The 134,480-nt window shown below is 49.9% G+C and overlaps 2 protein-coding genes across 5 annotated transcripts; one reads left to right on the top strand and one right to left on the bottom strand.

Moving 5' to 3' along the window:
- The first annotated feature begins 12,381 nt into the window (after window positions 1-12,381).
- LOC111154976 (lysyl oxidase like 2) lies at window positions 12,382-72,855 on the top strand. 4 transcript variants are annotated; one of them, XM_022514934.1, is made up of 13 exons: window positions 12,382-12,740; window positions 19,164-19,339; window positions 32,952-33,163; window positions 38,979-39,201; window positions 43,333-43,537; window positions 49,948-50,099; window positions 55,729-55,896; window positions 57,759-57,921; window positions 61,924-62,167; window positions 67,772-67,887; window positions 69,008-69,144; window positions 71,084-71,195; window positions 71,947-72,855. In XM_022514934.1, the coding sequence occupies exons 1-13, from the start codon at window positions 12,389-12,391 to the stop codon at window positions 72,024-72,026; spliced, it is 2,340 nt and encodes a 779-aa protein (XP_022370642.1). In that variant the 5' UTR covers window positions 12,382-12,388; the 3' UTR covers window positions 72,027-72,855. The 4 variants fall into 4 exon arrangements, with proteins under 4 accessions (XP_022370642.1, XP_022370660.1, XP_022370652.1 ...); XM_022514952.1 differs by having other exon boundaries at window positions 43,354-43,537; window positions 71,947-72,179; XM_022514944.1 differs by having other exon boundaries at window positions 43,336-43,537; window positions 71,947-72,038.
- Window positions 72,856-73,788: 933 nt separating this feature from the next.
- LOC111153248 (R3H domain and coiled-coil containing 1) lies at window positions 73,789-116,192 on the bottom strand. Its single transcript, XM_022512156.1, has 10 exons — window positions 116,111-116,192; window positions 115,729-115,784; window positions 82,386-82,574; window positions 81,863-81,990; window positions 81,352-81,489; window positions 79,895-80,492; window positions 78,477-78,649; window positions 76,716-76,786; window positions 75,239-75,334; window positions 73,789-74,110 (listed from the first exon to the last, which is right to left on the bottom strand). Exons 1-10 carry the CDS (start codon window positions 116,190-116,192, stop codon window positions 73,974-73,976), a joined length of 1,668 nt encoding a protein of 555 aa, XP_022367864.1. The 3' UTR covers window positions 73,789-73,973.
- Window positions 116,193-134,480: the final 18,288 nt, after the last annotated feature.

Raw genomic sequence — 134,480 nt, forward strand, 5'->3', positions numbered from 1 at the left:
AGATGGCCCACTCCCGAGCTAAACTGTGTGAATAATGAAGACCATCTGCTACATTAGCTTCTGGACGTCAGTCAGATGAGGTTTTAACAGAATACTCTCCAAGGTGAGCTTCCCCCTTGTGAACTTTCTTCGGCTTGCCTGGAGAGGGTTGCTGAAACCTGCTTGAGCTCGCTTTTTGGTATGCATGAGCAAGCTGCAGAAATGTTCTGCAGACCCAGCTGGCCTGGGTTCTGGGTCAGGAATGCTTCTGGAATTTCCATACTGGGTGGTGATGCGTCCTCACTGGTGTAGACCCTTATTGGGCCGCCGATGACTTGGGAAATCTTCAAAGGTGAATGCTGAAAATAGTTCTTCCTGTTGCCAAAAACTCCCCCAGCTGGGATAGCAGATACCACATTTGATCAGGGGTCTCCACCATTTTTTTTTTTTTTTTTTTTTGACGTCTTTAGCAGAATAAAATTTCTGACCAGGACTGATAGAGCAGGTGTGAGGAGGAAGAATGTGTCTTCCATCCATCCAGATGTCATCAAATGTCCATAAAGGCAGGGACGCCTGGGTGGCTCAGCCGGTTATGTGTCTGCCTTCCACTCAGGTCTTGATCCTAGAGTCCTGGGATCGATCGCTGTGTCCGGCTCCCCTTCTGCTCTGCGGGAAGCGTGCTTCTCCTTCTTCCTCTGCCTGCCACTCCCCCTGCTTGTGCTCGCTCTCTCTCTCTCTCTCTCTGTGTCAAATAAATAAGTAAAATCCTTTAAAAAAAAAAAAAAGAAGAAGAAGAAGAAGAAGTCCAGAAAGGTAAAAGAAAAATTTACCATATTTGTTTATGATTAGGCTCCAGTAAAGGTAAGAGACATAGTGCTCTTCTCTTTGTTTTACTGAAATTAAAATTCAAGATTTCCTTTGCTTTTATTTGTCATCATTTGGAGCCTACTACATTTCTTGGAGAAGCTCAAATCCTTTAGCCCAAAAGCAGTCTTATCAAGCAAATTGGTCCCTGGGCAAGGCCGGGTATACTGGAATGCGCCTATCTCAGCCACAGAGATAAGAACGATTAGTGACTAAACTTATCAGCTCTGGTATCTGGATGCCTGGATGCAAATCCCAGTTTGATCACCTTTTAGCTTTGTGACCTTAGGAAAATCAGGTAGCCTTTCTGACCTGAAGTGGGGATGCTGATCATACTGTCTCAGATGGCTTCCTGGAGCTGAGCCATCCAATATGGCGGCCACCACCAAGTGGGGCCACCAAGCCCCTAAAATGTGCTTGACCCAACCGAGATGTGCTGTGAATGTAAAGTACTCACCAGATTTCCAACACTTAGTACAGAAAAAGAATGTAAAGTATCTTACTATTTACATTGGTTCCATACTGGAATAATGATATTTGGGGTATATTTGGGTTAAATAGAATATATCGTTAACATTAGTTTCACCTATTTAATTGTACTTTTTTAATATGACTACCAGAAAATTTTTAATCACATATGTGCCTCACATTATGTTTTTACTGGGAAGCTCTGGTCCTGAGAATTAAATTGGTCTATACCTGTGAGGCACTTTTCACACGGTAACTGATACAGAATGAGTGATCAATAAACACAGGGTTTGTTTATTATTATTATTTTTTAATCCAGCTTTTTCTGTAACAGGATCCTGCCTTCAACGCCAGCCCGTGTAGTGTCTAGGTTTCTGTATAAAAGCAGAGGTCATGCTTTTGGAAGAAGGTGGGGAGGAGGGCAAATGGGTACATAAAACAGGAAGAGAATAAGAAAATTTTACATGTCCCTGGGTGGGGGGACGAGTGTGGAATTACTCACCACAATTTTTGCACAGCAAAATGACCAGACCCCCAAAGGTGAAGCACGTGTACCTCTTGGCACCTTCTAGTGTTATAGTCTGCTGAAAGATGGAGCCTGTTGAGCTTTCCCGCAAGCTTTCGTTCTGCCTTCCTTCCTGAGGTTGCCACCTATTTGGAAACGGCCTCAGAAAGGGACTGGCATATGCTTGGCTTGAGATGATGCCCACCCCCCGATGCCTTCCTGAGCGCAGCTCACCGTGTTCTTGGAGGTTAGCCGGGAAAGCAGACGTAGCTGGAGCTGGCTTCTTCGAGGAAGTGGGTTTTGAAGAGTCACCACTGCCCGTGGGGCTGACATGGGTACCCTGTTCTCCCCTCAGAGTGTCAGCAGGGTTCACTGCCTCAGACCTTCATGGGTCCTTAGGGTGTCAAGTTCAGCAGGTGCTTGGGGCTCCTGCTTTGAGGGCGAACACATGTGGACAGTGAGTCAGCACATGGCCCTGGAAATCAGCTGTGATGAGTTGGGATTGTGCCTTCCTCTGCCTCACCTAGATCCCACCTTATAGCCTGTGACTCTCATCTAGATATCAGCACTGATGATCTGGGACGGTGAGATTTTAGGATCCTGGGAGTCTTCATCTCCCATAAATCACCCCAACGCCTACCTACTACCTTTGCTACATGTGAATTTCAGACGTAAGCAGGCACCTCTGGTGGCTGTTCTGGAGGGCATGGGGAAGGTCCACCCACTCGGGAAACACCCTGTTGCCCTTCCTTCCAACATTGTACAATATGTAAAATTCGACTGTTGGAATTCCATCTAGGAGTTCCTGTTACAAGTGCCCTGTCTTCAGAAGAGTAATTAACTTATTCTTTAACGTGTTGCATTCCTAAAGACAATAATTTCATAAGGTATGAATTTATCACCTTGCTTTCCAGTGCAATTAGATCAGAAGAAAAAGGCAATGTGGGTAGGGTGTGAAGATATGAATAAGAATTTTACCTACTCATTCAATGAATATTTGCTGAGTATCTACAATCGGGGGTTCGGAGTTGGCAGGAAGAAAAGAAGAAAACTAATGTGAATGAGTCTGTTGTTGTATGCTGGGAATTTTTACATTGTTTCATTTACTCTACACACACACACACACACACACACACACACACACACACACTGGAAAGTTATTTCCGTAATCCAAAGAGGAAATTCAGGCTCTAAAAGTAAATTGTCCCCAAATTAAGGGCGTGGTAAAGTCAGAATTCAGACATTTGTGTTCTTATTCCAAGATGCCCAACAGTCCTCTCCGGGGAACGAGTGCTGCCTACAGATACCAGAGGAAGGGTTGCCGAGAGGCAAGACGACCCACACATTGCAAGATGAGGGAGGCAAAGGCCCCCCTCGCATCCACTTTACTTGAATAGCGCTTTGACCTATGATCATAGAAGAGAGCTTGTAAAACCACCGTGGAGAAGCGTATCAAGTATCCGACAGCAATCTGATCCCACCAGTGGATGTGGATAGAGCAGCCGTGGAACAGAGTAGACGTGCACACGGAGGGGTGGTGGGTCATGTGTTTGGGGTGGGCTCAGTAGCAGAGCACTGGCTGGACTCGTGAGAAATCCAGGGAGGAAGCAATACTGAGGTCTAGCAGCGGAATCAGGACCAGGGTTCTGAGAAGGAGGGGATCAGCTCTAGAAAGACTGACCAGAGCAAGGCAAGGAACACAATTCAACCCATAACAACAGTAGTCTCACCTAAGACATTTAGGACCTTGGTGGGTTCATAAAATCTGAGAACCAGGAAGTTCTTAAGATCGTTTGTTCCGGGGCGCCTGGGTGGCTCAGTGGGTTAAAGCCTCTGCCTTCAGCTCAGGTCATGATCCCAGGGTCCTGGGATCGAGCCCCACATCGGGCTCTCTGGGCAGCAGGGAGCCTGCTTCCCCTTCTCTCTCTCTCTGCCTGCCTCTCTGCCTACTTGTGATCTCTGTCTGTCAAATAAATAAATAAAATCTTTAAAAAAAAAAAAAAAAAAAAAAAAAAAAGATCGTTTGTTCCATGCCTGGGATGGCAAATGCCCAGCAAGCAGGCTGCTGCCCTCCCGCCCCGCTCTGTGTTAGTCCTCACCAACCCATGCCTGCCCTCCTGCCTCTTACTTGGTCATGATGCCAGTATAGGAGACAGAATTGGAAGCCAAGATACCCAAGGTCAAGAAAAGACTCTGCCAATTACTAACCATTGGCCACGGGCCAATCGTGTGAACCCTTGGTCCTCATTTCTTTCATCTATAAAGTGACATGAGATGGACTTGCTGACTTGATGGACTGGCTCTGAATTCCCCTCCTGCTCTGAAGTTCTGCCCATCCATCCTTTTTTTTCCAGCACCTTCTAAACACTATGTTCCAAATGCCACCTCCTTCTGTCCCTGCAGGGATTGCTGATTTCCACACCTATTGCTTGAATTATGTAGTTTGCTCTAGTCCAGACTACCCCAGGTTTTCTTTCCCTAATTCTTCTTCCCAGCCCTGCTCAAGGCTGTCCTCCTCCCAGAACCTCTCCCGACCTTTGTACTCAAGTGGGAGGAGTCTTGGATTAAGGAAGCAGGAGCTGCAAATTATTCCCTGCTCTTGCTCTCTTAGCCAAGTGACCCCGGACCAGGCCTTTCCTTTTCAAATGGCCCTGCATGGTCTCCTCTGGCAAAAACCTTCTCTGATTTTGTTCTAACTCACACAGACTTCTTACACCCATAACTCTTAACACTCCCCTAATCTGGGCCCACTTATTTAAAACTTGAGTAAATTCTCATCTTATAGTTCTCCCATTCCAGAGAGATAGGACTGGTCCAAGAGACAATGGGAGGAAAATGAGGGCAGAATTGACAGTCCAGATGGGGAGATAGGACCCACCCCACAAGAATGTGAGCACCTCCCATTTCTTAGGTTTCTCCCACGGCAACTAGCCCCACACTGAGTACATAATAGGTGCTCAGTTAAATACTCATCAAGTGTAATGATACTACTTTTCATTAACATAGCACAGTTTATAAAGATTCCCTGTGCTAAAAGGAGCTGAGTAAGGAGATGGAGCGCAGGACCCAGGAAGTCCCTCCATTCTTTTTTTTTTTTTTTTAAGATTATTTATTTATTTATTTATTTGACAGAGAAAGAGAGAGAGATCACAAGGAGGCAGAGAGGCAGGCAGAAGGGCGGTGGGGAAGCAGGGTCCCTGCTGAGCAGAGAGCCCGATGTAGGGCTTGATCCTGGACCCTGAGATCATGATGTAGGACCCTGAGATCATGACCTGAGTTGAAGGTAGAGGCTTAACCCACTGAGCCACCCAGATGCCCCCCTGTCCCTCTGTTCTTTTCTTTTCTTTTCCATTTCATTCTTGCAGGAAAAGAAGGGAGGGCTCATTTTCTGTACCTGAACTCTTATCTGTCACCTCCTCTGAGAGGAAAAAGCCACAGAGGGAGCCATACTGCAGACGCTACCAAAATTTAGTCCCCAACCCTGCAATTGTTCAATAAGAAAATGACATTTTGCACCCTGTTCTAATGATCCTTTCTGGAAGAAGTATGTGTGCCCTATGAGACATTATTTACATCAATGGCCGAAAGCAGAGGGAGCCTTTCCTGTCTGAGGTTTGACTGCTGTCGTCACCCCATCCTCTGATCTCTCACAACTGGGAATTCACACAAGACACTTAGAGCACAGGAAAGTAATGGCTTTGTAGGAGAGAGCTGGGTTTGGGGAAGACAGCTCTGGCCATGATTGGGCTCCTGCCTCCCAGAGAAAAGTGAGGATAAGATAATCAGGTTTTTCCTCTGCTTTTACCGTTCTTCCCATTGGCTGATTACATTTCTCTCACAGGTTCCGATGATGTACCTATTTTACAGAGAAAAAACACTCGAAGGGGAAATGGTGTTCTAAGCATAACAGAGCTCTGCCAACCTAACTATAATCTCAGAACTTCTGGCCGGTGCTCTATTCCAGCCCCTCTGTGAGGTCTGTTGTTTATGTAAGTAAAACTGTGACTCTCACCCACCATCTGGAAGGCCTGTGGTCGGCCTGGTGTCTGCCCTCCCCCTCCCCTCTTCCAGGAATGAGGACAGGTCTACTCTGAGCCAGCTGTACCCTGTCATTACGCAAATCTTCTAAAATAAGGATTTGTAACGTGCGCCAGGCACTGTGCTAAGCCTGGGGTCCGTGTCCAGTGCCCGATCACCAACGGCACCACCCCCACCCCGACACACACGTGGGCAATGCTAGCAGAGAGGGGACACCCGCTCCCACGGAACCGAGCACTGCCCAGCCCACCCGGGGCCTCACCCGGCCTTGGTGCCGGGAGAGGCCCTCAGGAGGCAGAGGGGCCCCAGAGGGTCCAGGCCACGGGGTCAGCGCGAAGTGCCCACCCTTCCCTGCCCTCCAGGGATTCTGGTCACCAGAACGCCGCGCCCCGCGCCCCCGCGGGCTCACGTGTGCGCCCCTAGCCCGGCCGCGTGCGGCTGCAGCCGCCTGCCCCCAAGGACTTAGGTGGCCCAGGGCCTTTATGGGCTGGGAGGGCGGCCCGACCGAGTGCCCCGCCAGCCCCGGGCAAGAGCGCTGAGTGTGACCCGGAGCGCTGAGCCCGCAGGCCCCGCCCGCGGTCCCCAGCTGGGACCCGAACTTCCCGGAGGCGTCCGGCCCCTCTGTACTCTCCCTGCACGCTGCTCCTTTCCACCCAGGTCATCAGGGGCGCGGGGCGCCGCAGGCTGACGGCGGTGGCCAGAAACAGGGGGACCGCCCTGGACGGACTCCCCGCGGGCCGCCTTGCGCCAGGCAGCTGGGCTTTCAGGCCGAGGAGGGGCTGAACCCAAGCTCAAGTGCAGGGCGCTTGGGAGAAGCAGGCCAGCGGCCTCAAAGAGGGACAGCATGAGGGAAGACCGCAGGGCATTTTGCTCTGCGCCTACCCAGGCTTTGCTTTGGGGCTGTTCCGATGCCAATGAGAAAAATGGATTTTACAAAGCTGTAAGGGAAGGATGAGCATTCAGAGAAAAGGGGATAAAAAGCATGGAGTGATAATTAAAAAAAAAAAGAGGAAAGAAAGGAGGGAGGAAGGAAGAAAGGAAGAGAAAAGAAAAAAAAAAGAAAGAAAGAAAAGCAGGTGGCCAAAAAGAATAGGGACAGGGGCACTCAACCTCCCCAGTAACAAAAGAAAATGCTAGTTAAAACGAGATACCCTTTTTCTGCTTACCCTTTTCTGCTAGTTAAAACGAGATACCCTTTTCTGCTTGTCAGATGCTTATCAGAAGGTTTGAAACCATGGTTATAGCTAGAATTTTGAATTTGTGAGGAAATCTCCATACCACTGGCTGACATGGGCTGACAGGCAGGGAGGGCAGTTAATAGAGTTTTGCTTAAGTGTTGACTTTTTGCCAGCTCTTTGACACAGCAATTTTATTCTTGGAATTTATCTCGAGACTCTGCAAAGTTTTAGCTACAAGGATATTCATTTCATCAATGTTTATAGCAGTAAAAAAATTTGTGATAAGATTATCTAATTTTATGGTATATGGATAAAAATCTTGTAAAAGAATACTCAAAGTGGCGTAGTATTTGGAATATACTGATAAACGTGAAAGTCAGTTTTACACAGCAAGTATGTAGAAAATTATTTCAGTGTTTTAAAGGATATACGTATGTCCAAAAAAAGGCCAGAGGGGTACATAACACAGTGTTAGGAATCATTCCCTCCAGCAGTGATACTGCGAATTATTTTCTTCCTTTTACTTGTTTGCATTATCCAGATTTTTATCACCAGTTTGCATAAGTTTTGCAGAGGAAAAAAAGCATAAAAGTTAGTTTTGAAAGCGGAGGGAAGCATCTGGGTCTAATACTTTACAATCCCCCAGAGTAGGAAGCAGGAGGCCCCACAAAAGAGGCAAAAAATTCAGGAGCATTTTTCTAGGAAAGATTTAGGAGTTGAACTCTGGCCATTCCCACAGATGGGAGAATCCAAGAAGACGGGTAGAACAGTGTGGAGATAGGCACATCCAGAGTAAGATTTCTTTTTTTTTTTTTTTTAAGATTTTATTTATTTATTTGACAGAGAGAGATCACAAATAGACAGAGAGGCAGGCAGAGAGAGAGAGAGAGAGAAGGAAGCAGGCTCCCTGCTGAGCAGAGAGCCCGACGCGGGACTCCATCCCAGGACCCCGAGATCATGACCTGAGCCGAAGGCAGCGGCTTAACCCACTGAGCCACCCAGGCGCCCCCAGAGTAAGATTTCTTTTAAAGAATAAACCGTTCAGGGGCGCCTGAGTGGCTCAGAGGTTTAAGCCTCTGCCTTTGGTTCAGATCATGATCTCAGGGTTCTGGGATTGAGGCCCGCATCCGTATTGGGCTCTCTGCTTGGCGGGGAGCCTGCTTCCCCTCTCTCTCTGCCTGCCTCTCTGCCTACTTGTGATATCTCTCTCTCTGTCAAATAAATAAATAAAATCTTAAAAAAAAAAAAAAAGAATAAACCGTTCAGAAGGAAAAAGTTTATACTCACTGATTCCTAGAAACGGGAGGCAAGGCACACGGTGAGGGAAAGCGCCAGTGTTGGTCACAGGCAGAGGGAGCAAGGGGAAACCGTGGGCAGAGCCTTTCTTGTGACTGTCACAGGAAAGAATGGGTGAAGCCTAAGAAGCAGGCTAAGCAGGTTTAAGATACCCTGGTCGAATAATTTTGGCTCACTCTGGGGCTGAGGGGCTGTCTCTAGTTGTCTGGTCCCTGGCCCTGGGGTGATCAGGGCAGAGGGCTAGTGGCCCAGAGTATGAGATTTTGGTAAGGAGGTAGTTGGGAGGACAGGGTTCTGGGTTGGTTAGTTCCCATATGAAAAGTACAATTGTGAGTTCTTTATCATCTCCAGGAATTAGCTAGCCCTGGGAAGGTTCATTGTGTACAGCACAGACAAAATTCTATTTTAAAGGAAATCAGAGAAGACACTCATTCTGATTTAAGAAGAATTTCCTCTGCCCTACAGGGCCCTTCTAGCTGGGCTAAGAGTCCTCTTGACACAAGACAGATTAAAAGGAGGGAAATCAAATTTCATTTCATACATACAGGGACATGGAAATTCCAAAGACAGGCAAAATGCAGTACGTAAGTCTTCCTGAACTAAAGAAAGGGGGTGGGTGTCTGGGACTTCAAAAGAAGGAATGCAGTTCACAGGGGGATGAGAAAGAGTAAATGTTTGATAAACAAATGCTAGGGGGGGCACTCAGACCCCTTAGAAACAATGAGACACACAGGACTTTGATCAGACAGGCCTTGCTAAGGTTCTTCTCTGTCCACACAACCAGTTCATGTCCTACTGTCCTTCTCTATGGTGACAGCCCTCTTCCTGGAGCAGGTCTCTATCTGAATTCTTTTCCGGCAGTTGAGGGGCAAGTGAAGAGCTTTTCAGAATTCTACTGGGTTTTGATTGCTTTTCATTCAAAATAATTTTCATGCTAAAACGGCCCATCTTGGAGTGTCCCACCTTTAGCCCCTCCAGGTCCATCGGAGAATGAGAATTTCCTTGAAGAATGGGAGGGCTTGTGACATATACTATTTGGAGGGAAGCTGGGCTTGGTGGAGGTGGAGAGGGTTGGGATAGGGACACATTGATAGAGGTGTAAAGCTTCAGCCAAGTAGAGGCTTGTATGACTGGACAGGTGACATGTGAAGGTCTAGAGTGAGAGTGGGGAGAGAAGGGTGGTTGGAACTGAAGCCAAGAGAGTAGGTATGGGCCAAAGTGTAGAGGCTTCTATGCCCCGGGCAGAATTTGGGCCTTTCTTACATGCGCTGGTGGATTGTTGATGCCCTGGTAGCTTGGGATTTCTAGTTCCGGCTTTGCCTGCACAAATGCGCAATTTCAGTGGAGTCCTTAATCCTCTCGGGTTCTTGAGTTTCTCCCTTGTAGAAGAATCATGATCCTTGCCTTCTTCACCATACCTCGAGGTTTTAGTGAGCATAGTTGAGCCTGTGGGTGCAAAGGGGCTCTCATGGGAGTGAAGTGAGGGCAGGGGAGACGAGCCACCCTGCTCATTCGCCAGGCTGTGTCCGATGGGGGCTATTGCGGGAACCCCCGTGACTTTCTGACCTCGCTTGTGAGTCACAGGATGACGATGTATGGATCTGCAGTGGAACTGGGGGGCCTTCCACAGTCCTCGGGCCTCTTCACTCGGTACCCATGAGGGGGAACTGGGCACTGTCTGGCCATCCTGACAGCTTGGGGCAGTTTTCTGGTCCTTCCTCGGTGGAGAGGTGCCTTGAACTGAATATGCTTAGCCTAACCCTTTATACATGGTTCAGATAGAAAGTAGTATACTTTTAGCTTCCCCCTGCTGGTCCCGGTTTTGCTTCTGGGGCCCCACATCCCAAGGCCGCTTCCTCTGCTGGGAAACACCTGCAATCCTTTGAAACTAGTAGTCCCTCTCTCTGGACTATGGAAGGACCAGGACCCATGACCTAAGTATTTATCTCTTGCTATAATCCTCACTGTGGAATTCTTAGAGGTAGTCTCCACCTGGGAATGGAGACTACAATCTTGAGAATTTAAAGTTTTCTTTAGCAAATGTTCCTGTAGTGCTTGCGATGTGCCTTTCATTCGATCTTCATGACACTTCTGTGAGCTTGGTAGTATTATCCCCATGTTACAGATGGGAAACACAGAGAGACACAGAGAAGTTAAGTATTTGCCCGAGGTTGCACAGTGAGTATCTGAACGCGGATTCGAACCCACGCTGTCTGGCTCTAGAGTCTAGAGTAGCCCCCCCCCTGCTCTGCTGACCGGTCCTCCCTTCCCCGATGATGGGCCACTCAGCCTCTTTCCCGTTTGCCACCAAGAGCTTTATGCCTCCCCTCTGTGCTAAGAGCATGCTGGTCTCGGCCCCCTGCATCCTTCAGGGACAGAAGCTGTGAAAAGGGACAGAACTGTCCCTGGGACATCACTGGCATCAGAACCATCCGAGGCAGCTGCTTGCAGAAAGCACCACTCAGCTAAGGACAGTCCCTGCACGAGGGCTGTTTAAGGAGACTTTGCTGCTGACCTTCATTCAGCAACCTCGCCTGGCTTGTGGTCCCAAGTGCATGGTGTAATGAGATCAGGGGTATGGGCTGGCAGCCTGCTGGTGTGTCTGAGGGCCTGGAGCCTGAGAGCAGAGCCTTGGGAGGGTTCACAGGTGTGTGCAGAGAGAACAGCAGCCCATGTTTTTCTGGTGTTCTTCCTGGTGTTCTTCTCTGAATCCGGAAGAGGCCATTTCTGTCTGGGTCAGCTAATGTCCTAAAGGAAGGAGGACATCTCAAATAGGAAAGCCCAGACAGTACACACGGGACTCCTTTCATGTATTATTACCTTAAGCTCCATTACTTACCAGTGGCTCAGTCCCTGGAACTAGACCACCTTCTCATTCAGTAAATATGTCCATGAACCTGCAGGGTTTACTCGGGGAAGCCAAAGAAGAATGAGCTACAAGTCCTGCCCTAGAGAAGTTTGTAACCTACATGGGGACATAGAAGTGTCTGGAAAGGTTGAGAAGTGGGTCTAGATGATGAGCCCAGCTCAGAAGGAGAGAATCCTGGAGGCTACTTCAATAGGCATATGGCATGAAGGAGATGGGAAGTCCTGGGAAACCAGCTGTACAGAGGTGGGGAGGAAGGGAATGTGCTGGTGCCCTCTGCTTGCCCTTTCTACCTGCTGCACTCCTTCCCCACCAGCCCCTGTGCCCCAGGAGGCCTACCCATACAGACTGCACCAACATGCTTGACTTCGGGCAGGACGGTGGGCTTGCTCAGTAGGAGACCCCCGAAAGAGAGCAGGAGACCAGAAGAGAGAGAGGTCCGGTGTTTATCCCTCCTGCTCCTGTGGCTGTGGTTTGGCTTTAAGACCCTTCCCTTGAGCCACAGTTCCAAACACGTGACCCTCTCAGCTTGGCCATTCTCTCTGGTGCTGGCAAGCACTACCTCCCCGGCCTCCCAGGCTGGAGTGGGAACAGCTCACCTCTATTGCCAGCCCCGGGTATCATGCTCTTTCCTTCATTCCCCTGAACCTTGCTCACATCGCTATAGATCATCTTTTTAAAAATTCTGCTCAAGGGGAACCTGGGTGGTCCAGTCGGTTGGGCATCTGCCTTAGGCTCAGGTCACGATCCCAGGGTCCTGCGATCCAGCCCTGCATCAAGCTCCCCGCTCAGCTGGGAGCCTGCTTCTCCCTCTTCCACTCCCCCTGCTTGTGCTCACTCTCTCTGTGTGTCAAATCAATAAATAAAATCTTAAAAAAGAAAAAAAAAGAACTCTGCTCAAATGAAGTGTGGATGGGCTGCTGTGCCTGCTGGGAGCCCCAGTGAAAAAACATTTCAGAGATAGGGAAAGGTGCATAGAATGAAGAGGTAGAAATTCACACATCTGTCGGCTGGTGTCTTAGGCAGGAGAAGGGAGGAGGTTGGGGTCCAGAAGGTGAAGAGCTTTCAGCACCAAGCTGGACGTTTTGCAGACCCCTGTAATGTGCTTCTGTCCCTGTCTTCCAGGACGCGCCTGCCTGTCGCCCCTCACTGCCCAGCACCCCCTCGTGCAGGTCCTCTGTTCAGAAGACGGGGATGGAGAGGCGTGGAGGCTGGGGCCTCGGCGGGTGTCTGGCCTTGCTGTTGCTGCTCCCGTCCCTGAGCCTAGCACAGTACGAGGGCTGGCCCTACCCCGAGTACTTCCAGCAGCCGGCCCCTGAGTACCACCGGCCCCAGGCGCCCTCGGACACAGTGAAGATCCAGCTGCGCCTGGCCGGCCAGAAGAGGAAGCACAGCGAGGGCCGGGTAGAGGTGTACTACAATGGTCAGTGGGGCACCGTGTGCGACGATGACTTCTCCATCCACGCGGCCCACGTCGTCTGCCGGGAGCTGGGATACGTGGAGGCCAAGGCCTGGACCGCCAGCTCCTCCTACGGCAAGGGGGAAGGTAAAGGAATTGGAATTGAGTGCTCATGTTGCTGGAAACCCCAGGAACAGTGCTGTGTGAGACTGTGAGCCTGGTAGAGGAAGCTGCAGTTGCTGTCCAGTGTGAATTCCCCAGAATCCTGCATCTGGCCAGCCTCCTGGGTCTGGGCTGGAGGTGGGAACAGATGGGTGCCCGGTGAGGGCACGGGATCCACCCGTCCCGCTTTGCCTGGGGCTTTCCGTGTGTTAGGGCAGGAAGTCTTGCGTCCTGGAAATGCCTCCTGGCTCGAGTGGACCGGATGGTGTCCGTCTGTACCCATGGCCCCCTGCGCCCTACCCGGGGGCCACGTGAGCCAGGGGACGGGGTGCCTTTCTTCCAGTCCCCTCTTCCTTGAAGGGGTGCCTTTTGCTCTTTCTCACAAAGGTTCCCCATAGGCCAATGTTCCCTGACTCTCCCCACCGCACTGTTCGTGTAACCTTCACACTGTTAACAGCCAAGACGCTCTTCTGGGCTTGTCCGTGACAGGAACAGAGTTGATCTGGGTTTTTCACTTTGGTTGGGCTACTCTTTCTTCCCTTGTCAAGTTCAAGTCAATATATTTTGGGGAGGGAAAAAAGATGTTTTGGTAAAAGCTTTGAGGGAGGGCTAGTATTGGTGCTCTGAACCAGTTTGGGGGGGGCAGGGCTAACCTGTAGTATTTTGGGTTAAGGTCTGGGCTAGAGTCTAGGACTCTAACCTTTGGAAGCCTCCCAAGTGATCGTATATGTAGCCAGGTTTGGGAGTCATCAAAATAGATTGTTATTAAGGTCCTTTCTAACTCTTGCTCTCTGTTATTCTAGAAATTACAGGGAAAATCTATGTGCCTTACCTCCTTGCAGTTGAATGTGCTCTGTGGGAGTAACCAGACCAAGAGACCACACTTACAGTGAAATGTTCTCTGAAGCTGATTTGGGGTTCCTTATCAGTGGCGAGATTAAAGCAGCAAAAATGAGTTAGCAAATGCTGGGCTTTTTTTTTTTTTTTTTTTTTTTTTTTTTTTTAGAGAGTGGGGGGGAGGCAGGGAGAGGCAGAGGGAAAGGAAGAGGGAGAAGCCCAAACAGGTTCTACACCCATGGTGGAGCCCAACACCAGACTCTATCCCACAACCCCGAGATCACGACCTGAACTGAAATCAAGAGTCAGACCTCACCTGATGGAGCCACCCAGGTGCCCTGCCAATGTTGGGCTTTTAAAGCCCACTTCCTGTGTTCTTTACAAAACTCTGGGCATGCCGAAGGCCTGGGTGACTTAATCCACTGAGCATCTGACTCTTGAACTCAGCTCAGGTCTTGATTGCAGGTCGTGAGTTCAAACCCTGCGTTGCGCTCCACGCCCAGCATGGAGCCTACTTTAAAATGAAATGAAATGAAAATGAAAAACAAAGCCTCCAGACATGTCTCCACATTTCTACATCTTCATGTATTCTGCTGGCTGAGTGACCCACGGGTAATGTCAGGTTTGTGTTTTCAATCCCAGTCTCTCAAGCCTCGGTATTTTATAACACTTGCCAATGACTATGGGGTTTTTCCAGGGACCACTTTATTTTATTTCTACTATTTTATTTATTTTATTTCTACTCACACTTACCTGTCATTAGATTAGATGGGTGTGGTTTTTTCCCCCATTCCAGTTCACCTGCCCAAGTGTGGGCATGGGGTGGCCAGGGAAGTGGGTTAACCTGGCTCAGACTTTGCCTCCCAGGGAGGATGAAGGCTGGAGAAGAGTTCAAGGGAGTAGAGGGAGTGTGTGAGGGAGCAGCTGAAACTGTGGACCCTGGAGTCTGGGCTGGATTAAGTAGGACGGTACTACATGGGGGACTTGTGGGGAAGGCTGTTGGGGTCACAGGTCAGGGTGGAAATTGCAGTACAAGAAGGAGTGTGCTAGAAACATTCTGGGGGGTTGGGTGAAGATGCAGATACACAGCAGAAGGGTTGACATGGACACTAGGGAGGACTGCCACTGTTGGTAATGATAAGGTCTAAGCTACGACTGTGGGATAGTGACTGATACAGGGCCAGGGAAAGACGCTGCAGAGAGAAGCTAAGAAGAGGCCAGAGAATCCTAGAACAGTCACCCCGGTGGATACTGAAACCAGCAGGACTTAGGAAGGAGAAATAGCAAAGATGAAGGGAGAAACAGAGGTAAAAAAAAGTGTGAACTGTCTTGTCTCCTGAACTTTGAGGATTATGTTGTCCGTAAAAAGTGATACTTGGTTTTTGCATCAGGAGAGGTCTATTAGATATAAAGGTATTTGAATTCTTTAGCATTAGGTTAGGATTCTTAGCACTGTGTACATGTTGGGCACTCGGTAAATATTAGCTGATTAATTCATTTTGCTTGAGGACAGTAGTGAAAACAGACGGCAAACAGTTGTTGGCATAGGAAGCAGAGAATGTGACCGGTGCCCTGGGCTGTGCTCCCGGGAAAGGAGTTTAACCTGCAGGTTGGCCCATGCATGCACTGGGACCACCGGAGCCAAGATCTTACTATCTCCTTCTCCTCTGACATACAGGGAGTAATAAGGAAGCCCCAGGGGAGCACCTAGGCCCTCCCAGGCTTTCCAGCCTGGACTGTCAAGAGTTCTTCTCCTATAAAGTGTCTCTAAGCTCAGGGAACTCATGGACCCTTCCAGAGGGTTCTAGAAGGGACAGCTGTTCTGTTTCTCACCCTGGGTCTCCCAGCAGCCTAAACTAGAGATGATTGCTCTCCTTGGCTTGCCTTCAGACCTAAGCTCAGATCTGATCCCTCCCCAGCCCCACCACCCCGTGCTGCCCCTTACTCCCCATTGTTCAGATCAGAGTGACCAAGCCAACAGATGACCACAGTAGGGCCCCAGAGCTTCCAACTTGAACAACTGTCCTGACAACGCAGGGAACACTTGGGCTTTCAGAGTTTCCTTTGTGATCTCTGTCTTCCAAATGGTTTGTGGATTGGTTGATAAGTCTCTTCTCTTGTCAGGAGAAGCATTTCTTAGAGTGAATGAACGGACAGTGTAGAATGAGATTTGGTTTCTGATTGGCTGGCTCTTTGTGTCCAAAGTTAGAGCCGCACCTACAATCCACCTACAATCCAAGTGCCACTTTCCTAGCAGCTCTGAAATGACGTCTCCTGAGCTGTGCCTGGCCCACTGTGCATCCCAGCAGGAGAGAGCCAGAGCAAGGTCAGAACACAATCTTTAGGCAGGAAGCATACACGGAAACATAATGTCATGGAATCAAGCCAAATTAGTGTATCATGCCTGGTGATGCCCTCTCGGGCTGTGTTGAAATTTACACTTCCACCGTCTACGAAAATTTACCTGGTGAGGGGCATCTGGGTGACTCGGTCGGTTAAGCATCTGCCTTCAGCTCGGGTCATGATTCCAGGGTCCTGGGTTCGAGTCCCACTTCGGGCTCCCTGCTCAGGAGGGGAGTCTGCCACTCTCCCTCTGCCACTGCTTGTGTGCAATCTCTCTCACTCGCTGTCTCACTCAAATAAATAAACACAATCTTTAAAAAAAAAAAACACCTAGTGAGAATATATCCCGAGTGGGATCATTGGCAGTGAGTTAATGCTACTTAAGAAAGCAGCTCTTTGGGGGAAGTTGGTTCCCTTAGCACCCCAGGGAGCTCCTTTCAAATGTTCCTATCAAAGAATAAAGAAGGCCGGAGAGTGTCTGCTTTGCTGCTCGTGGTTCCTTCAGCAGCACGCTTTCCCGCTTCCCCTCCCCTTAGCCAGGGTGGTTTCTCTCATTGCAGATGGAATAAGGTGGAAAAGATGCTTCTTTTCACCATCTCTGTCCCTTCAGCAGCTTTGCCACAGAATGTTCCAAAGAGGCCTCCCTGCAAATGTGGAGGGTCTTTCCGTTGCTAGTACTAAGACAAACATTTTGTTGTCCAAGCAGCAACTGATTAGGGAACATATGTTTCCGAGGAGTTTGATGGCTGGGAAGTGAGGCCAAATTGAGAAACCGGTTGGAAACCCTCGGCCCAGATGTTTTCAATCAGCTTGTTGTTCCCCACAATGTGTCTGAGGCGCTCTGGTTCGAGCCCTAACTGGCCATCTGTTACAGCAGACGCGTCTCAGCAGGGCCCCAGAGTCAGGGACTAGCCCCATGTCCACCCTGACCTTGAAGAACTTCAGATTCTCCTCAGTTTTCTTGTCTCTGCAATGGGAGTGTTTGTATCTGCTTTTCTGTATCTGTTTTCCTTGCATCTGGAAACAACGGGATTCCCTGTTTTTCTGATTAGTGGGAAGGAGGAAGGGAAAGGGGCTTGAACATGTACTAAGCATATACATTATCTCATCGAATCTCCATGGTGACCTGTTCGTTGGGGATCCTTGTTTTCACTTCAGAAATGGGAAACAGGCTTGGGTAAGTAGCTGGCCAAGTTGGTGGTGCCCAGGCCTGAGGCAGAGAGTCTGAGCCCTGGGTATCTGGCTCCATCATCCTGTTGAGGCCTGCCTGGAGCTTTGAGAAAAAAGGAGACATTTGAGTTTGATTCTCATTTTATAGGGGCACTTAGAAAAATCACCCTTTGGAAACCCTTTAGCACATTAAAAAATTGTGGTGAAATACACCTAACGTAAAATACTCTGTCTTCACCGTTTTTTCAATGCGCAATTCAGTAGTGTTCGTACATTCCTGCTGTTACACAACCAGTCTCCAGAACACCTCTTGTCTTGAGGAACTGGAGCTCAGTCCCCGTTAAACAACCACTCCTCGTGCTCCCCTCTCCCGGCCGCTGACCACCTCCATTCGACTTTCCATCTTTATGAACTCAACTATTCCAAGTACCTCATCTACACACAATTATACGGTTTTGTCATTTTGTGACTGGCTTATTTCACTGAGCGTGATGCCCTGAAGGTCCCCTGATGTTGCAGCCTGTGTTAGAATTTCCTTCCTTTTTAAGGCTGAGCACTAGACTCAGGGTATGCGTATGCCAGAGTTTGTCCAACTTTTGACTATTGTAAAGAATGCTGTAACGCACGTGGGTGTGCCGAAAGCTCTCAGACACCCTGCTTTCAGATCTTCTGGGTAAATACACAGAAGCAGGGATCGCTGGATGGTATGGGAATCCCATTTTTGTTTTTTAAGTATTTATTTATTTATTGACATACAGCCGTCACACGTCCCATTACTTTCAGGCGTCCAGCGTTGTGATTCGAAAAGTCTGTGCATTATGCTGCGCTCAGCGCGAGCAGGGCTACCATCTGTCTCCACACAACGCCATCACAATGCCACTGACTGTGTTCCCTGTGCTGTGCCTCTTGTGCCGGTGACTTCTTCGCTCCATAACCGGAAGCCCGTGTCTCCCAGTTTTCGTTTCTTGAGGAATCGCCATACTGTTTTCCGGAGTGGCTGCACCGTCTTGCATTCCTGCTGACTGTCAGCACACAAGGGTTCCAGTTTCTTTCAACTTTGTCAACACTTGGTATTTTCTGCCCTTTTGACGGTAGACATTCTAATGGTATGAGGGAGCATCTCATTGTGACGAACCCTCCAGCACTCGGCATCCTGAATTTTCTACAGAGTGCAAATCAGATGGACACACAGGAGGCAAGCAGAGCTGCACAGGGCCTCCCTGCCCTGCCTTCACCAGACTTTTAGAACGTGAGGGGGTGACTCTGTGTGTCAGTGTAGCAGGCCAAATCAGTGGCTGGGAAGCATCAGGCAGAGAGAAGAGCACTGAATGGCCCAACCTCTGGGCTCAGGCTGTGACCTTGAGGATGAACCGTCCCCCTGAGCCAGAGCTCTGTTTCTGGAAGGTGGGAATGACCATCCCTGAGGCATAGGGAAGTCAGGGGAACTGATACCTATGAAAATGCCTGAAAAACTCCAAACCCTCAGTTGCAGGTGGTTTACATTTTCGCTGAGGGGTCCGAGTTCAGCCTCTGCTGCAGATGGAAGGTGAATCTGGCCTGCACCATGGTCAGTCTAATGACAATTGCCATCGTCATCCTTGTTACCTCGTTTGAGTGACGATGGGCCAATAACAAACTAGACACAGGCCACATATTCTCTCTAACCTCTACGTAGCCCTGCAGTTTACATGTCTGATGAGAAAGAAGGGCTTTGACCAAGGTGCCAAGGCTAAACGGCTCTCTCAGAATGAAACCCAGCTTGGCATCCAAAATCTCTGTCCATTCTACTAACCACGTAACATCTGGGCGCAAATCTGGTTTCTGTCCAAATCACATTCAATCTAGCACATCCCCAAATCACGTCAGCTGCCTACTTTGGAAAGGGGACCCAGATGCCCTAGAATGATATCCAGTATCTCGAACATACCAACAATCAATTGATGACCACAATAACTGCCAAAATTAGAGAAAAATTCTCTCTGGATGATGTTGGTGCCCCCAAAGATGCAAACCAACTTTGATGCAGCCCTTGGTCTCTCTCTTCTCTGCTTCCTTCAGGGCCCATCTGGTTGGACAATGTCTACTGCACGGGCAGGGAGGCCACCCTCGCGGCCTGCTCCTCCAATGGCTGGGGCGTCACCGACTGCAAGCACACAGAAGACGTGGGTGTGGTGTGCAGTGACAAAAGGATTCCTGGTTTCAAATTCGACAATTCATTGATCAACCACATAGAGGCAAGTCTTGTGTTCTTGATGACGCCCACACGTCAGTATTTTCCTTCTTCCATGTAACTTGATTCTCATCTACTGATTCCAAGAAGAGTGTGTGAGTGCTAAGGAGGGGACCCAAGCCAACCTGATTTGGTGTGCGGGGGTGCTGCAGGAGTAGGGGAGACCACCAGTGGGTGGGGAAAGGGTACTCATTCCAGACACGAAGAATGGCTTGGGTAAGGCATAGAGGCCCTGAGGCATGAACGGGGGTAAGTAGGTTAAACAGGCCAAGAGACAAGGTGAATGTAGGAGTGGTGTGAAAGGAAGCTACAGAGGGTGCACAGGAAAGCCCCTCTGGGCTCTGTCCGGAGCCTGCCGTTTGGGCTGGGAAAATGTACTAGTTATCAAATGCTGTGTAACAAATTACCCCCCAAATTTTGCAGCTTCAAACAATAGCCTTTATGATCTCACTTAGTTTCCAAGGGAATCCGGGAGCAGCTTAGCTGGTTGACTTTGATCACATTCAGGCAGGGGGCCCTGTCCCAAGCTGACTCACGTGGCTATTGGCCAGCATTCGCTGCTGGCCCTCAGCTGGATCTTTCCGGTCCTCTGCCTCTCTATAGCCTGCCTGGGTGTCCTTACGACGTGACCATTGTCCTTCTCCAGAGTGAGTGATTCAAAAGAGAGAGAACGGGAGCAAAACACGGAGGCCACAGCCTTCCAATCTTGGAAGCGATAGACCATCATTTCTGCTATATTCTGTTGGTCACACAGTGTGGGAAGAGATTACCCAAGGGTGTGAATGCAGAAGGTGGAGACCACTGGGGGCCATCTCGGAGGCTAGCTACCAAAGGACCATTGTTTCCAAATCTAGCTGGGGATCAGAATCACTTTTTTTTTTTAAGATTTTATTTATTTATTTGACAGAGAGAGACACACAGAGGAGAGGCAACACAAGCAGGGGAAGTGGGAGGGGGAGAACCAGGCTTCCCGCTGAGCAGGGAGCCTGATGCGGGGCTCGATCCCAGGACCCTGGGATCATGACCCGGGCCAAAGGCAGACACTTAACGACCGAGCTACCCAGGCGCCCCCAGAATCACTTTTCTAAAATGCACATATTGGGGCCTCACCCCTGACCTCCTGAAGCAGAATTCCCACTAGGGAACTAGACTAGTTTTGAAAGTTCTCTCAGATGATTCTGATGTTGCCAGCCTGCCCCAAGTCAGCATTTGGAAATGGCCAAAGGGCCTGAGACCCTTCTACATTTATGGCTACGTTTCAGAGTTAGCTCGTCAATAAGTTCTCCACGTGAACAACAAAACCAGCAAACATTCATGGCACTGCTCTTATGGACAAGGTACCTGAGGCTTAGGACAGCCTCCTCAGGGACACGTTGGATGTCACCCCCGAGGCACTGTGGGATCTGCCATAAAGCCAAGCCAAAGGATCTTCACTGTGCTTTACCCCCCAGCTGACCTTAGAATCAACTTGAAATTGCCCTATTTGGGCTTCAGAGGAAGTTCTCCCCAGACTGTGGTCTTTACATTTTCCTCCCATGACTCACACTGTCCCACTCTTTTCTCATATGTTCCTAGAGCACACTGAGTACGCTGGGAACTGGTCCAAGCCTGCCTTAAAGCAGGGAAGAGGATTTCTAGCTTTCTCTCAGCTGGCAGGATCAGACAGCTTCTAGCTGACACTCTTCACATGCTGCTGTTTTATCTGGGAGGAGTAGAAGGGATTGGCAAAGATCCGATGTGCGTTAGTGCTCCAGATATCGACGACAACTTGGCTTTACCATAAAGTCTGTGATTTGGAGGATGGGCTTGTCCAGTCCAGTTTCACGTGTTCTATCTCCGCTCCTTATCACCTCATACGGAATCATTAGCACCCAATTTCCAAGGAGATTGGAAGCTTCTTGGGGGGAGGGGTCTAATTCACCATTGTATCCAGTACAAATAGCGTTGGGTACCTGATAGGAACAGTGTCTCCAACCCCTAAACTTTCTTCTTAGGAATGCGTATCCGAGATCATCTTCCCATAGGTGAAGAATCTCCCCTGGTCAAATATCAAATTAAACAGTGGTAAGAAGCACATAGGAGCAAGTCACTCCTTCGTAGCATCACCCTGCTTAATCGAAAAATGAGCTTATTTGTAGCATCTTTAATGGGCCTTTCTTCAGCCTAGAACCTTGGGATAGTATAGTTGGATTGTCATGTGAAGATCCAGGCTTCCAGGCATAAGAAAGTCACTGATGGTTTGACTAGAAAGAAGGTGGGCCAACATGTCCGTGGGTTTGGGGGCGGGGGGAGAATGAAAGGACTCCTCTGCCATTAGAAAAAAATGATTCTGGAAAAAGGACTCTGGGTATGGCATATCAACAGAGAAGTGTCTGTTGAATCTGGTCCTAGAAAAAGCAGACCCTAGACTGGGTAGAATAGGCAGAGAAATGACCCCCCAAAATATAGGAAAAAGTACTTCTTTTTATTCTGGAAATGCTGAGAGTCCACCACAAAAGCTTAGTACCTGTCTTTATTATTTTTTTAAAGGTTTTATTTATTTATTTGACAGAGAGAGACCACAAGTAGGGGGAGCAGCAGGCAGAGGGAGAAGAAGAAGCAGGCTCCCCACTGAGCAGGGAGACTGATGCGGGGCTCCATCCCAGGACCCTGGGATCGTGACCTGAGCCAAAGGGCAGATGCATAACTGATGGAGCCCCCCAGGCACTCCAGTACCTATCTTTTTTCTGGACATTTGTTGGGTGGATGCTGTACACACAGCATGGTCGGGGACCCCATTGGGGGAAAAAAAAGATGTGACCCTATGACCTGAGAAACAAGATGCATGCCTTTGGAAAGCTGGGGGATCATTCCAAGGCGAGGAGCCTAGACCCTAAATGAACTTACGGTAACCCAGAGAGGACTACCAGGGTGGGATGGGGATGACTGGTTGGAAGGGTGGCATGACTCCCACCGCCTTCCACCCTTTGCAGGCTCCTCGAAGTCCTCCCTCTTCTTCATACAGTTACTGTGAGCCACACTGGGAGCTTTCTTGCCCAGCCACAGACACTGAGGAAACTTTCAGCTGATGAGCCGTCCTCTGGAATCTTCTTCCCTTTGGTGTCAGCTGAACGGAGGTCATGAAAGGGCCCACATCTCCAGATGTCTGAGGAGAAACTTAGAGAGTTGCCAGTCCATCTAGAACTTTGTGGCTAAAGCTCATGCTTCCTGTCAGAGCTGGCCTGATGGGTAGGGAGCCGCCCAGACAACTTACAGGGATATTTGTGGGATGTTGAGAAGTTTCTCCAAAATACCTCATGTAATAGCCTGTGTCATGGAATCTTTCCTCTTGGCTACAGAAATGTCCCCTTTTAGACGTTTGTGCGTGAGAGCAAGAGATGTACACCGGTAGACATGCAGTTTGGTGGGCGACTGTGGGATGACTAATGGTGCTGGGAAAGGCTGCCGGTGAATCCGTGAACACAGCGGATGGTCTCGAACCATCGTTCCTGGGGCCCGGCTGCTGCCTCTCTAACAGCAGACGTTTATGTGGAGATTAAAATGTGCCCTGGAAAAAGTTATAGGGGACACAAAACTAGAAGGGATTGCTGGAATATAACATTATTAAACGAGATTCAGAAAAACCTCAGGATGTTGAGAGAATAGGCCCAAACTATAATAAAGTGGGATGAATAGAAGGTCCTATATCAAGGTCCTATATTGGAAGAAAAAAATCAGCCATAGAGTGAAAGCCCAGGACAGTGACTGAAGAGCACTGACTGTATCTTTAAAATCCCTGCAAGGGATCGGCTGACTAAAAGCTGTATAAGCCAAAGCTATGATATGGTGGTAAAAACAAAACAAACAAACAAACAAAATCCCAAAATGTGAATATGCACTGACGCACTGATGGAAAGATTCTTCCCCTAAACTGTTTGTTTTTTAGATCGAGGGCAGGATTCAGATCTGGGGCCATCCCCTAGCTAGGTCACCCCGAGGATGGACCAGCAGGATGGAGACAGGTCTGGAAACCATATCAAAGGAGGAGAGGAAGATTTGGTGACGAGAAGAGAGAGAGGAGGGGCGTCATGTGGGTTCTCTAAGTTTCAGCCGTGCTATCATGGAGAAGATGTGTGATTGATTCTAACCCAGTACCAAGATGGGTAAGAAGGTAATGGGACGTAGATTTCGGCTCCGCCTGGAAACTGTTAATACTTAGGGCCGCTCCACAGCGCATGCGGCTACCCTGTAAGTAGCAAGCTCCCGTCACAAGTGTCGTTCCAGCAGGAGCGGGATGACCTCCCTGCCAGGAACGTGCAGCCAGATTCCTACACTGGGAAGGAAGCCGGGTGAGGCGATTGCCAAATTCTAAGATCCCTCATCACTCTGTATTTACGAAAGTATACCAAGCCCACGCAGGGGGTGCCCATAGCTGGCAGTCAGCGGTGCACACCATTGTGGGAATCGGCTTCTCTTTCTCTCTCTCTCATGCACACGGAAGGGCTGCCCGCTGGTGTGTGTGCTGTGTGCTCTGGCTCTCTCCCTGCCTCTTCTCTGGTCCTGCCCAACCTTGGCCTTGAAAGCAGGAGCAGACTTTTGGCCCTTATTCTTCCACATCAAAGTGTGAGCACTAAGGTCCTCCTGCGACTTCCCCAGTTCGGGGTCCATAAATTCGAAAGTGGCCAAGAGTGGAGTGTGGTCAAAAAGAGTTAATGCTTTCTCTGTGGCTTATGACTCCAGGTGCAAAAGACTGGCCCAGTGAACGAGATGAGGACACTTCCCCCAACCCGCCCCCGCCCCATCTCTTCCCACTCTGAAGGGTACAGCCAGGATCTCTAACTCTACTCTAACGTCCATCCTCATTGACTCCTAGAGACTGGGGGCAGATCACAGACCATTAGAGGTGACCCTCACAGGCTTGTGCCTTCTCCAGAGTGCACTGGAATTCCCCCAGCAGAGAGTGGAAGAAAACTGAGCATCAGTCTAGACCAAGTTCATCCCACTTTGGAATGCCAGAGACGTGAGTCACTAAGCCCTGGGGCCCGGCTGATGAATCTCACTCAATGAGCTAACTGTGTTTCCAGTGGACTCCTCCGTCTGCTTGGGGCATCCCCGGGGGCTCTTTGACACTTCTCGGATTCAGTTCCAAAGAAGGGAGGAAGCCCATCTCCTTCATAGGAATGACCCCACCAAGGGAGAGTTCACAGGTTTGGCCCCTGAGCTACCTGTTGGCGGGCAGCCAGAACCCTGGGCAGGTCCATTCTCTTTATGAAGATGAGCTGCTTGAATTCCGTCCCTTCCGGTTTGACCGTCTGTAATCCAGAGTCGCAATGGTTTCTCCATCAAAACGACACAGCATGCACTTATCATTTACAAGGGAGTTTTAAGTGTTCTGGAGAGGAAGAAACTCAGATGATTTCTGTCAAAGAGCTTAGCAGGCTATAAAGTGCTTCGTTAGGTTAGAGGCCACCTCCCCGCCCCGGTCCACCACCTCGGGTCACGGCATCCAGAAAATTCGCCAGGGGGAGTTGCAGTTCTCTGGTCTTCAGACACAGACTGCATGCAGTCACATCTTGCTAGGGAGCCTGTCTTAGACTCCAGAGTGGAAGGCAGGACGCCTGAGTTCTGGTCTGGTGGAGCCTGAGACTCGCAGCTCTGCGTCTGGAGTGCCTGACCCTTCCTGGGTCTCTGGACTGCAAAAGCGACGTTCTCACAAGGCAAACGAGCCAGAGGCCAGCCCTCAAAACCTTCTCAAAAAGAGGCAAGCAGGACCAAAGTCTGCCATGCAGAATACTATTGCTTCTGAGCAAATGGATCCTTTTTAAACCTAGGAAACAGAGCCCCAGCTAAACCTCCCAGGGTTTCAGAGGCTCTTAACTTGAGAGACTTTGTTTCCTGTGTGTGGCAGTGGACAAGCTGGAAAAAGCATTAGATAAGAAGAGATTGCAAATCCAGATGCCCTCCTGAGTCAGCCTCTCCACACTGGCTGTTGTGCACATTGCTAACTCTTGTGTCCTAGAGGGACTCGGGGCTGGAGCCATGTGTTGTGAGATCAGGGAACATACAGATCTTTTCCTTTTCTTCACCCCCTCACGCCACCTTCTTCTGTACCCATTTTTTAAAGGCTCTCTTGCAAAGGCAGTTAGGTTACCAGGACTGATTGGAAACCCCCAGGCTGTGAGATTTAGGGGGGCCCATCCCTCGAGTGGCCCCCAAGCCTCAGTTTCTCCTTTTGACAGCAGGGAGCCCCGAGGTCTGGAGAGGCCCCTGGAGGGACAAGGAGGCCAGAGCTGGGAGAATCTGGTACCCCTACCCTCCACGCTCTCACATTCTTCTGGAAGGGCATGGAGACCTGAAAAAGCTCTTTCTTCTCTTAACCACGGGAACTGAGGCTGGTGTGAATTCTTAAAATTCCAGGAGCCCAGGTTTGTTATTAGTCACCCTCAGCTGCCAGAATGCTTCAAGGTTTCCCTTATCTCACCAGCATCTGGGGCCTCTAGGAAGGTCTGAGAATTTCCCAGCCGAAAGTTGCCCCCTGTCCCCGCTCCCCCCCCTTCCACCAGAGCGTGGGTGCAATGGGTTACACTGGGTGGTTTAGGAAGGAAAGGGGGTCTGTTCTCATCTCTGTCCAATTTCGAGGGTAGGAGCCCCTCCAAGCTTCAGTATAGTCCTGTTTCCCCTGAGGGCTGCAGGATAGCTGGGTGGCCTCCCTCTGCGGCAGGAGAAGAGGTGGGAGCCAGCAGGCAGTTGTGTCAGACACTCCCAACGAGGGACTGAAGAGCTACCCCCAGCCTCTGAACCCCTAGTCTCGCTGCCCCGTTGAGCAGGGCCGTTCAGATATAGCTGGGTGGGGTTTGTCTCGCAGTTCACGGGGAGTTTGGGCAAAAGGATGTACATATAAGATCCTGTCTGGTGCCAACATTCTGTGATTCTATTTACTGAGTCTATGTGGTCGGGGCTTGCCAGCCACCACAAGGAACACAAGAGAAGTAGTTCCAGGGTGACCTATTTTCCCAACTGAAAAATAGGTCAGAGCCTCTGAAAAGCAAAAGGGCATGTGTATGGATAACAAAACAAAATACTTGAAATTGCGCCCATCCCGACGGACCTGGGAACCTGATCCCTGGCGAGGGCGTTGTCCGCACAACTCTTTGAAGAGGACATATATGATTATGATTTGTGTGTGAAGCAAAATAAGCGACGTTGTGCTTACCTGTTCGATGAAAGAAGCCGTGTGACAGCTTATCTGAGATGAAATCAACGAGTGGACAGCAGGGACTCGAAGTTCGAACATGTGACTGGGATGGGGAGTTTGTGGCTGTTTGGAAAGGGAGACGAGAGGATATGGAAGGGTAGATACAGAAGGGATGCAAAATGGGAGAAGTGGGCAGGAGACTCTCACCCCCAAGGCGGGGGATTCATTCTGTGGGGCGATCCCACTCATGTGGCTCGGGTGGGGCTGCCCTGGACGGGAGCCATTCAAATTAGTCACTTCAACCATGCCGGAGAGGTCAGTGCCAAGGAATCCCCGCCCCTCGCCCCGCTCCACCCCCCTGAGGCTGGTGCTAAGTTAGCTGGATGCTGGATCTGGTCCTGCACTCATCTGATACGTTTTAATCAAGCACCAGACAGATAGCAGGCACTGGGAGTAAAGAGATTGATGAAGCGGACAGCCTTGCCTTCCTGGAGATTACAGTCTAGGCATGAAGGACAGTTTTACAGATCGTGACTTAGTTACCATGGTGATAATTACCCCACGAGGCAGTAGGTACCCCCAGCTGGGAGTCTGGCCCAGGACTTGGCTGGGCTGTGGCCTCAGCGCCCCTGCTGGCTCAGAGGGACTGGCTGCTGGAGCAGGTGTCCCGCCAGCTTCCTGCACACTGGAGGGCTTGCTTGTTCCCCAAAGAAGCAGTCTCTGTTACCTACCCCAGTGCTTTCTGGTTGGAAAATGAAATACAGAGCATTCGGTTTTCCAGCAACCTTGTAAGGCTCTTGATTTATAGGAGGAGAGCCCGGACAGAGTGCTGGTTTTTTCCTCTGGTGGCTCAGAATGACCTCAGCTCTCCACACCACCCCCACCCGACTGGTGGCCATCCCGCAGAGCTGAGCCATCACGGCAATGCCTTCTCTCTTGCCCTTCCTCATCTGACCTGGTGGAAGTCCCTGGATAGAGAATGTGTCTTTTTACTTGGCTCCTTACTCTGTGAATTCCTGATTTGATCATCAAAAGGAGATAATTACAGGGACGCCTGGGTGGCTCAGTCCGTTAAGCGTCTGCCTTCGGCTCAGGTCATGACCCTGGGGTTCTGGGATCGAGCCCTGCATCGGGCTTCCTGCTCATTGGGGAACCTGCTTCTCGTTTTCCCTCTGCCTGCTGCTCCCCTGCTTTGTGCTCTTTCTCTCTGTCAAATAAATAATAAGATCTTTAAAAAAAAAAAAAGGTATCTACAGTGTGGCCAGATTCTTCAACTACAGCATGCCTCATGCTGTTTACAGAGAATACCCACTTAGCTAAATCACCTAGATGTGTGCTGAGGGTCAGGTCAGCTTTTAATTCAGCCCAGAAACCTCCTTAGCATCAGGTTTTGAGAGGCGAGGGAGGGTGTTAATGGCCAGGATGACAAGGGTGCACGTGGAGAGAGTGTAGACGTCCTACTTGTCCATCCATAGGTCACACACGTAGTGTTTATGCTCTGAAGAGAAACAGGCATTGCCTGGTTGGTTATTTTGCTTTAAACAAAGAATAAAGGGAGTCTTTATTACACTTTTAGCTCGGGAGCTCAATGTTCAGCTAAGACGAATTCCTGTGATCGGAGTTTTAAAAACCATTATTGGTTCCTTCCAAAAATGTTCGAGGACCCACTATGTGTCGTGTCTGGGATTGGGGGCCATGGGTGAGACGGAAATGAATAAGGCACCGTCCTGCCCTCAGGAACTCACAGTTCTGAGCTGGCAAAAACACACTGGAAAGATAAATAATCAGAGTGCAAGATGGTCAGGCTAAGTCAAGGACCAACTGAGCGACTCAGAAAGCAAATGTGCAGGGTACCTGGGTGGCTCAGTGGGTTAAGCCTTTGGCTCAGGTCATGGTCTCAGGGTCCTGGGATCGAGCCCCGCATCCGACTCTCTGCTCAGCGGGGAGCCTGGTTTCCCCTTTCTCTCTGCCTGCCTCTCTGCTTGCTTGTGATCTCTGTCTGTCAAATAAATAAATAAAATCTTAAAAAAAGAAAAAAAAATGTGCGGGGAATAAAGAAATCCAATCTCTGTGGACCAGATATTGGGGGAGGGGAGCTTCGTGGGGGAGATGGTGCTGTCTGTATCCTGTCAGGAGTGACAGCAAGAGACTGGTGTGTCGGGTTGGCCCGTGCATCCCAGGGCCTCACACTGTGCCAGAAGCATTCAACAGACACGTTCAAATGCATGAAGTAGATTGTCCCTGCGGTCAGTAGGACTCAGAGAGAAGGAAGAGAGAATTCCAGTGAGGTTCAATGCTGGGCTTTAAGGAGTGATGTCTGTGGCAGTGAGAGAAGGTCGCTGGCTGGAAAAAGGGAAGGGAGGGTGTGGTATGGATCAGACCTGGGAGTCTAAGGCCTGGGGAGCCGTGGGAAGGTTTGGAGCAAGATAGGACTACGCAGTGGGCAGGCTGGTGTGAGAGGTGGACTGGGTCAGCAAATCCTCCACACCAGGGAGACACCCAGCCTGTGTGAAGTGACAGAGTTCCAGTCATTTCATTCCCGTGGTTCCCCCGTTGCCACCTGCCTGGCAGATGGAGATGGGATTGGGGCAGTGATGGGAGGCTTGAGGAGGGGAAGGTGGAAACAGCAGAATAAAGGCAGCTGAGGACTTAGAGAGCAAGATTCAGAGAACTGTTAGCAGTAGGGGGATGGGGTTGGTAAGCCAGCAGAGGTTGAACCAGCCGTGCATTCTCGTTGGAATGACTGCGTGCTCGAGTATCTCATCAATGCCGTCCTCCCTCTTCCACACCTCTCCTGGGATGCCTTCTCAGGTGGGAAGGCCTGGGCTGATGTTCAAGAACAGCTTCTAAAGCAGAGGGAAGGAAGATAATTGGGCTAAGATGGGGCCCTTACCAACATGCCTCCCAGGAGGGGGGTGCTTCGTTCTCAAATTACGATGTCCTTATAGGCTGGCTTTCTTGCTGGCCTTGCCTTGCCTCCCTCGGTATCTCTACCTGATGCAATCTTCAACTAGGCTTTCAAAATTGGTGATTTTTCCTCCTTGGCGACAGCCCCAGACTGTCACATTGTGGAATTTTTGCAAGTCATTCACAGACGCTGCAAATGTGAAATGTCGTGCAGACACAAGCCTGGGAGTCCAGGCGTGGTGCTCCTGTGTCAGCTTTTCTTTCCACCAGCCCCTCTGGCTGAAGCAAGGCAGGGCCTCACCTCCCTGCACCTTGATTTGCCCTTTTGGAAGTGGCTAGTCCTCACCCCCAGGGCTGGAGCCGTGCCGGGGATGAGATGAGTTCTGAGTAGGACGAGTCTAGAAGGTTCTGTGAATTCCTTGGAGGAAGGCCTTGTTGGAGATCTGGGTGAACTCTTATCTCTGCCAAGAGAGATAGCATTCAGACTTTAATTTTAATCTGAAAAATGTGCCAGGTGCATTACGAGCTTCTAGGCTATTGGTCTTAATGTATAACCAGCACGTCTAGAAAGCCCTCTGTTAGAGAAGAAAGAAAAATGTGTCTGTGTTTCAGTGTTTCACATCTTCTCTTCTCTTCTCTTTTGGAGTTGAACTTCTGAGAAAAAAAATATCTAACCCTTGCGGTTATGGAAGAGATTCCATGGCGGTGAAGTAAGGAGGGAAGTTCTGTGTGTCTGTGTGTGTTTTCCTGCACATAGCAGCCTAAGGGAGCTCATTAGCTAGCAGGGAGCTCTGAATGTGCACCAGGATGGGTTTCCCTGTTGCCCCCTGGCCCAAGTCCAGGAGCAGCTGGGAGGCAGGTCTCCCCTCACATACACTCTGGTCTGACTCAGGGCTTCTCCCACCAGAGCACAGGATGGGCTTTAAATGTGCAGGCCCCAAGGGGACCATCCAGAAGGCCGAACCTCTGACCCTGCCCTGTGTGGGTCAACTCAGTACCTCGCACTGAACAGGGCGTGAGTGGGAGGGTAGAGACCAGCAGTCCAAGGCTGGAGCACAGGCTTGGAGTCCAAACTCAGTGTTCACCCTTGTTTACCTACTTACTGGCTGTGTGCATTTGGAGAAGTTGTGAAACCTCACCATATTTTCTCATTTTTCATCTGCAACATGGGCGTACCATCGGCCTGCTCATGGGATATCATGGGAATGGAGCGAGCCCAGAACCCACCCTGTAATGAATCTGTTGGTGTTTGATAAGTGAGGGCCCTTGCGGGTTTTGTTATTCAGAGAAGAGACAGGGTCCTGTGTTTGGGGCCAGAGGGAGGAAGCCTTCAAGGTCCATCGAGTGGGGAGAGAGTGTATTTTGCTGAATGAATGAATGAATGAATGAATGAGGTGAATTTGAGCCTGACGGAATGGGAAGGCATTGCTTCCGTGGAAGGAGAGAAGAAGACATTCCATTTTGAAGGAACGACCCTGACCACTTTTCTAAGGCTTTGGAGAGAACAAGTCCCTCTCTGGACCTCTCCTGAGCCACACAGGTGCCCAGACAGACTCACACTCTCACGTACAGACACACAGACCCACACAGACACCATATCACACACACACACACACACACACACACAGAGGCAGTGAGTCGGTGGAAGAATAAGGACAAAGGCACCTTGCTCTAGCACTTTCTCTTCTCTAAACCTTATTTCCCACATCCTTGAGCCCACCTGGCTCCCCCACGTCACTGTCATATTTCTGCGGAAGAGATGCCACCTTGCACCAAGACAAGGGTACGTGGGTGGGTCTGCTGCGTCCCCTGTCCCACGCTGGTAGCTGGCTGCCGAGGGTCACTTTTACATCTCTGCTCAGTGATCCTACACTGCTGCCCCATGGCGGCTGGCGGGGGGTGGGGGGTGGGGAGTTGCGTGGCGGGAGGAGGATCGGAATTTAATAAAGGTGGCCTGCCTGGTGGAGTCCCAGGGCGGGTGCCTCAGCAGGAACTTTCCTTCTGGCCATTACGCATTACCCGCTGGAATTCTAGCCCCGCCTCCCGAGGTGGGAAGAGACAGGAGGGGGCTGGTGCACAGGCCCGTCTGGAGCTCAGACCCTTTCTTGGCTCACCCCTGTCCACGTGTCTTGGTGGCACAGGTCCCATGGCCTGAATGGAGGCTGTAAATGATCCAGGATCTACGTTGGCAAACATTGCCCTGCCCCTGGCGCTTTCCTCCTTCTCTGCGTGGAAGGGAACCAGTGCCAAATGTCATCACTCCCAGCCCACATACTTTCCACTGCCTTGTGGGGCTGCTGAAGCGGGGCCTGGCTTTACACCCTGAAGCTGGAGTGAGGAGACATGAATCCCCGGGCACCCAAATAATGGTTCTGTTCAAGCTCGTGGTTCATTTGCATCCTGGCTGGACAGGGGCTCAGGCACTTGGGTTGCCAGGATCCTGTGCTCGGCCGCCCCCTGCCTCTCTCCCTGGCCCGGCTCAGAGGGCTCCTCACCCTGTGCTCCCTGCCTCCAGGTGGTTCTCGGGAGTAATTCGAGTCAGGCAGTTCTCTTACCTGGAAGACGGATGGCAATAGCTCCGAACCACCCCGTTTTGTTCGTTGAGGATTAAGAGAATGCACGTAGAACACTCCTTGTGGGCCTCACACGTGGACACAAATGCTATTATATTGCAGTTAACCAGACCTGAGTATAGTTTTGGGGCTGGGGACCGTGAGGGGACTGGAGGCACAGGGGGCGTCAGTCATGACCGGCTGTGGCCACCTCCCTAAGTAATCTAGGCTTTATTATACAGTCAAGGGACAAGATCACTCTGCTAAAAAAGACCTCTGGTGGCTGGCCCTGTAGTCAATGGGTGGAAGAGGGAGATGGAGGCAGGGACCCAGGGAGCCTTGCAAGAACTGGTAGTGGTCCCATAGGACAGGGGCAGAAATCGGAGGGGCTGGAACGGAGAGATTCAGGAGGGAGTTCCTGTAGTGTTTGGGGGCAGATTGGGTGAGCATAGGAACTACTAACTCCGGGTAGCCCCCCATTCCTCTCATCCAGCTTGCACACCCCCCCCCCAGGTCCCCTGTCCTTCTATCAAATCCTTGGGCCTCTGGGGTAGGCATAAGGCAGGGACCTTGCAGCTCAGTGCCAATTTTACTGAAAGCTTAGTGGGGAGACCCACATGTACAGGCACACAGGCGCACACAGACATGCTTTGGAGTAAAATACAAAATACAAAATCCCAATTGTTTTTAATATAGAACTTGAGAATTCAAAGAGAACACGTTCTCTGTTCCGCATTTATTTTGAGAACCCACGGATGGAGGCTGCCGCACTGTGCTGTCTGGGCCTTTTGGAGGCTGTAGGAGAAGCTGCTGGGGTCCTGGGGGCCTCTTCTCTGACTGCTCCTGGGCGGCTCCTGCCACCCCTCCACCCCGCCCCCCCACCGCCCTGCAGGACCTGAGGCCAGAGGGCCCTGCCAGCTGCCACCTCTCCGTGGCCAGGCCAGGCAAGTAACTCCTCTGCTTCTGTGCCTTGTCCCTTCCAGAACCTGAACATCCAGGTGGAGGACATCCGGATCCGAGCCATCCTGTCGGCCTACCGCAGGCGCATGCCCGTGACAGAGGGCTATGTGGAGGTGAAGGACGGAAAGACCTGGAAGCAGATCTGCGACAAGCACTGGACAGTCAAGAATTCCCGAGTGGTCTGCGGCATGTTCGGCTTCCCCGGGGAGAAGACGTACAACACCAAAGTGTACAAGTAAGGGCACCCCGCCCCCCGACAAAGGAGAGTCCTTCCTGCCCCATGTCGTGGCAGACACACTGTGCTTGCCAAAGTTTGATGTAGGTCGGTGAGAGCAGAGATGAAGTTCAAGGTGCTCCAGCCTGGAGAAATCCTGCCTGTCGGGATAGACGGTCCTCACAGTGACAACAGGGGTCGAACAAGGACAGTACTAGCCAGGCCAGGAGCAGGGCAACGCCAACTTCAGGAGACATGTCCACTTTTCCTCAGCAAGTGATTATTCAGAGAATAATCTGGGCCTTTCAGCAACTGTCAGGAAATTAAAAAATGGTTGATTTGACTCAGTTAACACCCATCCTGGTTAAACCTTACAGTGCTGGTGTGGTTTCCAAAGTTAGCATCTCCCTGGGGGGCAGAGGGGTGAGATACCAAGGAGACTGAGTAACCTGCCCCGAGGGGTGTCCCGTGAAGGGATTCGGCCCCCTGACAGGCTGGCCGCTGGAGGACCTTGGTTGACAGTGGGGTCTTCCTCATTATTAATGAGGTCTGTTTATTACTAATGATAACGACGGTCTGTTTCTGACCATCTGTGGGTTGGGCTCTGCTCCTAGCCCCAAACCCTCACAGCACCAGGAAGTAGGGGGCTGTTTCAGGGTCAAAGAAAGTCGGAACTAGGGTCCGAACACAGGTCTCCAGCTTCCGGGTCTGCACTCCTAGAGAGTGTAGACTCATAACACTGCCTCTCTCCGTTCAAACCAAGGGCAGGGAATTTTGAAGTCGGAAGACATGGGTTCCAAGCCAGGCTCTACTTCCAGATCGCTGGGGTCAGGGCGGGCTGCATCCCTCCGTGGGCTTGGCCCCGCGCCTTTGGTTAGAGCCCCAGTCGGCTGCAGGGGTGAGTGTGGGCAGCCAGGAAGGCTCACAACACCCCTGTGGATGATTGCAGCGTTGATTCCCACCCCCCACCCCCGCAGCCAAGATACGGCCCAGAGCTTCCTGGTAGCCCAGGGCAGCTGGGAGGCGGAGTGGTCTCAGGCCTCTGAGTCTCTGGTCCGCTCCCCCCACCCCCCACCACCCCGCAGCCAAGATACGGCCCAGAGCTTCCTGGTAGCCCAGGAAGGTCTCAGGCCTCTGAGTCTCTGGTCCGCTCCCGCCAGCTGGTCAGCTTCTTCCCTAGGGACACCTTCTCAGCTTTTCCGACCCACTGGAGCCAAGAAAAGTAAACCCCTCCCCTGGCTGGCCCCACCACAGCCCCCAGCCCAGTCCTAGGAGTGGGAAGGCTGCCATCAGACCAAGGCCAGGCCGCACATGCCTTGTACAGAGAGCATTTGAAAGCCATCTCCCCAGCTGAGGACGGTCCTGAGTCCCCTTCCTGCTTTCGGGGAGGGGTCTCAGATCTGCGTTTGGCCGCTGTGCCCCGGGCGATCCTCTCAAGGGCCAGGTTGGAAGCCGTCTCCTTGCTCCTCCCACCCCTGTGTCGGGCTTCCCTGTTCAAACTGGGACAGGAAGAGGCCCCAAGGGCTGGGAGGCATCCAAGGCCAAGGCGGAGGGTGGTGTTCTCAGCCAAACTGTGAGATGATTAAGGACGCTGCTGATTCCCGACCTCTAGCATGAGAGGGCAGGAGGGCGGGCACTAAAGCTTGTAGGCGTGTTTCCTGTTAGCCTCTGAGACTCCGCTGACAGCTTGGTCCCCAGAGAGAAAGGCACACTGGGAAGTTTCTGCCTCAGTGCTGCTGTTGGGACTGCGATGGCAGCTGGCTGGAGGAAGCTGTTAGTGACGAATGGGGACTCCCAGGACATGCAGCAGCCTCAGACATCACCTGGTCCGAGTCCTCAGTCCACAGAGAAGGAGATGCAGGCCTGCAGGTCAGGGCACTGGGGGTCACAGAGTCCAGGACACTGCGGAGTCCAGGTGTGTTCTCGACACTGCTGCTGCCCCCTCCAGTCCCAGGCTCCTGCTCTGCTCGACCCCAGAGGCAGGGCCTGGCTACAGAGCACAGGCCCCCACCAGGGCGGGGTGGCTGTTAAGTCTGGGAGCTGGGCAGGGCTGGCCTGGGGACAGGGGTCTGGGAGCTGTGCTGAGAGGCTATGGACAGCAGAGGCCTGGGAGCCGAGTGAGGGCCACCCTGTATGGTCCCCGAGTCAGTGCCTTCCAGCACCTCCTTTCCCAGCCCTTGCTGCAGCCTGTCCCTGCTGTTGCTGACGTCCGTCAGTCCCAGGGAGGCCCTTCACCCTGGGAAGAAGATCGTTCTCGAAGTGATTCTGTCTAGAGTGGGGTTAGCCATCTCCACTTGGTCCGAAGGAGCTTTACAGCCTTAGACATTTACCTGGGCGGTGCCTGAGGCCTCTCCCCCTTTGCTCTGTCTGCCAACTGGTGTGTTTGGTGGCCACTGAGGGGCCTCGGTCATCCCCAGGGCCAGGGCCACAGCTCTTCATCAGAGCCTCCCAGCTTGCCACCCTCTGCCCTCCAGGTGGTTCCTGCATGTCCCTCAGAGTCCTTGTGCCCTCTGGGTCGCCGGGAGTGGAGTCAGCTGCTTTGCCATGAGCGGACTTCTGCTCTGGCCCCAGGGAACCATGAATGCTCCTTGAAGCTAATCAGACTGAAGCTTCAGGGCCCTTTCTTGGAGTCAGGAGCATTTTGTGGTCTTTTTTTTTTTTCTTAGAGCAGGACCCCAGTGTTGACACTGATTTATTGATACGAGCTCACAAAGCTGAGATTCTGCCTCTAATGTTGCCTCTCGGGAGTTAGGAAAAACTTTAACAATGTGGTTAGTTGGCTGAGACTAGGACCAAAATGTGGCCCACGGTGAGCGAAATGGACATGCCAGCTCTCCTTGGTTTCACACAGAGGAAAGGATTCAAAGACTTACAGAGCCTGGAACATTGGAGTGCACTTGTCATCTGAGCCCTCACCCACCCTGGGAGGGTCCAGAAGACACGCTTTCCCTAGGACTGAGGAATACATCTGTGTGGGAAACCCTGGCGTTCTTAAGAACTCCCGGGGAGCTCTTCTCTACAGGCCATACCTCCCCGTAACTGCGGAGTGGGGGTGAGTGTGACTGGATCCCAGGGTGGACGGGCCAGGTGACAGCACTCAGCCTCCCAAGGCCAGGTGAGCGTGGTTCCCGAATGACATCATCTTGACCCCTACAGACCCATGGTGTGGGCTGGTTGGTCATGGTGTTCCTAGAAGCAATGGATAGGAAGCCTACCGAATTCTTACTCGTTCTAGATGACAGAAACTCTAGGAGAGAGAAGAAAAATCGAACATGGGTCATAAAAACAGAGAGTCGCACCCCTCCCCCAAGTTCCAGACCTGAGTCAGCTTACAGACCCAGGACCCCTTGAGTGGAGGGGAGGCCGGGTCCCCTTGAAGAAGGACCCCAGTTAATCGATTACCCAGCCTTTCCCAAAGGGACCAATGGCCTCTTACCAAAGGGTGCACCAGGGAAGAGGAAATAACCAGAACTTTAGCATGACTGGACACAGGCTCTGAATGACACTGCTTCCAGGAGACCCAAGGGTCACTTTGGCTCTCCAGTCAGAGGAGGGGCTCCTGGAGGTCAGGTGATCAATGGAGTTTTAGTTCGGGCCCGTCTCACAGTGGGCCCAGTGGGTCCCTGAGCCCATCTTGTGGTTATTTCCCAAATTCTGGAATTCATCCTTGGAACAGGCATACACAGTAGCTGGCAGGATCCCTAACAAAATCTGGCTTTTCCCTTGGCTGGGGAAGAGCCAGGAGGACTTTTCATTTTCAGGTCAAAAGCCCCGCCGAGGGTTCATAGGCCTAGACACCCCTTTTTCCAGCAGGCTGCCCCCCGGGCCCAAAGCTGCCCCTCACTCCAGTCGCCCTCCAAACAGGAGACCTGGTGTGGGCTGTCCACCCATCCTCCCCAGGACTTGCCTCGAGTCTGCACCCCACCCCCCACCCCAGGCCTGGCCCTGGCTCTGGTGACTCGCTGAGTGACTGAGTGGGGGAGGGGAACCGCTGCCTGCGTAGTGGAGGCCTGTGGAGGGCCCCGGTGCATTCCTGTGAGCTGATGTGAGAGGGAAGCGGGGCTGTCTGGGAAAGGCAGGAGCAGATCTGTGTTTGCTGTTGGCCCTGCGGTCTGCACTGAGCTCAGTACATCTCTTGCTGAGTGAGGGCGCTGTTCACTGAACCCTGGAAGCAAGAGGATGTTTTAGGCCTTGCGCAGTTGGTCTCCCCCTAGTGGGTTCGCTCACCGAACATGGAGGTGGCCAGAGGAACAAGTGAGAGACAGCCCTCAAGGGTGGTCTCCAGTCCGAGGTAGGGGTGTCATGAGGAACAAGCTGGAGGTTGTGATTCCAAAGGCAGCAGCCTCGTATGCACGAAGTGGGGAAGGGCCACAGTGCTTGGAAATTTCCCAGGAGAGTCCTTTTTTCAAAGATTCTGTCATTGGGCACACAGGTACACTAGAACTATTACCCGTCGAAATTTTGGGTTAAGAAAAAATATCGGCGGTGTCTGTAGGGTGTTCACATCCCTTCACTCCCTAACAAAGTGGAAACTCCCAGGCCTCCCCTACCTGCAGAAACAGGACCCCCTCTTCTGCCCTGCCCTGGGCCAGCCTGTCCTGGGAGGCCCCTCCCCTGGGCAGCTGGCAGCAATGCTGTGGGTCTGTCTGGCTGTGTATGGTTCTGCCAAGCAGGGACAAGCATACAGACCCCCAGAGAGCTGGGACAGCATTGAGGAGAGGACAGAGGACACCCTGTGACACCCTCCTTTGCAAATCCCACCATCATTCAGAGCCTGGCTCAAATCCTGCTCCTCCCTGAGAACATGTATCAGGACGGCAACCCTGGGGAGCCCTACCTTCTTGTATCCCCTTTGTTTCTCCTTTAACAAGATAGTTGCTGGTGCTTTTACAGACAAAGACGAAGCCCTTCCTGTGTGTGGTTTTAATTGCTTCACAGGTGGTATAAGCAGTCTTACCAAGGAGATCCCATTCGCTTCTCATTTGGAGAGAGGGAAACTGAGGCACAGTTACCTTTCTGTTGACCAGCTCCTTATTTATCAGTTGGTTATTGTTTTAGAAAACACTTTGGCTCACCTTGACCTTCATTCTGCCTTCCAAAAACACATAAAAAGAAATACTTTATGCATAATACAGGCTAAGACCTTCCCTTAGGCAATTCTCCAGGGAAACCATCAGCCTCACTAGCTCCCATGTGAAGATTTGATAAGGTCCGTGGCTGAGTTTCATGACCATTTTCATTTCCAACAAGTTATGCTTTGATTCAGCCCGTGGGGTGATTTAAGACTGTTCTCGTTCGTTGCTTCTTATTGGATCCACACCTTTGATCTTGTGTGTCACTGGGAGAGAATTTAACATTCAGCTCGTTCTGCCCGTTGACACAAGCAAGAAACCCCAACTGACTGTGTGGAAATTTTCTGAAGAGTTTAGGTGAGCAACCATTCTGGTTTGCCTGGGACTGAGGGTTTCCTGGGACCCGGGATCTTACCTCATTTAAATCCCTGCGTTTTGTGTTTATAGGCTTTAGTGTTATCTCGCTCCTGAGTCTCTCCTCTCCTAGCACCTAGGCTGCCTGGGGGAAGGAGGCCACGTCCGCCCTTCCAGGTCCTGCTCCCCAGCGCCCAGCATGATGCCCCACACGGCTGAGGTGCTCAGCGAGTGCTCGACCAGTCAGCGAGGCTGAGGTCCAGGTGCATGGACTGTGCCCATTTCATTCCCCACCAGATCCCCAGAAGCCAGCACAGCAGCTGGCCCCGTGCCCACTCCCCAGTCGTGGAAGGAATGAGGGGGGTGGGTGCCATGATGCCCTGGTCAGCCGGCCCGTCTCGCCCCCGCAGGATGTTTGCCGCCCGGAAGAAACAGCGCTACTGGCCGTTCTCCATGGACTGCACGGGCACGGAGGCCCACATCTCCAGCTGCAAGCTCGGCCCGCAGGTGTTGTTGGACCCCGTGAAGAATGTCACCTGTGAGAATGGGCTGCCGGCTGTGGTGAGCTGTGTGCCTGGCCAGGTCTTCAGCCCTGACGGGCCCTCGAGATTCCGGAAAGCCTACAAGCCGGAGGTGAGGACACGGCCAGAGGTCTGGCTCCTTGGGTGGGGGGGGATGCAGGCCAGGGATCGGAGGACCCCCCCCCCCCCCAGGAAAGAATGAGGAGAGCTGGCCCCAGCTCAGACCACTTGCCTACAGGGCAGGAACATAGTGGGACCCCTGTCCGGGCCGGCCCCGCCCATAGATGCCACCTCTAGAGTGTGACGTGACGCAGGGCCCCAGCCCCAAATGCTCAGCACCCCTACCTGGACTTCCACCATTGCTCCTCCACTCTGAGACCAGAGTCCTCTACGTGCAGGACAGATACCAAGGAGAGGAAAGCACTTCCTACCCACTGTCACGGGCTCTGTGCGCTGCCTTCTGGCCAGGCTGGAAAGGCAGGGGCAGGGGAGTCCTGCTCAATTCCCAGAGGACAGGAGTATTGGTGGTGTGGGAAAGTCAGCATAATTCTCAAAAGCACCTGAACTCCGCTACAAGTGTTTCCGAGCGTGTTTTGTTCTGCAAGAGAAAGGGTAAAGATTTTTAAAAGCATTCACCAAGACAGACAAGGAAAACCTGCCATTCATGTCTGTGTCACTCGTAGCCCTCAGTCACGTTCTGAGTGTGCAAGCAGCCCCTGTGTGTGCACACGCGTGTTCACATATGTGTGTTCACGTGTAAGTGTGTTCTCGCATGTGTGTGTGCACACATGTTCACTGTGTGCGTATGAGTGCGCTCAAGATATGTCGTGTACATCTGCTCACGTAAATGACAGCCCCGTTTCGAGTATCTGGTTTCTTAGGACAGGTGAGCTGTCCCGACCACGGCAGTCTTGACGCAGCCTCTCAAACAGGGGATGTGCGCTCCTCTATCTTCCCTTGAAAATCATACCCTTCCTTTTTTTCTACATCCACCAAAGGTTCTCTGGGATGTGCATGTTCTGGAAACTGCTCACAGGGGACTGGGGGGTGGCAATAGCACAGGAGGAGGAGAAGGAGGATAGGAAGGGTGGCCGCTCATTTATTAAGGAGCGATTCCCTGTGCCAGATAAAACCTCCGCGCTCACATGGGCAGGTGAACTCTGATCATGTCACCGGTAAGAGGAAGGGAAAAGACCATGATGGGGATAGACGGTGTGTCAGCTGGATCCAGGCCATGCGACGGGAGGAGCAGCCCCTTCCCAGTCTCAAACAGCCTCATTCTTTGTCTCTTTCCCCTCTCCCTGTCTCTCCCATCTTTCCCCTCTGCCACCTCCTCTCCCCGTCAACATCTAAGGACCTGCTCCTGGGAAGGGGTTGGTAACCCTCATCCAAAGGAAAAGGGAAGCCTGGGCAGGAGTTAGATAAACCAGTTGGGTGCCCCTTCCCAGGTGGGGGGCAGTGTGTTCGCACAAAAGAAAAAGTCTTCAATGAAAAGAGTGAAACGAATATTGTGAGCCCAGCCATCAACCATTTGGAGTGCCTTCCTGACGCTTCCAGCAGCCGGCCGTCCCCACCGCCTCAGTCTCCCGGGAGCCTCCAAAATACACAGGCCCCCCACACAGCACACGCAGGCAGCCAGGCAACATAGACAGCCCCCCTGCCCCTGCCACCCTATGTGATGGCCACATCCTTCCTACAGCCTCTGCCTCAGCCTCAGCCTCCAAGCTTTTCTCATGGGTCATCCAGAATTCCAGACCCTACTGTTTTGGAATTCCTTTGGCTGTGTGGTTTAAAGCAAAGGAATCAAGTTCATGCCAAAGGAATTTAGAAAAAAAAAAAAAAAAGGTGGGGGAGTGAGTCTTACATCACATTTTCCCTTGGTTTTTTTCTTTCCTCCGGGCCCAGCTGACTCTGCATGGTCGCTGCCAGGCTGGGGCGAGGTTCTTGGGCAATCTGCCTCCATCAGGCTAGAGGAATACAGGGTCTGCCCCACCATAAATGAGCAGCCATCTCCTGTCCTCCCCCTCCTCTTCCCATGTGCTGTTCCCACCCACCAGCCCATATGAGCAGTTTCCAGAACATGGGAGCTACCGCTGCCTGAGCTAGACAGCTTGGGCCGGCTGGTGGGGGAAGGGAGAGGGCACTGCTCCATGGCAAACAGGCTGCGGCCGGCAGAGTCTGGTTTGTTCTCTAAAGCTCGAAGGTTCCGGGTGTTTTGCACACACCCCTGTGCCTCTTCTCTCGCTAGTGCCTGGCTCAGAGCAGTCCCCATGGTCTGTAAGCCTGGGGGCTATCACTGCGCCCTGCCCTGCCACGCAGCCACAAGGCACCACTAGTGGGAGAGAGCCATGTGGCTGAGCGGGAACCTCGGCTAGAGGATGGACATGTGGGTTCTGGTCTGAGCACTGGTGGAGAGTGGCTCTTATGCCCATGTGATTAAATAAACCCCGTGTTCCACCCGGTTTCCAAGCTGTCAGTGAGCACTTAGGGGCGTTTAAACCATAAGCACCTAGGAAAAATGTCAAATGGAAAAAAGACAGTCTCTTCAACAAATGGTGTTGGGAAAATTGGACAGCTACATGCAGAAGAATGAAACTGGACCATTTCCTTACACCACAAACAAAAATAGACTCAAAATGGATGAAAGACCTGATGTGAGGCAGGAGTCCATCAAAATCCTTGAGGAGAACACAGGCAGCAACCTCTTTGACCTCAGCCACAGCAACTTCTTCCTAGGAACATCGCCGAAGACAAGGCAAGCAAGGGCAAAAATGAACTATTGGGACTTCATCAAGATCAAAAGCTTTTGCACAGCAAAGGAAACAGTCAACAAAACCAAAAGACAACTGACAGAATGGGAGAAGATATTTGCAAATGACATATCAGATAACGGGTAGTATCCAAAATCTATAAAGAACTTAATCAAACTCAATACCCAAAGAACAAAAAATCCAATCAAGAAATGGGCAGAAGACATGAACAGACATTTCTGCAAAGAAGACATCCAGATGACCAACAGACCCATGAAAAAGTGTTCCACATCACTCATCATCAGGGAGATACAAATCAAAACCACAGTGAGATACCACCTCATACCAGTCAGAATGGCTAAAAATAACAAGACAGGAAACGACACGTTCTGGCGAGGATGCGGAGAAAGGGGAACCGTCCTACACCGTTGGTGGGAATGCAAGCTGGTGCAGCCACTCTGGAAAACAGTATGGAGGTTCTTCAAAAAGTTGAAAATAGAACTACTCTACAACCCAGCAATTGCACTACTGGGCATTTACCCTAAAGATATAAATGTAGGAATCCGAGGGGCACATGCACCTGAATGTTTACAGCAGCAATGTCCACAATAGCCAAATGGAAAGAACATAGATGTCCATCAACAGATGAATGGATAAAGATGTGGTGTGTGTGTGTGTGTGTGTGTATGTATACATATATATGTATATATACACATATACATATGTGTATATATTTATACACTGTGTGTATACATATGTATGTATACACATGTATGTATACACACACACAGTGGAATACTATGCAGCCATCAAAAGAAACGAACTCTTGCCATTTGCAACGACGTGGATGGAACTAGAGGGTATCAAGCGAAATAAGTCAATCAGAGAAAGACAACTATCATATGATCTCCCTGATATGAGGAATTTGAGAGGCAGGGTGGGGAGTCGTGGGGTGTAGGGAGGGAAAAAATAAAACAAGATGGGACTGGGGAGGGAGTCAAACCATAAAGACTCTTATCTCAGGAAACAAACTGAGGGTTGCTGAGGGGTGAGGTGGTAGGGATAGGGTGGCTGGGGGATGGACATTGGGGAGTTTATGTGCTATGGTGAGTGCTATGAATTGTGTAAGCCTGATGATGCATGGACCTGTACCACTGGGGCAAATAATACATTCTATGTTAATAAAAAAAAATAAATAAGCTGTAAGCACCCACCGTCTCTGCGCACCCAGGGGGGCTGCCTCTTCTGAAGAGCCGGGCTGATTTGGCCTGGGGTAGAATCAGAGGTAGCGGTAGCGGGAAGTGCAGCACAAGGACACACGGAGCCTCCCCACCCCCGCACGGTGTCCACTGTCTCAGTCCCCCACCTTCTTGGTTAGGTGCCCGCACAGGCTCAGCTCCTAGCTGAGGCACCTCGCTGCGGAGCGGGGAGGTGGGAAAGGGAGGGGGTGGGCAGTCCCTGCCTGCAGAACGTGCTTCGGCTTTTGCACTCAGCAGGACCGTGTGTCTCTCCAGCAACCCCTGGTGCGGTTGAGAGGTGGTGCCAACATCGGGGAGGGCCGAGTGGAGGTGCTCAAGAACGGAGAATGGGGTACCGTCTGTGACGACAAGTGGGACCTGGTGTCTGCCAGCGTCGTCTGCAGAGAACTGGGCTTCGGGAGTGCCAAAGAGGCCATCACTGGCTCCCAGCTGGGGCAAGGTAAGGACTGGGGAGGCATTCAAGGGTCTCTCTATGGGGAGCATGGCACAGGGAGCCCAGCCCCAGCAGGCTGGCTTCGGGCTTTTCAGGGTCTTCCTGCTTGGTCTCCTCCCTCCGGCAGCTGCCTTTCTGTTCGAAATTGTCAGGCCTCTCCCAGTAGTCAGAGCTGGAAGGGAACTTAGAGCCCCGAACCCCCCATTTTATGAATTTGGAAGCTGAGACCCAGAGAAAGAAGTGAGTAACCAAGATCAGACAACATTATTAGCAGCCCATGAAGACTTTAATGGAGGTCTCCCAGCTCGCAACCCAGTGCTCCCCACTGTCCCACCGAGAAAGCTGGAATTCTCAGGCCCTTCCTCTAGGACAGGATCTCAGAATTCCTCTGGCCGTGGCCCACCCCAGGCACACAAGAATCTCAAAAGTCATCTCACTTTCCCACTCTAGCATAGCCCCGCAAACATTCTCTCCCTGCCACCAGAGACTGGGAACAGGATGCCCTGCTCTGGATGTCACGTGATGCTAACGAGAAGGGGCCTGGTTCTTATTAAGTGTCCCGAACAAATCTTTCATCTAAGCAGAGAACAAAAGTATAAGAGGCTTTCAAGCAGGTCATTTCGTTGAGAACAGTGATGCGAACGTGACATGAGGTCATGACAGATAGCTTCCCTTTCTGACGAGGGTGGGGCATCCTGTCCTGTGGGAAGATGTTTCCATACTGCCGGACAAGGGCCATCGCCCCGCAGAGAGGAATGTGGTGAGGTCATTGATCACAGGCTGGAGGAAGGAACAGCCCAGTGGACTGGAGAGAGAGTCCTGGAATCAGAGACACCCTGCTGGGGAGGACCTCAGTTCATCTGATCCAACAGCCAAGGCCTGGAGGCGCGAGAGGACAAGCCTGTGGTCACCCCCATAATGAATAGTGGAGGAAATCTGAAACCCAAGTCATTAGCTCTCAGATTTGGGCTTCTCCTGGTATGTCCACCATGGCCCAGTCCTGTGCACATTCAGAAAGCATTTCTATCCCCATTCTGCAATCCCACAAGCTTCCTGGGCATGCACAGAAGGTTAGGGATCTAGGCTGGCCTCTGACGTTGCGTTGTGCCACCTAGAAGCCTCAGTTATACCACAGGCCAGTCCTCTTCTCCCTGGTCATGGTGAGCTCTTTGGAGCTCTCCTGGATGGCAAATACCCCCACAGTCCGGGTCCCTGATTGGCTGATGTGTTGGTCTGTGCTTTCCCAAGGCCTGCGGGACAAAGCCCACTCATTCTGAGAAACAAATAGCACTGGATGACTTAAGCATTCCATCTATTGTGGGCGTGTGCTATTTGACCTAGTTACTTCATTGCCCGGAGCGGCCACAGGTTTCCAGGGACCTACCAAACTGGAAGAAACCGCTGGCATTTTTGATGCTGTCCTTGAAAGAACCACTGGGTGATTTATGATCTGCCACTACTCTGGGCAGGTCAACTCTGGTAGGCAGGAAGGGAAAAGTCCACAGTCAATGTCAAGTCACAGAGCAGATGGGGTCAGTTCAGTCCTGGCTCTGGCCGGTGGACTGAGCAAACACACCCATAGTTTGGGTGTGAAAGGCAAGGACTAAGAGGCCAGTAGTCTGAGCTGTGACCTTGAGCAAAACCCGGGGTTTCAGATTCTACACTGGAGTCATGGCTCCAGCCTCCTATGATTCTCCGGGACCCGCTCTTATCACCAGGTTGGAGGTCAGGTCGGAGTCAGGCACTGTGCTTTGCGCCCTGGGACCCCCTGCACACATCTGGACTCCAGCTGGCTGTTTCCACGACCACCTCCTCCCAAGACCCAGCGCTGCATGAGGAGAGGGCCTGTGTCCTTTACCTCTGTATCCCTAATGCTGAGTCTGTACCCGACTCATAGTGCTCTAGGCTGTTCATTTTATGAAGAACACATGAATGAATGAATGAATGAATGAATGAATGAATTCCAGTTGCATAAGTAGGATCAGCTGAGTGAATGCTTGGTAAAGAAGTTTAAGACTCTGCACCTAAGCTGTCCATTAGAAATATAGCAGGAGCCACAGAAGTAATTTTAAATTGTCTTGTAGCCAAATAAATAAAAAGAAACAGGAAAAATTAATTTTAATAATATATTTCTCTTAGTCCACTATATCCCAAATATTATTATTTCGATATATAATCACCATCAGTGCTATTAACGAGATAGTGTACATTTTGCATACCAAGCCTTTGAACTCTAAGCTGTGCTTTACACTTAGAGAGCATCTTGGTGTGGACCGGCCATGGTCCACTTGCTCTGTGCAGTCAGTGGCTGTGTGGGTCAGGGCAGCTTTAGAACAGTGGTTTTGAAAGCCCTTTGCCTGACATCCCCCAGCAGAAATACACATAATGGGACTGGCCATGCACATAAAGCTGAAACAGAAGTTTCCGGAAACAGTGCTATGACATGCAAAATGCCATGCTATGTCGTACTATATTCTACTGGGCTCTTAAAAATGTGACTGTGACCCGAAGAGTTGACTGTGGGTCTAGAGTCTGTGACATCGCTCCAGGGGGTTAGGCTTGTGCCCAGTGCTCTGCTTCGACCACGGTCTGTGGTACCACCCCCCTCCAGCCCGGGGCCAAGGCTTGATACTTGGGGGAAGAACAGGGCCAAAGTGCAGGTGGGGAAGGCATCGTGAGGAGGAGCAATCCAGGGGTCAGTCCAGAACCAGGAGCAGGCGAATGATGGGAGTCAGGATGCCCACAGGCACTGCCAGCCATGGTCCTCGGTAGACCCAGGCCAGCGGCCTTCAGGGACGCTTTCCACCCTGTGGAACTGGGAGTTGCAGGAAGAGAATGAGAAACACTGGTGTTCCCATCTCTGTGCCGTGAGTGTGTCTACCTCAGGAACGTGGGGCCCACCCTCTGGAGCCCCATCTCCACGTGTCTGAGAACCCCGTGGGCATTTGTACAAGTGAGGCTGGAAGGAGACACCCAGTTGTTAGTTGGAGTCTAGAGCACGTTAGGCTCTCGTCCAAACCTTTCCTCCCCGGCCAGTCCCGTAGGCCAGTGATTCACAAGCGTTCACTGAGGACTGTTTGGGCTGGGCCCTGGAATGGAGAATTCATTTATTCCACAAACATTTATGGTAATGGTTTCTGCTTCCCTGGAGCTCGTGTCAAAGGGGGGAAACTAGAAATAGCCTCCCTCAAAGAGAACCTGCATTCAGAGGGGCCGCGGGATATGAGATGGGATCCGGATACTCTTACCATTTCCTGAGCCGCTGGTAACTGACCGTCCTTGGTGTCTGTCATTCCTCCTCAACCCCACCCCGCCAGAGAGATGTCATTATGGCCTTTGACAGATGAGGGAGGTAGGGCTCCAAAAGCGCCCGTCACTCCCCAAGGAGATGCAGGCTCCCTCCTCTAGTCTCCCCTCGCCTCCCAGGGAGAAGTGTGGACAGAAGAAGCTGCAGGTGGGGGTGAACTGGTGTCTGGCAGAGTGGGGCCGAGGAAGGCTTTGAGATCCTTGGAGATGGGCTCTAGCTAGGTCAGCAAAAGGAGGTGTTGGAGGGGCCGAGAGAGCATCCCCAGATGACGAACGCAGGTGCTCCCAAACGCTCCATGCTTTTGCACAGCAACCTTCCGCTCCCGTCCAGCACACGGGGGTTTTCTCATCAGGAGAGAATCCCATCGTGGAGCCAGACTGCCTGTTTTGCCTCCTGGCTCCTCCATCAGGCCCGTTACTTCATCATCAGCCCCCTGTTTCCTCATTGTACTGACCGGCAATGACTTGATGAGTTCATGTACGCGATGTGTGTAGGACAGGAACCAGCACGTAGTAAGTGCTCAAGAAATACACGCCATCCTTCTGACAGTCGTCAAGCAAGCCCCACGTCGGACACTCAGGTCCAAGGGTGCTGCCCATCTCTGTGTCCACCCGATTCCCGGAGCTGGGGCCCCTGCTTGCCTCCAGGACCCTGTTCGGGGTCTGTGCTGTCACAGCCTCTGTGCTCTGAGACCTTGGATGCCTCCAGCTGTAGTCACTGTGTTTTAATCGATTGAGTTGGAAGCCTTATTGTTTGTGAATTGAATTTGTGAATTTGTGAATTTCCAAGGGAAGGGAAACTTGGCTCTCACTTGCTAACATAGGTTGCTCCTGGATGTTAATTTTGGCCTTGGTGAGCCTAGATACAGAGTGTCTCTGGAAACCTCTGCAACGGAGATCACAGAAGGAACACAGACATGACGTCTGCCCTTGTGGGGCCTCCAGCCCAGTAGGGAAGTAGACACGGAACAGAGGGGGCTCAGATTAGACAGGAATCAGAAAGGCTTCTTGAAGAAAGTGGTCAAAGCTGAGCCCTGAAGGCTGAGTGAGAGTTAGCTGGTGAGGGGGCGAGGAAGATGGTCCGGACAGAGGGTATACATGCAGAGGAAAAGCTCAGCTCAGTCAAGCAGCCAAAGGAGAGGTGGTGGGACAGCAGAGGTGGGAGGAGCAGGCTGAGCCAGAAGGCTAAGTGAGAGGCCACATTGTGCCGAGCTGGCCACCTGGGGACTGTGGATTTTACCCTTTGATGCAGTGAGAAGCCATTCCAGGGACTTTAGATGGGGAGTGACTTGATTCAACAGGCATCAACAGCACTCTTGGGCTGCCCTGTGGTGAATATTTTGGAATGAACAGGCAGGACAGAGCCTAGAGGCTCTTACACTTATCCAAATGGGAGAAGACAGGGTGGGATGAGCGTTGTGATGGCAGAAATGCAGAGCACCCAGATTTAGCGGAGTACACAGGTGTGGTGATGGATTCCTTGTCAACCACAGAGAAAGAGGGAGTACCAGAGATGAGCTCTGGGTTCTGGTGAGAACATTGAACCGGACTTCCCAGGATGGAGACGGCTAGAAGAGAAGCAGGTGGGAGGTGGTCATTCTGCTGGCCAGGGAAGTAAAGGGGACAAAACAGCATTTCCAAGAAATTTACTCTGATGGGGATGAAAGTGACAGGTCAGGGTGTGGGGGGCGGGCAGTGCTTAGGGGAGGGCAGCTGTCAGATGGGGGGTGAGTCTCTGAGTGTTGAGGGGCAGGACCAGAGCAAGAGGAGGATGGTGGGTGAGGGTCAGGAGAGAGAGGTGATCCTAGGCAGGGCAGGGACCAAAGAGGGAGTCAGTGCAGCCCAGAGCTCCTCGAGAGAACTGGGCTTCCATCCACATTGATGGGCTAGACAGAGGGGAGGTAACCCTGTGAGCTGAGCTAAGTCGAGGATGGTCAGGTTGGGAATTCTCTCTCCCCAGCAGTGGGGGGCTCCCTGTGGTTATGTGGGTACATATGAGAGCAGTTGCCCTGCATGTTCACCATTGGTCACTTGCCACATGATTTGCTGTCTCTGCCCCAGCAGCTCCCCTGTCCACACTGCCAGTGCCCAGGGGGCACACTCAGGTGCGTGCAGCAGGGAGCACCAGCAGGAGACAGGCTGGGGAGAGGAGGGAGGCCAGGTGTCTCTTCTCCCTGCAGGGTCCCTGAGGGCCGCTGTGTCCCTCTTGGACCAGGAGTAATGAACGGCTCTTAACAGGTGGCCTTTCCACACAGTTTCTTTGCTCTCCTGGGTCGGACACCTATCTTCCCCTCACTCCTGCAGGCCTAGGAGCCATTTCTGTGTCCCATTGTTAGCCTCTGAGTGTTGGACTGCCCATTGTGATTTTGTGATTTCCCTACACTCTGTCTATACCTTTATTATCTTCTCTTTTTTTAAAGATTTATTTATTTAGTTTAGAGAGCACGAGAGTATGCGTGCACACGAGCGGGGTAGGGGCAGAGAGAGAGAGAGAGAGGGAGAGAATCCTCAAGCAGGCTCCCTACTGAGCGTGGCACCCAGTGCAGGGCTCGATTCCGGGACCCTGAGATCTTGAGCTGAAATCAAGAGTCAGACACGCTTAAAAAAAAAAAAAAAAAGTCAGACACAACTGAATGAGCCACCCAGGCACCCCTTACCTTTATTTTCAAAATCCCTTTTTCTAACTGTTCAAATCATCCAGTTTGATTGTGCTGTCACTTTCCTGCAGGGACTCTAATTCTGTAGGGCTAGTCACCCCTTCAGGTTCAAAACACAAAGGGTATTAAAGTTGAAGAGGGACCTTAGGCGTCTTCTCATCCAACACTTTATCCCAGAAGAAAACCAATATTCAGAGAGGCTGAGTGCGTTGGCCAGGGTCGCGCAGGAAGTTAGTGGCACATTTGATTTGCTTTCAGGGGAGAAGTGAATCCCAAGACAAGAAGCAATTCTCTCCTCGGAGAGGAGGCCTGGAGCCTGAGCTGATGATGGGCCGCAGCTGGAAGAGTTTGAGGATGGGACAAACACGTCCTTCCTGTCTAGGACTTTCTTGCACATTCCAGAAACTTTCCTTTGGAAGCTGTCACTAGTACATGCTTGTTTTCCTCCCGCAGGGATAGGACCCATCCACCTCAACGAAATTGAGTGCACCGGGAATGAGAAGTCCATCATAGACTGCAAATTCAATGCCGAGTCTCAAGGCTGCAACCACGAAGAAGATGCCGGTGTGAGATGTAACATCCCCGCCATGGGCTTCCAGAAGAAGGTGAGGGGCTGTGCTCTGTTTTGGTCACTGAGCCCCAGAAAGTCTGAGCCAGGTGGCCTCACACTCAAGGGTTCTCACAGGTGGAATTTGAGTGCTCTGAGGATGAGCTCAGAAAGGGCCAGGCCCCGCTGCTGTCACTATTAACGACTTTGTCGCCTTGTATTCATTAAGTGTGCCGAGGGAGAAAATGTATGGATAAGCACGCTGTTCCTCAGGGGCAGATATCGGGCCCCTGCTGCATGCCACCCCCTGCACGGGGACTGGACATGTGGCATGATCGCTAGTCATTTCTGTAAGGGTCTCAAGGTCTGTAGCACCTCTGACACCCTTGGCATGGTACCTGTGCAAGGACCCAGGGCAACCACGTCGACAGCAGGTCTACAAGTTACACAAGGGTAAGGACAGTATAGACATTATTTTGGAACAGAAAAGTGTAGTTTGGTAACCAGAGGGAAAGACAGGGAAACCTTAACAACATTATACTGGAGACACCTGTCCTCTCCTGAGGTAAGTGTCTAAAATCCTACATCAGCGTGTCTCCCGGCTTGGGTGGTTTTTCCCACAGGGCTAGCCAACAAGATGAATTCCTCTCGGTCTCCCCCATCCTCAGGAAAGGTCCAGTACGTTCTATTCATTGCTCTTCACGGTCCCACGTATTTGTTTGGGTCCCGGGCGTCACCTGCTACCTGGCTGGCCCACTGGAAGAGTTTCTTAAGTGCTTATTTTAAAAACGAGCAAATGCAGACACATCAGGGCGCAAGATGGCTCTCCCTTTGGGTTCTTGCTTTGACCCTGATTCTTGACCTTGGCACCGGCATGCCAAACCGGTCAGCCACGACATGTATTTGGATCCAAAATGGGACCCCCACAGCCCTCAGCCAAGCTGTGCGTTTGCCTGTGGGTGAGTGGGAGTACAGGCCACAAGTCCATGGCTACGGGAGACACTTGCCATCTCCAGTTGTCTGGCAGCCTTGCAAGATAGCCGTACAGAGCTGTGGAAGGTGACGTGCCCCGGTCCTGGTATGCCGTGGCAGCCTGACCTTTAGGCTGACTGGAGGTGGGTGGGTGGAATGGGGTTTTCAACCCAAATGAAAGACCTAGGCCAAAGAAAGTGATGTTTTCCAGATGCACTTTGTGGTTGGGATGGCTGAGCCAGGCCGTGCGCTCGGCAATGCCAGTGGGGACACTGCGCTTCCAGCACCAACGGCCTCACCCTTGCACGGGCCCTCCAGGCTCCAGCAGGTGCTCCCTGAGCTCAAGCAGGAGGCCTGGGAGACTTTTACCCCAGCCTCCCATCCCCTGGGAAGGAAATGGGCAAGGTCCCCTGTGAAAGAAAGTCCCACAGGCCATACGGGTTGCCTCGGCCTCGCAGCAGGCCAGCCTGTCACATGGTGTGGCTCGGGGCTGCCAAGGGCACCGGCAGGTCCGCCAGACAGAACCGCCGAGACTCTCAGCTGTTACCACGTGTTGGTTTGCTGGGGCCGCCATAACAAAACACCACGGACTGGGAGGCTTCGACGCTAAAAATGCTGGTCCTCACAACTGGAGGGGCTAGAAATCCAAGATCGAAGAGCTGGCCGGGCTGGTTCCTGCCGAGGCCTCTCTCCCTGGCTCACGGATGGCCGCCTCCTCCTGTGTCCTCATGCGGCCTCAGTGTATGCAACCCCCGTGTCTCTTCCTCGTCTTAAAAGGGTGCCCGTCGTATTGCATTAGGGCCCACCCTTATGATCTCATTTAACGTAATTACCTCTTGAAACACCCTTTCTCCAAATACAGCCGTATTAATGGGTTGGGGCTGCAGCGCGGGAATTCCACGGGCACACGAGTCAGTTCGCCGTCACTCACTGGCCGATTCCTTCCATAATTCTTTGAGGCTTGAGTTTACTCCTCTGGAAAGAAGGACGTTGAGGGAGATGATTTCCGTGGCTTCTCTGCCACCCCTGTTCGGTAGGAAATCGACTGTTCTCTTGAATGGCTACTAGAGACGGCACACTTGGAAGCCGGCGGCTTTGGTCATCCGGCCCCAGCAAAGCCTCATTCCTCTTGCTGCTGGGAGGGGGGAGCCGAGCCCAGCAGGCTCTGGGAAGGGCAGGTGGGCTTCCCGGGTGACCACCCCTGCTGACCTCCAGTTCACCTCTGAGCTGTGGGCCTCCCCTGGCCCGGCCTGGTTAGCAAGACCAAGCCCGTGTGAGGAATGTTGAGTTGGCAAGTGCCCGTGCTTCCTTTCAGGCTGACATCTGGGTCATGTTCCCTTGCCTCCTACCCCCTCACATCCCAAAATAGGTGTGGGACTGGTCAACCACAACCTTATCAAAACACGAGGCAGCCTTGCCGGACGGCACTGGCGGGAAGTGTTTTGCTTTCCCTGTTGGTGTTCAGGAGAACGTAGCTGCCTGTGTTCCGCGCCCTTCTTTCAGACCCCAGACTGCTGCCATTGAGAATCAAAGGAATAAGGAAAGGGGAGTGCGAGGGTTATTTTCAGAAACTCTGAGGACGCTGGACCTTCCCTGGCATCCTCGCTGGCTGACCCGAGGCCTCTCAGGGTTCCTCCCATGCTGGTGAGGGCAGAACACCTCTAGCTGGCACATCCGGCTGGGGGATGCTGGGGCCTCAGAGTGGGGCCGGGGGCATGGAGAACGGTGTCCTGGGCCGTGTTAGAGCTTCATGGCTGGCCTCTTGCTCCCTCTGGTCTTCTCTAGAAAATGAGAAAAGGCCCGGGCGCCTGGGTGGCTCAGTGGGTTAGGCCGCTGCCTTCGGCTCAGGTCATGATCTCAGGGTCCTGGGATCGAGTCCCACATCGGGTTCTCTGCTCGGCGGAGATCCTGCTTCCCTCTCTCTCTCTCTGCCTGCCTCTCCATCTACTTGTGATCTCTCTCTGTCAAATAAATAAAAAACAAAAGAAAAGAAAAGAAAAGAAAATGAGAAAAGGCCCCCAGTGCATCTTGAAACTCCCAGAGCCGTGGAACCCTGGTCCCTGTCATGGACTGTTACAATAGTCCATAAGGCAAGGCACTGTCCACAAGGAACTCTAAAACAGTAACAAACCCGATTAAAAGTCATTCTGCTCTTAGCCTCACTGCCCGCTGGCATTAGCCTCAGTGCTCACCTGGCCCACCAGATGGGTCCACTCCCATAGCCTCCACCTCCCCAGGGTGCACGGGCTTGGTGGGGGCAGCTGGAAACCACACCAGGGGAGGGGGATGACCTGTGGTGACCTAGAGATGCCCCCGATGGGTTTAAACACACGCCCTGCCCAAGGTGCCGCCCTTTCCTTGGCATGTTGAAGCCCGGTAGCCTGCCTTCTGCCATTCTGGGATTTTCTCAGTGGCTCTGCTCATCTTACTTGTCTGTGTTTTTACATAGACCCAAAGATATGTTAGTCGTGGGTAAAGTACGATCCAGATCTAAGACCGTGTCCAGTGCCTACCTTCACCCCGACTCTCAGCCCAGAAACTCTCAGAAGATAAACATTGGCCTCCCAAAGGCCAGCCCTCTTCTTGCCTGCTCTGACCCCTTCTAGTTCTTCTGAAGAGAGTTTTGATTTCTGAAGGGACTCCACCCTAATAAAGATCATTACTAGGATGCTGACTAATATTTCTTGAGCACTTAACGATGTGAGGATTTTCCATGAATTATCTCATTTAAATCTTCCTCTCCACAAGCCTGGGAGGTAGACTCGGCATCATGGCTGCCCTTGGTTTGTCTGTTTGCCAGCTGACCTCACTGACCTTTGAAACCCCTAAATCCATAATAAGATTTGAGACGTATGTCCCAGGAGTTATGCTGTTTCTAAGAACTGGCAAGCCAACAGCCCAGTATGTGAGGGTTCCTGGAGGCGTCATGCCTTGTCCCAAAGGAATGAATTGCTAGGCATATAAAGGAAGCAGCGTAAGGTGTTTGGATGAAGGCGAGCATTTTTAGAGCCCTTCCCCAATCTCTGGATCTCTCTGCTTGAGCTCACCTAAGCTGGTCCATGCTTTCAGTCCCTAAGACTGATCATTCATTCATTCTTTCCAAATGTATTGTTGGAGAACCTGACATTTGTGAGTTACCGTCTTAATTCTCGATCACACAGGAAACCGCACAAACACAGCTCTGCCCTTAGGAGCTTATACTCGCGCGGGGGAGACAGATGTTAAATCGCGAGTTAGCTTAATTATAACTGTTGGAAGTGCTCAGAGGGAGACGTATAGGGAGCGACGGAGTGTGTCCAGGGCCACGGACCCCAATGAAAGGGAAGTGGCTCAGGGTGCGGACTCGGAAGGGTGAACAAGGATCAGCTGGGCAGAAGGGCACCTATATGTTGTGGGCTTACATGGGGCTTACTGCGTGACTCGGTCAAGAGAGGTAGCCGTGGAAACTGGAGGAAGGCCTGTGTGCCTGGAAGTCACAGAACAGGATGGAAGCGTGAGTGGCGGAGCAAGGGGAAGCCGCTGCCATGCTCCGAGCCGAGAAGCGATACGAGCAGGGGCCTTTCAAAGCTGACGCTGGCTTCTGACTAGACAAGCGGGTAATGAAGTCCAGAATGGAGGCCGGGAGAGAAGGAGGGGGTCTGGCTCGGGCAGGGGATGATGGCGCTGAGACAAGAGGGTCCACGCAGAGCGAAGGGAAGCGATGAACTGGAAAGAGTCTTTGGAGATAAAATCCACCGAGGAAGGTTCTGACCGGATGTTGCGGGAGAGAGAGAGGGGACGGTGTGGAGGACGGCTCTGGGATGGCTGGCTTGTATAACAGAGTCAACTGGGATCAGCAAAGGACAGCTTGCAGGCCAGACCTATCCCTCTGCCTGTTTTTATCATTACAGTTTTACTGGGAACACAGCCACGGTTGGCCATTGACCCATTAGCCCGGGCCGCTCTTAAGCTGTGCGGCAGAGCTGCGTGCTTATGACACGGAGCGCATGACCCATGAACCCTAAAACACCTCCCAGCCCTTTGCAGAAAGTGTGCTGCCCCGGGAGTAGACGGGAGTACCTTTTGCTGCAATAGGGGAACAAGGAGGAGATAGAACACAGGTTTAGATGGAGATGGAGAAGACGCCACGTTCAGATTTGGGGTCTCTCTGAAACTGACACACGGAGCTGTGACAGCATTTGAACTGTCAAATATGCGGCTGGTTACGGGGTCACAGAAGGGAGTTCTGGTGGAGAGGACAGTGGGGACGGGGGCAGATGAGTTCGGGAGCTGGAACCAGCCAAGCAGAGGGTGTGCTGATGACCAAACCCAGGAAGAAGTCTCAGGGAGTTCTAACATTTTTAATAATTTTAAGTTCTAACATTTTAAGTTCTACCATTTAAGTTCTAACATTTGGCGCATCCTCCCGGGTGTCTGCTTCTAAGGGCAGCCCTCCCCAGGCGTCTCACGGATGGCAGCAGGGAGCAGGGGCTGGTGCAGCGGTGGGGGTCAGTGCCCAGGCCTCTAAGGCCTTGGGCTGCCTGCAGGTCAGGACCTAATACACAAGCCTGCGCTGGGCACCATGCAGGCTCGCAGCAGGCTCTCAGTGATGCTGTTGACGCTGACTGTGTCCCAGGCAGGAATCCCCGGCTTGGGGGAAGTTGAGACATGGCAATACGGTGGGGCAGCTCCCCTCCGTTCCTATCTGGTGACTTTGCCTTTCTTTCTGTCCACAGCTGCGCCTGAACGGGGGCCGGAACCCGTACGAGGGCCGTGTGGAGGTGCTAGTGGAGAGGAACGGGTCCCTCGTATGGGGGACGGTGTGTGGTGAGAACTGGGGCATTGTGGAGGCCATGGTGGTCTGCCGGCAGCTGGGCCTGGGGTTTGCCAGCAATGCCTTCCAGGTGAGAAGCCCCCACCTCGGCCCCTTCCATCCAGTGTGACCCTGACTCTCGCAGTCAGGACCTGCTTTCCATGCACCTTCCCCAGCTGCCCCGGAGGTGGACAGCAAAGTGCCCTGAGCTGGGGGGAGAGGGACCAGGAACCTCATCCTGGCCTTGGCTCTGGGTCATGTTCTGCTCTGGACTTCTTTTCTCCGCTACAGAATACAGGGCTGGACTCTGGTTTCCAGGGTCTACTCTGCTTAGAGCACTGGGATTCACCCTGGGCTGTGGGCTGATTCTGGGGTGTTCTGATGTGCCTATGCAGAGGGAAGCAACTCAGTCCTATGGGGCAGTGAAGACCACCCAGCCCAAAGGCCTGGCACCCCAGAGGCCTTAGCTCTCACTCCCTTGGAGGCCCCTCTGTCCAGACCATGTTTCCCATCCGGCGTCTGTACTCACGCCTTCTCCCCTTGATTGGCTGGTAAACCTCTAAGCCTTTCCCGCCGTCCAGCCAGCCCCTTCCTGAAAGAGAGGGACTCAGCTGAAGGCAGCTAAGCCCCTGCCCCTATCGAAAGGCAGCAGAGGAGAGGCAAGAAGCATTTTGGCTTCACAAATCATTCACTTCTGCAAGCTGTATTGTGAGGACACATTGTGAGGAGGAGGCTGTGGGGGGAGGAGAAGCCAGAGATGGGAGACTTGAGGTCTGTTCCCATCTCTACCCCCACCAGCCTTCTGTGTAATGATCTGGGCCAATGTGGCTACCCTCCCAGGCATCCCTTCTCCTCCCTGTGACATGGAAGGAACCCCTCAGGTCCTCAGTGTCCTGGCTCTAGACACTTCCTCAGTGTTTGGAGAAAAGGAAAATGTCTGGAGGTCCCACGTTGCTTTGCTAACCCTGCCCCTAGCTCTTGTGCAGGGAGGCGGGGTGGGGGGTGGGAGTCCTGCCTCCCGAACAGGATTTCTTAGGGAGGGAGCTGACTTGGGTCAGCTCCGAAGCCTTGCAGAGCCTGACTGCCTGCCACGGGCTGGCTGGGTCCAGGGTAGGAGCTGAATCCTGAGCTGTCCTGTGGCTCCTCATTCTACCATTCAGAAGGGCCTGGCCTCTGAGAGCCCTGCCCATTCTCTCCGGGGTCCTGGCTTCCCACATTGTCTCTCCTAATGCTGCTTCGACAAGCCAGGGTCCTCCCTGGGCTCCAAAGCAAGAGGAGAAAATAGTGCTCTTTCGCAGAGCGCCCATCCCGTTATTTTCGTTCCCGGTCAACTCATTCTTAACACACCTGGGCCTCAGCAGGGTCATGATGTGGGCCCGGATCTCTGCCACCGATTACGCACCCTGTCCCTTCTTGAGGCCCCAGTCCTCTCTCCAGAGGACGACCGTAAGGAGAACCAGTAGGATGTACGCATGATGAGCTATCACGTGTGAACAGGTTTCTTCTCTCCTGCCCGTTCTGATAGATCGGCAGTATCTCCGGGAGCACTGTGCCAAGGACTCCGAGAGCACGTGCAGGTTTAAAGGAGACAGGACCCTGACAGGCAAGTCCTGTCTGCCTCTGGGCTCAGGGCTGGGGAGCAAGCAGCCTGAGTTACCGGCGCCTGCCGTTCCTGACATACAACGCTGGACAGCCGTTTGACCAAAACCTTAGCCACATTTTCCCCACAGGGACCAGAGGCAGAGCCAGAGCACGGGGCTCTCCCCCACTCCACCACCAGCAAACTGCGTGACTCGGGGCTGTGGCTGTGTGTGCCGCCGCTGTCCCCATTTTAGAAAAAGTGGGCTTACATTTAGCTTCAGCCTTGGGATTTTCCTGAGGCTGAAAGTTGACCGAATATGAGAAAGTGACAGCTCACGGTGACACTCTTCCCATGTCTTTTGATTCCTCCAGGAGACCTGGTATTGGCACGGAAATATCTACGCCAACAAGGTGGTCATGAGTGGGGTGAAGTGCTCGGGAACCGAGCTGTCCCTGGCACACTGCCGCCAGGACGAGGATGTGGCTTGCCCCCAGGGCGCGGTGCAGTATGGGGCCGGAGTCGCCTGCTCAGAAAGTGAGAGTCCCTGGGGGTCACATGCTCCCTCCCCCACACAGACACCCCAACACTTGCCTGCTGACCGTGGAAAGAGAAGCAGGAGGGAGGGACTGGGGAGTCTGGGAGCCTTGGGTTCAAATGGCGGGGCCACCGGAGACCAGGGGACCTTCCGTGAGTTCTGTCCCTGAGAACTCCCAGCTCTTACCAGTTAACAAGGAAGACAGCACCTTCCTCAGGGCCGTTTCTGAGGCCAGGGAAGCAGATGAAACACATACCCGGGGCTCCGTGTGTGTTGGCTTCCTTCCTCCCAACCCGTTCCAAAAAGCATTGCTTATTTTCACACCTTGGAGACAACTTAGCTTCCTGGTGAGTCCCTGGGAATCCTAGAGAGACTGAAAACATAGAAGGGGAACCCCTGCGGGGACTCAGAATGGCCCAGCTCATGAAGGCTCCCTTCTGTGCTGAGAGAGAGAGAGGACTAGCCCTGCAGCCTTGTGGGCACGCTGCTCTCCGGAGCCTCGTGACAGTGCTGCCCTCCCGCCTTGACCTTCTAAAACCACACTTAGCCTTTTCCCTTGTGAATCTGGGAGGTACAAGAGGCCCCGGATCTGGCCAGAGAACCTGAGAGCAGACCCCACCTGCCCTTTATTAGCTAATCTTGGCAGAGTTAACCACTCTGATCTCTAGTTACAGTTTTTCCTAGACGATGGGAATTAAATGTGACAGGAAACACGCGTGAGTGCCCAGAAGACAGTAGTGTGCCATCGCCATCTCTTACCATCATGGAAAGCCAGGGGTCCAGACCTGAGCTAGGGAGCTTTGTGCACCATTGACCCCTTTAGACTCACCCAGCGTTTTCTAAGCCTTCCTTGTAAGGCAGGACTGCCCTCCTCCCACCCCCTAGGCGTGAGCTTCTCTGGGTGGACCACCCTGTCCAAGGAAGAGCTCATCACTCTTAACCGGCCTCCCCCGGAGGAACATCCAAACAGAGAGCAGCAGTCAGGGGCTTTTTCTTGGCTTCTTAATTTAATTATATTTGTAATATACCATCATTTCCAAGAGGAAAATAACATAAACCTAAATAAAATTCAAGGTAGCCTAGGAGAAGATCAGATGTGAAAAGTAGGGATTGGCAAAAAGCTACTGGCTCAAAATGGAACCGAGAGAGAGATTAAAAAAATATATGTGCTATGGAGTCCTATTCGTGTACTGTCAGGAGGTCATAAAATTCACCAGGAGCTTCCTAACAGCCAAAGGAAGGAGGGAAACCTGGTCATTAATGTCATCCACAGTGTCCATGAAGCAGAAATATACCCATGAGATGAGAGACGCCCACTGTTCTAGATTCTGACATGGAAGGGAATTTCTCACGCAGACGACAGTTATGAGATCAACAGTGCCCTTGACATCCTCATGGAAGGTGAAAAATGAGTTTTGTGGGGCTCTGAGAACTCAAGTTAGGCCAAAGGCATCACTCAGAGTGACTCCTGGGGTAGGCGGGGGAACAGTGGCCATCTGGGCCAGGACACAGCTCTTAGCGAATCTGGCTTAATGCATGTTACAGTATTGGCAGATGAGGAATATTCTGCATAATTACTATTTCTCATCCGACCAGTTCCACCCTGTATCTGCAAGTCTTCCTTTTCTCTCCCTCTTCCTGCTGACCCACCCCCCACCCCTCCATATACACTCCGTCTTCTTTGTTACCTCTCATGTCTTCTCTACTCCCTCTACGTCTCGGCCCGTGTCCAGGCGCCATTCCTCCAGACTGTATCAGCCCAGAGGCTCCTTGGTGGTACCCCCACAGTGACGGGTGCCCCTCCGATGGCTCCCCCACCCCAGGGCCGGAATCCATGCTGGTCTCCCATGCATGCTTCTGTCCTGTTCAAATCCCTCCAGGCTTCCCCACAGCACTTAGGTGAATTCGGGAACTTGCACAAGGCACGTGTTGTCCAGCCTTGTTTGGAGCCACCTCCCACCTCCCACCCCTCCTTGGTGGCCCAGCCACAGAGGTGCCCCTTTATGCCTCAGGGACCTGACACGTGCTACTTAGCGTGTAGGGCTACTCCTTGTAATCCCTGCTCCCCCTCCAGGGAGCAACTAAACCCTAATTGCCTCCAAGGAAATCCTTCCCAACCTCCTCCCCACCGCTGGGTCCCCTGGTTATAATATCCAACACCCTCCATATGTCTCCTCCTGGCTCTGGTCACAACCGTAATTAAGCAGCTAATTGGGCTTCTGTCTGTCTCTCCTGCGACAACGTAAGGTCAGCCTTGTGCAGCACTGTCCAGAGAGCCTAGCACAGGGTTCACTGGAATGCTTGGTGGAAAGACAGAGAGAAAGAGAAAGAGCAAGGGAGACCCATTCGCTCAGCTCAGATATAAGCAGAAGTACTGTCCACGGAGTACCGACTGTGGTACAGACAGTGAATAAGACTCATTACAGCCTCCAATAAAAGTGTGACCAGGACACTCAGCACCAGCCATGCCTCCTGGTGTGTGTCCTCCAAGAAGTAGTTCTCAACAAAGGAGAGCCCTCCACTTGCTGTCTTCCACTCCTTACCCCACATCTCATCTGTGTGGCCCCCTCCAGACCCTTCAGCTCCACATCCATCCCCTGCAGGTGGATTTGCTCTCTAGAGGCTGCCGGCCCCAGGGGGTCCCAGTGTGTCTTTAGAGCTCCACACGCAGCCTGGGGGCCATGGGGAGCCCTCCAGGCTCTGGTGAACTGGACGGAAACAAAGCTCAGAAGCACACCCGCTCCAGTTACAAGCAACTTGTCAGAAAATGAAGGACGGATCCCGTTACAAGTAATTCACAGGCAATACTTTTGTGAATTCAGATGTACTAGAAATAGTAGAGTCTGACTTTTAAAGGGAAACCTACGGTTAATCCTTTTGTAAAAAAAGATAAACCTTCTAATAGGCTTGTTGAGGAAATACAGAGTGTAGCCATTGGTAATTTTTTTTTAAACACCTGTAGTGTGCAGTGTGCTCACTGATTCAATCAAGCTTTGTTTTAAAAAATGCACCTGAGGGCACCTGTGTGGTACAGTCAACCCATTAAGTATCAGACTCAGTTGGCTCAGGTCATGATCTCAGGGCCATGGGATCCAGCCCCAAGGTGTGAGGAGCCACGCTCAGCCGGGTATTTGCTTCTCTCTCTCTCTCTCTCTCTGCCTCTCCCCCTGTGTCCCTCCCCGAGCTTGCACTTTTTCACTCTCTAAAATAAATACATAAATCTTAAAAAAAAAAAAATGCACTTGGTGGAAACTCTCATGCAGAGCAATGGGATACGTGGAAACTGGAAGAATCCGTTATTGAGAAACACGCATCAGAGCCTTGAAAACACGCAGCCCTTCCGTCCAGCAATGTCACTTCTAGAAATACCCTCTGAAGAAATAAGTTATAAACACAGACTTACTCCTGGATGTTTATCACAGCTTTATCTTTAATGGTGAGAAAAGGCAAGCAACTGGTGTATCGAGAAATAGGAGGTAGGGTTATGAATTCAATATTATGCAGCCATAAAATGCATGTGTAATGGGTATTTATTAACAAGGAAATATGTCAAGATCTGTTTTAAGGGAAATGGTATTAGCAGACTGTAAATCCACATACACTATCACACGTGTTGTAAACTGTGCATCCCTCCCAGAAGGATCAGACCGAGGTGTTCACGGGGCTCTCTCTCCGGGAAGCAAGTATCATTGCTATTGTTTGTATTTTACGATGGAAAATCTCCAGGCACCCAAAAGGAGAGATAACAATATAATGGACGCTCATGTTTTGCCCATCATGTTGCACTGATAGCTGCAGAGATGTCCGAGAGGACTCTCAGAGGAGGGGAAGAGGAATTGGGAAGAGGAGGGGAAGAGGACCTAGAGAGACCATGAGCCCATCCCAGATGGTGATGCTAGGCAGAGATGGGGTTGGTCCCAGCTCAGGAGTCCAAAGCAGAAGACTTGGAAGGGTGAGGGGGGTCGCTCCTCTTGCTTGAACACTATGTCTGTGCTCCCCAGCTGCCCCTGACCTGGTCCTCAATGCGGAGATCGTCCAGCAGAGCACCTACCTGGAGGACCGCCCCATGTTCATGCTCCAGTGTGCCATGGAAGAGAACTGCCTTTCAGCCTCGGCCGCCCAGACCAACCCCACCACAGGCTACCGCCGCCTTCTGCGCTTCTCCTCCCAGATCCACAACAACGGGCAGTCTGACTTCCGACCCAAGAATGGCCGCCATGCGTGGATCTGGCATGATTGCCACAGGTGAGCCCTCCTGCATCACCAGCAGCCTGACACAGTTCAGGGCCCACATAGGAATCAGAATTGCAGGGTAGCTCTAGAGAGAGCTGAGAGGCCACACATCCAGGAGGCGGGGTCTGCCCACATTAGAGGGGGTCCAGGTCGCCACAGTGGCCTTCCACATTTACTGAGCCATTCTCCACCGCCAGCTGCCCCAGCCCCCCTCACCTTCCCCTAGCCTGGTCTCTTTCTTGCCTCCAGTGCCTAATGTTAGGGAACAAACATCTTGTTTGTTTCATCTCCGCTGACACGAAGCTGATGGTTTTCACGTCCATCTATGGCAAGTTCACACTCTGCCCAGTGCTCGGGGGTTCTGCAATTTTTGGATTTTTATAAATATATGTGAGGGGCACTGGGGTGGCTCAGTCAGTTAAGCATCTGCCTTCAGCTCAGATCATGATCCCGGAATCCTGGGATCGGGCCCCATGTCAGGTCCCTGCTCAGTGAGGAGTCTGCTACTCCCTCTCCCTGCTACTCCCCGTGTTTGTGCTGTCTCTCTGTCAAATAAATAAAATATTTTTTTAAATATCCTCAAAAAAAAAAAATATATATATATATATATGTATATTTGAAATATCTCCAGGAAGGTAGTGGGTGTGGAGGCAAGGGTTCTGGACCCAGCAGTCATGAGACCCAGTCTCTCAACCCAGCCTTGTGATGTCAGACCATCTGGGCCACATCAGCAGGGACCTCCAGTTGTCCCTGCCAGCCCTCAGCCTGTGGACTTGGCCCCAGTGCTATGAATCCTGCACCAGAACAGAAATCCTAGAGCTGGCCCTAGCTGGAGCCAACAGAAACCACCCATTCATCTCCTTGCCTTTTCTTCCTCTTTGCCTTTGATTCTCATTCTAATCCAGAGCCCACTGCCCTTGCTTATTCAGATTTTCCTGCAGGGGACCTGACTTGGGCAGGGAGAGGGAACAGAAGAGAACACACTTTTGAAGACGAAGTGGGGGAGCCCTGCCGTGCAACAGGGCAGCAAGCCCCCGAGGGGTCCCCAGTGAGCACCCCCTCTCCCCGGATGCCCTCCATCTCTGCGGCAGAGCTCCCTCCTTCTCACAGGGAGGCCCGTGGGCGGGCAGAGTCAGTCCGTGGCAGACCTTCGCCCCAGAATCTGCATTTTGTCAGCATCACCAGGCAATGGTGTGTATGTCATGTCTTAAGTCTGAGGAGCCCCAGCCCCGCCAGGACTAGGCGTCCTTCCAACTGGAAAACGTAGCGACCCCCATGAGGGGCACAAGAACTGACTTTTATTGACCCCCTTCTCAGTGCCAGGCACATTTTCAAGGGTAAGGGAGTGGGGGCTCGGTGTTTATAGGGCTGGTCCAGGAAGTCCAACGGGAAGTTGCCAGGCGCGGATCCCCGGCTCGCGTCTGTCTGACTCCAGCTCTTTCCGTTACCTCTGCTGCATGTTCATCAGAAACCTGTCCTTGCGCGCTTCTCCGTGTCCCAATGGATGCTCCTGTCACAGTCAAACCGGTTTAGGGATTGAACTGTTCAATCTGTTTCAAAAGAAAAAGCCTAGGGATAGAATTTAGAACTTGTTGATTTTCCTTCATAATTATTATCCGTATGTTTTGAATGTCCTAATTAGCCAGGGAATTTTTGGTCTCCATACAGAAGTATGTCAGCCTTCAGCAGGCTGGACGTCAAAGAGTAAAACTGAAGTCGTGAGCAGATTGGTGCCTGATGGCCTCTAGAAAGCATATGGGAGGGAGCCCTGGGCCAGCGGGGGCTGACGCTGCCCGCTGTAAGTTGGACGTGATTGCATCTCTGTCCCACACGTGGCGGTCTGCCCCGACATTACATGGGGGGAGTCTCTGCGGGACATCTGCTAGCTCTCCAAGCAGTGGTTTGTCCTCTAAGAATACACATGGTGACACCACGGACGTGTTCCTTCTGATCTGGAGCTCCAGCATCCTGGTCTCTACCCCACCCCACCCCATGCTTTTCCTGTCGTCCTGTTTCATTTCTGTGCTTACAGATGTTCTAATCGGTGGTTTGGGAGGGATGGGTGGAAAAAAACATTCTGGCCAAGCATATGTCCCTTCAATCCACCCCTTCCTCATCCGTAACTGAGAACCTACAGCCATGAGATCTCAGGGAACATAAGACTGTTGCCCGCCCCCAGCACCCAGCCTCCAAAGCTCCAGGGGACATGTCCAGGCTCTGTAGGAGGACCTTTCAATAGGACTTCTGGCCCCAAACCTCGGTTGGGTCCCTTTGGGAGTATGATGAAAGCAGGCCCTTCTTCACCCAAAAACAAAAAATTATTTCTAGAAGATTCAACATCCTCTTTCAGCAGATTTACTGACTGTGGAGCCAAAGTTGAGAACCCTGGCTCAAATCAGTGTGCATGGGGAAAATTATCACTCCCAATGTGATTAATGCTACAGTGAGGAACGGAACTATGTTCTTTGAAAGCTTTCAAATGAAACCTAAAGACTGACCCCTTTAGCACCTTCCTTGCCCACCAGAGGTAGAAGAAAATGCCCTGAGATGTCCTCTCTTATATGCACCATGCCGTGGTTCAATGACCCTGCCTGTGCCCCAGGGAGCGGGGCCACACCTACTTCACTGGCACGTCACGTCCCAGGTCCGGCAGGGTCCAGGCGGAGCTGGACACAGAGCCGCTCTGCCCCTGCTGTGGCCCGGGGATGAGTCCTCACCCTGCAGGTGGCCCCACGAGAGGCGCTGGGAGCTGGCAAGCAGGGCGGTGGAGGCACAGCCCAGGGCCCAGCCCAGCGACCCAGGAACAGCCCTGCTCCAAAGAGGAGACTTTCCTTTACTCTGCCCAGCTCCCACCATGTGCAGAGCAGGCCCCATCTTGGATCAAAGCCCCACAGATGTGATGTGGCCTCTGGGAGCCAATGTTAGGCCCTTGCCCCATCTGTAGGGCTTTGTTCTGGCCAGAGGGCTCCCAGCACATGGGGAGGGTGGGGGGAGTGAGCAGAAGGCCCTCACCCTTCATGACAGCACCTTGTGATTCTGAAACCCCTGCCACCATCCTCCCCTCCTCCATATTCTCTGCAGTGAGGACAGGATCATTGTCCCAGCTGCCGCTGAGCCCCAGCTAGGACTGTCCATTCTGGAGGCACGAGGGGACACGTGGCAGGGGTTGGACAGGGTGAAGGGTGACAGCATTTCTGCAGCACACACCGACTTTCTGATTCAGAGTTTTATGTGGGTCCCCAGGGACCTAGGAAAACAAAGCTGCCATCTTCCTCTGGACTGGCGTGGTCCGTCTTCCGCATCTCCATCATCTCCTTCTTCCACTGACATCATGTCTTAGCATACTGAGCTCCGGGTCTTAAGGTGGAAGGCCATCCTTCCTTTTCTCCGGATCACAATGACCTCCACCAAGTGTCAGGTTATTCTGTCTCTCCTGAGGTTCTGGAATTTCTTTCCAAGTTGTAATTTCCCTAGCCCATCCCCCCACCACCACCATGGATCTCCAGCCCCCTCTTAAACTTTCAAGGGTCAGGACACCTCAGTGTGGAAAGTGGAGATATACCCAAAGCCAATACGTGCCCTCCTGCCCTCCAGGGGCTCCATCTGCATTTCCTGGGTGGGGGTGGGGTGGGGGCAGGGGGTGCCCCAGTCTCTAGAGCCAGCCGGCAGGGAGGGAGACGTGGCCCCAGGGAGTGATGTCCACACCTGCCCCAGAAGTGAAACACAGGAGCCCCAGGACTACAGCTAGCTGGAATCAAGAGGCTCCAAACCAGCTGTTTCCATCCTCGTGTTGGCAGGGGAAAAACTGAAGAGCTAGGAAAGACTCTTAAATCAGGTCTGCAGGAAGCAGGAGGAGCGAGAGAAGGTCAGCCTTACAAGAGTCCATCTGTGGACTGCGTCTGAATTTTGTTTAGACAACGGAACATAAACCCATTTCTCTTCAGTCTTTCCAGCCAGTAAACATGGTAACATAAACCCCTCTCTGAAAGATGCAGACATGTTTTAGGCAGTGAGTCAGACCTCATGTCTCATCCTGCTCCTTTGAGAAGCCAAAATAGACTCGTTCAGAGTCATCGCTTCGACTTGCCACAAAACGTGTCCTTGTGAGTGTTCTCAGGGGGCCCCTGGCTCAGCATCGCTTTACCCAGAAACATGAGCGACCTGAGAAAAGCCCAAGTTAGGAACTCCTGGCATTATTTTTAGCACAAGCAAACATAGGAGGAAGGGGGAAAGAGCCTCTAATTTCCTCTCCGAAAACCTATCGTTTTAATTCCCCTCTTGCCGCTGTCCTGACTGCCCCTGCTCCCATGGAGGGAGCCTGAGGCCAGCTCCGTGGGTCTTGGAGGGGGTGAGGAAGGCTGGGAAGGGTAGCAGGAAAGGTAGTGACAGCAGTGGTTACAAAATCACCACTCGTGGTACTTCTGTGAGCAGGAGTGACGATGAGAGAGTTGACAGGTGCTGAGAACCCCTCTGTTACAAGCCCCCTGGTAGGTCTTTCTGTGGTTTCTCTGATTCAGTCCTTCTGGGACCCCTAAGAATGGGTCCTATGATCATCCCCTCTTACCTGAGGAAGAAGCTTGGGTAGTTTTGCTCCCCATGCCTTGGGTGCCTTGTATCTCTGTTTCCCCATTTGCCCCGTGTCCCTGTGATGCCAGAGACAAGCGTGTTCGCATAGTTGCACATGCCTGTGAGGCACACATGGCGCAGCTCGGGCTGGGCCTCAGGGAGGCCCTTGGTCACACGTGGCAGCCATCTTCCCTTTATTTTTTCTGCACCAAAGGCACTACTTTCCAAGAATCTGCATCTGTTCTCAATTCCTCCGGAGCCAAGAGATGGGACACTGTTATGTAAACAACTCGCAGGAGCAAGAGACAGGGGGACACCCAAGCTCTCCCTCCTCTGCTCTCATCCCGAGCCCATGGGGATGTGCCTGCCATGCTCTGCTCCTTCCCAAGGACCTGTGAGCCCCCCTCGGCCCCTTTTTACGTGTCCCAGGCGAGGGGCACAGACTCCTGCCGCCCACTTCGAGCTGGTGCGGTGACCTGGGGGCCCTCCTGCCTTGAGTCCAGATACCCCCCTGACTCGTAAATGGTCTGCTCTTCCTGCCTTTCCCCTCCCGCACATGCCCTCCCCCTTCTGTCCTTTCCCTCCCCGTCATATCCCCACTTCAGAAAGTTTCCCAGAGATATCAGAAAGTCACTTTTATCGGTCTGCAGTAAGTGTGCAACACAGAAATGGGCTGGGACAAACACTGTCATGCCCAGGAGGATTATAAACAGCACTGAGTAAAGAGCTCTTCATGTATGGAGCGGACAGCGTGGCAGGCCCCCTGCCTCCCTGGGCACCTTGCTAATCCCCACGAGGCCACCTGCGTCCGGGCAGGGTTGTTCCTGTTCAGCTGGTGAGAGAGCCGAGGCCCGGATGGGCAAGCCTCCCCTCGTGGGGGAGCACCATGGATATCAGCTTCTGGTTCTGTTCTCCCTTTCCTCAGGCCCTGTCACCCACTCCTCTTCCACAGGCCACCCCTCAGGACCCCACTGCTCGCAGGTGGCAGCTCCAGCCACTGACCTGTAGCCTGCCCCCCCCTTCTCTCTCTCACTCACTCTCTCTCTGCAGGCACTACCACAGCATGGAAGTGTTCACCCACTATGACCTCTTGAACCTCAACGGTACCAAAGTGGCAGAGGGCCACAAAGCCAGCTTCTGCTTGGAGGACACAGAATGTGAAGGAGGTATCTTTGTGTGGTGGCTCCAGAGGGACTCCAGTGCTCCCACCTGTCTTGGAGCCCAGGCCTGAAGCCACACTCTGTCACCCTGGCCACTGCTGACTCTCCCCATGACCCCTTCTCCCCTCAGGCCTTCCTGTGGCTATAGCTCGGGGCTGGGGCTTGTAGGCAGGGCCCGGCTGTGAAGGTGCTGGATGCCCCCACCACAGTGGGCACTGGTGGGTCCAAGTGGTCCCCTGGTGAGGCCCAAACCTGGCATGTGGTTCCCCTCCACCTCTGGCTGCCACGGCCTCTCTCCTGGATCCCAGTGCCAAATCCCCACCCCACAGGCTCATGGCCTCCCAAGGCCAAACCCAAAAGACCCGCTCTGAGGTTCCCAGGTCTCTCGACTCCCCCAGAGGCGGCACTCAGCTCCCACCTCTGATCACTGGTGGGCACATCTGCCACCTGACCTGACTGGGACTCAGGGGAGACACAGTGCTGCTTCTGCATATGCCCAGGGCTTCGAGCAGTGCCCGGACAGGTTAGCCTCTCGGCAAATGCATGTTCATTACTCAGCCGTGGACTTGCCATGCCATGAAATCACCCAAACGAATGAGTTTTGAGCACGTCCTATGTGCCACACAACCAGCCGACCCAGTGAAAGGTCAGATACACGAACCAGACCTGAGCCCACATACAAGTGCCGACTCTCCAGAGGGAGGCAAAATGACCCCCCACATTAAGCTAAATAACCACCACCAGAGCTTTCCCAGATCAATGCTCACTTCATTCCCCAGCTAATGTGAATGCCAGAGGGGCCAGGGAGGGCTTTGTGGAAGAGGGGCCCTTGGCTGGCCTTAAAAGGACAAGACAGGATGTGGGTAGAGAATCAGGCAAGGGTTCCAGGGATGGGAGAATGGATGGGAGACCCACACAGTCGGGATGGGATGCCAAGCCCTGATGAAGCAAAGGTTTGAGGGCTTGGGGGAAGGAAGAGATTTGTCAAGCATGGGCTCTGGGAACAGCACCCAGCCAGTGGGGCTTCTTGGGGCGCACTGGGGGAAGGGGAGCGCAGAGGGAGAGCACTAGAGGCAATAGGGCCCAGGTGCAAGGGGACCGGGCTTCTCTCTGCCCCTGCCTGCAGACATCCAGAAGAATTATGAGTGTGCCAACTTCGGTGAGCAGGGCATCACCATGGGCTGCTGGGACGTGTATCGCCATGACATCGACTGCCAGTGGGTCGACATCACCGATGTCCCCCCAGGAGACTACCTATTCCAGGTAGGAGGGGGTCCAGCCCGAGCGGATGGGAGGAGGGCCCTATCTCCCGGTGATGGGGAAGGCAGCCCCCTTCCTGCTGGTGTCCAAACGGGAAATGAAGGCAGGGAGGCCAGTCTGAAGGGCAGGAGTCCTATGCCCAGGAGCCGGCACATCAGGGCCAACCAGGTGACCTAAGCATGGGAGGCATGAACGCCTCCCAGGACACCCGCACTCAGCTGACACCTGGAACTTGCAAATCAAAATACACGGGCAGCCAGATCTGGTCCTCCAGCCCAGGAGCTGTTCCACGAACTCTAAGGCGTCCACACCTGGGGTGTCATTTGACACAGGCTCTGTCCTCCACGCATCCTCTCCCGGTGCCCTCACCCTGCCTCGTCTGTGCTGTCAGAGCTGAAAGTAATCTCATGAGGAGCAATTCACTCGCCAGTGTTTGTGACCTGGGTCTCCCAGAAAAGTTGGCCTCGGGCAAGGGTCTGCAGGGGGGACGGTTCTCCTGCCTCCCTGCAGACACAGCGGCCTGCTCCAGCCTGCTCCAGCCAGGGCCCTGGCCGTCGTGGTAGTGGGGCTGCCCCCCCCAACCTCCCCTTGTCTGGGGCGCAGTTGTGCTCCGGCCCGTGGGGGCTCCCTGGCGTCCTGTCACATTCTTGTACAGCCATCCGGCTTGCTTTCGGGCTGGCCCCACCGGGTGGCAAAGTGGGTGACCAGAAATGTGTCATCCTGCCTTGAAAACTTGCCCAAGGGGGCATTCTGCCAGCCCAGAGCCTGGCCCAGGGTCCCCACCCTGCAGACGGCCCTGGGAAGAAGCAACACCTGCAGAGAAGTGACCACAGAGCGGCTTTGAGTCTTCCTGGGCAGTTTCGGAGGCTGGAAATCAGACAGCCAAACACTTTTCCACCCACAAACCCCAAACTGCAGACTTGGAGAGGCCCAGCCAAAGTGCTCTTTATTCTAAAAACTGACTATCCATGTCTCTGTGCACGTACACGGTGCATGGGGGCTTCCACATGGGGTCTGCTATCGCTCTGCTGAGGGAAGGGGTGGCTTCACGTGTCCTGACCAGTGCCATCTATTTAATAACGATGGCTCGTTGGAAGCCTGATGCCGGGCCTGGCCTGGCTGTGCCTGAGCCCCGTGAACACATGGAGCCCTCCAAGGAAGGGCTCCACTAGCACGCCCATTTCACAGCCCGGCAAACCCGGATCACGTCTGCGTTCCTGACGCCTGAACTTTACAATTAGCTAATTAACTCAACAGGAGCATGTTAGTGCCTCTGATTCAAGGAAAAGAATTTTTTCCCTTAGGACAGACACGGAGCTTCCCCTGGCCTGGGATTCACTGACCCTCTCCATTACCTCCTGGCCCTGCGTGCAGACAGCGGTAACGCTGCCAAGGCCGGGAGAGAGCCAGCCGTGCTGGACTGGGGGGTGGGGAGCGGAGAGGAAGTGGCCTTCCAGGCAGAGGGGCCTGCGGGCAAGGGCTCAGAGGCAGGGGCTTGTGTGAAGGCACACCTCCAGGAGCACACAGCCTGGTCCTCGTCTGCACCCCATCTCAGCGTGTCCTGCTGCCCAGCTTCCTCCTCGGTCCTATCAGCAGCCTCTTCTTTGGCCACCCTGGGCCCCAATTCCTGCCTCTACTATCCTCAAGCCTCCCAGGGCCCCCAGGACAGGGTAACCCCTTTATGAAGGCCTCTCTGTGGGAGGGGGTATGTGTGTGAATTGCACAGAGGCAGGCAGCCAGGGGCGCATACCCTCACTCCTCTGGACCTCGCCCCCCCGACCCCCCGGGCCCATCCTGCCCCCAGCAACGGCCATGCTCCTTCCCATGAGGTCGCCCCGGCTCTGGATGCAGGGCTGGTGTGGGTGGGCTCCGGGCCTGTGGTGGGCGCTGGGGGTGGCCAGGGCGGGTCTCAGCAGCTCGCTCCGCTCTGCCCCGCTCCCAGGTCGTCATCAACCCCAACCATGAGGTCGCCGAGTCTGACTACAGCAACAACATCATGAAGTGCAGGACCCGCTACGATGGCCACCGCATCTGGATGTACAACTGCCACATAGGTAAGGGCCCCGGGCGCTTGGCGGGGAGCCCCCTCACCCCAGGGGACCCAGGGTCCCCCCTTCAGCCCAGCCTCTGGGAGATGGAGGCAAGAACTGCCCTGCTTTGTCGAGGAATCCGAGCGGCTTCCCAATCTGGGTAACGAGCGTGGGGAACGGAGCCAGCCTCCTGCTTCCACGCACAGGAAGGAAGCTGTAGACACATGAGGCCTGGACAGAGCCTGGGTTTTCGCAGCCAGCTCCAGCCAAGGAGGAGGGCGGCACCGAACCGGGCTGGAGCGGAGGCCATCTCCTCGTTCCTCATGTGACCTCAAACATGTGGGCATCAGCATTTTGTGGGTTCTGTGTATTGTCTTCCTCTGCCGAGAGCTAGAAGCTTAGTGAACCACTGTGGCTTCGGGTTGCCAATAAAGGAACTTTTCCTTGCACTCCACACACTGGAGAATAAAAGGGGAAGCAGAGCTTCCTCTCCTGCAGGAGGAGCGATGGCCCCTCACTCCCTTGATGGCAAAAACTAAACTCGCTAGGGTTGGCCGTGCCTTCGCTCAGCTTTGACAGAGCATCTGACCTGTGCCTGGCCCTGGGGACGACCCACACCTGGTGGCCGCCCTGGGGCTGTCACACAGAGGTGGCCCCAGCACGGCCACCTGGTGGAGGGCAGTGGCTCCAGGCCCCTGAGGCCGACAGCTGTGGTGTGGGAGGAGGCTGAGCGTCTGGTTTGCCAAACTCTGTCTCCCCAATGCCCATCCTTCAGGTGGTTCCTTCAGTGAAGAGACGGAAAAAAAGTTTGAACACTTCAGTGGACTCATAAATAACCAGCTCTCCACACGGTAAAGCGCCAGGGCATCTCCTGTCTTCAGGCCGCCACGCATCTTCCCAAGAACTGCAGTCTGACTGATGGCCACACTCCCCCGCCCCCACCCCGCCTCGTGCAGCCCAGCCCCTGCCCTGTCCCAACCCCCTATGGCCACATCTGAGGCTCGGGGGCGGGGAGACGGGGTGTGCTTGTCACCCGCTGGGGACTGCTGACCGACCTCTGGAGGCTGGGATGACCTCTGGGGTGGGGCCTGACGACAGGGTTGTGGGCACCAAGAGCCAGCTCAGCTGGGACCCCGGGAACACAGGTTAGCAGCAGCTTGTCCCAGCCCAAGTATGACGCCACCCCACTCAACTCATGACAGATAATTTCACCACACTGTTGATATGAGCGGTCAACCACAGGCGGTCGGGCTGAATTCCATTTTTGGGTCATTTCCGGCCAACCTCAGTACCTAGACCTCTCTTCCCATTAAACAGGCTGCCTCCACTCTATGATATTCACATATACAAATAATGCTGCCATGTGTTTTCTAATGAGCTCAGAGTTGGTGCTTCTCTGCCCTCCACTCCTAAATCCTCTTACGAGATACCATTATACTTTCACAGACTTTGAAACACAAACTAATTTCGCAGCATATACTATTGGGCGTCTGGGGCACTGAAAGTATAGCTCAAAAGGAAAACCAGCCCACCTGTGTAAGTGACTTGTCTTTCTGTTGTTCCAATTCTGTGGGTAACTGATTTAACGGTGCTATAACCAGGGTCCTGGGTGGTGAGGACACCCACCGAGCGCCATGTGTCATCACAGACACTTACACATACTTGAAACTTTAAATAAAAGTTTATGATACGTATTTGTGTCTCATTTGTGCCCCTACCCCCACCTCTGAGCAGCAGAGCTCCCATGGACAGTCAGCAGGGCGGGAGCCTTGCATGTGCTCTCAGGTTCACGCTAGAGATGGGTCCCTGCGGCTGCCTTCAGAGCCCACCACACAGACCCAACTCCAGCCTTCTGACAGCAGAGATTAAGGATCACAAAAATCACAAAAATGCCAAGCCCTGACCTTTCCTGAACTCATGTTTTTAGTGAGTTTGTCAGGGCACGGCAGCTCTGAGGATGGGATGGGACATCCAGATTTAAACCGTCTTAGGAGGTGTCCACAAGGCCGGTGCCCTGGCTGGGCTCTGGGGGTGGGGGTGGGGAGGCCAGCCCTGCCCCCTCAGGCGATGGGGATGCGGACCACGCCCACCAGCATCAGCACCAGCAGGGGGCGGGCTCTTCCCAGCAAATCAGAAGGGTCCACTGTGACCCCAGAGCACCAAGTAGGGCTGCCCTGGCACCCATCCACCCAAACCAGAAACAGGAGTGACCTGAGACCTCGTCCCCAAAGATGCCCTTGTCCTGGGAGGGAGTCAAATTCAGCGACCATTTCAGGTGCTGCCTCTTGTCTTTGTTCATGGCTACAGAAGCGCGGCAAGCCCTTCTGTGATCCACACCAGCAGGTGACACTAGGACCAGGTCCAAGGGCTGGTGCCCTGCAGCCCAGGGGAGCAGGTTAGGATGCTGGAGTGCTGGGAGACTGGGCAGGTGACACACAACAGGTGGAACCCTCCCCCCACCCCGCCACCCCGAAAACTGGGTAAACACTGGGCAAAAATGCCTTTGAGGCCCTGCTGGGATCCTCCCAGCCTACCTAAAGGACCCATTTCTTCAGCAGCCCAGGTCTAAAATGGGAGAGAAACAGCACCCCCTAGTGTTCCCTGGCAGGCCATTTCATTTTGAAGCAATGTTCAAGCTTTTATTTTTTTCTCAACTTCTGGAACTAGACCAAACGAAAGCCCACCCCATCCCACAGGGACACTCTAACAAACTGCACAGGGCTATTCTGGTGTCTGTAAAGGCTTGTGGTGTTGGGGCACCAGCCCAGTTCTGCGGGCGCCAATCCAGGCTTGCTGGGCCGCTCAGGGCCTCAGGGAGGTAGGAGACTCAACAGCAGGCCGCTCTTTCTTCCTGTGTTGGAGCCCCAGTGCCCGGGCCACCAGCCTCCTGGCCACCGTTGTATTTGTCTGTGGTCTTGCCTTCGCCAGATGCAGGAGCTCTAAAAGGAAAGCCCCATGGCATGAGGACCTGAGTTCAAGGCTACGGCTACCACTCCTCCCAGTGACACAGCAGCCAAGAGGCCATCTGAACCAACCTCTAAGGCCCAGCTGTCCCCACAGCATGGCCAGATGCCCGTGGGGTCCTAGCCTAATCCTGCCACCTCTGCCTCTTCCCTGATTGGGCCACCGGGAAGGGAAGTCAAGTCAAGATGGGACACCTGGAACTCTTAGACTGACAGGATATTTACTGTCCCCAAGTCTGGGGCAAAGGTTACACGGGACACAAGAGCATCAGGTGGCCTCAGGGGACCTCTTCCGGGCCAGTCTTGCCAGCCACTTTGCAGCCACAGAAAATTGGCCTCCAACATCCTCCATCATGCATTTGGGAAGGACAAGAGGAAGAAGGAGGAGTGATCATTTATCTGGCACCTTCTGTGTATACCCCTCACTGCCCCAGGCAGGTCTGTCAGGCTGTTCTTTTTTTTTTTTTTTTTTTTTTTAATATTTTATTTACTTATTTGACAGAGAGAGATCACAAGTGGGCAGAGAGGCAGGCAGAGAGAGAGGGGAAAGCAGGCTCCCCACTGAGCAGAGAGCCCGATGCAGGGCTCGATCCCAGGACCCTGAGACCATGACCTGAGCTGAAGGCAGAGGCTTAACCCACTGGACGTTCTATTCACTCCTCCAGTCCACCCAGTACGATCTGCTTACTCTCGAGAGAAAGGAATCAGCTCACAGACATTAGGTGACTTGCTCAAAGTCAACTTCAAAAGGTGCCAGAAGCAGGATCACACACAGGGCTGACCCCAAACTCCAAGCTCTTCTTACCCCACTGTAAAATATGGTTTCCAGGGCCCCATAGGAAACCAAGCTTTTCCCTGAGCAACACCTAGAAGGGCAAGCCCAGAACAGAGCAACTGGCAAAGAGCTCTCCGTAACGGGACCCTTTTTCCCTAGGTACCCCTGGGCCCCAGGGTGCGGGAGGAGCACCCCTTTGGCCACTGTAGCCCAGTGGTCCTAAGGCAGAGAGCTCAAGAACAGGAATGATTCCAAGCGAAGGCCCCACCCTGCCCAACCACTCCTACGCTCACACGCCTTTCCCATCAGGACACAACCAGCTTCCTTACTTGGCCTCTGCGAGGCTTTCAGCTTTGACTGCTTGGTTCCCTGAGTGAGGGGCCGGATCTTGAGCACAGAAAAATCCTTGGTCAGGGCTTCAGCGGCTATGGAAAGAAAACAGATCTGGAGCCATCCCTGTTTCTCCTGGTGAGGCCCCATCAGGGCCAGGGAGCACATGTACCACCCCAAAGTGATGGCGCCTCTCTGTGCACCCCCTTGAAGCTTGGGGACTGGGCTGCCCTAACACCTCTCCAAACGGGCAAGAGACGGCCGCCATCTGTTCACCTCATCCCTCTAGAGCTCCACGCCCGCAGAGGCCACCTGTGCTCTCAGATGGGGAGCCGGTGCAGAGCCCAGCCTCCACGCTCTCCCCTGGGCCAGTCTGGAGCCACACCAGCAAGGCTGCAATTACTGACATCAGGGAAGGCGGGCTCCCACCTCCCACCTTCTAAAGCCCAGGAGCTTCGAATAAACCCTCCCCCTTCCCCACTCAAGACTCTCCCGATGCATGCCCTCACTGCCCAGAGCTATGCTGGAGCCACAGGGTACCTGGGCTATGGCATATCACACACAGCACGAGAGAGCTGTGTAAGCTGTGTAAGCCAAGGCCAGGACGGGACCTGCTCCTCACACACAGCTTGGCAGAGCTCAGGAGGCGGCCATGGCCACGCCGCATCCAGCACTCTTTCTTTCCACGGCACCCCGTGGCCACCCACCCTGCCTGCCCTCAGTCGGCTCCTTCCCTGGTGCTGCAGCAGCCATCGCAGCCCAGTTCTCCTGCACCCCCAACACCCCCAGCTCTCCTGAGAACTCGGTCCGAGTCAACTATGGCCTCTCCCAGCTCTGCTGCTGTTCAGAAGCTCATGGTTATGAAAAGCCCAGCCAAGGGGGTCAGGGGTCTCGATAAATACACCCAAAGTGAGCTGTGGTGTGGCAGGGGTGGCTTGGGAGTGTGGCCGAGCGGGGGAAGGAGCACTGGGGTCACAGCCAGGGGACTGGCTGACGTCCCCAGGTTCGACACTGGGAGGCCTTGTAACCTGGGACAGACCACTGACATTCTGGGAACTTCGCTCTCCCCATCTGTAAAATAGAAGTAACCTGACCTACTTCTTGAGGCTGCAATGAAAGCTGAGGAAAAACGCATCTGCTTGAATCATATGAAATCCCCAGTATTTAAAGGCTTTTCACTTATAAAAAGAGCATGTTCCTACGATTTCATTTCCCATGCGGAAGCAGCCAGAGCTCAGCCTGTGACACGGGCTTGGTAAACATCACCGGACTCTGAAACCTTTGACCTGAAGGCACCACCACGAGCTGCCCGGCCCAGCTCCCCCTCCGCTGCCTCTGAACTCCCGGACTGGGAGGGCTGGGTGCGGGCTTCGGGGCCACTTGCCCAGGTGAGCTTGCACCCGCCACAGGTCATCCTTCCCTTGAAGATGGCAGTCAGAGAAAGGGCCGACCGAGCACACCACGAAGCCGCATTACCTGAGGCCAGGCAGGGAAAGACACCGAGTGCGTGCGTGTCATCTACCCACTGAATCTTGAGCCCCTTCTCTCTGTGCCAGGGAAGAGGAGACAGAGTAAGGACAAAAGCAAGGGGTGAAACGCTTTCTGCAAGAGTCCCCTCCCACCTCTGATCCTCCAACACTACCAGCCCAAGACAAGTTCCTATCTCCCCTGCAAGGAGACAACGCTTTGCAGGCAACTTTCTCGAAGGCCACACAGTTAGCCTCAGAAGGACAAGTATCAGCCCTGTGGATTGGTGGGTCCCAGATTCCTAAGGCTGAGGAAGACAGGACTCAAAGAGCTCGAAGAGCACGGTGCCAAGGGTGAAGAAGGCTCCATGCAGGCACCGCCAAGGTGAGGCCAACGGCATTGGAGACAAAAGGGTTTACGTGCCGGGGACAGGGGGCAGAACCTAAAATAAGCATGTCCGTGTTACTGCTCCTGGTCAGCTTTCTTCCTACTGCCCAAGAAAGCCACACTGAGTCTGAGGCTGATGAGAGGCCAAAAGCAGTTTGAGGCCCGTTTCTCTGTGGGCACTGCCCACGCTGGCTGAAGGAGTCACAGGAGGCCCCCGTTTGGCCACACCTTTAGGAAGCGAGAGCAGATGAGGCCCTCCTGCCCTACCAAGCTGCCCCTTTGGCATTCCTCAGGCTCAGGCTCAGGGAGGCAAGGGAGGGCAGTCTGAGAGGCAGTCTTAAAAGGGGGCCATGAAAAAAGGCATCTTTATTCATTTATTTTTTTTTCAAAGATTTTCATTTTATTTGAGAGAGAGGGCAAGGAGGAGGGGCAGAGGAGAGGGAAAAAGAGTCCCAAGCACACCCACTGCTGAGTGTGGAGCCTAACACGGGGCTCGATCTCAACACCCTGAGATCATGACCTGTGCTGAAACCCAGAGTCAGGTATTTAACTGACTGCCACTCAGGAGCCCCAAGAAAGGGATTTTTTAAAAACTGAGTTGGAGGAGCATTTGGCTGGCTGTCAGTGGAGCATGTGACTCTGGATCTCAGGGCTGTGCGCTCAAGCCCCACGTTGGACGTAGAGATTACTTAAAAATAAAAATCTTTGAAAAAAAATAAAACACTAAGCAGAAAAAGAGAAAGGAGACTGAAAAAGGAAAATGAACATTAAAATAAGAAAGGGGGAGGGAAGGAGAGGAGGAAGAAGGGAGGGGAGGAGGAAGGAAGGAAGGGGGAAGGAGGAAAGAAGGGGGAAGGAGGAAAGACCGGAGTTAGATCAAGAAATCCGAGGCAACAGAAATCTCTGCTTGCAGGGCGCCCCCTTGGCGCCCATCTCCACCCTGACTCTGCCCCAGGGCATTCAGACCCAGCTCACCCCGGAACAGTTCTGGCCCAGAAATGGCCATCAGTCTGCAGACTGACTGACGGGGTGGCCGGGATGTGGAGCAAGGGGAGGCAGTGGGCTGCCAGCATCCTGCACCCCGACAGGGATCCCGGCTCCCAGCAGGCGTGCGGGTGCGCGGGAGGCGGGGGGGGGGGCAGGAGGGCTGCCAGCAGGACCAGCTCTAGAGCTGCTGAATATGCCCCCCACTAAAAAACCAGCTCTCCCCCTTCTGTACTGTCATGGCCAGCAGGGGTACAGAGCCCAGAACAACCACATTCACTTTCTGCCCTTCCTTCCAGACAGCTAGACCCTGGGGGAGGGGCAGCAAGGGTCCCCGACAACACAGTGACGTCCCAGCGCCTGCCTCCCCTGCTTCCCTGAAGTCTTGTGAGCACTCACTGGAACTCAGAAAACGCGGCCAGCAGGTCCTCAGTCTTGAGTGTGGGCTCAAAGTCGTAGATCTCCACCACATGGGCAAAATCCTTCTCTCCAGGCAGGTCCTCCACGAAGGAGGACGTGTCCACATGGATCTTCTCTACCTGAATGTCCTTCTCCGTCAGGTTGTCTGTTATCTGGGAGAGATCACACCCTTCAGCAAGGGGAGCTCTGACACGCAGGGCTCCACACATGTGCTTTCAAAACCACACACCGAGTCCTGCAGGGAGAAGTGGGACTCACACGGCAGGGAGCAGACTACTGCAAGCGGCTTCCCACAGGAGCCACACCTGGCAGGAGTCTGGGAAAGGCAGCATGATGGCTAGAAGGTGGGGAGGCAGGAGTTTTCGGGAAGGTACCTCACTTTTATGGAGTCCCCATTGGGGAACTGGCATTTACGTGCATTATGTTTCACAGTATTCCCCTCTTTACAGACTAGAGCACTATAAATCAAAGAGTTAAGGAATTCTGCCCAGGAGTGCCCTGGGTGGCTCAGTCGTTAAATGTCTGCCTTTGGCTCAGGTCAGGTTCCCGGGGTCCTGGGATCGAGTCCCACATCGAGCTCCCTGCTGGGGGTAGGGGAAGCCTGCTTCTCCCTCTCCCACTCCCCCTGCTTGTGTCTCCTCTCTTGCTACCAAATATATAAATTAAAAAAAAAAAAATCTTAAAAAAAAAGTAATTTCCCCCAAAGATACATAGTAAGAGACAGAACTGGGCAAGTCCAGGATCCTTCCTCCCCTTATTAACAATGTGATATTAAGCAAGTCTACCTGGTCTCTAGCCTTCACGCGTAACACAGTAGTAAAAGACGCCCACCCTCCCAACTGAACAGCCAGTTTCAGGGGCAGACACCCAGTTCCAAGGAAAGGAGATCTGTAACACAAAGCCTCAGGCAGAAGAACCATTCTCATGACCAAGGCCTGTAGTCCCTTACAAAGCAATTCCTCATATCCTGTTACCTCATGAGGCAAAATATTATTATCTGCCTCTCAGATGAGGCGGATAATATGTAATATATATAAAATATATATATATATATATTTTATATATTTTTATATATTTTTATATATTTATATATTTTATATATATTTTATATATATATTATATATATTATATATAAACAAAATGACTTGCCCATGGTTGCATGGGACTGCGCGGGAACCCAAATCCACACCCCTGACCCCGTATCCTGAACCCCATCCTCCCAACTGTGTCATCCCAACTCCTTCGGGCAAGAACCAGCGCTCCACCCCTACGTCTCCTAAGGGACCCCTATCACCCAACACCCAGCCCCTCCTCGCCAGGACCCTTGTCGCTGTCTGCCCACGACCACACCCACCTCACTTCCGCCCTCCCTTTTCTGGGCCTAAGAGCCTCATCACCTCCTGTAGCAGCTCACTGTAATCGTCCCAGGAGCAGCTGCCAGGCCCCTCCTCTTCTGCCTCTTCCTCTTCCTCCTCTGCCGTCAGGCTCTTCTCCACCTCATTCCTGTTCCCCTCTTCCAAGTCCAGCCGCAGACTGGACCCCAGCCGTGTAGCCATCTCCAACCCATCTCCCATCCCTGAGTGGCTCTCGGGTCTTGGGGACTCAACGCCAAGTGGGTCCGGTAGCTGCTCATTGTCACAGTGTTGGTCTGGGCCCTCTGGGTCCTCAGGTGCCTGAGTCATCAACACAGGGAGGTCCTGCTCAGAGCTGAGGTCCCCAGCACCAACATTTCCAGGTTCTTCTGGGGGCCCGCCAGCTGGAGGGTCTCCCTTGAGCCCTAGGGTTGAGGGTGGTACCCCTTTCTCTTGCCTGCGCAGCACTCGGGGCACATACAAAGCCTGGTCCGGTTTGCGTCCACGATGCCACCGGCCAGCCCGCGCCCCTCGAGGACCCACAGGTGCTCCTTGGTTTGAGGTGGGCCGGGGACCTCGGTACTTGCTGAGCTGGGAGGCAGGAGGGTGGCCGGGGCCAGAGAGTCCATCTGAACTGGGTAACCTGGAGCAGGAACAGGAAGTGTGATCAGAGCAGTTGTTTAGGACAACGGTTTACTGGCACTACCTGCCATTCAGGCGTGAGGCTCTCGAGTCAGCGTTAGGGCAAAACCAACGCCACAATGACCCCTGGAAATACCACAGGGAAGGCACTGGAGAGGAAGCTGAATGCCACGTTTGAAGAAGAAACACCAGCTCTCCCCTCCGGTGTCATAAACTATGCTGGAGATACCGGAATCTTCAGGTATACACTAGATAAAAGTAAGTACTTGCATTTAGGAACTTGGTTATTAGAATAATATAAAATGTTGGGGGCATCTAGGTGGCTCAGTCGGTTAACTGTCCAACTCTTGACTTCTGCTCAGTGATCTCAGGGTCAAGATCTCAGGGTTGTGGGATCAAGCCTGACATCGGGCTCTGTGCTGAGCACGGAACCTGCTTAAGATTCTCTCTCCCTCTCTCACTACCCCTTCTCTCTCTAATACAGAAAGAAAAATACTAACTTTAAACACTAGGATCATAGTGGTTATAATAAGATCCTGTGAGATGCACACATAATAGACATGCGTGAGGCTCGAGTTTGCTTCTCACACTCCACGGCCTCTCAGAGCAGATGCTCTCACTGCTTCAGCTGCTCTATTTTTCTCTCTTTCGGCCCAAGCATATAGCTGAATTTGCTGAATGAATCCCACAAACAATGCACACCTACCCCGCTGCTGAAACAGAAGGCGGGCACTGACCTGAAGCACCTGAGGCGGGGACAGCAGCAGCCACCTGGAGGCTGCGGGCCCTGGTTCCTGACCAGCTTACGCACCAACCCACAGGGAGCTGCCGAGGGCCCCCCACGGCACTAAGATACACACCTGATATCCAAGTGACAGATGACTGTCCTTCTCCTCCAGCCCTCCCCAACGGAGAAGCTGCTCAGAAGATCAAAATTCTCTGCTGTCCTGTGGATCAGGTACCGCAGGCGACTGGAGAGTGGGGGGAAAAGAAGCACCCTGGGAAGGGATGGGAACGAGTGCTGAGCTGGAGCCGAGGGCCTGACCCCCACCAGGTCCACGCCCAGCTCCCAGGAGGCTTGACACCAGGCCCCTCTGCCCCCCTGCATCCCTGGCCAGCTGCAAGGAGGTTATCACAGGGAGTTACTGGTACCATTCCATTCTTGTGCTGACACCCTTCGATCTCTGGGTGATGCTCAGAATTACACAGGAAAGATATGGCTGGGAGAGGCTAGAGAGGAGGTTATTAAACCCAAAGGCCAAGGCCAGACGCAGGGAAGAACGAGCTACTTGGGAAGGGGGCACAGGCGGCTCCCCGTGAACCCACTCTTCCCAAACAGGCAGCCGTCCCCCGCCCCCCGCCCCAGCTTACTTTGACAGCTGCTTCTGCAGCAGAAAGCGGTCCAGTTCCTCCTGGATGCGGTGCACAAAGTCATTCTCGGCGGAGGAGAGGAAGACGCCGTCCAAGCAGAGAAGGGCCAGGGTGACAGGTGGGAGAGCCTGCGGGGCAGAAGGGACCCGGCGGGATCAGAGCACAGACCCCGGGCCCACCCACAACCCGGAGTGGCGGTGCCGACGGGTCTTAGAGGCACCGCGGCCAAGGTCTCTCCTCTGACAAAAAAGCAGCCAGGCTCCGAGGCGGGTGGAAGGAAGTGCCGAGGGTCTCCGGGCAAGTCGTTGGCGGGGCCAGGGCAGCGACTCCTGGCCCTGCGGGAGGTGCACCCCTGCACGCCGAGCCCCACGCTGCCTCGCCCTCCCCGGGCCGGGCCATGGAAACCGCGAAGCGTCTCGGGGGCCTGTTCGGCGGGCGCGGCCGGCCCTCCCCAGTCCCCGTGCGGGAGGCCTAGGGGGCTCGGGGTTGGCGACCCACCCCCAGGCCCGCACGCCGCACTCACCGCCACTGCCCCGCGCGTCGCCGCCGCCGCTCTGAGGGTCCCCGGAAGCCCGCGCGCCCCGGCGCGCCCCGCATCACCCGGCCTCTGCGGAACCACAGCGCCACCGCGCGGCCCGGGGGAGGCACCGCAGAAATGGCAGAGGGGCGTGTTCGGGATTTTTTTTTTTTCCCCATGAGAGCACACTGTCTCCTAGTATTAAGTTCAGCAAACACTTTTGAGTGGCTCCTACGTGCAAGGTCGTGGAGTACCAGATTTCCCGGTTGAACTCCCCTTCCGAGGCACCCAACAGAGGAATAAGGAGGAAGGAAGTTTCTGGGCACCAAATATTTCACCACCTCTTGCCCATCCCTTCCCTTCTTTTGCCCTCATTGAGGGAATCTTCACAGAAGTCCAGCTGGACGCCAAGGGGTCACTGACAAGGTGTACCAGCCTTGTGGGTAACTGGGCGAAGTAGGCACTAGCATGGTGACTTGACGGCCATCAAATTATACTACCCTTCTACATCCACATCTACATCCAGCACCCACCTTAACTGGGGCTTGAAATTCTCGCCATCAGACAGCTCCTCCTGGCTGTTATCATCTAGAAGACCAGAGCTGAAATCCTCCTGTGTCCTGAGAGGTGCTGAAATGTAAGCCCGTGATCATCCTGAATCCAGAAGCTCAGAGCAAAGCAAGGCCCTGAGCTAAAAACACTTAAGACCCAGGTTTCCTACAGAGATGGGACCGTCTGAACATGCCCTGCAGTCAGATATGGGCAAGGTTATGGGGACAGCATAGCTCAAAGGTGGGCTGGGAGGAGAGGCCTGGAACAGAAAAATGGAGAAAAATTAAGATGCATTTTGCTTTCTCACAGTTTTTCTCAGAGAATTTCTTAAGAAGATGGTGGTATTATATCACATTTACAAAAACAATGCTTCTAGGGGGTGCCTGGGTGGCTCAGTGGGTTAAGCCTCTGCCTTCGGCTCGAGTCATGATCTCAGGGTCCTGGGATCGAGCCCCGCATCAGGCTCTCTGCTCCACGGGGAGCCTGCTTCCCCTCTCTCTCTGCCTGCCTCTCTGCCTACTTGTGATCTCTCTCTCTGTCAAGTAAACAAATAAAATCTTTAAAAAAAAATGATGTTTCTAGATAGTTGGAAGAATAAAAAGGGCCTAGAATAAAGACAAAACACAGTGCAGGGAGAACTCAAGGGAGCCAGGTCATGAGTCTCTTTTCTGGGTATGGTCGTGAGGAGCTTCTGAAGACCTGACAGATCCTCGCGCCCAGCCTGGAGGGGCTTGCAGTCCCCGAGAGGGCTGAGGATGGGAGGCTGGCAGGAAGAATGAGAGACACCCTTTGGGTTTCTGACCCCACCAGGCATACCCACACTCCACACCGGCTTGAATGAAGCCGGAGCAAGCCTGGAGAGAACTCTGAGTGGCCACACGATGGCACTGTTTCTCTGACCAGGCTCCCTCGACTGGGCGGCGTGAGGCTGGGAGGCAAGCCCATTTAGCCACAGCTAGGGACCAGACCTTACCTGGGAGGAATATGCCTGGGGACTCAGAAAACAAAGGCCCAACTTTCTCAACAAACTGGTCATCTCTTCCCAAAAGAGAGGGACAAATCAAAAACCCCAGAAACAAGCCATGCCCCCACCTCTTTAAAGCTGGTCCACACCATGGGTGGACCTCCTGAAGGGATGCTTCCAGAAATGCGGAAGGGAGTCAAAGTGCTTCTACCCACACTATTTTGGGACAGTATCAGGTGAGGATAAAATGGGCCCTATTACTCAGAGGGGAGTGAACAGAACAAAAAGCACAAAGGATAGACGGAATTTCTACAGAAAAAAAAAAAAAGGATGAGCACACAGCAGGAAAAAGAGCAGAGCGGAGCATAGGCGGTAAGAGGATACTGGATGATTCCCTTGAGAAAAGAGAATACAATTTCAGTTAATAACTGCTTCACATTCCCAAGGAAATCAAAGAAAGACTGATTTCCACGCCACGGTGGATAAACCAACAGATTGAGATGAAAAAGAACTGTCAGAGCCTTGGAAAGATGTAAAAGAGGCAATCATGTTCATCGCAGAAGCAGCAAAAACGAGAGGCAACACGGCAGCGCCCCGGAGTAAACGCTGGTGGGAAAGAAGATGACTATTTACAGAAAGCTTGCCGTTAACTCCTCACAGCAGCTCTTTCAGATGGAGATTGGGAGCCTATTGTACAGGAGGAAACTCAGGTTTAGCCAAGGACGGCACAACTACTAAGCGTGGAGTTGGAACCCACTCAAAATCTAGTTCTAGCTTAACTGCCACACCCATGCTCCCAAACACCATGGGATTAAGATTCTCCATCTTGAGAATGTCATCAGACTCATCTTGGTGGCCTGGAGCCAGATGCCGAAGTCAGAAATGAAATCAGTTCGATGAATCCATCAGTTGAAGAAGCATGCTCGTGTATGCTATAGAATGTTTCCCATAACAGGAGGTGTGATTGGAAGATTATGAAAGATTATGAATACAGGGGACGCGGGGTCCCAAACAGTCCTATATGGAGAGATGGACCCAGAGTTCCCTGCTGCAGTAGTGTGCTCTTTGTGTTTAAGGTGACATTTAAGAATATCCAGTTTATGGGCACCTGGGTGACTCAGTTGGTTAAGCCACTGCCTCAGGCTCCGGTCGTGATCCCAGAGTCCCGGGATCAAGAACCACATCTGGCTCCCAGCTCCACGGGGAGTCTGCTTCTCCCTCTGACCTACTCCCTTCTTGCGCTCTCTCTCTCTCTCTCTCAAATAAATAAATAAAATCTTAAAAAAAAAAAAAGAATATCAATCAAAAGTCCTTGTAATGTTGGCATACATAGTTCGGCATATTGGAGAATCTCACATATGACGTGGTGATTCCAATTTAAAAAGTGAAATGGATCTCAGACTTACAATTTTAAAATGGGCAGATGTAATGATGTGGAGAACAAAGACCAAAGAAATGTAGATAAATTTAAATTTCCACGCAACTTGCAGCCCGTTGACAAATACTTGAGACAGGCAGAGTAAGACACTCCTCCAGGAGTTCATAACTGTCTTAATGCTCTGCTAGAGGCTTGACAGTAGCTCAGGTCTCCAGGATCCTAGAAGTCTTCTTTAGCATATGAAAATCCTTTCGGAAACTTCTGTCTTTACTTCTCACCCTTAACTTAGAAGTATAATCAGGGCACCTGGGCAGTTCAGTCAGTTAAGCGGCTGCCTTCAACTTAGGTCATGATCCTAGGGTCCTGGGATCAAGCTTGGTATCAGGCTCCCTGCTCAGTGGGGAGCCTGTTTCTCCCTCTGCCTCTGCCTGCTCCTCCGCCTGCTTGTGCTCTTGCTCTCTGTCAAATAAATAAATAAAATCTTTTTTTTTTTTTTTTAAGTATATAATCAACAGCTCCTCATAATCCCAGTATAGCTCTTCCTGCCCACAAGTCCTGTCCTGGTGCTTTAATAAATACACCTTTTTGCACCAAAAACATCTCAAAAATTCCTTCTTGACCATTTGCTCCAGGCCCACATCACATCAGTTAAGAGTATTTGACTAAGTTGGTAAACAGTATTATAATATTAAAAAGAGCTAGATTTATAATATTTTAAGATCAACAAGAGTTGTTTAAGTACAACACAGAGAAATGTTTTGCTTTATAGCCCACAAGGTCATCAATTTTATATGCATAAAAAAGTGAGGACTTCTGGAATATAGAGTAAACATACTTTTCCCTATTCCTCCTACTAAATATAACTAAAAACCCTGGACATTATATATAAAACAAACATAAGGAGACTGAAAGGCAGAGGGAAGGCAGACCAGCTAGGGATCTCAGGATTTAAGGAAAAAACAAAATGGTATATTTCCTGGGTTTTCTTTATGCCTCAAATTCCCAGACTTCAACCTTGAAGCCAGCAATCCAGAAACATCAAAAGACACAGACAAACAAAACAAAAACCTAACAAAAGCCTTTTTTCACTCAGCCAAAGGGGCAGGCTAGCCAGAAAGAAAACTTTAGGATAATAATTGTTCTACCACAGCCAAACATTGTTCTCACTCTAAACAGCAAAACATAATAGGAGCCTAGATTGCCAGCTTCATCAGCTTGTAATAAAGCACCACAACCTTCCCACCAAGACAATGTCAGAGAAAGTCCAGTAGGGAATTGGGACTTTCATGCTCTCCAGGCAGTAATGAGCCCTGGCCCCTGCCTACAGTGTCAGTAGACACCACTAGAGAACCTAACTTCCATCCCCACCCAGCAGTAATGAGAAGCCTCCACCTTGGGTGTCAATGGCAGATGTATGGGAAGCCTGGATTTTAGAACCCGTCTGGCAGTAAAAAGATGCCCCCCATGCCCCTGATAGAATGGTGTCAGAAAGAGACATCTAAAACAGAGATATCACTAAGATCCAGAATCTCATAATATAACGTAACACCCAAGATGTCCAGAATTCAATCAGAAATAACTCGTGATACCAAATACTAAGGAAGACCTCAGACTCCATGGGAAAAAGGCAATGGATACAAATACTAAGATGCCAGAAATGTTACATTATCTGACAAAGATTTTAAAGTAGCCAAGAAGAAGTACTTCAACAGGGGTACCTGGGTAGCTCAGTCAGTTAAGCATCTGCCTGCAGCTTAGGTCATGATCCCAGGGTCCTGGGATTGACTCCCATATCAGGCTCCCTGCTCAGAAGGGAGTCTGCTTCTCCCTCTCTCTCCACCCCTCCTCACTCCTCACTTGTGCTCTCTTTCTCTCTCTCAGAAATAAGTAAATCAATCAATAAATAAAATCTTAAAAATATATATATATAAAAGAAAGAAAGAAATGATTCAACAAGCAATTGTGAATGCACTTGAACAAATGAAAAAAGAAGTCTCAGCTAAGGCATAGAACATGTAACGAAGCACCAAAAGGAAATTTTAGAATTGAAAGATACAATAATGAAAATAAAAAACTCAGTGTAGAATGGAAGAGGAAAAGGAAAGAACCTATGAACTAGAAGATAAAACAATAGAAATGACCCAATCTGAACAACAGAGAGTAAAAAGACCTGGGATTGAGCCCCATATCAGGCCCCCTGCTTGGCAGGGAGCTTGCTTCTTCCTCTCCAGCTCGCCCATGTTTATGTTCCCTCTCTCACTATCTCTCACTGTAATAAATAAATAAATAAATAAAATCTTAAAAAAAAAAAAAGACTGAAAACAAAATGAACAGAGACTAGGGATCTGTGAGATGTTAACAAAACAATTTTACATTCATTTTATCAGAGTCCCAGGGAGGAGAGAGAGTGAGGTGGAAAAAGTGGTCAAAACAATTGCTGAAAACTTCTGAAATTTGGGAAAAAATCCACTTGGAAATTCATGAAGGGTCAATTTGCCAAGAAAACATAACAATCAAATTTGAAGAAGAAATCAAGACAATCTCAGATAAAGGAAGAGTAAGAGAATTTGTTGCCAGGAGACCTAGTCTAAAAGAATAACTAAAAGAAGTTCTCTAAATAGAAAAGAAACAATAAAAGAAAGAATCTTAGAACATTAAGATGGAGAAAAGAACACAGTAAGCATAAATGTAAGTAATACAATAGACTTGGTTTCTCTTCTTAAATCTTCTAAATTGTGCTTGATGGCTAAAGCAAAAATTATAACTATCTAGTGCAAATATTTAAGACAATTTATTGTAATTTATTATAATTTATTATAAGTGGAAGAGGTTAAAAGGACATAAAGGGAATTAAGATTTCTATACTTTACTCTAGTTGGTAAACTGAGAGAACACCAGAAGACTGTGATACCTAAAGCAGCCATTTTAAAAAGCTATATAAAGAGACATTTAAAAAATACTATGGGTAAATCAAAGGAAATTCTAAAAAATGTTCAAGTAACCCATAGAAAGGCAGGAAAAAAAAAAAACAACAACAGAAATGAAAAACAAAGAAAGCAGGATGCCTGGGTGGCTCAGTCGGTTAAGTATCTAATCTTGATTTTTGGCTCAGGTCATAATCTCAGGGTTGTGAGATTGAGCCCCACATTGGGCTCCACACTGGGCATGGAACCTGCTTAAGATTCTTTCTCCCCATTTCCCTCTGTCCCCCACCCCCTAAACACACACACACACACACAGAGAAAGCATAGTAAAATAGCAGACTTAGACTCTAAAATATTACTAATTAGGGCGCCTGGGTGGCTCAGTGGGTTAAGCCTCTGCCTTCGGCTCAGGTCATGATCTCAGGGTCCTGGGATCGAGCCCCACATTGGGCGCTCTGCTCGGCGGGGAGCCTGCTTCCTCCTCTCTCTCTCTCTCTCTGCCTGCCTCTCCTGCCTCTCTGCCTACTTGTGATCTCTATCTGTCAAATAAATAAATAAAGTCTTAAAAAAAATTAAAATATTACTAATCACACTAAATATAAATGTTCTAAATACACCAATTGAAAAGACAGATTGTCAAAGTCAATTTAGAACCACAGGTATATGCTATCTGCAGGAAGCTTACTTCAAATAGAAAAAACACAGGCAGGTTGAAAGTAAAAGGATGGAAAAAGATCTGTCATGCAAACACTAATCGAAGGAAGGCAGGTGTGGCTACATTAATTTCAGATAAGGTAGAATTCAGAGCAAAGAAATTAGCTGAGAGAGACGGACATCATACAATGACAAAAGCATCAATTTACCAAGAAGACATAGCAATCCTAATGTGTAAGTGCAAAAGAAAAGAACTGCAAAATATGTAAAGCAAAAACTCATAGAACTGAAAGGAGAAATAACAAGGCCCACAATTATAATTAGAGATTTTGACATCTCTCTTTCAACAACTGATAGAATAACTAAGCAGAAAAGCAGCAAAAATATAGATTAATTCAACAATACCATTAATCAACAGGATCTAATCAACATGTGTGGCACCTGGCTGGCTCAGTTGATAGAACATGTGATTCTTGGGGCGCCTGGGTGGCTCAGTGGGTTAAAGCCTCTGCCTTCGGCTCAGGTCGTGATCCCAGGGTCCTGGGATCGAGCCCTGCATCGGGCTCTCTGCTTGGCGGGGAGCCTGCATCTGCTCCTCTCTCTGCGTGCCTCTCTGCCTAATTGTGATCTCTGTCTGTCAAATAAATAAATAAAATCTTAAAAAAAAAAAAAAGAACATGTGATTCTTGATCTCAGGGTTGTGGTTTCGAGCCCCACATTGGGTACAGAGTCTACTTAAAAAACAAATGAATGAAATAAAATAAAACAGGATCTAATCAACATGTGTAGAATACTCTACCCAACAACAGCAGAATACACCTTCATTTTAAGTACCCATGGAACATAGTCAAAGACAGACAATTTCCTAGACCACAAAACAAACCTCAACAAATTTAAAAGAATTTAAGTCATATGTTATCTGTTTTCTGACCACAATGAACTCAAACTAGAAATAAGTAACAGAAAGATAGCAAGAAAATCTCCAACCATTTGGAAACTAAAAAAATATGCTGGGTCAAAAAGGAAATTAAAAAACACATGGGTCGGGGCTCCTGGGTGGCTCAGTGGGTTAAGCCTCTGCCTTCGGCTCAGGTCATGATCCCAGGGTCCTGGGATCGAGCCCCACATCGGGCTCTCTGCTCAGCGGGGAGCCTGCTTCCTCCTCTCTCTCTGCCTGCCTCTCTGCCTACCTGTGATCTCTGTCAAATAAATAAATAAAATCTTAAAAAAAAAAAAAAGACATAATGCAGACAACCAAGGGATGAATAAAAATAAATGACTTACAAATTGGGATGTCATGAGAGAGAATGCTTCATGATGAACATTTAATTTGCTTAAACGTTTAGTTAAGTGAAATAATCACAGCAAGAAAATGGTATACAAATATCGTAATTCTTGAAAGAAGAGTTACAGAATGTAAAAAAACGTTTTTTATCACAACAGACTAGGACGGGAACCCCCAAATGCATTCTACAGTGTGGAGGAAGGAGGAAGGGCGTATAACTGTGGCATTCAATAAATAATAGTTTTTCCAAGTAACTGGCAGAGACTGGGGACATTAGTTAACAAAGAAGACTGAACTTATAGCAAAATATGGCCAAAAATATAATACAAGGGGAGGGGGTAAGAAAGCTTAAAGAATGGACAAAAAAGAGGTGATGGAAGTAATATTAAATAAAGCCTTGGCAAAAAAAAAAAACAAAAAACACCAAAAAACATATATGGTGATCTCCCTGATATGAGGAAGTTGAGAGGCATCGTAGGGGGTTTGGGGGATAGGAAAGGAATAAATGAAACAAGATGGGATCGAGGGAGACAAACTACAAAAGACTCTTAATCTCACAAAACAAACTGAGGGTTGTTGGGGGGGAGTGGGGGGTGGTGGTGGTAGTGGGGAGAGGGTGGTTGGGTTATGGACATTGGGGAAGGTATGTGCTATGGTGATTGTTGTGAAATGTGTAAACCTGGCGATTCACAGACCTGTACCCTTGGGGCTAATAATACACTATATGCCAATTAAAAAAAATTAAAAAAATTTTAAAAACCATATATGGGATAGATTCCATTATATTATGCACATTAAAATTGATTAAAAGAGCAAAATATCATTCTATGTTCTTTACCAAACTCACACCTAGGACAACTGTATGCAAATTTATTTAAGGATCTCAATAAAATAGTCAAAACACCACATGGAACTTAATGGGAAACACTAGGAATACCACATTAATTTCAGAGCAAGCCAGGGATATTCACCAATTCCTTTTGTTGTTGTTCCTGCTGTTGTTGTTAAGATTTTATTTATTATTGGGGCGCCTGGGTGGCTCAGTGGGTTAAAGCCTCTGCCTTCGGCTCAGGTCATGATCCCAGAGTTCTGGGATCGAGCCCCGAACTGGGCTCTCTGCTCGGCGAGGAGCCTGCTTCCCCCCTCTCTCTCTGCCTGCCTCTCAGCCTACTTGTGATCTCTGTCTGTCAAATAAATAAATCGTCTTAAAACAAACAAACAAAAAAGATTTTATTTATTTTTAAAGTAATCTCCACACCCAACATGGGGTTGGAACTCACAACCCTGAAAGATCAAGAGTCCCATGCTCTACAGATTAAGCCAGCCAGGCACCCTTCACCAACGCCTTTTTTACAGTTTTTTTCTAGGGGTCCTAGCAAAAGCAATTTGGACATAAGAAAGAAAACTGGAAAGGTTGGAAATCTAATGAGATCCAACAAAAATCATCATTTGCAGAGTATTTTTTTCCCATAGAAAATTTCAAGATCCACTAAGAAAGTCTTAATAAGCAGGAACTGTCTCCAGAAATGAAGATCATTTGGAGCAGAGGAAGTGGGAATGCTAACAGAAGGACAGAGAAAGGCAGGAGTAGGGAGGCTGGAGAGAAAGGACAGAGAGACCCACCCTTAGACCCTGCTCTACCTGATAGGCCTCCAGGTAGCCATCCCCTGCTGTGGAGGGTCCCCAACCCAGCCCCAAACTCTGAAACTGTTTGTTGTCCTTCCATTTCTAGGAGACCACTTGTCGGGCTAGCCCAAGTTCTAGTTCCATTCTTAAAGGGCCAGGGTAACAGGAACCTCAATGGGGAATGGGGGGAGGGTGTGTCTCACTGGTGGGCTGCAGGACTCAGGCCCGTCATCATCTCAGCCTCCAAGCTCTTGCCAGGGACTCCTTAGGAAGACTGACTGCTAGTGTTTGCACAGCCCCCCAAACCCAGATCTGTTTTCCCCAGTTCAAATGCTACTTCACAACAGCCCCTATAGCAGCCATGGGCCTTAAAGGACGGGAGGAAAGAATGGAAGCTAAGACTTTGTAATGGCAGGCGCGCCTGGGTGGCTCAGTGGGTTAAAGCCTCTGTCTTCGGCTCATGTCATGATTCCAGGATCCTGGGATCTAGCCCTGCATCGGGCTCTCTGCTCAGTGGGGAGCCTGCTTCCTCCTCCCTCTCTCTGCCTACTTGTAATCTCTGCCTGTCAAATAAATAAATAAAATCAAAAAAAAAAAAAAAAAAAGACTTTGTAATGGCATAGGAAGTGCCATGCTTAAAAGTTCAGTGAAAGAACATGGCACAAAATTGATGTCCTTAATTTAGAAAAAAACAACAGAAAAAAAAATATGGAAAGAAAACATACTAAAATGTGGGCAGTGGTTGTCCCTGAGCGGTTTTATTATGAGTTGTTTTCTTCTCTAGACTCCTAAACCTTTCATGCAAATTTTCTAAAATATATCTGTAGAATATGTGTATTTCCACAGTATATGTATAAACACATGCTATTTTTATAAGCAGAGAAAAGACACTTATTTTTCGATCTTCCCAACCATTCAAAGTAACACTAAGCAAAATTTTTTAAAACTTAACTGAGCAAACATTTTTAAAACGACCTTCCCTTAACTGCGAAATACACAGACTTCCAGCTCTCCCCAATGTAGTCAGCTTGGGCAGGATCTCACTTACATGAGCTAAGGCAGCAGGAAAGCCTTTGGCTCAGCAGCCTCATTACTGGGCTCCCACAGCGGGTTTCGCACTTTCCATACGTTATCCCGTGTCATCCCCACTGAAATACCGAGTAGTGGTTATCACTCCCACTTTACAGCCATAAAACTGGGCCCCCAGCATTCAGTCCATGGCCCATCCCATTGCTCTGCTACAAGAAAGCAAAGCCAGGATTCAAATCCAGAGGAATGGTCTGAGTCTGTGCTCTGTCCCCTATTCTAGTAATTTCCCAACACCTTCTAGCTGTGGAGCCCTCAGTTCAAACAAATGCCTGATGTGTTAGTTTGCCACGGCACAAAATACTTCAGACTGTGGCTTTAAAACACTTTTGGTTTTTTCCCCCCTGCAGTTCCAGCAGCTGGAAGTCCAAGATCAAGGTGCTAGCCGGGTTGGTTTTCCTCTGAGACCTCTCTCTTTGGCTTGCAATGTGGCTGGTCTCTGGCTTCTTCACCTGGTTGTCCTCTGTACACGTGGGCCCCTGGTGTCTCTTTGTACGTCCAGATCTCATCTTAGAAGGACATCAGCCACACTGGATTAGGGCCTCCCCCAAGAGCCTCATTTTCATTTACTCACCACTTTAAAGGCCCTGCATCCAAATACAGTAACATTCTGGGGTCCTGCTGGTTAGGCCTTCAACACGGGAATTTTGAGTGAACACAATTCAGCCCATAACGTCTGGACTCTAAGATGTGGGTGTGACCTGTCTGGGCTCAAGCTGGGCTGGGAGGCCTGGAGCCCAGCTCCGCCCATTCACTCCTTAATACCCCTTTATGGGCTCAAGGAAGGATAATTAGGAAGTCACTCCCTTCTACGACTTTGGAAAAAGAAAATATTCAAAGAGACTCAGCAAAATGAAACTCTGCATGTGAGCCATTTCTGTGAAAATACAGACGGAGCCATCAGCTGACTGACTGTGAAGACCGCCATATTTCATCTAGTATGTTCCTCATTGTCCCTCTGTTCTGGCCAGAAAAAATGGATTATTTTTTTCCTTACCTTGTTCACAAACTGCTTTCTGCACCCCAAGAGGTACTAAACTTTGTCCTTATATATGTATATTCAAAGATGAAATATTGAGCATTTTGATTTCATAATCAGCATATTGGATACTGATTGGATACTGATTGGATACAGCATATTGGATACTGGGGAGTGGCTCATTTATAAGTATCTTCCTCCCCTAGACAACAAAATTATTTTTGTTAACACTCACATACTAATCGGTAATAATCATTATTGTCTTGATTCGTTCGTTAGCTTAGCAACAATTCCCATTTAAAAAAGGATAAACTTCAATTTAAGGATATTCAAATCTGGCAAAATATATCGTGCATGAACTAAAATTTGCAATTACCAAACAAAAATACACCAAACACTTTGTATTCTTTCAGTGTTTTAAATTCTAGACACAAGTAAAACTCCAAGTGGTCATAATTAAAATGACATAATTACCGTAACTCATGCTCTTTCTTTTGTATTTACAATTGCTATGCTATCCTGGTCGATTTTGAATCTACTGTTTAAACACAGGAATTTGTATTGTCATAATGATTGAAGACATGAACTGTACCTAAAATGAGTTTTAAAGATTCTAAGCTATTAAAAACTTACTTTTTAAAAAAAGATTTATTTATTGTAGCAAGTGCTTGTGTCCGTGTGGCTACGGGGGCCTGGGCGGGGGCAGAGGCGGGGGCGGGGGAGGGGTACAGGAGGCTGGGGCTGAGGGAGAGGGAGAGAGAGAATCCTTGCTGAGCACTGAGGTCACTCTCAGGACCCTGAGATCATGACCTGAGTGGAAGAGTCAGTTGCTCACCTGACTGGGCCACCCAGACACCCCAAGAACTTACTTTCAAAACAAATGTGTAGCAGCTCACTATATCACTGTGAACTCCCTGAATTAGCTTCCAAGTATAAGGTTTACTGAAGATAATAATAAATATGTTCCCTTTGAAGCTTACATAACCACAGTCATTATTCCGAACTGAGACCAATAAATTATTTTTTCAGAAAAGTATTTATTACCCACTAGAACTGCCAGCACATGGTGATAATAAAAACAGACTGGGTTTTATTGTTTCCATCCTATCTGTTGAAAATGCATCCCCTTGGGCCCACACCTGGAGTCGAAGGCTCCCTCTGCTGGTGGAATCGGGGTAGAGGTCAAGTTGGAGTAGAAGTCAGGAGTTCACCAGAGGCAAAGGGTAGGGGCACTCTGAGTGGCTCAGGCGGTTAGGCGTCTGCCTTCCGCTCAGGTGGTGATGCCAGGGCCCGGGAATGGAGCCCCGCATCGGGCCTCCTGCTCAGCGGGAAGCCTGCTTCTCTCTCTCTCTCTCTCTCTGCCTCAAATAAGCAAGACATGAAAGGGCAGAATCAATAGAACTTGCTGGTTCTCTTTCGGTTTTCAGGACAGTACAGGTTTCCGGCTTCCTCCTTCCCGTTACTCTTCTGGGCTCCACTTCTCCTAGTCTCTGGAAGCTAGAATGCCTCAGGGCTCTGTCTGGGACCAAGCCTCAAGTTTATTCCTCCCTTGGTTTCCACGTCTCAGCAAGTGGAGCAGCAGCTACCCTCTTATTCAAGGCCAGTCATCTCTTTTCCTCCCTTTCCTTCCCACCTGACCCCAAGCCCTTGGGAACCTGCAGGGACTGTCTCCCACGTACCTCTGCAAACTGGCCTTTCTGACACCCACCTTCTATCCCTATTGTGTCCCTCCAAATTCCATGTCGAAGTCCTAGCCCTTGAAACCTCAGCATGTGACTGCATTTGGAGCTGGGGCTTTTTTTCTTTTTTAAGATTTTATTTATTTGACAGAGAGAGAGAGAGAGAGACACAGCAAGAGAGGGAACACAAGCAGGGAGAGTGGGAGAGGGAGAAGCAGGCTTCCCGCTGAGGAGGGAGCCCGATGCAATGTGGGGCTCAATCCCAGGACCCCGGGATCATGACCCAAGCCGAAGGCAGACGCCTAACCTCCTGAGCCACCCAGGTGCCCCATGGAGCTATGGCTTTTAAAGGTGTGCTTCAGTTAAAATCTGTAGGGTTGGCCCTAATTGAACATGCTGGTGCCCTTAAAAGAGGACATTTGGACACAGACACTTCACTAAGTTAAGGAAATTTCCTGCTAGTCTCTAGTTTATTCACTTTATTAAATCATAGATGAGTGTGAAATTTTATCACATGCCTCTTCTGTGGCTATTGAAGACGTGGTGAGATCTACTTTAATCTGTCCATGTGGGTAGGGCTGTCAGGAGCCCATGTGGTAGCTTTGTGTGTCTTCCTTCAGGTAGACACAGCCCCATGCCAGGGCCCACAGCTTAGCAGCAAAGCTGGAACTGAATTTCAGCCCCCTTCAGCCCACACAGAGGCTATACCCTATGAGGAGTCTGGCTCCAGGCCAAAGCCTATGTGTGATGCTTCAGGCCTGACGGCTGGCAAGTGTGAAGGCTTTGCCTGGCAGCCCTCAGGGGGTGTGGGTGGGAGTCGGGAAGCTGCCTTCCTAAGAGACTTTGACCCCCAGCCTGTACATTGCCACCTGGAGGCAGCCACCATTGAGGACTCAGCTCCCTAGGCCTAGCCCAGCCATGCTCTCACATACAGCGGCAGTACCTACATTCCTCGCCCAGTAGTTTTCGCTGGGGGAGCAGTGGGGTCAGCTCAGACACTGGCAGATGCCTCTGCCTCTAGCCCTTCCCCCTACCCTCCCGCCGGTTTCCAGCCCCATCAAACAGTGAGGGCTTTTTGTTGGTCGCTCCCTGAGCCGTGAGGCAATTGCCTTCCCCACTTCACTGATTCAGCTAACCTTCACTCGCTGCTGTTCCGTGGAGGGAAAACAGGGCTCCGGGGAAGCCAACATCCTTTCCTGTCTCCTCCTGCTTACACTACGTAAATAAAGGCCTGCCCGTGACTTCTGGTTTGGCCTCCTAGTCTTACTGGGTACTTGGACTGTGGGCTGCTCTGGGACAACGTACCCGACCGTATCTGGTGGCTTGGTGGCAAATGATATTAGATTTTCTGATATTCAATCACTCTTGAAAAATGACGATTAAAGCAAAGTTGGTAATGCAGGAAATTTTTTAGAAAATATTTTGCTAGTAGGTTCGCTGAGATTTTTAGTGGCTCATTGATTTTCAGTCTTTTTCTCTTCATTTTTCAATACTACCACATACAAATACAAATTGTCCCTAAGTATCTCTTTAGCCCCATTACATGCATCTTAGCATGCTGAGAGGAGAGCATGGACAAAGACGCTGATGCGGGAGCATTTCTGGCAGGTTCAGGGTCAGTGAGGGAGGCCGATGTGGCTACCCATTTTCTACTTTCTTTTTTATTTTTTTTAAGATTTTATTTATTTATCTGAGAGAAAGAGAGACAGCGAGAGCAGGAACACAAGCAGGGGAAGTGGGAGAGGGAGAAGCAGGCTTCCCGCGGAGCAGGGAACCCGATGCGGGGTGCAATCTTAGGACCCTGGGATCATGACCCGACCCAAAGGCAGAGGCTTAACGACTGAGCCACCCAGGTGCCCTCATTTTCTACTTTCTAATATAATTTATTCTCTGGGACAGGGGTTATTCAGGAATATTTCATAATGGCCAAATGTCTTCTTTAAATTAACCCATTTCTTTTGCCTTGTTGCAGCAGACAGAGCATTTTAGATTTTATTATTTAAGATTTTATTTATTTATTTGACAGAGAGAAATCACAAGTAGGCAGAGAGGCAGGCAGAGAGAGAGAGGAGGAAGCAGGCTCCCTGCCAAGCAGAGAACCCGATGTGGGATTCGATCCCAGGACCCTGAGATCATCACCCGAGCTGAAGGCAGAGGCTTAACCCACTGAGCCACCCAGGCGCCCGGCTTCTTGTTTTTTTGCTGTGTCTGCTCAAACTAGCATGGTCTGATTCAGAGTTATGGCCTCAGTATGTGCCGCCAGTATTTCTGTCAGTACGCAGAAGACAGAGGCTTCATTATGTTGGATTAAGTGAACCTCCTTGAGTGCATCATCCAAGATACCTACCTTAATGCCACCCCATTGCACATAAAATAAAAATATTCCCACTAACAAAAGAATTAACCCATTTCTGTACATATCTAACTTAATTGTATCGTGATCAGAGAATATGAATATGATTCTGATCTTTTGGTCTTTTTTTGACTTGTTTTGTGTCCTAGTAGACAACCAGCTTTTGTAAATATTCTGTGTATACGTAAAAAAGGAATTGCCTCAGAGTTCCTGGCTGGCTCTGTCAGAGGCGTGCAGGACTCTTGATCTCAAGGTCATGAGTTCAAGCCCTACCACTGGGTATAGAGATTACTTAAATAAATAAAACTTTAAAAAAAATGAAGTTTCTTTTTTTAAAATGTTATTTATTTATTTGAGAGAGAGACTATGAGCAAGGAGGAGGGGCAGAGGGAAAGGAAGCCGGCTCCCTGCTGAGCAGGAGCCAGACACAGGGCTGGGATCCCAGGACCGTGGGATCATGACCTGAGCTGAAGGCAGCTGCTTAACGGACTGAGTCAAGCAGGCGCCCCAAAAGTGCATAGTTTCTGATCATTGTATACAGAGTTGAAGATATTGCCACTGGATCAAGCATGCTGTGTGCTTCAAATCTTACAGAGCCTCTTAATTTTTGGTCTACTGGATATCCGAGTTGATCTCACTCTGTTAGAATACATGTGTGAAAATTGACCACCATAGTTGTAATTTGGCAATTTTTCTTTTTAATTTCAGCTTTAATTTACATGCTCTGAAACTATATTATTGGGTACATAAAAATGTAGAAAAGGGAGATCTTCCTGGTAAATTGTTCTTATTATTTAACTATGACCATCTTTAACCCTAATAGGTTTTTGCCCTAAAGTCTATTTTGTTTGGTATTAAAATAGATGCATCACTTCTCTATCTTTTAATATAAAAATTTGTGTGTCATTTTTTAAGTCTATCTCTTGCAAACAGTTCATATGTAGCTTTTATTTTTGTAAAAAAACAGTTTCTTTTATCTGGCAGGTTCAATTCATTTACATCTATGATTACTATGTCTTTTTTTTTAACCATCTAATTTTGTACCTTTTTAAAAAGATTTTATTATTTATTTATTTATTTGTTTGTCAGAGAGAGAGAGAGAGAGAGTGAGCACAAGCAGGGGAATGGCAGGCAGAGGGAGAAGCAGACTCCCTGATCCCAGAACGCTGGGATCATGACCTGAGCCAAACAAAGGCAGACACTGAATGGACTAAGCCACCCTGGTATCCCTGTACTTTCTATTAACCAGGACTTCTGTGCTTCTGTTTTTATTTTTTCCTATCTTCCACTGGGTTTTCCCTATTGCCCTTTTTATATTCTAATGGCTTAAAACTTATTCATTCAGGGCACCAGGCTGACACAAGGACCTGTCACTCTTGATCTCGGTGCTGTGAGTTCAAGTCCCACATTGGGTGTAGAGATTACAAAATTGTTAAAAAAAAAAAGTTACTCATTCAATAACTGTTCTTTTAGTAGTTTTAAAAAATGGAGTTGCGGGCGCCTGGGTGGCTCAGTGGGTTGGGCCGCTGCCTTCGGCTCGGGTCATGGTCTCGGGGTCCTGGGATCGAGTCCTGCGTCGGGCTCTCTGCTCGGCGGGGAGCCTGCTTCCCTCTCTCTCTCTCTCTCTCTCTGCCTGCCTATTTGTGATTTCTCTCTGTCAAATAAATAAACAAACTCTTTAAAAAAATAAAAAATAAATAAATAAAAAGTTGCAACGGGCACATAGAAACATGTATTCTCCAAGTTTATTCATCTTCAAGATTACCTTGGTTACTCTTGAAACTTTGCATTTCTGGTTTTTAATTTTCACATGCTTGCACATATGTACACACACACACACACACACACACACACACACACCCTGTTGAGATTTTGATTGAGTTTTCACTGAACTTAGAAGAATGGACAGGCACTTTTACACTATTAAATCTTCTAATCAAAAACGTGCATATTTTTTCATTTACTTAAGGGCTTTAAATTTTTTCTCTACTTTATAGTTTTCAGTGTAAAACAGTGGTTCTTAACTAGAAATAATTTTGTGCCTTTTTTAAAATAGCAGCCCAAGCTGACTAATTTACCTCCAAAACAAATACTTATCCATTCCAAAGTGTCAACTGTGCCAAGGCTGAGAAACTCTGGTGAAGTGGTATTCAACTTATTTGATTAGATTTTTTAGATTAGATTTTTTTAAAAGATTTTTTTAGATTTTTTTTATTAGATTTCTTTCCCAGAAATTTGGTATTTCAGGGGCTATTGTAGATAATATCTTCAAATTTTTTTATTTTATGTTTGTTGCTAATACATAAAAATATAATTGACTTTTCAAATACTGAGCTTGTGTCTGCTAAAATTATCCTTTCTTTCAGGTAGTTTATCTATAGATTCTTTGGATTTGCTATATACAAAATTGTATATCACCTGTGAATAAAGACAGCTTTATTTCATTTTTTTCCAGTCCTTATACTTTTTCTTTTCCTTGCCCTAATAAACTGGCTAGAACTTCCAGTGCTATGTTGAATAAGTATAATACCCACAGGAGAGCTTTCAATATTTCACCACTACATATGATATTCTTGGTAGGTCTATAGTTGACAATTATCAGATTTTTATTTTATTTTTTTTTTTTTTAAAGATTTTATTTATTTATTTGACAGAGATCACAAGGAGGCTGAGAGACAGGCAGAGAGAGGGAGGAAGGGAAGCAGGCTCCCTGCTGAGCGGAGAGCCTGACTCAGGGCTCGATCCCAGGACCCTAAAATCATGACCTGAGCCGAAGGCAGAGGCTTATAATCCACCGAGCCACCCCTTTATATTTTTAAATATATTATTTATTCATTTGACAGAGATCACAAGTAGGCAGAGAGGCAGGCAGAGAGAGAGGAGGAAGCAGGCTTCCCGAAGAGCAGAGCGCCCCATGCGGGGCTGTATCCCAGGATCCTGGGATCATGACCTGAGCCGAAGGCAGAGGCTTTAACCCACTGAGCCATCCAGGCGCCCTAATTATCAGATTTTTAAAAATTGTCCTCTATTTGGGGCGCCTGGGTGGCTCAGTGGGTTGAAGCCTCTGCCTTCGGCTTGGTTCATGGTCCTAGGGTTCTGGGATCGAGCCCCTCATCAGTCTCTCTGCTCGGCAGGAAGCCTGCTTCCTCCTCTCTCTCTGCCTGCCTCTCTGTCTACTTGTGATCTCTGTCTGTCAAATAGATAAAGTCTTTAAAAAAAATTATCCTCTATTCTTGCCTTGCTAAAGAGTCCCCCCACTTTAATCATGAATAGGTACTGAGTTTTATCAAGTGCCTTTCCTAATTTGTCAAGATAATTGCTTTTTCCTTCTTGTTTCTTCCTTTCATGTGATGAACTGATTGATTTCTTTTTTTAAAGATTTTATTTGACAGATAGAGATCACAAATAGGCAAAGAAACAGGCAGAGAGGGGGGAAAGCAGGCTCCCTGATGAGCAGACAGCCCGATGTGGGGCTCCATCCCAGGACCCTGAGATCAGGACCTGAGCTGAAGGCAGATGCTCAACCAACTGAGCCACCCAGGGATCCCTGACTGATTTTCAACTATTAAACTTCCCTTGTATTCTTGGAATAAACTGCCCTTAATGTTGATGCATTACTTTTCTTTTTTGTAATATACTTTGTCAGACTTGTGTGACTAGAAGGTGTTGACCTCATAAATGAGTTGGCAAGTATTCCCTAAGTTTCTATTGCTCAATAAGAGTTTGTGCAAAACTATTATTTCTTCTTTAAATGCTTGGGGGAAAATGAAACTGTTTTGGCCTGGAGTTTTCTTTGTGAGCTTTTTAACAATGGATTCAGCCTCCAGCTATCAAACTGTTCAGCTTTTCTCTCTCTCTCGTTCTGTCAGTTTGGTAAGCTGTGTTTTAAAAGTGTAGTTACTCCTAACATCTGTAGCATAACTGTATGATCTGTAATGATGCTCTTTAACAGCACTCCTACCAGTCTTAAAGGTTGACTTGCTTTAAGCTAGCACATTCCTTACTTGCTGACATAAGGCCCTTGATAGGTAACAGAACTAATTGACTTTCTTTGAGATCTGCAGACCACTAGCCTTGAGGAATGAAGGACCAAATTTTCCCAGGCCACAGGGACCAGGAAGTCTGAAAATGTCTCGGCTTTCTGACTAGCCCCGCAATTTCTTAGCAACATATTTTTCTTTTTTTTAGGTCACACAAATGATTTTACTGACCTGGCTTTGTGCATCTGTAGACCTTGCCCTCCTCTGCAGAAAAAAACAGAGTATTCCTGCACATCATGAACCAAGAACCAGACCCCTTCACTGCACAACCTCGAAGCACTGAGATAACATTTGTAGCTGACATCAGCGAGTCTGCTCGAAATGAAGAAATGTTGCAGGCCACTGCACTCCCTTTGCTGATTAACTACCCAAAACCCCTTAAAAAAAATGAGCCATGAGCCAGGCAGAAACCTTAGAGTTGGCTTTTGATCAAGAGTCTATCTTCTCCCTGAGCTGCTGGCCTTCTGAATAAAGCTCAAATTTTTTTCCAATCAAAAACTCATCAAGGTACCTGGGTGGTTCAGCCAGTTACGTGTCTGCCTTTAGCTCAGGTCATGATCCCAGGGTCCTGGGATCAAGCCCCACATCAAGCCCCACATGGGGCTCCTTGCTCAGAGGAGAACCTGCTTCTCCCTCTCCCTCTGCCTACTTGTGCTCTCTCTGTCAAATAAAATCTTTAAAACAAAAAAACAAAAACAATTCATCTCTCAAGTAATGGCCTTTCTTTTTTAAAGATTTTATTTATTTGACAGACAGAGATCACAAGTAGGCAGAGAGGCAGGCAGAGAGAGAGGAGGAAGCAGGCTCCCTGCCGAGCAGAGAGCCCGACGCCGGGCTCGATCCCAGGACCCCGGGATCATGACCTGAGCAGAAGGCAGAGGTTTAACCCACTGAGCCACCCAGGCGCCCTTTGATTTGTTATTTTTGTCTAGATTCTTGAGATGGAAGCTCAGGCCACTGATTTTCCATTTTTCCTTTGTTTCTGGTATGTGCATTTAAGGCTAAGCACTCCTGTGCTGGTACCCCTGGGTACTTTTAATGTATTAATATATTTATATTATATATATTTATATATATATAATATATATTTATATATATAAAATAATATATATATTTATATATATTAATATATAATATATACAACTTTTAATATATTGTATTGTTCATAATACTTGTACCAACTCTGTGATGTCTATAGGATCTAGATCTAGGTATGAACTATTTTTTACTTAATCTGGAATCCATTTCCTGAATTCCTCTCTCTCATCAGTTCTGGAAAACACTTTTTAAGATTTTATTTATTTGACAGAGAGAGAGAGAGATCACAAGTAGGAAGAGAGGCAGGTGGGGGGGGGGAGCAGGCTCCTTGCTGAGCAGAGAGCCTGATGCAGACCTGGATCCCAGGACCGTGAGATCATGACCTGAGCTGAAGGCAGGGCTTAACCCACTGAGCCACCCAGGAGCCCAACACTCACGGATTTCTCTTTGAACGTTGTTGCTCTTCCATCTGTAAACTCTCCTTCTGGACATTGACTTAGATACATGATAGACCTTTTCACTGTGGTCTCTAGACCACCTAGCAGAAAGTCTAGAGAACACTGGAAACCTAGGATTTCCCTCATCTTTTCCTCATTCAATTCTGCATTTGGGTAATTTTCTCAGTTCCTTGTACAGCTCACTTATTCTTTTCTAAGGTGTATCAGATGTGCTCTTTTAACCCATGCACTGAGATTTGGTGAATAAACTTTTTAAAAATCTGCCTAGTCATTTTCACAATGTATTACTTTTGATTCCTTCTTATGCTTTTTTTTTTTTTTAAGATTTTATTTATTTATTTGACAGCGAGAGATCACAAGTAGACAGAGAGGCAGGCAGAGAGAGAGAGAGAGAGGGAAGCAGGCTCCCTGCCGAGCAGAGAGCCCGATGCGGGACTCGATCCCAGGACCCTGAGATCATGACCCGAGCCGAAGGCAGCGGCTTAACCCACTGAGCCACCCAGGCGCCCCCCTTCTTATGCTTTTAAATTTAGTATATTTTCACTTTTATAGTCATAAGCTGTGAATCACTTTAGTTGAAGTTCTGTGGTCTAACCCAGAAGCTACTCTCTGGGCTAGCTTTCTCTCATAGTGGATTGTTTCCTTGTATATTTTACAATTTGGGACCATGAGCCCATCTTCAGCAGTTCTATCTGCAGATTTTATACAGCTTTAAGATTTGTCTTGCCTTTGTCCCTTCCAGATAGTCACGGTAGCAATAATCTTGGACCATATTTTTTAATTGTGATATACACACAGAGGACCACTTTTTCTCATCTTGGCAGTTGTAATATCACATGAAAAATGAAAATTTTAAACCCCAAACTGGTGAGAATAGACCTGCGAGTCTAATTTCTCAGATGCTACTTTTTTTTCCATCCAAGTCCAAGCTGAGATGGACAGGCTTCCTTGTCATCTCCTTGTGGCAGAGGATAGCTTTTCTTCCTACCTCCCTCTTGAGGCAGGGTGCTGTACTTTAAGGATCACAGTTTAATAGAGGACTCTTGTTCCCAGCCCCTGCTTGCACAACTTTTGGGCTCATCTTTATCTCTGGGTGAGTGTGACACTCTGTGCCTTATGTTTTCAACACACCCCATCTGAATGCAGCCACAGTGAGAGCTCATCTAGTTTTAAGTTCTTTCTGTTCTTATCCCTTAAGGATTTTTTTCTTGTGACCTCAGTTATGCACCATTTTCCCCCCCCCATCTTGAAATATTTCAAAACCAGAGAAAAATCTCACGAAGAACTAGACACCCACACATTTACTTTTTAAATTTTTGTTAAACCATTTGAGAGTTAGTCACAGATATGACACTTCACCTCTAAATACTGCTGCATACATCTATCATGATACAATTATCATATTCAAAAAATTTAACAATGGTATAGTACTTTAATATATGGTCCAATTTCCCCATTTGTCCCAATAATGTCTTTTAAGACAGTCTTTTTTTCTAATCCAGTTAAAGGCCACACACGTTATTTACATGTCTTATGTCTTTTAATCTAAGATAGTGTACCTGCCTGTTGTCTTTCATGACATTGACATTTTAAAAGTCTAGACCACTTGTTTTGCAGAGTAACTCTGAATTTGGATTTGTCTGCATATTTTACTTTTAGTTTCAGAGTAAGCTTTTTTTTTTGGTCAAGAATTGTACATAGCTAATATTATGTCTTTCTCTATCCATCTTATCAGGAGGAACATGATCCCTTTTTCTACATTTGTAGTAATGCTAAGTTTGATTATTTGATTGATATCTGCCTGGTTTATCCATTAAAAAGACACTTTCCGGGGCACCTGGGTGGCTCAGTGGGTTAAGCCTCTGCCTTCAGCTCAGGTCATGATCTCAGGGTCCTGGGATCAAGCCCCGCATCGGGCTCTCTGCTCAGCAGGGAGCCTGCTTCCTCCTCTCTGCCTGCCTCTCTGCCTGCTTGTGATCTCTGTCAACTAAATAAATAAAATCTTTAAAAAAAAAATAAAAATAAGAAAAAATAAAAAGACACTTTCCCTCATTCATTATTAATAAGCTAAGGAGTGGTACTTTCAGACTGTGTGAATGTCCTATTTTGCTCAATAGTGTCTAAATTAGCTATTATTGCCTGAATTAGTTTTGGTGTGATGGTTGTAAAATGGTAATTGTTTTTTTTTTTAAGATTTTATTTATTTGACAGAGATCACAAGTAGGCACAGAGGCAGGCAGAGAGGAGGAAGCAGGCTCCCTGCCGAGCAGAGCTGGTGCGGGGCTCAATCCCCAGACCTTGCGATCATGACCTGAGCAGAAGGCAGAGACTTTAACCCACTGAGCCACCCAAGCGCCCCAAAAAGGTAATTGTTTTAATTCTATTATTCTTTTGATGTTTATTAGTTCTCTAAGGAGAGCTTTCCTTTTTCCCTCCCCCAGCACCTTCCCACCCCAACTCAGTCATTATCATCTTTGAAGTTAGTATAAAAATAAACTCATTAATCTTTAAATACGGTGTGTTAGGGATGCCTGGGTGGCTCCGTCAGTTCAGTGACTGCCTTTGGCTCGGTCATGTTCCTGGGGTCCTGGGACTGAGTCCCTCATCGGGTTCCTTGCTCAGCGGGGAACCTGCTTCTCCCTCTGCCTGCCTCTCCCCTTGTGTTCTCTCTCCGACAAATAAAATCTTTAAAAAATATATGGTGTGTTAAAAACGATTTCTCACATTATTCATTTTCTCTGAGTATTCTTGCATTCCTTCAAGCGGCCTCCTGTGTCCTTTTGACACGTTTCCACTGGTTTTTGAACACTTCCTTTCTGACTAGCAAGACATTCTAGGTTCACCTTAAATTTTCCCTGACCCTGACCTCAGACTCATTTTTCCAAGGAACCCTCATTCCTTTCACTGGGAAGATCAGAATTTCCATGTGCTCATTGCTCCTGGGATCCCACTGTGCCTAGGCCCCTGATGATTAATTTTATGTATTAACTTGACTGGGTCACAGGATCCCCCGATATCTGATTACACATTATTTCTGGCTGTGTCTGCGAAAGTGTTTCTTAACGCTTCATTAAGTGAATATTTGAATCAGTGGACTAAGTTAAGTAGGTTGCCCTTTCCAATGTTGATGGGTATCATCCAATCCACTGAAAGTCTGCACAGAACAAAGTGGAATAGAACTTTTGTTGTTGAGAAGTGGAACACAGGGGTGCCTGGGTGGCTCAGCAGGTTAAAGCCTCTGCCTTTGGCTCGGGTCATGGTCCCAGGGTCCTAGGATCGAGCCCCACATCGGGCTCTCTGCTCAGCAGGGAACCTACTTGCCTTCTTCTCTCTCTGCCCGCTTCTCTGCCTCCTTGTGATCTCTGTCAAACGAATAAATAAAATCTTTAAAAAAAAGTGGAATAGAACAAAAAAGTGGAATTTGCTCTCAGCTTGCGGACTCCTGGCACATCAATCTTTTCTTGACCTCGGTGCTCCTGTTCTCAGGCTTTCAGATCCAGACGGACAACTACATCACTGGTCTCTGACCTTCACGTCTTCCAGCATCTCTGGCTTACACATGCCAATCTTGGGACATTATGTGAGCCAGTACTTTACAATAAATCTAGGGAGAGAGAGATAGGTATCTCCTACTGATTCTGTTTTTCTGGAGAACAATGACTAATACAACGTCCTTACAATGGACAGAGCTAAGAGTTTCTTGATTTTGTCAAAATGGGTCTATACGGATTTTTTTTTAATTAGTTTTTTATTTTATTTGACAGAGATCACAAGTAGGCAGAGAGGCAGGCAGAGAGAGAGAGGAGGAAGCAGGCTCCCCGCCAAGCAGAGAGCCCGATGCGGGGCTCGATCCCAGGACCCCGGGATCATGACCCGAGCCGAAGGCAGAGGCTTTAATCCACTGAGCCACCTAGGCGCCCCTATACGGATTTCTTAATTCCAGGCCAGCACCAGCAAACCAACAAATTCTCGCCCTTTTCCTCCCATCCCTAATTTATATGCACTTTTTACAGTGAGAATCCTGGTTTGTTGTTTTTTTTTTTTTTTTTTTGAACAGAGAAAGCCAAGAGAGGGAACACAAGTAGGAGGAGCTGCAGAGAGAGGGAGAAGCAGGCTTCCCGCCAAGCAGGGAGCCCGATGTAGGGCTCGATCCCAGGACCCTGAGATCACAACCTGAGCCGAAGGCAGACGCTTAATGACTGAGCCACCCAGGTGCCCCAGAATCCTGTTTTCCAACAATATCTAAATATTTTTTATTTACCCATTCCTATAACCAGATATACAGTTAAATTTGTACTTATTTACTGAGTACTTCTAAGCATTTTTGTGGTAAGAAACATGTAGGGCCAATTCTACCTACTCTGTTGCTGGCAACGTTGAGACTCTGTGTGGGTGAATAATGCTGAGGCGCAAAGCTGACACTATTTGCTCACTCATTGAGGGGGAGCGCGTCTTCACTGCAGTCTCCAGCCAAGCGTCTGTAGGGTATTATTTAGCCACGATCCATCAACAGACTGGGAGGTTTTGTCTTTTTCAATTTTCTATTCCTCAGGCATCATGAGGGAGGAAAAAATGGTACCATGGGCCTCAGGCTTGTTTTAAAGATCTCCCGTAACAAGTTACGACAGCAGTCTTTCAACATGTCAGTCAAATCATATCATCCGCTCCCCTACATGAAATCCTTTAGAGGCACCCCAGTGCATTCCAGTAACTTACTGCCAGGCTCTAAGTATTCTGGCTTTCTGCACTGGGGCCTGGACTAGGGTGAGACAAGCCAGGCACGACCAGACGTGGGAGAGCGCCTACCTTCATAAGCCTTGTGCCCTGGGTGCTTGAATTGCGTCCCCATAGTTAAGGCTCTAGCTTCCAGACCACCAACCTCCTTCCTGTCCATTACCTCCCAGCCACACCAACCTCCTGTTTCTCCATGACAAGTTCTTTCTTGATGCAAGAGCTTTGCAATGGCTATTCCTTCTGCCTGAGATGCTCTTCCTTTGGGCTGCTCTATCTTGTCTGTGTTTAAGAACTACAGTCACACGAGAGCGTTCACTGTGGTGATTTTTATATGGACCTCATTGGAAGTGGCTGCCTTTAAGAGCCTGTCTAAGACCACAGAGGTCCTACGGATTCTGGGTGGCTCTCCGTGTCTGTGCCACAGATGGGCTGTGTGACTCTACCCTGGGACTCAAACACTGGGGCCCTGCATCCAGTCTCCCAGGTGAAACATGCAAACCACTTCCTCTAAAGTCTTCCCAGTGACCTGCAGTGTGAACCCTCAGCAATGCTAGGACCCACAGACCCCTCTCTTTGTATTTCCCTACATTTCCTCTATTCTTTCCCCCCCAAATATGATTCCCTCTCTTCTCCAGAACCCCTAGTAGTGTCTCCTAAATGGACTCACACTTTACGAGAACCAAAGTCAAGATGGTCAGTGATCACTGAGTATCTTCTGCTCAGGCTTTTTAAGACAAATCTCTCAGAGGCAAAGGAGCACAAAAGGGCCTTGTTCACTGCACTGCATGAAAAAGATCGAAAACACGGTTGATGTCTCTGGCAAACACCGGGAAGTGAGGGTGGCTGAAGCCGCAAGCCAGCTGAGCTGCAAGTCTTAACACCAGCAAAGCCGCGGGGATCTCAGTCCCTGTCGCTAAAAGGGAAGAAAAGGGCCCTAGAAAAGGAGATCAAAGCCACCTAATCACACAACACCTGGGATGGAGGGAGAGCTTCCCATTTATGCATTCATACAGAATAAAACTATATTTGACCACTTCTTCTAGGAGTATGGTTTACTCTGGAAGGTGAAGGACAAAAGACGTTGTCTTGTGAGGGGCTCCTGGGCCAATCTAACCACCAGGCAACGGGGCCAGCAGCATCCCCACATCCACAGGGCTCTCCACTGCCAAGAAGAAAGCTGGTTCTTAACCCAATGCCCTGTGGCAGGGGTGGAAGCAAAGACAAAGTCACCATCCAAGGATGAGCTAGCTCAGAGAGAGAAAAAAGCAACCCACAAAAGAAGAACTTGGCAAACTCAAACGCTCAAACGCCTGCAAACAACAAATGGTAAGAAAAGACACAACCAAATGCAAAAGGTCAGCCCTTGTAGATCCAGATTCAAACTAATGGTGAAAAAGGACACGTTTGGTAAAGCCAAGGAAGTAGGAATACAGATTGGATACTAGATGGTATGAGGGGTTTCGGTTCTTACGTTTCAGGGGGTGTTTATGGTTGCTGTTGAAAGAAAACCACGGGCCCAAAATAGCATTGCTTGGGTTAAGGCCCCAGATCAGTAAACCCAGATTTAATACCTACCCCAACTGCGGCCTCAAACCACGCCCCTCCCAGGAATATAAACTTCACCAGGTTTATGGTTTACGGGCGGGATTTCCTGGCCAATACTTCCCTCCTGTTTCCCTTGAGAGGGCAACCCTGCCTAAACCGCGCATTCCTTCCTAACAAATTCTTCTCTTCTTCTTTTTTAATGCTCTCCCTCTGCCTTTAAAAGCCTTTCTTTTGTTTAGCTCAGCACAGCTCTCCTTTACTTGCTAGATGGGATGCTGCTCGATTCATGAACTATTGAATTGTTGAAGGCACATTAATCTTCAAATGTACTTGGATGAATTTTGTTTTTTTAACAGATTTGGGAGCAGTTGCCGGGATCCAAACTATACTTCTGATGGCATTCGGGGACAATGAGGAACAGATGTGGCATCTTGAGAGCTCTTCTGAGTTCACGGTTCCAGGGCCCTTGGAGAGTTCTGCAGACATCGCTTTCCAGTCCGGGGTTAATAGTTCATGTACACCGACAAGAACCTCTAACCGAGAGCCAGTCCATTGACAAATATTTGAGACAAGCAGAGTAGGACATTCCTCCAGGAACTCCCAACTGTCTTTTTAAAAAAGATTTTATTTATTATCGGGGCACCTGAGTGACTCAGTCGTTAAGTGTCTGTCTTCGGCTCAGGTCACAATCCCGGGTCCTGGGGTTGAGCCCTGGATCGGGCTCCCTGCTCAGTAGGGGAGGCCTGCTTTTCCTTCTCCCACTCCCCCTGCTGTGTTCTCTGTGTCAAATAAATAAATAAAATCTAAAAAAAAAAAAAAAGAAAAAAGATCTTATTTATTATTTATCTGAGAGAGTGCACAAGAGAGAGGAGGACAGAGAGAAGCAGATTCCCTGCAGAGCAGGGAGCCCAATGTGGGACTCGAACCCCAGACCCCAGGATCATGACCCCAGCCAGCGGCAGACAATTAACGGGCTGAGCCACCCAGGTGACACCCCCCCACCCCCTACCCCTACCCCCTGCCAAACTGTCTTAATGTTAATGCTTTGATAGAAGCAAAAAACATTTGCTAGGATCCTGTAAGTCTTTAACAAACGAAAATCCTTATGGAGGAGCACCGGCTGGCTCAGTCAGTTGTCTTGACTCCTTTTTCTTTTTCTTTCTTTTTTTTTTTTTTTTAAAGATTTTATTTATTTGACAGAGAGAGAAAGATCACAAGTAGGCAGAGGCAGGCAGAGAGAGAGAGAGGGAAGCAGGCTCCCGGCTGAGCAGAGAGCCCGATGCGGGGCCCGATCCCAGGACCCTGAGATCATGACCCGAGCCGAAGGCAGAGGCTTTAACCCACTGAGCCACCCAGGTGCCCCGACTCCTTTTTCTTTTTTTCCATTATATTCAGTTAGCCAACACACAGTACATAGTAAGTTTTTGTTGTGTGATTTCAGTTCAACTTTTGATTTTAGCTCAGGTCATGATCTCAGGGTTGTGGGATGAGCCCTGAGTCCTGCCTTGGGCTCCGTGCTCAGTGGGAAGTCTGCTTGAGATTCTCCCTCACCCTCTGCCCCTCCCCCAACGTGTGTGTGTGTGTGCGCGCGTGTGCACACATGTGCACGCTGTAACGCCCAAGTTTTCGTGTCCGAAAGACCACCAAGGAGCCAACACTGATGCAATCACACGAGGGTTTATTCGACAAGCTTAAGCTTGGGCCCAAGTATACCCAACACAGCGGAGTCGGGACTTGGACCCCGAGTCTAGTTAAGGCAGGGGTGTATCTATGTGTCATTACAAGAGGCTTGGCGGGGGTAGAGGGGAAATTTCAGACTTTCCTGCAGTAAGCTGATTAGCTGTTGCAGGGGTGTTGCAGGGTGGGATATAGCGGTTTTTCCTATAACTGAAGTAGGGTGAAGTTCAGCCCCTGGTGACAGGGGCCTGAGACGGCTGCCGAAGCTAAGATGGCTGTATTCGTGCTAATGCTAAAGTTGAGGTGGGATGGCCTTAATTTTCTCGGCCTCCACATTTCCCCCTCTCAGAGGAACCTAAGGAAGGACCCAATAATGGGTCCAGGCTGGTCTCAGTGACAAGGTCCAGTGGTTGGTATGCTGAGTACCATGAGCTGAACTGTACTGATCGGTCTTTGACAAGAGTGAGTAATCCATTGATAATGCAGAGCCCAAAGGTAAGGAGGAGGAGGAGGATAATGAGGGGCCTGGCTAGGGTGGACGGCAAGGTGGCTAACCATGGGGAATGACTGAACCATGACTCAAACCACCCCTGCTGCTGTTCCCGTTCCCGTTTGCATCTAGCCAGACCTTCTCTGACTTTTCCCATAGATTCTCGGGCTATTCCTGAGTGGTCAGTAAAGAAGCAACATTCCTCGTTTAAGGAAGCACATAACCCCCCTTGTTGTAAGAAGATTAAATCTAGTCCTCTTCTGTTTTGAAGGACAACCTCAGACAAAGATGTTAGGGAGTCTTGGAGGTGGGAAATAGAGGTTTCTATCCATTCTATGTCTAGATCGATTGCTGCTCTGAGACTGTGATAGTGGGAATTCTGTACGACTAGTGAAGCAGTAGCTGTCCCTGCACCTGCTAACCCAATTCCCAACAATGTGGCTATGGTGATAGCTGAGATGGGGGCTTTTATCCTGTCTGTCGGTACCTGCCTCGAACCACTGAAGTACCTGCTCATCTGAGTGGTAGATAATTTTAGAAGTAGCTGAACTAGCACACAGAAACCCTTTGTCTGATTCAGAACCTGACCATGAAAACAGGGGGTTAGGCCTGTAGAACATGTCCACCAACCGCCTTGAGGAGGTAGGTGGTAGTCTAGACTAGACATAGATCTTGTATCATTACATAGGGCCTGGTATTGGGGTGAGAGGGTGCCTATACAGAGTCCCTGACCTGACACTGATTGTAAAGTGAGTCCTTGAGTCTTTTGATGCCATCTACAGGCATTAGGGTTGGAGGTTGTGTTGTACTGACCCAACATCGCGATTCCCTCATAGAAGGGAGGCGGATGTCACAGCAGAGCCAGCAAGATCGGGTAAGACTGGGCTTGGTTGCATTGAGGAACCTGTAAGCTTGGAACATCAGGTCCCAAAGTGGATTGCTCAGAGGAGCTGAGGAAGGGAGGATCTTGTGGGAAGGGGGCTGGGACAGGAGTGATCATATCTTGGACGCAGATGGAATGGTGGGTACAGGGGAGGGCAGTGGAGGGGGAATAGGAGTTATCGGAGTTTTGGGCAGTGTTAATACAGGGTTTGGGCCTAGGTTAACCTGGTTATTCTGGGCCGAGAGTCTCAAGGTGAATATTGCACCCGGGTCCTGGTAACCGAGCCTTACTTTGTCATAGAGTCTTAAGCCCCAAGTAAGTCCCATCTGCCATCTTGTATCTAGTTTGCCGGCCTCTGTGAATTTTAGGGTGATCAGATTACTGGTTTCAGAGCTCTGTAATGTGTGGTTTCTTTTAAGAGTAATTAAATCATCTTTGTAGGGGGCCGTCCACCAAATTTCGCCAGTGGAGACACAACTCCAGCTGGCACAGTAAAAGTGGGTGGGGCCCCCACACTGCTTTGCCCTGTATCCTGTAAGGTGTCCCGGGCAAACATAAAAATGCCGTTTGTATAGTTGGCTTCTCAACCCATGGAGATGGGTGTCCCCAAGTAATTTTGTTAGGTCAAGAGTAAGGTCAGGGAACCAAGCCTGTAGTGGGGCAATTTTCGAGAGGGAATATACAACCTCTCCTGTAGGAACACTTATTACCTGCCATGTTAGGTTAAGTGGTTGGTGGGGATTCGCCCTGGCGTGAGGGGGACATAACATAAGCAACATTAGTGGGGTAAGTGAGAACGGCGCAGTCTTAGCTTTAGGGGATTGTCCTTTTCGGGCTGACTTTTCCATTCTGGAACGAAGTCCTTGAGAACAGCGTGTGGGTGAGCTGACCGGACGTGGGTGTAGTGGACCCAGGGAGTAACCCCGTCGACCTTGAGAGCGGTGGGAGTGGTCAGGCTCACGATGTAGGGTCCCTTCCAGCGTGGTTGAAGTGTCTGGCGTTGGTATCTCCAGACGTGCACCCAGTCACCAGGCTGGTATCGATGGGGGCCCGGGGGTGGCCCAGTCTCGTAGAGGGCCCTCAGCTTAGGCCACACCTGTTCATGGGTTCATTCTAACATTTGGAGGGAGAAAAGGAGTTGGTGATCATCAAACTCAGTAAGCACCTCAGGTTTTAAATTGGGAATGATAGGTGGAGGGATACCGAACATGATCTCGTAGGGGTAAGTCCCATCTTATATGGGGAGTTTCGTACCCTATATAGGGCGAAGGGGAGGAGAGTCACCCAGTCCCCGCCAGTCTCCAGGGCTAATTTAGTTAAGGTCTCTTTTAACGTTTTGTTCACCCTCTCTACCTGTCCTGAGCTCTGGGGCCTATACGCACAATGTAATTTCCAATCTACCCCAAGTGCTAGTGCCACTCCCTGTGTTACCTGAGAGACGAATCCCGGTCCGTTGTCTGATCCAAACTTAACAGGAAAACCACACCTTGGTAGGGTATCTTCCAGCAGCTTCTTGGTGACTGTCTGTGCTGTTTCATGTTTGGTGGGAAATGCCGCTGTCCATCCTGAAAACGTATCTATAAACACTAGCAAATACCTGTATCCGTACTTTCCAGGTTCTATCTCAGTGAAGTCCACTTCCCAGTAGGCTCCTGGGCAGTCCCCCTGGAGCCGGGTGCCCGGGTTAGATCCATGGGTGGTGGCGTTAGTTAATTGACATGCGTGGCAGCTTGCCACAATCTGTTCAATCTCTGATCGGGAGTCTTTGATGGTGATCCTTGCACGTCGCACCAAGTCTTCCATTTTTCTTGTTCCCAAGTGGGTACTCTTACGCATTTTGGATAGGCCTCGCCATCCCAATTCCTCTGGTAGGATTATGCTGGAATCTGCAGCTCTCCGCCAGCCATGTAAGCATTGTGTCATGAGCAGACGCCTAATCCATTGTAAGTCTACGTCAGTGTAGTTGGGGTTGTCTGGCAAGCTCGGTGCTCCTGGGTCAGGCAGTGTGGTCACTAAGACAGGGTTCACCGAAAGAGCTGCCATTTTTGCCTTTAAGTTGGCCAGCCTGTTTCCCCTGGCCACTGGCGTGTATGCTTTTTGGTGTCCCGGACAATGGATAATGGCCAGTGCCTTAGGCAGCTAGAGGGCCCTTAGGAGCTCAAGGATTTCTGCGTTATTTTTAATAGTCTTTCCTTCTGCTGTCAAGAGCCCTTTTTCTCTATAAATGGCTCCGTGGATGTGGGCTGTGGCAAAGGCTTACCTGCTATCAGTATAGATGTTTATCCGCTTGCCTGCTCCCAGTGTTAGCGCCTTGGTTAATTAGCTCAATCAGTTCTGCACGTTCGGCAGATGTCCCAGCCGTGAACGGTTCCTCCCAGACAGTGTCTGTCTCTGTGGTCACAGCTGCCCCCGCATACCTGATTCCTTCGTGGACAAAGCTGCTGCCGTCTGTTTACCAGGTGTCACCCGCATTCAGCAGTGGTCGGTCCTGGAGATTGATTCTGACTCCGTGCACCTGAGCCAGGATTTCTTGACAGTCATGTAGTGGGGGTTCCCAGCCAGGGTTAGGGAGCAGTGTCGCTGGGTTTAGGGCTGTTGGTGCCTGGAACAAAATTCTGGTAGGGTTCAAAAGCAAGCCCTGGTAACGGGTCAAGCGGGCACTGCTGATCTATCGGTCCAGGGGTTGTCTGAGCACCCCTTCAATGGGGTGTGGGGTAGTGATGTATAGTTCCTGCCCCACAGCCAGCTACTCTGCATCCTTGACCATGGTGGCTACCGCAGCAATGATTTTTCAGCATAGAGGCCATCCAGCGGCCACGGCATCTAATTTCTTTCAGAGGTGGGCCACCAGTCTCTTCCAGGGGCCCATGTATTGAATTAGACTCCCTTCGCCACCCCTTCCTTTTCATCCACGTAAAGGTGGAAGGCCTTAATAAGATCAGGCAGCCCGAGTGCCGGGGCCGAGAGCAAGGCTTAAGGCTTTGTTCATGGCCTCAGTCCATACAAAGTCCTGTTTTTGTTTCGTGGCCTCGTAGAGGGGCTTAGCCATGTCAGCGAAACCTGGGATCCACAATCAGCAGAACGCAGCCGTCTTCAGGAATCCATGTACCTGGCAGACGTTTCCAGGCTGTGGGATTCTCATGACGGTCTCCTTCTGTGCATCTGTTAACCATCTTTGTCCATCTCTTAATTTGTACCCCAGGTAGCTCACCTCTGTTCTGCAGATCTGGGCCTTCTTAGTTGAAGCCCGGTATCCCAGAGTTGCTATCGTTTGGAGCAAATCCCTGGTGCATTGTAGGCATGTTTCCTGGTCCTCTGCTGTCAACAGGATATCATCTACTTATTGTAATAGAGTCAGATTAGGGTGTTTGGCACGGAACTCAGACCTAAGTCTTCATGCAGTGCCTCGTCGAAGATGGTGGGCGAATTCTTGAATCCTTGCTGCAGTCGAGTCCAGGAGTTGGCCATTGTTGCCCTTCTCCGGGTCCGCCCATTCAAAAGCGAAGAGGTCTTGGCTCTCTGGGGCCAAGGGCAAGCTGAAAAAGGCATCCTTTGGGTCTAGCACTGTGTACCAAGTCTTGTCTGGGGGCAAGGTGGAGAGGAGACTGTGGGGGTTTGGAACTGTAGCGTGCATGTCCATCACCCGTCGGTTAACGTCCCTCAAGTCCTGGACCGGTCTATAATCATTAGAGTGTGGCTTTCGCACCGGCAGAAGGGGAGTGTTCCATGCCGACTGACAAGGCCACAGTATGCCCAAGTCTAGCAGTCACCGGATGTGTGGGGTGATCCCCGTCTGTGCTGTGAGAGGCATGGGGTATTGGCGGACACTGACTGGATCTGCTCCTGGCTTCAGTTCAACGTATATGGCTGGCCGGTGTTGGGCCAGTCCCATTCCCCCCGTTTCTGCCCACGCTTAGGGAAACTCCTGCAACCAGTGGTCAATGTTGGTCATTGGTGCTGGGGGCGTCTGGTGAAGACGATATTCATCCTCGAGGGTCAGGACAAGCAGCTCAATCGGGTGCCCCTCTTTATCCAGCACCTTTGCCCCTTCAGGGTGAAACTAATTTGGGCTCCCATCTTGGTGAGTAGGTCCCGGCTTAACAAGGGGTATGGGCACTCAGGGATGACCATGAAGGAATGGGATCCCCAGCCCATGCCGAGATCCACTGTTCTTCGGGTAGTCCATGAATATTGTTTAATGCCTGTGGCCCCCTATACCCATGAGGTCTTATTTATCAACTTCCCTTGAGGTTGTAGCAAGACAGAGTGCTGTGTCCCGGTGTCTACTAGGAATTTAATCGGTTGCCCCTCCACTTTTAACGGTTACCCTGGGCTCGGGGAGGGGTGCTGAACCCCGACCCCCCTAGTCATCTAAATCTTCGACCTCCAAGACAGTAGCAGAGGCCTTTGGTCTTTTGTTGGGGCAATCCTTTACCCAGTGGCCTTCTTCCTTGCAAAAAGCACACTGGTTTTTATTCAGTTTGGGGCGTTCTCGACAGGGGCCATCCTCCTTACCTGCCCCTGAAGCCAACTTCTTGAGACGTCTGTTTTTCATGTGGGTCATCCGTGGTTGTGGCAAGTAGGATCTTAGCCAGGTTCCGGGTCTGACAGTCACTTATCTTAGCCTGTTGTTCCTCCAGGATCTCTCTGTTATTGTAGACTCTTTCTGCCACCACTAGCAAATCCTGTAGGCTCTTTTCTCCTAGTCTTTCTACCCTCTGCAACTTCCTTTTAATGTCCGGAGCGGCTTGGTTAACAAAAGCCGTAACAATGGCAGCTCTGGTTTCTGGGGCCTCTGGATTCATAGGGGTGTATTGTCTGAACGCCTCTATGATCTGTTCTAGGAATGCCGCCGGACTCTCATCTTTACCCTGTCTTACATCATATACCTTGGCCAGACTGGTGGGCTTGCGTGCTGCAGCCTTGAGACCTGCCATTAGAGTCTGGCAGTAGACCCGGAGCCTCTCCTTACCTTCTGCTGAGTTGTAGTCCCAGGTGGGGCGAGACAAGGGGAAAGCTGCATTTGAGGTCGGGGTTCTGGGCTGGCTGGCTGTCGTCACCTGGGACGGACTTCCAGGCTTCCACCTGGATTCGCTCTTTCCTCAGTGGTAAAGAGAACCTGTAAGAGCTGCTGGCAGTCATCCCAGGTGGGCTGATGGGTGAAAAGAACAGTATCCAAAAGATCGGTAAGATCTTTTGGGTTATCGGAGAACTTTGCATACTGGGTTCTCCAGTTGTATAAATCACTAGTAGAGAATGGCCAATATAACATCGGCTGTCCCCCCCGTTTCATCGGAGGGGGGGGGGTCCTGTGGCACAGAGGGGAAGGACAGTGGAATCGGCCGGTCCCAGGTTTGGGGTTGGGGCTGCCCAATGGGTCTGTCCACGTCCCTGCCGCCGGCCCATGCGTGGGGCCCCTCCATCTGGGAGGGGGAGGGGCACTCCCTCGGCAGCCCAATGCTTCTGCTGGAGGGGCAGACAGTGGGGGGGGGGGCCCTGGTAGGGTGGTGGGACAATCAGGTCCTCTGTGTAAGTGTCCTGAAGGACTGGGTAAAGCGGAGTCTTTGGTTCGGACTCCGCTTTCCTGTCAGACTTAGGAATTGGGTTCCGCAGGGCTAGGATCTTGGATGTAGGTTCTGCTTTGGGAGGGAGAAAAGGTTTAAGTCAGGAGGGAGGGTTCTCAATCGTATCTTGCCAGACCAGGATATAAGGCACTTGGTCAGGGTGGCTGTGTGGTTTTTCTCTGAAGATGATGGCCTTAACCTGTAAGGTAATAATAGGTAGTTGAAAAGTTCCCTCCCGGGGCCAAAGCTTTCCCTTTCGTATGTACATCCGTGCTCAGGTTATGAGCTCTTTCCCTGACGTCTGAGAAGTGATAAACCATCAGAGACAGAGGGGTTGTCTGCGTCTGTCCCATTACGTCCTCGGTCCACAGCAAGACAAATACACTTACGACAATTAACAAGAACACACTCACACAGACAAATGATCCGGCACGCCCACGAAGACAAAACTGAAAGAAGTTAAGGGAGAATCCGACCGCAACGGCAGCCGGCTCTCCTCACAGATGAGGACTTCATCTGCCAGGCGGGGGCAAGGGACGTCTCCCAAGACCCCCAGTCGATGGCCCGCCAGCCCCCCGCTTAAGCCAATGTTGACCCAGATACAGGTTGGAATTCCTACAGGTAAAAATGCAGATTGGAGCTCCCAAAGTATGCGCACAAATAGATAAAAACAAGTGCACTGACCAGCCAGCGCAGGACCCTCTGGGTCGGGGTCCTGGGGGTCTCTAAGATCTCGGTGGGACCTCCAAATGTAATGCCCAAGTTTTCGTGTCTGAGAGATCACCAAGGAGCCAACACTGATGCAATCACACGAGGGTTAATTCAACAAGCTTAAGCTTGGGCCCAAGTATACCGAGCGCAGTGGAGTAGGGACTTGGACCCCGAGTACAATTAAGGCAGGGGTATCTATGTGTCATTACAAGAGGCTTGGGTGGGGGGTAGAGGGGAAATTTCAGACTTTACTGCAGTAAGCTAATTAACTATTGCTGGGGTGTTGCAGGGTTGGGTATAGCGGTTTTTCCTGGAACTAAAGCAGGGTGGGGTATAGTGGCTCTTCCTGGAACTGAAGTAGGGTAAAGTTCAGCCCCTGGTCACAGGAGCCGAGATGGCTGCCGAAGCTAAGATGGCTGTACTTGTGCTAACACTAAACTTGAGGTGGGATGGCCTTAATTTTCTCGGCTCCACAACAGGTGCACCCACTCTCTATTTTTCTCTTTCTCAAATCTTAGGAAAGAAAAAAAGAAAAGAAGAGAAGAGAAAAAAGAAAATCCTTCTGGAAGCTGCTTTTATCTCTGCCCCTGCCAACTTAAAAGCATATAATCAATTGCTCCTCACAATCCCAGGGCAGCTCTTTCTGCCCCCACGCTTTAATAATTCCAACTTTTTTGCATCAAAATGTCTCAAGAATTCTTTCCTGACCATTTGTTCCCAGGCCCCACCTCACACCAAATCTCTTAACTTAGCCCTTGGTTCAGCCGGCAGATCCAGGCTGGAATCCCCAGTTCCCACCCTCAGTTTGTGGGTTTAGTCCTTTCCTCATTTCCAGTCCCCAGTCTCCATATGGAGCCCGCCGACTTAATCCACGTTAGGCATTCCTGGTGGTACGCATGGCTTCTCTTGGCCAGGCCATAACGACATCTTTTGGTTATTGCTGGTGTATTAACGTACATATTTGTTTGCCTCATTTTATGTAAACAGTCTTAGCTACTGGTGATGAGGGAGCAGGAGGCTGGCTGAAGACAAACCAAAAGCTGGCTCCTTGCATCCCCTCTCCACCCGCTCCCCTCGGTAATGTGTGTGACATTCCACAGGCACCCCTCACTGCCATAAGAAACAAATTGTTAACTTGCAGAGATCACAATCCTGCAAGACAGGAATCTCCCAACTATCTTGATGTTAATGGCTTGCTAAAAGACAACAGTGGTCTCCTGGCACCTTGTAGGCCCTCTTTAGCATATGAAAACTCCTTGAGACCTCCCTTCCCCTCCCCTTCCCCCAACCCGCTAGGTACAAAACCTACCATCCCTCACAACCCGGGGCAGCAGCTCTTCCTGCCCACGGGTCCTGTCCCCGTGCTTTAACAAACCACCATTTTGCACCAAAGAGGTCTCAAGAATTCTTTCTTGGTCATCGGCTCCGGACCTCAGCCCACCGAACCTCACCTAGGTTCTAGAACTTCATCACTGGGATCCTTAAAATCCAAAGAATCAAGTATACCACCTTCCAGCACTCTTGCTTATTTCGTGCCTAAAAACCAAAGTGCCAGGAGCTGTGAATATCTACAGAGGGGCAGAATTTTACGAACAACCACCTAGAATTACAAGAGCCATGGTGGGGAATATTCCAACGAGACATCTAAGAAGTGCACCTGAAAGCCAAGGTTCCCAAACCCAACTGTTTTAACTGGCAAGCAGAAACTTCCAAAAAATCTTCAAAGTTCCAGAACAGTTTCATGGAAAGATTCACTGCAAAAGGCTAAAGGAAGATTAATGGAAGAGATGCTTGAAACAAGACGAAACAATGATGTCATGCTTACTGCTCCCCTCTTTTCTCTTTTGGGAACTCATTCTACTCATCCTGAGTTGTTTTCTTCACTTAGAAAGACTACACAGCCATAGGAAAAGGCTGCCAAGTTAATGGTCTTACAGACACCCACCATTATCTACCTTGAAAGGAGGGCCCTCACATGGGCCCCTTCCAGAGGTGATAAAACCAGGGCATTTTCTGATAAACTGTTACATTAGTCCCTTTAATGGCCAAGGGGAACGTCTAATAGATACCAGAGCCTGCAGAGACGGTCCTGGAAAAATTGGTAGAAGCCAGTGAAGGGTGAAAAAGCCCACCAGGTTCCGTTCTTCTGAATGTCTCTAGTGCCCAGGTAAGACAGAAAAAATAGTTGCACTTTGTCCTTCCTTTCCAAATGCAACCCATTGTTTAGGGATCCTTGCCTTCTCAGGATCTCACTTTGCATAACTGAAAGCTTGGCTTTCTGCCTCCCTGAGACAAGCAGCTTGTTGGTTCTTGCCTTGGTGATCTTCGCGAGTGACTCTGGGTTTAGGGAAGGTAATATCCTTTGCACCCTCTTTGGGGACCCATCTTACACCCAAGGGGGGCTGGTATTCAATACTGCCAGAAATATTTAAAATTAAAACTATGTAGCCAGAGGAAAAGAAACAAATTGAAGATAATGTAGGTGGATATGCTGGATCAACCCAGGATGTCGTTCAAATTACAACCCAATTCCAGGAGGAACCGAGAACAATTATCCTGATTTTACAAATCTGTGACGGGGGAGTGGGGGAGGGATCAGCTTTAAAGTTAGTGCGAAATTCTCCTATCCTTTACCAATCCCCAAAGTTCCCTTTATCTCAAAAAGACTTGTAAACTATTGACCTAAGTTACATTTTTTTTTTTTGTCCCTTAAACTTGTACACCTTCTCATTCTTTTGAAATGTAAACATAAGCCCACAATCACCTGAGACTTAAGGGGAGAGACAAGGAGGAGTCCTTTTTAAAATACAAACTGCTAAAAGGGCGCCTGTGTCCAAAGTCTAACACAACCTCAAGTTTAAGACCAGGTAAAACACAAATCTTAAAAATCTTCTCCACAAGTATTAGAAATTATGAGGTCCTTTGCATCTGTTTTTGTGTGTATGTCCATATATATATTGTGTAAATGAGAGATATTTTTCTACCTCCAGATGGTATTGCTAAAATTAATTTGTAGAAGAGCTCTGTGTAGCTGGTTTGAAGGCAAGCGCTGTTAAGGACTGGGCATTCTAAAACTCTCATAAAGACAGAAACTAAGCCAAATGGTTTTCCAGTTCACACGATCTGGGAAAATACTCAATACAAAATCTAGCTGAAGGTTGATGGTTTGATTAAAACAGACGTTATCTTTGGAGTTAACATCAAATAGAAGACTCTTATTCCACATGAGTTTACCTAGCCGAATGAATTCATACTGTGTCTTGTAAGATCTCCCAACAACAACAAAAAAATAAGAGCTTAGGATAATGGCTAACTTTGGCTAATGTTTAATGAAGTCTGCATGGGTAATCTAAACATAGTTAAGAACAAATAAATTAAATAAATGTAAACAAGATAAAAGTTTATTTAAACTTTTCAGCCATATTTAGATCTACTTCAATCGTTTCCCCAAATCTTTCTCGTGTCCTAAAGCCTTAAAGTTTTTGCCAAGTGAGTTTAAATGATGAGTTAAGTTAAATTCATTAAATGTCTAGATCATTTCCAAATAAGACAAAATACCACAGCATTAAATACCGAACATAGGTTTGATGTAAGAAGGGTGTTGAGGTTCAAAGCCAATTGCCAAGGAAGAATTCTGGAGGTGTCTTTGGTGCAAAAAGGTGGTTTTATTAAAGCGTGGCTCCAGGACCTGAGGGCAGAAACAGGTACATGGGGGTCCTGAGGAGCTACCCATTATATACTTTCAAGTTGGGAGGGATTAGGCATAGTGCAGATCTCTGGAATTTTGGAACAAGGTTTCCAGGACCTTTAAGGGGCTAGCTATTGTGAGGAAAAGGTCATTTTTTCTGTCTAATAAAACCTTTGGCAAGACCCTTCAGATATATATCGGTGGGTCATATGCTTGGGGAATGATTGCCAACACGTGCCTTGGGGTATAAATAAAAGAAGTTTCAAAAGGACTTTTTTTATGTTAAAGTAGATTCATAGGATCATGGGGGGTCAGGATAGTGTTAAGCTAAGATTGCCTTTTGCCCTTAGCAAGGTATTAGCACTGAGGCAGCTGAGTTCCTTGAGGAATGTCATCCCCGTTTCAAGAATTTGTGAATGGGTTGTAAATAGTGAGGAAATTCAATTTTTCTTTTGCCTTTGTTTCCCACGTCAAGTTTTAGCTACCGTTGGCTTCTCATTATAAAAAACTAAAAGATAATTGAATGCATTAATGCTATATTAGAAAACTTAAAAAGGCATATGCTTCTAGAAATTATAGAATAAATTTGTAAATTTACAAATAAAAAATGCTGGTATTGGGGTGCCTGGGTGGCTCAGATGGTTGGGCATCTGCCTTAGGCTTGGGTCATGATCCCGGCGTCCTGGGATTGAGCCCCACATCGGGCTCCCTGCTCAGTGGGGAGTCCGCTTCTCCCTCTCCCTCTGCTTGTGTTTTCTATCTCTCGATCTCTGTCAAATGAATAATAAAAAAAAAATCTGTAAAAAAAATGCTGGTATTAGGGGCACCTGGGTCGATCAGTGGGTTAAGCCTCTGCCTTCAGCTCAGGTCATGATCTCAGGGTCCTGGGATCGAGTCCCACATCGGACTCTGCTCAGCGGGGAGCCTGCTTCCTCCTCTCTCTCTCTGCTTGCCTCTCTGCCTACTTGTGATCTCTGTCAGATAAGTAAAGATCTTTAAAAAACAAAAATGCTGGTATTACAGTTCATAATTAGTTATTACTTATTTTTCATGAAAACTTAAGATTTCTAAGAGTTAAAAATTCTAGTAAGTGTATTTAAGACTACTGGAAATAGTAAGAGGAAACAACTCTATGCAAGGAAAGTAGGATGTATGTTTTTGGTAAGAAAAGGTAAGAGAAATAAAAACACATTCTTGTTGAGGAAAAGAAAGGAATTTGGTCCAAAAGTGAGGTTGGTTCTTTAAAGAGGAAAAATTTAGAACAAAATCTAAATGTTTAAAAAAAAAAAAAAGTAGTTGTAGAAGGTTTGTGGAAAAAGGGTCTTTGGAAAGAAATTTCAATATTATCACTGGTGTTGATGCAAAGGCTGTGACAGGATCTATGAACACTGTGGCATATGCAGAGAAGTCTGTTCTGCCTCTGCAAAAACGGCCCCCCATGGCTATGGCCAGGCTTCTGTCATAACATGGGAAGTGTCTGCTCTTGAGTCCGAGAAATTAAGGTGAGCAAACAATGGCTATAAATTAAACAGACAGCTGGGGTATGAGTACCCAAGACAGCGACTTGGTTCTTCCTGGCTCCCTGATAATTTCCATTTTTTGGTTTTTGCATTTCTTTACTCTCCAGAGCGCACTTAAGAAGATTCAGACTATGAGTAGACATTCTTGCTTAAACTTCTATAAAACAGCAAAAACCATCTACCACCAATGCATAACTTGTCAGGTCCTTAATCCTGAAAAAAATTGTTTTTATTCCCACAGGGCTCAGACCTCCTCTCTCTGAACCCTTTAAACACCTACAGTGGAACTTGACTCAATGGCCTCTTGGTATAGATTATTATTTTTTTAACAGGGGGGAGTGAGTGTGTGGCAGGAAGAATGCGGGGTTAGACGGGAGGGGTGAGGGTAGAGGGGGAGAGAATCTTAGGCAGGCTCCACACCCAGTGTGGAGCCCGACATGGAGCTTGATCCCACGATCCTGAGATCATGAACTGAGCTGAAATCAAGAGTCAGACGCTGAACTGTCTGAATCACCCAGGTGCTCTTGGTATAGATTATTGAAAGAGGACTCTGACAATTTTTGTATTGACCTCAAATTTTCTAACTGATTAAGTTCTTCTGTCTAGCTTATGTCATAACTCAGGCAAATGACACTGAGGGCAAAGGATCCCCAGATGGGAACCAAGACTACCTCCTCAAGCAATGACTTGATCTTCACTACCCAACTGCACGTACCCACCAACCCTTCTCCTGTATTTTTCTTTTAAGATTTCATTTATTTATTTTTTTTTAATTTTTTTTAATGATTTTATTTATTTATTTGAGAGAGAGAGAGAGAGCATGAGAGGAGAGAGAGATCAGCGGGAGAAGCAGACTCCCCGCCGGGCAGGGAGGGCAGGGAGTCCGATGCGGGACTCGATCCCAGGACTCCAGGATCACGACCCGAGCCGAAGGCAGTTGCCCAACCAACTGAGCCACCCAGGCGCCCCTTTTTTAAAAATTTTTTTTAAATGATTTTATTTATTTAAGATTTCATTTATTTATTAGACTGACAGAGATCACAAGTAGGCAGAGAGAGAGGAGGAAGCAGGCTCCCTGCTGATCCCAGAACTGTGGGATCATGACCCAAGCCGAAGGCGGAGGCTTTAACCCACTGAGCCACCCAGGTGCCCCTCTCCTGTATTTTTCTTACATAAACCTGGAAGTATTTTCTATCTGCTGTCTTCCCAGTGTTGGCCACACCGAAAGAGATCCCTTTGTTTCGCCACCACTCGTTTCCTTGGCCTTTGCATTCTGTCCGTGGTGAGCGGCTGAACTGTTCTGTTTGGGACCCTTCCCCTGGAGCCAGGTGCTCTTGCACCCCTGTACCCCAGCTACATTATCAGTACGTACTTGTTACTGTGTGTTTTCTAGATGGGTTAAAGCTTTCCCCTGCTATAAGGCTGATGATCCCCATTATAGCAAAAAACTGTTAAAAGGGCATTCATTTCTCACTTGGGGTAGAGCCCCATGACCTCCAGTGACTGAGGCACCCACTTCACTGGACAGATGGTATGAACTTCAAGGAAAAACTCTGCAAACTTCTTGGGATTCTATCAGTATACAACCCTCTGCCGATTCCCTGTTGTCTCAAGCTAGTATGACTGGCTACTTAAAGTCTCTAAGGTCTTCTGCTCAAGTCCCTCATCAACAAGTTCCAAGGGTCCTTCTGGTCACATTTTAGAGCCTGGAGACTGAGTATTCTGAAAAGGTCATCAGAAAAAAAGACTGCCAGTGAGCCTCACTGGAAAGGACTTTACCAAGCACTCCTCACCACTTACTACTACTGATATGCGGCTGCAAGCAAATAGCTCAGATAGAATTCCTGGGGCGCCTGGGTGGCTCAGTTGGGTTAAGCGTCTGCCTTCAGCTCACGTCATTATCTCAGGGTCTTGGGATCAAGCCCCACGTGGGGCTCCCTGCTCAGTCAGGAGTCTGCTTCTCCCACTCCCCCTGCCCCCTGCTCATGTTTTCTCTCTCTCATATAAATAAATCTAAAAAAAAAAAAAAAAAAAAGAATTCTTTTTGGTGCAAAAAGGTGCTTTTATTACAGCACAGGGACAGGACCCATGGGCGGGAAGAACTGTCCTGGGATTGTGAGGTATAACTGGTTACGTACTTTATTGTTAGTGGGGGTTAGGGATGGCATAAGTCTCTAAGGAATTTGGAAGCAAGGTTCCTAGGACCTTGAGGGGCTCGCTGCTATTCAGATAAGGTTACTGGCTACTGTCTAGTAAACAGTCATCAGATCCTTCAGATGTACGTCAGTGGGCCGTTATGTTTGAAAGATGATTGCTAACACGTATCTTGGTTGGGGGATTGTTTATGATTATCAGAGGAAGGCAACACTAACGAGAGCAAAGCTGTAGTAGTAAAACATTAAAGGAAGTCCTTGAGGGAGCTGTAGGAATGTTACAATCTGTGTGTCTCAGGGTTTATCAGCAAGTTAATAAGGCTACATTTCTCTTGCCTTTGTTCTCATCACTGCTATAAAAATTAAAAGTTACTAAGCCTTGGGTTCATATCACACAGCTAAGTAAGTTTCCACTGGATACCCAGTAGTGTACAGATGGTGGGAGACTTCTAAATCAAATTCATGTAGCTGATGTCAAGGAATATGGCTTCTGCCCAAGATGACATATCACCCGTCATACTTTAAACATGGAACCTGGGTCTTCTCTTTCCTTTTCTCTGCCATTGGCCTGGAAAGGCCTCATCTCCGGCTCCCAGGCCACTACCAAGAGGGGTATAACCTCTGGGATCTAAAATAATCTTTTAGGGGCACCTGGGTGGCTCAGGTGGTTAAGCATCTGCCTTTGGCTCAAGTCATGATCCTGGAGTCCTGTGATCGAGCCCTGCACAGGGCTCCCTGCTCAGAGGAGAGTCTGCTTCTCCCTCTGCCCTTCACCTCACTCTTGCTCTCTTTCTCAAAAAAATAAAATCTTTTAAAAGTCATCTTTTCTTTCAGGCTAAAAGAAAAACCCAACTGTATCTCTAACTTTTCCCAAGCAAAATAAGACATCTCATTGGTCACAAAGACCTAGTGGGAGAATTTCATGATTTAGGATTCACCCCTTTTGATGGGTCCCTACTTCCCTGGTTAGGGATAAACGTGAACAAGCCTACCTTCTTAATTCTTAAAATTATTGCAGAATCTGGGGCGCCTGGGTGGCTCAGTGGGTTAAAGCCTCTGCCTTCAGCTCAGGTCATGATTCCAGGGTCCTGGGATCAAGCCCCACATCGGGCTCTCTGCTCAGCAGGGAGCCTACTTCCTCCTCTCTGCCTGCCTCTCTGCCTACTTGTGGTCTCTGTCTCTGTCAAATAAATAAATAAAATCTTAAAAAAAAAAAATTATTGCAGAATCTGCTGCTAAACCAACAGCTACCCAGCAAAGAGCCTTAGATTCTCTGGCCTAAGTTGTTCTGGATGATAGGCTAAACCCTTAGCTACTTTTGGCTGAGCAGGGAGGCGTCTGTGCTGTGGCCAACACCATTTTGTGGACCTGAATTAGCACTTCTGGGGGAAACAGAAAGTCAATTACATAAGATCACAAAACAAGCCACTTGACTTAAAAAGACGACTCGTTCCTTGGGGTCTTTCTTTGACTTATTCCATTTTGATTGCTTTGGGTCTCAGGGACCATGGCTTCAAAGTGCCCTCCAAATATTGGGAATTAGCCTGCTCATGGTAATCACAACCCCCTTCCCTGGTGTGTTGTGTTCTCTCCAAAGCTTTAAATGCATGTTCATAGCCACTAACCGCCTAGCAAATGATCTCCTTGCTTGGAAGTGTCAGAAAAGGAACAAAGGGATGGCTGGCATGAAGAACGTACCCTGAAGGGATACTGTGTAGGTATCACAGAGATGAAACAAAAACATCATGACCTGTGGATACCACACAAAGGAACAAAAGCTACGAGAACTAAAGGCAGTAGACGAGGGTGGTGCCAAGCCTCAAATTTTGATTGCATCTTTTGGTTAAGCTGAAGAGTCTGATCAAAAGGGAGGAATTGTTTTTTTTTTTTTTTAAAGATTTTATTTATTTATTTGTCAGAGAGAGAGAGGGAGAGCGAGTGAGCACAGGCAGACAGAATGGCAGGCAGAGGCAGATGGAGAAGCAGGCTCCCTGACGAGCAAGGAGCCCAATGTGGGACTCGATCCCAGGACGCTGGGATCATGACCTGAGCTGAAGGCAGCTGCTTAACCAACTGAGCCACCCAGGCGTCCCAAAAGGGAGGAATTGTTAAGAAGAAAACCCTAACACCCAAAATGGCATCGCTTAAATTAAGGGCACAAGCTAGTAAACTAAGACTTAATACCTAATCAAACTGCAGTTTCAGCCCTCCAGGAATGTAACCTTTAACCAGGGAACATGGAATTTTCTAGTCAATACTAGGAAATTGACTGCTAGACTCCCTCCACTCCCCTTAGAAGGGCAACCCCACCTATACAACGCCATTCCCTGCTAATAAATCCCTTTCTTCTTTTTTATCCCCTTTTTCTGTCTTTATTCTTTTGTAAGTAAACTCTATGTACTCTAAACTCTATTTACTTTTGTAAGTAAACATGGGGCTCAAATTTAGGACCCCGAGATCAAGAGTCGCATGACCTACAAACTGAGCCAGCCAGGCGCCCCTCTTTCAGCCCTTAAAAATCTTTCCTTTGTTTAGCTCAGCAGAATTCCCCTCTACTTGCTAGATGGAATGCTGTCTGATTCATGAACAGTTAATAAAGCCAATTAAATCTTCACATTTACTTGTAGTTTTGCTTTTCCATCTGGTAAAGATTCATACTAAAGTGTATGTAGAGAAAATGGTATAATGTCTTTGAATCTTTGTTTTTTTATTTTTTAAGATTTTATTTAAAGACTTTAAGTATTTTATTAAATACTAAATTTAAAATTGAAAGTTTTTTTTCCAGGATTTTTTTTGTCAGAGAGAGAAACAGACAGACAGACACAGCATAAGCCGGGATAGCAGCAAGGAGAGGGAAAAGCAGGCCCCCCACTGAGGAGCAGCCCACATTCAGGACTCAATCCCAGGACCCTGGGGTCATGACCTGAGCCAAAAGCAGATGCTTAAGGGACTGAGCAACCCAGGCATCCCTGCCTTAGAATCTTTAAATATGTTGGGAAGAAGGTAAGGGAGAAATTATAGACAAAACAAGACCAACAAAGTAGTGATCTTTACTGAAACTGGGTGATGGGTATGTTATTTTCCTTATTATGTATAGTTAAACCTTTCCAGAATACGAAGTTGATTTTTTTTTTTTTTTTATTTAAGACTTTATATATTTATTTGACAGAGATCACAAGGAGGCAGAGAGGCAGGCGGGGCTGGGTGTGGGTGTGTGTGTGTGGGGGGGGTGTGTGCACCCTGGGGTGGTGGTGGGAAGCAGGCTCCCCGCTGAGCAGGGAGCCTGATGCAGGGCGGGATCCCAGGACCCTGCGATCATGACCTGAGCCAACCAGGCGCCCCAAGAAGTTCATTTCTTCAAGCCAAATGGAAGTTCTTGAAAACAATAAAAAGCTGGGCAAGGATGGCACTCACTTCGTAGCTAGAACATCTTTTTTTAAGTTCTTGAATGGGAAAAGACAAAGATGGAAGAACTTTAGAATTTGGTAGAAAGTATATTGTTAAATTAATAAGTTAAAAATTCGAGGGTACACACTGAAAGGGCAGAAATATAATCCAAATCATCACAGAAAAATAACAATGATATGAAAACTTTATCCAACATAGAGCACAAATGAAAAAAAATCGCTAAAGGATGGCAAAGGGAAATTTATATCTCTTTTGCTTTATTGAAGCTATAAAGCAAAACAAACAAAAAAGACGGGGAAAATGTACAATTAAAGAGACGATCATGTGATCCAGCCCACCCCAGCCTTGGGAGTGAAATTTGCAACATACTACAGATGTTTGTCTAAGAACTGCTCGAAATTATGAATTTTTAGTGAAAATCCAGACTCCCATTTGCTTAATTCTTTAAAATGTCTTTACATTCTTCATTAGTCAACACCTGACTGTGTAGATCTTAATATATTTTTAATCGGAAGTCTATCAGCAAAACACCAAAGACGGACACAGAGACAAAGAGGTCAAGAAAAGCATGTGAGAATTCATGCCCCTACAAGCACTATTTAAAACAAACCACAGGGGCTTGGGTGGCTCAGCCGGCTAAGCGTCTGACTCTTGCCTCTGGCTCAGGCCGTGATCTTGGGGTCACGGGATCAGCCCCCCCACATCATGCCCACAAGGGTCCTACGCTGGCCTGCATCGGGCTCCACTCAGTGCAGAGTCTGCTTGAGATTTTTTACCCCTCACTCTCTCCACCCCCTGCTCTCTCTAAAATCAATCAATAAATAAAATCTTAAAAAATAAAAAATGCACTCTACTTTACATATCTGTTAGGACATCCAACGTAATCACTCACCAGCAAGAAAGAATTCCACAAGTGAACAAAGATAACATGGGGTCCCAGTGATGAAGTCCCAGAACCCAGGTCAGGTTCCGTGGGGTGAGGTTCGGAGCCAGCAGCTAAGAAAGAATTCTTAAGCCGTCTCTGGTGCAAAAAGGTGGTTTATTAAAGCACGGGGACAGGACCCGTGGCAGACGGAGATGCAGCTGCCCTGGGTTGTGAGGGGTGGCAGGTTATGTACCCTGCGGTTGGGGGAAGGTGGGGGGGGGAGGTGAGGGGAAGGAAGGTTTCAATGGAGGTTTCATATGCTAAAGAGGGCCTACAAGTCGCCAGGATATCTGAGGTCTACTGGAGGCCTTGCCCTTGTGGCTTTATCAATGTAGTCTTTGGGCCAGCCATTAACATCAAGATAGTTGGGAGATTTTTTGGTGGATGTCACAATCCTACTATCAGTCGTCTTTGTTAGTGAGATTTAGGACATTTGTAAACCAAGGGAGACTCCTGTCTTGCAGGATTGTGATCTCTGCAAGTTAACTATTTGTTTATCATTCATGGCAGTCAGGGCTGCCTGAGGAATGCTACACAAAGGACTGAGGGGGAGCGGATGGAAAGGGGGTGCAAGGTGCCAGCTTTTGCTTTGTCTTCAGCCAGGCTCCTGCTCCCTCATCACCAGGATGGCCCCAGGAGGCAACAAGGCTGCCACAAGGGTCTGAGAGCGTGCTTACACGTGTGGCACTGGCTGACTCCACGCCAGGCACCCTCTGTGCCCTTCACTTAGCTCGATTCATCCTCACAACGTTAGGATGGTAGTACTATCATCATTCCTGTTTTATCGACGTAATCATTAAAACACAGAGAAGTTAAGTGATTTTCCCAAGGTCACACAGCCGATAAATGACAGAGCCAGCTCTCAAACCCCATGGGCTCTGGCTCCAGAAGCCCCAGTTCAATGCCCCTGAAAAGGACAGGAGGCAAGAGAGCGGGAAGGAAAGATACGTGGGGCTCCTCTGAGGGCTGAGTGGCTCCGGCGACACTGTCAGGTCTCTGCTGACAGCTCGATGGCCATTTTTCTCATTTCCAGCACCTAGCTGGCCCCCAACATGCTCTCAAACCAGTATTTCTAGTGCTTTCTGAATAGAAACATCAAGTTTCATATAAGAGAAAGATAAAGCATGCTGCCAGCGTCAAGGGGCTTCTCACCCAGGCAAGAGACAAAGCATTAAACTGTTTCCAGAGTCCGTTAAGAAACCGGGTCCTGAGCCCAACACAGGCAGATGGGAAATCGGAGAATTGGGGCAGGGTACTGAAGGTGAGTCCTGGGTCGAGACAGCTGCTTCACAGAGAAGCATCCAGAGCCAGAGTTCAAGTCCTTGGAGGACTTGAACTCAAAGCTGCCAGCTGCCCTCCTGGTGTCGTGCTGTGTTGGGCCCCAAGCCCAGTTCTCCTCGGGCTCCTCCTCACCACTCAGTTTCCTTCTGGGTCAGCGTGCCTGCTGCGAGGAGAAGCAGGGAGTCTACAATACAGGGAAGGCCCTCCCGAAGTCACCAAGCCTCCTGCAGTCTGGGGACAGCCCTTGGCAATCTCCACCGGCCATCCCCCCGGCTCTTTCTCAACACCAGCCGCATCAAGTCCACGCCAGCTGCCTGGACTGACGACTGCTGTGACCAAGCCAGAGGCCCCAGAAAGTCAAGTGGCCGGAGCATTCCCAAGAACAGCCTTCTCACTCCAGGCAGCTTTCCGCCAGGCCCCCGTTCAACCTGCCCCTAACCCCTACAGGGCCCAGCTCACCAGGGAAGGGGACAGGCCAGTAGGACAGATGCCTGCTCAGGGCCAGGTGGCCTGATGTGCATTTAACCCAGGTTTCACAAACAATGGCCCCGCCTGGAAAGATTCTGCAAAGGCAGGTGCCTTGCCTTACATCACACTTCCAGGTAATGATGGAGCCAGAGCTTGGATGCCTTGTCTCCCGACACAAGGGGCCATGTTGGCCCATCCCTGTACACTTGGAAAGGCGGCCCAGTGCAACTACCCCTCAGAACAATGTATTACTTAAAATATAACCCCTGGATGATTTTACTAGTTACCAAGCACATTTAGATACGGCCTTAAGAAAAACATGTACTGGCAACAGGTCTTTGGGGGAAAGGACAATACACGACCTTGAAGCTGAGCAGCTGGGAATGCCTGGCCGAACTCCGCCTGCTTCCCTTTTCCGCTGTCTCTCCTTTCTCCTCCCAAAAGCGCCTGTTGTTAGTTAGATGAGTCCTTTGAATGTGCTTGTTTAACTATAAACTTTACCCTCCTTGTTTGTCCACAAGACATGTGACTAATGTTTGAACTTCACCGGCTCTTCTGTGGGTTATTGTTTCTATCTAATAAAAGTGAGACTGTGGAGTTGCTCGAGGCAGCAGTCTTTTCGACTGTTGTCCCCTGCTCCCAATCTCTTGCAGCTGACTCGTTTTTGCCTCATTCTTCTCTTGCTTCCATGGTTGCCCCCACGGTTGCCCCAAGTGAGCATATGAGCAGCTCCAACCACCCACCCACCCCAGTGACAACCAACACGCACCTCTGCCCCCAGAACAACATAAAAGCCAGGCTGGGGCCACACACGTCTGTACTTTGCACAGAAAGGGGAGATCCCTACATCAATATAATAAGGAAGCAGGTCCTAAGTAATTTACTAAATAGCCAAAAAAAAAATGTACATACTCCATTCCCAAACTCCCCTTTGTCCCATTATCCCAGCAGAGTGGTTACAATGGCACGAATTGGGATCAGTCTATACTGGTGCAGCTACTTGTTAGTTGTGTGATCTTGGGCAAAAAAGACTAACCATCTCTTGCATGGGGCTCCCTGCTCAGCAGGAGGCCTGCATCTCCCTCTCCCACTCTCCCTGCTTGTGTTCCCTCTCTTGCTGTCTCTCAAATAAATACAATCTTAAATTAAAAAAAAAAAAAGACTTAACTATCTCTATTTAGTGGTTTCTTTATCTGTGACCTGGGGATAGTAATACTTTGGGCCTCGGTTAGCAATGGACACTGAATAATGAGAAACCCACAAAACACATCTAGCACAGTGCGTGGCACATAAGGACTGGTCAAGATGGGAACCCCCCCCCCGCCACGGCCCCCTCAGCTCTGTGATGCGCAGGTGAGGTATCTGGGAGCTCCAGCTCTGAAAGAGCCAGATCAAAGTCTTTACTGATCTCCTCTGGCTAAGGACCCAGAGTCCAAGGCCACAAAATCACAGGTCTGGCTGCTAGCCCTAGATCTTGCCATCTTTCCTCCACCATTCCAAATAAATTCTAGACAAAAGTAGAAGGGGCCATTGCACCCTGCCTGCCCAGCCTCTACCCTATGAGGGAGGGGAAGGATGTCACAGTGTTAACTTAGTGGTCATGGTCCTGGCTAAGCATGGGAACAAGCTGTCCCCGCAGAAGCTGGCTCTGAGGGCCTTCAGCCTGTTCCTCGCCTGGCACTGGGCAAAGTTAATCCACATACAGAGCTGGACTCAGAAATTTGACTTCTGCCCACCTCTCAGGTCCTAAGCTTACCAGCTCTCCCTCTAAGACCTCCTGCCATTAGCATCCCTGTGTACCATGGTCCTCTTCTCTCACCTCAAAGTTTTACTGCTTATTGATTCAGCCCCTCAAGTCCCCCCAGATACTAGTTGGCCAACTAAACTGTATGCTACTGAGCAAATCAGGAATTACAGCTTGGCCAGGTATGCTTTAAGACTAGCCTCTGCTGGGGCGCCTGACTGGCTCAGTGGGTTAAAGCCTCTGTCTTCGGCTCAGGTCATGGTCCCAGTGTCCTGGGATTGATTCCGCATATTG

The sequence above is a fragment of the Enhydra lutris genome, unplaced genomic scaffold (assembly GCF_002288905.1).
Source record: "Enhydra lutris kenyoni isolate GAN:26980312 unplaced genomic scaffold, ASM228890v2 scaffoldscaffold3, whole genome shotgun sequence".
Lineage (NCBI taxonomy): Eukaryota > Metazoa > Chordata > Mammalia > Carnivora > Mustelidae > Enhydra > Enhydra lutris.

Coding starts and splice junctions, on each gene's coding strand:
- LOC111154976 (XM_022514934.1), top strand. CDS start 12,389: ATGGAGAGGCGTGGAGGCTGGGGCCTCGGCGGGTGTCTGGCCTTGCTG. Junction 19,340..32,951: donor CATTGATCAACCACATAGAG/GCAAGTCTTGTG, acceptor TGTCCCTTCCAG/AACCTGAACATCCAGGTGGA. Junction 39,202..43,332: donor GGAAAGCCTACAAGCCGGAG/GTGAGGACACGG, acceptor TTTTGCACTCAG/CAGGACCGTGTGTCTCTCCA.
- LOC111153248 (XM_022512156.1), bottom strand. CDS start 116,192: ATGGCCAACTCCTGGACTCGACTGCAGCAAGGATTCAAGAATTCGCCC. Junction 82,575..115,728: donor CGAAACAAAAACAGGACTTT/GTATGGACTGAG, acceptor ACTTAATACTAG/GAGACAGTGTGCTCTCATGG. Junction 80,493..81,351: donor ATCTGTCACTTGGATATCAG/GTGTGTATCTTA, acceptor TTCCTGCTCCAG/GTTACCCAGTTCAGATGGAC.